General features: G+C 35.4%; 2 protein-coding genes across 4 annotated transcripts; one reads left to right on the top strand and one right to left on the bottom strand.

Moving 5' to 3' along the window:
- The first annotated feature begins 2,594 nt into the window (after nt 1-2,594).
- LOC138699979 (uncharacterized) lies at nt 2,595-72,702 on the top strand. 2 transcript variants are annotated; one of them, XM_069826228.1, is made up of 6 exons: nt 2,595-2,830; nt 9,902-9,998; nt 10,387-10,434; nt 37,342-37,427; nt 42,559-42,718; nt 72,339-72,702. In XM_069826228.1, exons 1-6 carry the CDS (start codon nt 2,717-2,719, stop codon nt 72,566-72,568), a joined length of 735 nt encoding a protein of 244 aa, XP_069682329.1. In that variant the 5' UTR covers nt 2,595-2,716; the 3' UTR covers nt 72,569-72,702. The 2 variants fall into 2 exon arrangements, with proteins under 2 accessions (XP_069682329.1, XP_069682330.1); XM_069826229.1 differs by lacking the exon at nt 72,339-72,702 and adding an exon at nt 53,283-54,387 and having other exon boundaries at nt 2,597-2,830.
- An 8,052-nt stretch (nt 72,703-80,754) lies between these two features.
- LOC138699977 (uncharacterized) lies at nt 80,755-97,517 on the bottom strand. Of its 2 annotated transcripts, none has more exons than XM_069826225.1 (4): nt 97,454-97,517; nt 97,022-97,049; nt 93,721-93,870; nt 80,755-81,115 (listed from the first exon to the last, which is right to left on the bottom strand). In XM_069826225.1, exons 1-4 carry the CDS (start codon nt 97,496-97,498, stop codon nt 80,940-80,942), a joined length of 399 nt encoding a protein of 132 aa, XP_069682326.1. In that variant the 5' UTR covers nt 97,499-97,517; the 3' UTR covers nt 80,755-80,939. The 2 variants fall into 2 exon arrangements, with proteins under 2 accessions (XP_069682326.1, XP_069682327.1); XM_069826226.1 differs by lacking the exon at nt 97,454-97,517 and adding an exon at nt 97,202-97,293.
- Between the last annotated feature and the right edge of the window lie 6,720 nt (nt 97,518-104,237).

Genomic DNA, 104,237 nt, shown 5'->3' with positions numbered 1-104,237 from the left:
TTACGACTTTAAAAGTTGGTATACTACTTTGTCTTGATTTCGAAAACAACCAGAAATATTATGGGTAAGAAATAAAGTTTTTTTTTTTTTTCATTTTTTCTTGATCTCAAAAATAACCAGAAATATTATGTCCAAAAAATAATAATAATTAAGCAAGAAATAAAAAAAAAGTTTTTGCATTTTTCTTAAAGATTGTGTAAATGGACTTGAATAGTTATTGATCTCACTTTTCAATTATAAATTATACGATTTTCATTTTTTTTAAATACCTCAATAAATTACTTCATTATTATTATTATTATTATTATTATTATTATTATTATTATTATTATTATTATTATTATTATTATTATTATTATTTGTTTAGACCAGTCATACATAATAAGACTATAAAGAGTACATGAACATTGTGATGGAAAGCAAAAGTAATCCTGAAACATTGGAAGTGTTAAATATTAACACATTACAAATTCTTTTCTTAGAAATAGACCGTCGCTATTCTTTTAATGATACGGAAGTCTTAAATGAAATTAGTTAGAATAAGATACATAACTAGGAAAGGGAAGGGTAAATAGAAAAAGAATGGAGGGAAACAGAGGTGAGTGACGTAATAGAAAAGTGATGGCACTGTATACAGAAATGTGAAGGGCCATCAAGACCGATGTAAGCTGGTGGGTTATTTATTTATAAAATTTTTCAGTAGGAAGAAAAAACACATTTATTCATCCAATGGTAGCCGTACATAGGATACTGTGAATTTTTACATTTTGGAAACAAAGAAATATAATTACATGTAGGAGATTTTATTATTTGCTGTATCACTATTTAAGTTATTTAATAGAGCAAAAATCTGAAAATCGGTAAATAAGTCACATAGGAGTTATTGCAGGAACAACGACGATATATTATATCATACGAAAGTCTCTTCGCCCCCTCTAAAAGAAAACCTGTTTCTTGAATTGCGTTTCAATCTTGTATATTCCCAACTGTGACATATATTTACTGCGACTTCTCGATGATTCTCAATTCCCTTCCTTCATAATAAGTTTCTGAACGGTGTATTTCATGCCTCGAAGAAGATAAAGACGTTTTCCAGGATGTGATATCCGTCAGCAATATATACGTGTGGGAGCTCCCTCTTTATTAGAACCTCGTTATCTGAGATATTTGACTGCAGCAATGGATTTTCATCATTCTTTATAGCAGCCACAGTTCGAACGCTTCCAATCGATTTGTGATATTTAATTTCACCGTCAAGATCTCCACTGTGTAACGGAGCATTGACCAGGTACAGCATTTACTATGCAGAAGCGAAGCTGTAGGTTCGGGTAGTTGTTGCAGAGTGAAAAAAATTAATCATCATCATCATCATCATAATCTTCTACATGGTAGACCCGAAGCAGGTCGCTCATTCGTAGCGTTCTGCCCAAGAGTAGATTTTTCACTGCAAACCCAGCATTCTCCAATCTTTCCTATTTTCCGCCTCCTTTTACGATCCATAAATCTTAATCTTCTCTATCAGCTGATATCTTCTGTTCCCAAATGTACTCCCATTCACCATTATTTCTAGTGCATCCTTTAGCAAGCAGTTTCTTCTTAGCCAGTGGTGCAGCTATTTTTTTTTTTTTCTCTTCCTGATCAGTTTCAGCGCGATAACCTCCGGGATTTAAATGTGATTGCATAATTTTCGTTTTTTTTGTCATTACTATAATAATAATAATAATAATAATAATAATAATAATAATAATATTATTATAGATATTAGATATTATTTTTATTATTATTATTAGATATTATTATTATTATTATTATTATTACTCTCGTAGATTGGCAGGTTTGATGTTACATGCGCTCTGCGTTTGTTAAGAATGATGCAAATCGTTTAGTTCAGTTATTTTGTCGATAAGGCTGAGCACTAGGTCGCAATATACATGCATGTGTAGAGCTCATGAATTTTGTCAAGACACTCGCGATGTGCAGTACGGGAACAATGCTTCTCTAGAGGGGGTAGGAGTGGAATGGAAGGTCGGGCGTATGTCTGCCGAGTTCAAGGCAAAGTGTAACCCATTCCCCTATAATTCGTAAGTAGACTCATCCGGTCTTTTGCGCAGCTCTGTAGGAAGAGTTGGGGGAATGTACAGCATGCGCTGTACTTGTTTCCCTACCTACAAATTTGTATACCCGCTGTAATACATACACGACTTCTACCTATGTTCCAATCCATCCATTCATCCATCCATCCATCCGACCACTACTCGTCCATTTATGACATAGAACATATAGACTACCCTTTTTCAAATGCTGAACTAAGTTGGACCTCCATCAGTAAAATCTGAATTTTGCTCATTTTTCTATTTCCTATTAAACCCTTAATTTTTTTAATTAATGTCAATTTCATCTAAATTACTTTTTACTCCTATTGTTAAACAAATTATCAGTAAGTAAAATCCAATTAATAAGGATTTTATCGTCAATAATTTCATACATCGTACCGTAAATTAATTTGGCAGTACTGACAATCGATTTTCCGTATCTTATCTGGGGTTGATAACATGCAAAACAGATTGCGTTCGAGAGGCCTTATCACATTCCTTGGCTTAGTATCATTCGACACATACTGATAATCATAATAACACCATCATAACAGTTTGAAGTCGCTAACAATTAAGTTTTCTTTCCATTTTGTCTTTTCGTTGATTAAAACTGTGTGGAGAAGATGCCTAATTGGATTCAGAAACCTGCTTTGGGTGATTCATACAGAATAAAGAACTTCTGTTGCTGCCTTGGAAGCGTGAAAACGGGAACAATTCTCATAGCAGTGATTTATACGGTAAAGTACCACCTTCATTTTTAAGACATAAATAACATCCACACGAAACATTTCAATACCTACTGTTGCTATTACAATGTCGAAGATCCAATCTTACATAGGCCTATATTCTTTATATGTGTTATTATGTGTTGCATTATTATTGTTTTTAAGTAACATTAAAAGCCACCGGCGTAGCTCGGTCGGTTAAAGCGCTTGCTTGGCGATCCGGAGTTGCGCTCAGGTGCGGGTTCGATTCGATTCCCGCTTAGGCTGATTACCTGGTTGGGGTTTTTCCGAGGTTTTCTCCAACTGTAAGGCAAATGTCAGGTCATCTATGGCGAATCCTCGGCCTCATCTCTCCAAATATCATGTCGCTAACACCAATCCCATCGACGCTAGATAACCTCGTAGTTGATACAGCGTCGTTAAATAACCAAGTAAAGAAAAGTTACATTAAATATTTTAAATTCCATTACGTGTACTGTATTTCATTACGTGCAATACCGTACTTACTCGAATATGACACGAAGTTTTCCTTTGCAATTTTTTCTTTTGAGGAATAGAAGTCTTCTTAAATATTAAGAAACATACACAAATTCCGCCAATTTTTTATAACACCACAGACATGATCGTTTCTCTTGTTCATCATGGTATTGACATCCGTGGCATAATTCTTACTTACTTATGGCTTTTAGAGAACCCGGAGGTTCATTGCCGCCTTCATATAAGCCCCCATCGGGCCCTATCATGGGCAAAATTAATCCAGTCCCTACTATCATCAACCACCTTTCTCAAATTCATTTTAATATTATCCTCCCATCTACGTCTAAGACTCATCAAAGGTCTCTTTCCCTCCGGTCTCCCAGCTAACACTCTATACGCATGTCTAGATCATCCGTCCATGCTACATGTCCTGCCCGTCTCAAACGTCTGAATTTAATGTTCTTAATTATGTTAAGTGAATTAGATATTTCATGTGATTCATTGTTATGTTGTGCGAATTGAACAACGCACTGAGTATTTTAAGCAAGGTCATTTTTCTGTTGAGGCAAACTTTCACACATCCGGAAGAGTAAATAGACACAATGTTCGGGTTTTGAGGTCGGTAAAGCCATGTGGGATGTTAGAGTTTATGATTAATTCAGTCATAGTGTTCTGCCCAAGAGCAGGTCTTTCACTGCAAACCCAGCTTTCTCCAGTCTTTCCTATTTTCTGCCTTCCTGTTTGTCTCCTCATATGATCCATATATCTTAATGTGTCTGTCATCTGATATCTTCTTCTGCCCCGAACTCTTCTCCCGTTCACCATTTCTTCCAGTGCATCCTTCAAAAGGCACTTTCTTCTCAACCAGTCACCCAGCCAATTCCTTTTCCTCTTTCTGATCAGTTTCAGCATCATTCTTTCTTCATCCACCCTTTCTAATACAGTTTCGTTTCTTATTCTGTCTGTCCATTTCACACGCTCCATTCTTCTCCATATCCACATTTCAAATGCTTCTATTCGCTTTTCTTCATTTCGTCGTAATGTCCATGTTTCTGCTCCACACAAAGAAAGCACTTCATTAGTCTCTTCCTTAGTTCTTCATCCAGAGGTCTGCAGAAGATGCTCCTTTTTTCTATTAAAAGCTTCCTTTGCCATTGCTATCCTCCTTTTGACTTCTTGACAACAGGTCATGTTACTGGTTATAGTACATCCCAAGTATTTGAAGCTGTCCACTTGCTCTACTGCCTCTTTTAGTTTACCTTGTTTACTTTTCTTCCTATGACCATGGTCTTCGTCTTGTTGGCATTTATCTTCATTCCCCAAAAGTCAATATTTGATGCGGCTTAATGCACAATAATGTTAGTGGACTGTTCTTTCTTTTGGTGAGTCCACCGTTAGAGCACAAAGTAACAAGTATGTGTTGGAGTTTTACGTTGCTCCACAATTACATTAATTTCAGTCATAGATATTGTTTCAACGAGATGATGCACCACCACACTAGGGTCTATATGTTCCTTACTTCTTGGATGAAAACTTCCCAAGCAGAAGGATCGGATGGAACGGCCTAACTCTAACATTCATGGTCAGTACGTTCATTGGATATAAACCTTCTCGACCTTTTATGGGGTACACAAAGGAAGAAGTGTTCTGCTGACCAGTTTCTGATGTTGAAACGTTGAAGGCCTGAACAAGGGATGGTGAAGTTGGCGAAAACATGGCATGTAATCGAGTATTGATTTTTTTATTTTTATTGGGTTATTTTACAACGCTGTATCAACATCTAGATTATTTAGCGTCTGAATGATATGAAGGTGATAATGCCGGTTAAATGAGTCCGGGGTCCAACATCGAAAGTTACCCAGCATTTGCTCGTATTGGGTTGAGGGAAAACCCCGGAAAAAACCTCAACCAGATAACTTGCCCCGACCGGGATTCGAACCCGGACCACCCGGTTTCGCGGCCAGACGCGCTGACCGTTACTCCACAGGTGTGGACCGAGTATTGATTGGATGTTCTCCAAGCAATAAATGGAGCACATGATTGTGAGCTTAAATACTGTGTAAGTTGAGGTATCATTTTGCTTAAAATCGTATCCCTATACCTAATGTTTTCATTAAATAAATGTTTATATTATATTCACCCTATTACATTGTGTGCGCTGTTGCACTGCATGCGTTATACAGTATTACCACAGTCTAGTATATACAGTCACGAAGCTTGAGTTGTGAGGGTGCTAGGAACAATAGACTGTGCCGGTACTATTTCGCATTGTCTGTAATGAGGCGATATTAGCGATCCTAGTGATTAGCAACTATCTATGGATGCATATTTACTACGTATTGAACTTCGTGATTATATACTAAGACTGTGGTATTACGTTATGTCAGTCTTCGCACTCCGCCCTTCCGTAATTCGTTAATGCTATATTCATGTTATTAGTGCCTTATTGATGATGCATGTATATTAACGTATGGTACCAAAATAAGAGTTTTCGGAATAACGTTTGTACGTTAGGTAAAGTTGTTCGTGGTGCTCATTTCTTTCTCTCGCTCATTTGTGTACTGTACTCCAACCACGAGAAAGTCTCCAGGGAATGCTGGATGCTGTGAATGAATGTTGATGTCATAAGACGTCAGAAGGTCAAACACGTGGGTACTCGTATCTCTATTGGCTAGCTCTCACAGCACAAACAATGACACTGATATACACATTTTTATACTACCCTAGTTAGAAAATTAGATCACGTTTAATCTCCTGATCCTTTAATCCCTCCATACAGGAAATAACATATCCAGGAGAGCGCATGATTTTTAAACTGACGTTATAACTCTAATATTATCTATCTACTTCGCTCCAATGATGACGCAATAGTAAGCACATTCCTTTCACGGTTTATCTCCTGGTTGGAGAACAGTAATGCTATTAAATTATCGACATTTTTTATATCTACAATAATAATAAAACTGTAATCTAATTTTTTCTGGGAATTTGCGCTTTTACAAAACTAACTGGTGTTAATATCTATAATGAACTGTCCTAAGACCGAAAATCACATTTTTTTAAGCCACGCTCATAGAACTGGGGTGTATAACGAAGCTAAGAGCCCTGCCACTGCTAAAAGAATCTCTTTTCTAAGATCATCATCCTTTTCCTTCTCCAGTATAAGCAAACTTCCAATATTCACAACACAAAGCACTGCTGAGAATAGTTGAAGCAGGGTGAAGCTGTACTCATCAAGGATCATTTATGATATAGAAAAAGATTTCTACAGAGACACTGTTTCATTTGCTTACAATATAATTAAGTACACATGTTGCGTATTGCATTCCATCTTCTGATTTTCGTGTTATAATTTCATTCTCGGCGAGAAATAAGGAGCTCATTTTCAAAACGTCTCTTGTACACCTGATAACGAAAATGGGTTTCCTGTATCCATGCATTCTTGAAATATACAGTAACTCTACATACAACTGTCATTATTTGGCTTCAGAACGCTCTCTAAACCACTAAAATCATGCGTTAAAAATGACTGTTAGAATCTTTTTTTAATTGGGTTATTTTATGACACTGTTTCAACATCTAGGTTATTTGGCGTCTGAATGAAGTAAAGGTGATAATGCCGGTGAAATGAGTCCGGTGTCCAGCACCGAAAGTTACTCAGCATTTGCTCGTATTGGGTTGAGGGAAAACCCTGGAAAAACCCCCAACCAGGTAACTTGCCCCGACCGGAATTCGAACCCGGGCCACCTGATTTCGCGGCCAGACACGCTAACCGTTACTCCACAGGTGTCGACACTATTAGAAACAAACTGATTCCTGTCCATAGCAAAATGGCGACAAAATATCAGTTCCAACTTTGAAATGAAAGAGTCTCATGCTCCCATTTGATTCTTAAAGCACCCAGCCTCTTTGGTTTCATAATGTCTCTTGCTTAGCTGGTAAAAAATTTTAGCTTGGAAAGCATGTTGAAAATATTCAGATTGTCAATGTTAATACAGTGTAATACAATATAATATTTGTTTTTATTCAGTCTTATGACAAATCAATTATTAAAAACAATGACATATATTTCATACCATGTAGTCATTGAGTTTTATGTAAAGTAGGTTACGAACGTTTTCGCCCATTCAGGCATCTTCAGGTTCATGTATACAATATCTCATTATAGTCTATGATAAATACAATAGTAGTCGATGAGATGGACTGTTTAAAATTAACCATGATATATATATAAAATGTACAAGTGTATGGATAATTAAAATGTAATCTTGTTACAAGGTTATAAAAATTGTGGAAATTGTGAACACGTTTGTAGTGTTCTTCATTTTAAACTTCATAATACTCAGTATGTAGATCTTGTTTTGTAGAATCCATTAAAATGATAAATTGCATCTGAAATATGTATTATGAAATAGAAAAAGAAAAGAAAACCTTCAAACTTGAGAATGTGATTGAATTGAATTATCAAATGTACTCACGTCATTAAAACGTGGCAACTGCACAGGCTGTTGTGATGTATCATTATCATATGAAGTAGTGTTATTCTGTAATGAAAACTTTAATGTCAAAATTTTGAAGATATTTTTAAAGTATTGAAATACACTAATTATGTGAACATACTTACAGAATAACACTACTTCTTATTATAATGATACATCACAACAGCCTGTGCAGTTGCCACGTTTTAATGACGTGAGTACATTTGATAATTCAATTCAATCACATTCTCAAGTTTGAAGGTTTTCTTTTCTTTTTCTATTTCATAATACATATTTCAGGTGCAATTCATCATTTTAATGGATTCTACAAAACAAGATCTACATGCTGAGTATTATGAAGTTTAAAATGAAGAACACTACAAACGTGTTCACAATTTCCACAATTTTTATAACCTTGTAACATGATTACATTTTAATTATCCATACACTTGTACATTTTATATATATCATGGTTAATTTTAAACATTCCATCTCATCGACTACTATTGTATTTATCATAGACTATAATGAGATATTGTATACATGAACCTGAAGATGCCTGAATGGGCGAAAACGTTCGTAACCTACTTTATATAAAACTCAATGACTACATGTTATGAAATATATATCATTGTTTTTAATAATTGATTTGTCATAAGACTGAATAAAAACAAATATTATATTGTATTACACTGTAAGAAATTTTAGACTTAAAAACATTTTTCGTGATTTCCCACAAAGTATGGGAATAGACAAAAGTCGTTTTGAAAATAAACTCCTCAAATAACGTTTTTTAGAACATTCTTAAAATATTTTTGTAATTCCTTCAGTATCTAGAGTAATTGAAGGGTTCAGAACCATATTGGGCCAAGCGCCATTTACTAAAACTGTAGAAAATAAGGGTTAAAATGAAGTTATTACCATAATTCAATGGAAACATATAGCAAGTAATACAAGGTATACACATTAAAACTAAATAATGTCAATCTTCATTAAACTATGACATTCACTTAACTTTAACCCTTGCTTTCTCCGTTTTTAATAAATGGCGCTTGGCCCAGTATGGCTCTGAACCCTTCAATTAGAATAGCAGATACTTAAACTCGTGCTTAAAATCATCTTATAATTAGTTTCAAAAATACAAAATTGGATAATTCGAATTATTCAGTATTTATAACAAGGAATGTTAGAATTCGAGAGAAAACCCAAGAGATTATTATGACAATCCCAGATATTAGTTATTTCACGACTTCAGATTCTATTCTTAACCTTCATAATGATTGTTTACAGGTGTATGTGTCCTTTTCCTTCGTAGCAACCGTTAAATAACATGGATGAGAACGAATTTGTGGAAAAATGTATTATTGAATGTACAGAAGTTAATGTGTTAGTGGCTCTTCTGTATTTACAATGTCGAAACGTGGAGCATACTTAAATAAAAATAAAGTTAACAAAGATCGTTGAAGTATTTTTTTTCCCCATTGGTAGCCTAAGTTTTGTGTGAATACGGATGAAATATGTCAGCGGTTGTCAAAATGCACTGCACATACTGTATCCATTACTGCATGACGTACATATATTTCTTTTTTTTTTTTTTTTTGACATGAATTTTGTAAAACAAAAAAGAAAGACAAAAAATGTAATTTGCTAGTTAATTCGAGATTTGGAAATTTCGATACTTGTTTCACATTCTCTTAGAGTTCGAATAAAAAAAAAAGAGTCCACTGTAGGCCCTGTATCTTCCTTTTCGTGGTAGCCTTGCGTCATTCAGACCACATTACCAGAAATTCTCTCCTTGTAATACCTTTTATTGTAAATCATATTTACAAGAATGAGGATGGACCAGAGATTCCTGTCCTGTTGAAAGAATGTAACCTAATTATTTGTATGTGTTCTTCTTACATCCGTTGTCAGAATTTTTCAAATTTGAATTTACATTGCAATTACACTGATATTCGTTTGTAAATTCTTGTATTATTTTCCGTATTAATAATAGTCTATTATTATTATTAGCATTTATAATAATAATAATGATAATAATAATAATCTATTATTATTATTATTATTATTATTATTATCATCGTTAAGAATAGATTAATAACTGTTCCTTTCAATTTATCTGTTACAGATATTGGCCCTTTTAGCTGTTGCAGTGAGCTTTTCCTATTTTCCCAGCGATTTCGCCCCCAAGTATGACGCATCCAACTTGCAACTTGGAATCAATGGTAAGTTTAATATTATCGTCGGACATTTTTTCTTTATGTTATATTCAAAATTGTCAGCTATTTTCACTCCGGAGGTATGACAATTTTTTTTCTTTCATAGTCTTTTATAAATTTGCAGTATGTACTCACTATATTTTGTTCTATAGGAGTAAAGATATGTTTTTATTTGTGTGTTTGATAATAAGAAAAGTAGGTACAGTACTGCATCATGTTACAGTTATTTTTCGCTATCTTTTCTTGTCACTCTATATTGTTATTCCGGTATAGCCTACTGTCGATAACCTGTAAGGCGGCGGTAAAGTATGTCTTTGGATAGCCTCCTTATATTGGACATATCTTCAACTGCCTCACGAAACATAATTTTCAAAGACATTTTTTTCTCTTTTAGGTATCCCCGGCAAATATGGCATACTCGGTTATGAAATGGGACCCAGGGGTAAGTAAATGTAGTCAATAGACATTTATATACGTATGGGTTATTCAATAATTAGTGGCAACAATGTTTGTATGTGGCGCTATCAGCGGTAAATTATGTTAAGCTGATAACATCTGATGTGATTGTCTGTGAGTTTGAAGACAATAATCTCATTTTTAAGATATTTGTAGTGAGTTTAATTTGTAGACTGTTATCTCAAAATGTTTAGCAAATACGAACAAAGATTCTTCATTAAAATTCAGATTGCAAGAGGCAAGAATGTTCGACAATGCCATACAGCGTTACTGGAAGTTTGTGGTAGAGAGACTTCACCATATCGTACCGTGGCTAGTGGGCACTTGCATTTCGCAATGAGAGGGAATATGTTCATCAAAAACGTGTAGCTGGCAGACAGCAATCGTCAAGCGATGATGTGAATGTGAACGCTGTAAGAGCACTGCTGGAAAATGTTAAATGTTATGTTTTATTTAACGACGCTCGCAACTGCAGAGGTTATATCAGCGTCGCCGGATGTGCCGGAATTTTGTCCCGCAGGAGTTCTTTTACATGCCAGTAAATCTACTGACATGAGCCTGTCGCATTTAAGCACACTTAAATGCCATCGACCTGGCCCGGGATCAAACCCGCAACCTTGGGCATAGAAGGCATGCGCTATACCAACTCGCCAACCAGGTCGACGCACTGCTGGAAGAGCACCCTTGTTGGACTTGTATTGAACTAGCAAAATAAGTTAAAGATGAGGAAAATCTGTGCTCGGTGGGTTCCACAAAATCTTAAAGAGGAAACCATGTGGCAGAGAATGGAAACAGCGAGATTGCACTTAGAACTCTATGAACGTGAAGCGTTTCCTTCGACTTATCATAACCTTAGATCAGGCCTGCACAAACAGCGCTCAACGAGCGCGCGCGCTCTTTCGGAGCGGGAAAGCGGTGTTTACCGCTCGCCGAAACGGAGAGGAAGATACGTCAGAATGACATAGACTTGCTATATACAGTATAGTTAGAGGAGAGGGAAACGACCACTCAGCTATCTAGTGGAGTACAGTGTGTATTACCAGTAACTGTTTCACTTTGCTTACCTACTGCTACAATACAGTATGAAGGAATCTAAAAGACGGAAAAGTGGTGATCAGACAATTTCTTTCAATGTTGCATGGGAAAATGCTTATTTTTTTCATAGCTGCTGGAGTAAATACTCAGTGCTTCATCTGCCACAACATTTTGAATGGTAGAAAGAAACGTCACATAATGCGTCATTACGAGTCCAGACATAAAAATATTAAAGATATTAATCTTCAACAATTTTAATATCTCTATTCAGGGAAAAGGCCAGCTCATTGTTGATATGTTGAATAAATTACGGGATTTCAGTCGTAAACTTACACTTTTCGTAAGTCAGTTTCGGGAAGGTAATATGGCTTACTTTCGAACGATAGAAACTGCTCGTGATGAAGCCATGTGAAACGATTATGTGCAAATATTAATTGAAATTCAAAATGAATTTAATTCTAGGTTCCAAGATCTTGTCTTAAGGTTTACACCTGTGGAATAACGGTTAGCGCGTCTAGCCGCGAAACCAGGTGGCCAGGGTTCGATTCCCGGTCGGGACAAGTTACCTCGTTGAGGTTTTTCCGGGGTTTTCCCTCAACCCAGTATGAGCAAACGCTGAGTAACTTTCGGTGTTGGACCGCGGACTCATTTCACCGGCATTATCACCTTCTTCTCATTCAGACGCTAAATAACATAAGCTGTTGTTAAAGCGTCGTAAAATAACCCACTAAAAGTCTTATCTTAATTGAAAAGAAGTTTAAAGTTATCATAATAAATTCCTTCAACACCAGTTGAAACAATGTCATTTAAGTTACAGGTGGGCCTGGTTGGCGCAGTTGGTATAGCGCTGGCCTTCTATGCCCGAGATTGCGGGTTCGAGTCCGGGCCAGGTCGATTGCATTTAAGTGTGCTAATATAACCTCGGAAGTTGCGAGTGTCGTTAAATAAAACATAACATTTAACGATTTACAGCTCGGACGTATTGATCTTCAATGTGGCCTAAGGGCTAAAGATCGTTTGAATAATACTACTAGCCTGGTTGAGTTTTACAAGACTAAACATTAGCAATAATATCCACGACTACACAGGCTGGCTGTGAAAATGATTGCTATGTTTGGCTCAACATTTATATTTGTGAGCAACTGTTTTCTACAATCAACATTAATAAAGGCAGGCATCGAACATCTGTAACTGATGTTTCATTACGATCAGTAGGCTACTGTTCCTTTCAGCTGCCAACAGCATAAAACCTCGTTTTCATGTACTGACAAATAAAAATATAAGAAAATGATATTGTACATTTAAGTAGGTATAAAATTGTATGACTTTCTGTATAAAATTTCTATTATTTCTGTAAAATAAATAGTTCTGTTTCAATTAATAAGTCCAAGATAGTTTTGCAAACACTGAACGGGAATTCATTTCATGAACCTCGTAATAGTACTCCCTTTTGTATACATTTTGTACGAGATCACCCCTTCTTCCAGTCCACCGTATACTGAGCGCAGCTAATACCTGCATTCCGCTCATGAGCTGTGAGCCGGCTCGGAGAGCGCAAACCTTGTGCAGGCCTGCCTTAGATGAAACCTGAATTCGATGCTATCAAGCAAAATTGAAGAGACAATCAAATGAGTGGCGGCACAATGATTCCCCACGGCCAAGAAAGTCACGTTTATTGTTGCTTATGATTTTGACGGTGTCCTTGTCACTCATTCAGTTCCTGTCGGAAATTTGTGAATGGTATATATTACAGTTACTTTCTGCAACACCATTTACGACTATCTGTGCGCCGTAAACGTCCAAATCTCCTGAATTATCATCCTATTGTGCTACAAGATTGTGCTCACTCTCACATAGCTGCTGTGGTTAATTTACTTCGCAGGTGGAACTGGGAAATTCTGGAGCATCTTCCATACTCTTCAGATATGAGTCCAAATGGTCGTGTGAATGCAAGAACTAGGTAACTCGAAATTTGCGTTTTTTAGTTACCTCTTTTATAGCATAGCAAAGATCGCACGAAATGTAATGCAAGAACTTGGTAACTGATCGAACGATACCAGCGACATCTATTTTCCAATATAACAAATAGGTAAAAGAAAACGAGACATATTCCTTAGTACAATAAATAAGTAAATAGGTAATGTCACAAAACATGAAAAATCAAGTTACCTAGTTCTTGCATTCACACGACGAAATGATTTTGATATTTTCGCGAAAATGAAATTACCACTTAGAGGAGTTCGCTTTAGAACCAGACAGGCAATTATAGCAGCAGTAGAGCAGTCTGTTGAAGATTAGTACAACAAGACGCTGTGGATGGCATCCGTCGTCTCCCTGAGGTGTGGAGGCGGGTTCTTCATGTTGGAGGAGATTACTTCTGAGTACTGCAACAATGTGACTGTTCCAAAAACGTTTTCTTTGTTGTTAATTCAAATGTTGCCACTGATTATTGAATGGCCCATGCATCTGCTTGCTTTGAAACTAGTTAATAATTTAATTTTAGTTTGGGACCTCACATTTATTAAGTTTTATGATGTATACATTTATTTTAAACATTATTATCTTGCAAATCAAGATTTCAGGTATAACTCCCTGTAAAGTTGATTTGAATAATTTCGAGGGAAAAATTGTTCCGGAGCCGGGTATCGAAACCGGGACCTTTGGTTTAACGTACCAACGCTCTACCACTGAGCTACCCGGGAACTCTAACCGACACCGATCCAATTTTTCCCTCTATATCCACAGACCTCAAAGTGGGCTGACAACCGTCAAGCAACCAACTTCGAGTGCACACTGACTCCGTGTGACTTAAATTGTGGTTTTCTGTTAACGAAATTATTCAAATCAACTTTACAGGGAGTTATACCTGAAATCTTGATTTGCGTAATACACGTCACTGTTCGTTAACAGAAAACCACAATTTAAGTCACACGGAGTCAGTGTGCACTCGAAGTTGGTTGCTTGACGGTTGTCAGCCCACTTTGAGGTCTGTGGATATAGAGGGAAAAATTGGATCGGTGTCGGTTAGAGTTCCCGGGTAGCTCAGTGGTAGAGCGTTGGTACGTTAAACCAAAGGTCCCGGGTTCGATACCCGGCTCCGGAACAATTTTACCCTCGAAATTATTCATTATTATCTTGTTATTTTAAAGTAGACATGATAAAATTTAGTTGGAAAACGACTTTGAAACATATTACTTTTAAAACTTAGAACATGTTGATTGTGCCAGTGTGTCCTGGTAACCGACAGTAAAGTCACGTAGTTGGTCAGCTAAGAATGAAGTGCAATTTATTCTCTTAACCTACATTCTTTGTATTTTGCAAAGTTTACATGTTCATTGCGTGAATGTGTAATATTTTGAAAATGTACGTGCTCCATAAATTTCTTCGTGCTCTAGATGAAATTGATAATTTCTATTAACAGTTATAGGCATTAAATGTATAACATTAAAATAAAATCTCATAATTTTAACATGGAAACGATAATTCAAAATTAACCTTAACACTTCTTAATTCGTCCAAGGTAAAAGCCGTAACGCAAGGTGTCTCTGCTGTCGGTTTGTTATGCAAAGTTTGTGATTAAAATAAAGTACAAACCTGTTAACTTTACTACATAATAAACTAATCAAGAAATCACTAGAGTCCGGAATTTTTATGTAGGCCTAATTACATATTTTTTCCTTAGTGTGTATCTCTCTGAAAACTTAAAATGTTGGCGAATTAGACTGATAAGACCATAATATTTCATTTTACTACTACATACCTTTACCCTATTTCGCACAATACTACATAGGCCTATTTTAAATATAATTACATATTTTTACATAAAATTAACGTCCATGACAAATGTCTTTTAATCAAACTCCTTGTAAAGAAGATTATCAATATTTAAGCCCAAATTAAAACGAATTATAAAAATACGTATATAAGTTTAAACTCAAAGTAGTTTTCACTGTATAAGAATATACTGTCCGATCGCAGGCGGAACTTAACTTCTGAAAGTATGGAGAAATATCTTGTGATATATGTGCTTCATGCCTTGATTAACTTTGGAATCGTACCAAAAACTATATCGTAACATAATATCATATAAATGTGCAATTTGTATGGAATTAACCTTCTAATTTATACCTATTTAAAATGAAATAATTCTTTTAATTAAGTGACAATTATTTTTAACTCCCTGTGCAATATTACATATTTAATACACATTTTGAGTTTTTTGTTACATATTTATATATTTTACCATAAATATTACATAAAAATCCGAACTGTAGTAATCTCACAAAATTACCCAACACATTCCGCTCTCCTGCATTGACACAATAAACTCTCGGATTTAAATTCGAATACATAACTTTCGTTTTTAATGTTGTATTTTCGTTCAATTTTTATTGTTGTCATTCAAAAGAATATTTCCTACCAAATTCCCATCTCCCATATTTCATCTCTCGTGGATTCATAGGTCTGATGTTGCATGCACTCTGTCATTATAAAAAAAATAGCGTAAGGCCTTTACTTTAATATTTCGCTATACCTTGGTTGACATAGCTTTGGTTGATGTTGACCGAGTTACAATCTCGGGGATGAGGAAGTTGTCTTATTTGTTGTCCCCAAAACTAAGGTAGTAAGCGTTTTCGAGGTAGAAATTCGTCTTTTTATTCGGCTTGGTAGGTTGCCAACTGGTCGGTGGTGACATTATTCAAATGAATGTTACAAATGAATCGCATAGAACATTTCAAAAATAAACATATTTAAACGAAAAGTACACCGCTCTGTAGACAAAGGATTTCATTTACCTGTAATATCCGCACGAAACTGATCGGACTCTCAAGGCCGGCGAAACGGGTAAGGCAAAACATGCCTCGAAAACTGCGTTCCGACGGCCATTTTATCTGCATACCTCCATGACATCTAAATCATTCCAGATATATAAGGTACCGATTGATCAAGAGCGTCGAGAGAAACTAAATAAACGCGGGAGAAAATGATCTGTGATTAATGAAAAAAGTAGTCGTGAAAATTTGTGAACTCTCAAAATGTATCGAAACCCAAACTTTCAGGGAATGAAAAAGTGAATACGAGCACAATATGAGGAAAGGGCTTCCCAAGACAAACCAAACAAACCCAAGACCACTACTGTGGAGCACAAGAAACAACAGAGAGAAAGAGAGGGAGCAAGAGAGCGGCGGCGGCGACGCAGTGAACTCCTGAACTCTGTGGCTGTAGAACGGTGAGACATGTCATTACAGCCGTTTACATCGTCTCAACAGCACAGCACCTGGCAAGGCAAGATGAGCACCAGGTCCCAGTGGTGTTCATAAAGATTGAACAACCTTTGCTGACAGACGTATTTCTATGTCCATAAACTCTTCGACTAACTTCACTTGTGAGCCACTGATGTTTTTCTCGGAATTCTGTCATTTTTTTCCTCATACCACTAAGAATCTCCACAATCTCCAGTTCATTATCATCTTCGCCTCGAAAAATAGGGCACTTCTTATGTTTTCTTGGTAAATGACGCACTCTGCTTGTCAAAATACTGGTAGGAGATAGTGGTAGTAAATTATAGACCACTCATAGATCCGTACAAGAGGTACCGGAGATCCTCATCCTAGTATCTTACCTCTGACGGTAACATTACGACTCATCTAGAATTCTGAGGCACGACAGACACTAGAGAAGGGATGCAGAACTGGAGAAGAGAGGGGTGGAAGCATTGGGAAAGAATTTGTTCCCCGTCCACAATCCCTTGGCCTTGAATTACGTATCTGTGATGTCCGCAAGTACACTGAATATATATTTCCTCTCCCCCTACCATATCCAATAATGAACGGGGTGAAAGGAAGGGATGAGTCACGTGTACCGGTTTCTGACGTGTGCCACAATTGGAGCACAGTTTTGCATCCCTGCACTAGAGGTATGGTGTACGTGGTGTGTTGGTTGGTGAGGCAGGCTTAACCAGGTGGCAAGTTGGCACGGGTGCATAAAAAGTCTGTTGGTATGAATTTCTTGAGGAACCTTCACGTCCTGCCCGAGAACCTGTACACCTCTATTCTCTCACAGTAAGTATTTCGCCGATGCGGGTTGACGATTGGTCGCATATAATCGTATAATGTTTAACAAAATTTTGAATAAAAATATAACAAAATGTAAGCAAAGAAAATGTGTTTTTTGTGACAGTCGAAGAAGGCTGCCAGGTAAAAAAACTGACAAGCAAACATGCTCATGGGGGCAGATAAGAAAGTTATTTTTTTTTCTTCACCATGTTAATAATGTTAAAACAAGTCCCTATACAAATTTTGGCCAATGGAGCACAATTACGAGGACCGTAGAGAAAGTAAGTTTCCCTGAGGCTGTATACAGAAAGAAAACACAATTTCATGTGAATATTTATTGTAACAGATACAGCAATTGCTGAGCTATTTTTCAACATATTCCACACCGGAATTGAAACATTTGTGATACTGTGGGATCAACCCTTGTATACCTATATTGTAGAAGTCTGCTGTCTAGGATCGGAACCAGTACGTGACAGCCGTCTCCACCTCTCTGTCAATCCCATGGTATGACAAATGTCTCAATTCCAGTTGAAATATGTTGAAAAATAGCTCAACAGTTGCTGTATATTTCAATAATTTTTTCAATGAAGATGTATTTTCTATTTGTAAAAGACCCTCGTAATTGCGCTCGAGTTGCCAAAATTTGTACAAGGACTTGTTTTGACATATTAACATGATGGAAAAAAAAAATTAACTTTTTTATGTCCCCCCTCATGAGAATATTTGCTTGTGAGAACAGCTTCTTCCGGACTCACACGGTAGGCCTATTAATTATGCGAACAGCATAACCTTGAAGGCACTTAAATGTTGTATTCGTTCGAAAAACATACTACAGTAAGACAATTTTTATACGTTTCCTATTTACGCTATTTCCAAACTTTTTTTTTCTTAGGTACCGGCAACATGCCTATGTTAATTTAGTTAAGATATACGCTTTTCGTTTATTCTTTTTTCACACTTATACAATCGAATTTTTAAAACCTGCAAGATACGAAACTTCAATTATACGTTCTAAATCAATATTTCTCGAAATTATGTTTACATGAGAATGTAAGAATGCGATAAAATACAGTACATGATCATTATTAAGATGCGGCATACTTTGAAATTCGTGAAAGTTGAAAGCTGTTTCCTTGCCTTCAACAATACGAGTATTATGTTCTTTAATGACGCTGTTACTGCTTCAGAAACAGTGAAACGCTTTATGACGCATCATGATATAACCGAACAAATCATGTAGGCTAGTAGTTACCACAATTTTAGGGCATGATTTTTTCCCTTAGGAGCAAGCAGTTCAAAATAACTTTTTTTTTAATAATCCCATGTTACTAAAAGTAGACCACACATTAAGAACAAGGTGATTGAATTTCGTACAATTTTCTGAACTGGAATTTGAAAATAATGTAATAGACGACATTAAGATATATGGATCATATGCGGAGACAAGCAAGAAGGCAGGAAATAGAAAAGATTGGAAAATGCTGGGTTTTCAGTGAAAGAACTGCTCTTGGGCAAAAAAATAACTATGAATGCATGATTTTAACGACCTATGGCTCTAAACAGCAAAGATCTCCTACAAATAATCTCACATTCTTCAACTAAATTGACTTGCCGTTACTCGTTCTTTCCATATAGTTTTGAAATTTCATTTCAGATGTTATTAAATGTCATTTTATTTATATATTTTTCTTACTTACATTTTTTTTCAGACGCCATAAAAACGTATAAATGAAGTTTTACTTTATTTTGATACACTGCAAAAAAATAACCTACAGGAAAAATCGTTAGAGGGAAAAGTTTCAAAGGAATTATCAGTTCCTATTGATTTCATCTATCGCCTGTCAAAATATTTGCACTTATTTCCATAAAAATATAATAAGCACATAACATTTCAGAAGGCATCAAAGCAGTGGACTTATTGTTCTCGCTAAGCTTAGACGACCTCACTCACACCACTCTGCTGACTCGTGCCTTACCCAAAACATAATAAATCATACATGCCTGTCAGTTATGCAGCGTGGTCACATTATGACTCTGAATTAGCCCAGTCGCTGGGCTGAGGCAAGTACTCTGATTCTTTAAACAAAGAAGTTAGTACTTGTCTCTTGCGGCAAGATAAGCTGATCTCTCTTCTCTGGCTGAGGCCGTCTACAGTAAGTTTGACAACGCTGTTATAAGGCAATTCAGTTATCGGACGCGACCAACTGCATAACATAAACATCGAGAGCATGTTAATGTGACTTCTTTGACGTCTTTTTTCTGAGCTGGAGTCGTCTAAGTTTGGCGAGTACAATAGTAATGCTTCGATACTGCGCTTGGCTGTGGATACGAACTCCGATTAACTTATTGGGTTTTTCCGATGTTTACCCCAACTCTCTGTAATTTCCTTGCGAATTCTTGGATTTATCGCGTTATCAATAAATCTACCGACTCCAGATAATATCGAAGTTGATACAGCTTCTTTAATTAACTGATAAGATGACAGCTGATCGTCAAGAACCAGTCCACGAAGCAAGGCCTCTCCAATCGCAGGCCAGGATCATTACAGTTATGTTATGTGACTGAACACCGCAATCAATCAGCGATCGTAAAGTCAGGTCTCTGTACGATAATTATGATCCATAAACTCTTGCTTATCCCCTCGAAATATAGGCAACTTAAAGGAGAAGGGATGGATAGAAGACTTCTGGAGAAACTGGCAAAGGAAATGTAGTTAGGAAATGAATTGACATAGCTGTAAAATAGTAAAGAAGAATGACCGATCTTCTGTCAATTCACTAATTCCAGATGAAGATTTCGGTGAAATTTGTCCATTGCGATTGTAAGAGAGGCTCTTGTCACCTCACAGTTCGTGGCACCAAGATCAAACACACAAAACAATAGAAATGAACCCATGATTTGGTGGGGGAGGACGGTCAATGTCACGAAGATCATACATACTTTCTTATTATAATATGTTTTACGTGTTTCGTAATAATACAATTCCTCTACTAGGGCAGGTATTACTAATATAGTTACGGTTTATAAATATTTTTCCTAAACGAGTATTATAAAAACGAAAGTACGCAATATGCACCAAAATAAGATGTGCTATAGTTTTTTGAAATGAATAAAAATTAACATAATTCAAATTTTAGATGGCTTAAGTAGGTATATTAATATTAATTTTAACAAATTGCATTTCATAACTACCTACATACATTACAATCATTTCTAATATTACTTTTTATATTGGGGGAAATCGGAATTTAAAATCTAGATAATACAAATAACTTCATTGCTAAGGTCGCTTATAATATTGAATATTGATTACAAGAACCGTAATGAACCCCGAAAATATAAAGTTTTCTGTGCTATCCGTACATTATCTACTATGGTCTCACAACAATTCAAGTGTTGGCAACGATTGGAAAGAAAAGTAAAAATATAATTATTATACAGAATGACTGCGAAAGAAATTCACACCTTCAACAAGTTACAGGGTCAGAAACGTTTAAGATATCGAAAATCACATTACAGTGTTTTGTAATAAGTCTTGACATTTCTTTCAACAGCTAAAAAATGTTTAATGTGTACTCCTATGATACACGACATACAATGCGGAAGTCGAATTCTTGCCAAATGCGAAGTATCATATGAGCCGTTCAGAGCAGAAGCGGTATAAGTCAAAATTGGGTAAAGAGGATTAAAGTAAAAATTCTGTAAAATACAGCGCAAAGTAGCAATTAATATGTCCTTCGTGCTATCCACTGGCTACTAATAGTTTAAATAAATTGAATATTAATTGCTACTTCGTGCTGTATTTTACAGAATGTTTACTTTAACCCTCATTAACCATTTTTGACTTACACCACTTTTGCTGTCAACGGCTCATATATTGATCAATACTTTAAAGAAGTCATTCCGTGGTGATTTTTTAAAAATTCCGGTATTTGTCTTGGAGCCTAAACAAAATGTCACGAAATTCACATACCTAGGAGGAAATGTTTTGTTTTCAAATAAGAATAAGTTACATTAGGTCGAATATTTTAGTAAAATTATTATATTCCGTGTGCATCATTACCGTAGGCACTACATATGAACAAAATCCCACCAATTATGAGAAATCGTAGTGCACAGGACAGATAGACGACATGTAAAAAAAGCCACTTTTTGACGTGAATACTAGAGATCGGCAAATCAGACAAGACTCACGCCCGTACCTGCTTGCCGTCAGGCTTGGGTTCCGGTGCCGCTACAAAGCAAGTTAACTTCTAAGACTGAACCCATTGAGCCCGGGTTTTATAGGTTCAGTCCAGGCAGGACCCAAGAAAGCCTGCCTGTTTGCTCGTATTATAAGGTAGAGTGACTTGCATTCACGGAAGCCAGTCTGAGCTGGTTAAGATGAAACAGTACTAGTTTGAAATCTAAGTTCGTTGGCTAATTAGTCACTTCAAAAAATCTTTATCTTATGGTCCAACACGGCAGATAATTCTTGATTAATGAAACACAGTTTTACGATTTATTGCGCTACAGAATTCATAAAATAATAAGACAATATTATACGAGTACATTTCATATTCCTGCAAAGTGTATCTGACTCAACAAAATAGTAACATTTCGTAACTTGTGACTTGTTGAGAAGGGAAGGAGAGGAGAGGAGAGGAGAGGAGAGGAGAGGAGAGGAGAGGAGAGGAGAGGAGAGGAGAGGAGAGGAGAGGAGAGGAGAGGAGAGGAGAGGAGAGGAGAGGAGAGGAGAGGAGAGGAGAGGAGAGGAGAGGAGAGGAGAGATATTGGTTACAATTATTATGAATATCAACAACTATTAGAGGAAAATATTTCATTTTAACTTTTTCCTTATCAACAATTAAAAGCCTCATGAATACCTGTAAAATGTATAAAAGGTTTTCGTTCTTCAGAATATTGATTTGCTATTTAACTTCTGAGGGACAGATTTCTTTTTATTTCTGAAGCTGAAAGTTTGAATGGTTTGGATTAAATTTATATTACTACGATGAAAAGGGAAGTGCAAGTAATTTATAATAATGTTGGAATTTAATGGATATTATGTAGACGAGAAATAGTTTTCTTTGACTTTATTAACGGTACGTTTTAGAAGACAACAAATTAAGTTTTCAGTAGTTTGTCTATATCTGTAGGCTTCTTGTCAGGTTTGAATGATATGGTTGATATTTATCATGCATCTGAAAACAGCACAGTCTGGCGGAGGTCGGCGGAACTCAACAGTCCTTTCGGGTCACTCTTAGGACTGTTTGGGAGCCACGTGCAACCACACTGCCTGCCTGCTTGTGAGGGAAGGTTGCAGGCGGGCGAAGGATACGAAGCATAAGCCCGCTCACGGACGTAAACAGTCATGGGCAAGCCTGAATAGACATTTTGCCGGTCTCTGGTGAATACGTCTTAAAAATCACTCCTATACTGCGTTGCACGTAGTGGAATCTGATGTCACAATTTTACTAATTGTTTCGTTCTCTATTGCTTAACCACTGAACCGAAACGAATTTTGATATTGGAGTTATGTAACCAGAGAACTAAGTTTCTTTTGCATCACTCCTCACTCTTCTTTTCTGCCGTTGTCACTGCGTGCCTGCACAAAAAGATCTTGTAGCGCAACATTCCGCGAGTTCCAAGAGCGCATATCTCGTCAGTGGGTAGTCGTATGTCGATCCAACCGGAATCGTCGAATTCGTCTAGTTGAGATCTACTCGAAACAATGTATTGCATTTATTTTAACTTGCTTTGTAACAATGAACAAATATTGTTTAAAAAAAGACCCACTTTGGTAAATGTCGGACTGTGTGGAGCAAAAATAATATCAGAATTGCAAAAGACGACGACAGGCGAATAGAGCAGAGTCTGAAGAATGAAAAAATGCCCCATTGACCGCATTCGAGCGAAAGAGATCCAGCAGAAAATGACTAAAGCTAACCGATGTGGAGGACGCGGAACTGATGCACCGCCCTTTGCCACGCGTAGTGAGGCCGCGGACATGAGTAGTGGCCGAGAAGACATAGGGAACGAAGGCTGTAACCGTAGGAGTATAAGTTCGGCCACAAGCACCGTGGAGTTCAGGAACCAGAGGAATACATATAACTGAGTTTGTGCGAGTTGATACAAACACTATTTGTCGGACATAAAAGTATTCACGCTGAAACCTTGAGACTGAGTTCCCGACACAACTTTATTTTCGGTTCAAGGACGCTGAAATAACTTTTACAGCTTGAGAATATTTCCTCTTTACTTCGTATAATGGAAAAATTTATAAAATTGAATATTTATTTAAAAAAGAAGTTGGTCCGTTGTCTATTTTTGGAACAACTCTTCAAACTTTCCTTTGAGCCTTAGGAAAACGTCGATGCTACAGAGAATATGTTTGTTACTCCGGTATACATCGCATTTAAGAATAGTTCTTTTACTTTGGTGGAAACTATGTGTATATCCGTTAGTTTGTGTTTTTCACATGTGGTCTCGCTCCATAGTAGAGATGAATAACGATCTCAAAGCCTAAAACCCGCACGGCAATACTGTAGGCCTATACGTTGCGTCATTGACGTAAAGACTGCTTGTGAGTGTTTCGAGATGTCGAGATTGATCACTCCCGAAGTCTCGAACGTCAAGCGTCCTTGAATTGCCACAAATTACCTGACTGAACTTTTATCTACATTGGTAAATAATAATAATAATAATAATAATAATAATAATAATAATAATAATAATAATAATAATAATAATCCCTGGCGCTACAGCCCACGAAGGGCCAAGACCGACCAGTCGGCTGCTGGCCTCACGGTCACATGCCGAAGCAGAGGTGGACGATCATCCAACCAGAATGGAGGTGTTGTGTGGTTAGCACGATGAGCCCTCCAGCCTTTATAGCTGGTTTGCGTAACCAGGTTTCGCTACCTATCGTAGCTCCCCAAGTGCATCACGATGATGGGTGGGCACCGATCCCATACACTGGCCGAAATTTCATGAGAAAATTTCTTCCCCACGAGGACTCGAACCAGCCCACATTCTGTAACGCGAGTCCTAGGCAGGATGCCTTAGAACACGACGCCACGGCGCGGGACATCTACATTGATAACTGTTATATATGTATAAACAATCAAATACCGGTAGCCTATTTGAAACATCATCTCTACCTTTCAGTGTATAATAATCCATTCCCCAGTTTTTATTTAATTACATATTATGCCCTTATTAAAAGGCTAGGAATTTTCTTTTCGTAGGTTTGAGATCAAGTGTGCAATCTCAAGTAAAAAGATATTAACGTTACGTTTTATGTTTCTTAGAAATGCAAATTTATTTTAGAATTTTTTTTTCTATTTATATAACCTAGGTAATAGGCCTAGGCCTATACAACAGAACCAGAACATTTTGACAACTAAGATACTGTTCTGTTTTGTCTTTTTGTCTCATTTAAACATTTATAATGTTATTTATTTCAATGATGTATGTTATTCAAAAGTTACGAAATTTTTCCACGCCGACTAAATGCTATTTCGAGAATGATAAGCGAGACTCGAAGCGCACGAGAATGGCGAGACGAGACTCGAAAGACAAATGCAACGAACACAGTGAGCGAGAGCGGCAGTTACTTTTGTTCATCTCTACTCCATAGACCAACTCACCACATGACCACCAGAGTGTCCCCTCTTATTTTATATGTCTGATATTGGTTCATTAAACTCGAACACAACTTGCTAAAATACGTATATTTATATCACACTCTCACACTCACATTACATGGCGCTATTTGCTTGTCTGGAGGAAACTGTCATTTTAATCCTTCACTTGTATGGTGGTTGTGGTCGTTGTGGTACTGAACGTTTTATCGCATCAGTTGCATCCCACATTATCAAATTCATATAAATAGGTAGGCCTACTAAATATCAGAAGATAGATTAAGGTACAGTACATATGTATGAGAATAGAAATTGCTTAATTAAAGAAAGAAAATTTCATCGAAATAAGAGGACACAGAGAAGGATGCGAGAATATTTGTTGCATTACCGTGCTGAATGGCAATATCAATGCGCTGACATAGATAATGACTGCTTCTAGGGTCCCGAGAAAGCTGCACTAAATTTTGCCTATGGTGGAGATAAGAGATTTGGCTTCACTACACCATGATCCAAACGTTTCAACCGCAAGAGGGATAAAAATATAATTATCTGCAAGATGTTTATATTTATGATGTTTACTGACAGCAGTACTTTCTGCTGCAGATCCTGGAGTCTTAGAAGTTGAAGACAGATTAGAAGGGGCCAGTGTATCCACACATGTGGAATCCTAAATTAAAGATTTACCTACACTTAACGGGACTAGAGTCAAACCATCTGGTCTTTTGCCGTCTGAACGGCTGATCCCGGAAGGTTCTGAGATTAATGGAATCACTGAGGAATTTAAAATTTTGTTTTATTTAACGATGCTCGCAACTGCAGAGGTTATAACAGCGTCGCCGGATGTGCCGGAATTTTGTCCCGCAGGAGTTCTTTTACATGGCAGTAAATCAACTGACATGAGCATGTCGCATTTAAGCACACTTAAATGCCATCGACCTGGCCCGGGATCGAACCCACAACTTTGGGCATAGAAGGCCAGCGCTATACCAATTCGCCAACCAGGTCGACTTCCTGAGGATGTTAATGATTTTTTAAATGTTACCATTAAGCGATGAGTGACAAGAGAGACAGCCCTTACTTAACAACTTAAGGCATGGTGGCCATAATAATCTACGATATTACCACAGATATATTTATGAATGTGACAGATTTTGCAATCGAGGCGTAAAGCTATGGAAACTTCAAAGGATCTGGAATCCATAAGGGTACCGATGTTAGTGGAAGGAATTGCGTGAAGCCAAGATCCTGAAAAACGAGCCAAAAAATGAGCACGATCTGTACCTGAAGAAAAAGATGATTTATTTATTTATTTATGCATTTATTTATTTATTTATTTATTTATTTATTTATTTATTTATTTATTTATTTATTTATTTATTATTTTGCTAATAATTGTAACATAAAATATAAAATATACAGAGAAACTTTAGCTCGCCCCTGAAAGAGTAGAACTCGTGCTCAGGGGCGGATTCCTGAATTGAAATTAATACTTATACAATACAATTATAATTAATAATTATACAATACAATTTTCAATTATAGTATAGAAATTTAAATTTACAATTTTTCAATTTTTATAAAATCCATACATAACTTTTTAAATTTAATACTAGAACTATTGTAATTGACAATATTAGGATATTTAAATATAAATTTGTTATATATTCTTGGGCCTAAATTATTACTATGATTAAATACTCTAATAGTGTTGCATTTTGGTTCAAACAATCTTAAAGAATTCATACATTTTGTTTCATAACTATGAGAATACAATTCAAAATTATTTCGATTTTTATATATGAATTTTATTAATACGATATAATAAATTTGTCTTACGTTAAGTACATTAAAGTCTAGAAACAAATTTTGAGATGGTAAATCAATAGGTTTATGAAGACATATTTTAATTATTTTCTTCTGTAATAAATAAAGTGGATAAAATTGGATTTAAATGAGCTACCCCATCCCATAATTCCATACATAATTACCGATTGAAATAAAGCTAAATATATTGTACGTAATAAACTTATTGACAAGTAATTCCTCAATAAAACAAAATAATATACTATTTTACGTAATTTATTACAAAGTTAATTAATGTGTTGGTTCCATTTTAAATTATTATCGAAAATTATGCCTAAATACTTAACTTCAGAGGACTCTTTAATAATCGGACATTTACACTGTATAAGACAACAATCAGAATTATGTAATTTAATACTTAATATAGATGTAGGAGGTTTGTTACATTTTTCAGATAATGAGAATGGAATAATTATGGTTTTATTTTCGTTGATAGAAAGATATTTCATGTCAAACCATTGAAGGGACTTCTTAACAAGAGAGAATAGTAATTATTTCATCCCATTGCTTTTGAATCGCTGGAAAAGACGGAGGATTGGAGTTATTGGAAACCTCACCCCACCGAACCAAAACCCCGTGCACAACAGGGATCTGAACCGTATCGTTGTAAAAGGGTTAAATTTACAGTTTATGCCATAGATTATGCTAGGTTGTTGCGTACCTCAGTGTAGGTAATAGGTTTATCTCAGTACATAGCGTCGGACTAGAAGCTAAAATAGAAAAACCTGTAGATAAAATACATATTATTATTTCTAATTGAAGATCTAAGATTCTAAATGTGCTAAGTGCCAATTTTTCAAATTTCATTTTATTCAATCTAAGGGAGGAACATCCATATGAGAACATCATACTAAATTGTCTTTGTAGTAGCTCAACTGTAAGTGACACATTAACAAAAACATGTTTTTAAATTATATTTAAGTGACACAATCTTTGTATATAAGCGATATTTTGAAGTACAGCGGAAAGGTATAATGAGAAAGTATTTGTCAACTTGGTAATGTTTCATTTATGTGTACTCACCTGATAAGAAAACTCATTTCCTTTCCCTGAAGGATTGCTTAGTTTCTTCGTGTTCTATATCCAGCTGGTCAAGACGAATTAGATCACTATCACAAACAAGGACCGGGATAAATACGCTCCAGTTCCTGTAGAGATTTCGACAACTACTGAAGCAGTAACGTCAATTTCACGATCCTAGAGTAACCGTAGTCTTATTATGCTCCGAATTCTGCTTTTCTTTGTCTGCTTCGCTTTCTTTAGTAGTAATTACGGTACAAGGATTTCCATAGCTACGACACAACAGAACTGTTATTGTTATCAGTATTGCAGTTTGTGTAACCAGCGAATAGGGATTATATAGAATGGACACAGCGAATTTTCCTGTGTTATGTTTCTCTGTGCGCCTGCGTTTAGTTCCACTTTCAAGCGCTAGAAGTTAGCGTAATCGAGCACACGCTAAGATAATAATTGAGAATAGAGATGTGACACAGGATTCAAACATCGCCTACCTTACTGCATAATCCAGTAACGCTTTGCTTCAACTAAATTCAAGTTAACAGCTTTTCCTTATTTCTCAGCGGCAAACTAGTTGTAATAATAATGTTTTATATGTTATATATAATAAATTATATTATAAAATAATATAATACATTATAAAATTATGTATCAAATTCGTTTAATATTTGCATACAATATAATATACGGATATGGTTTTACTTCTCATAGGAGTTTTGTTTTTCCATTTTCAGCGCTATCAAATCATTACATATTATTTGTTGTTAGGGTCAACGTCTCTACTCTCATTATAAAGGAACTTCTGAGACTACACATTACAGTTAATGACGGATTTATTATTTCATCGGTCCAATTTATTTTATTTGAGTACATAATGTACCTAGATGTATTAATTGTATGTGTTATATTTCCGCTGTGTCAACTGCTAGCTGGTGTGATGTCAGTGCCAACTCCTGGAAGAAAGCAGAATTTCACGCTCAAACTGGTTTGAAGGTCATTGAAATAAGTCCTGCTACATCAAAGATACCGACGCGAAGTGTCCATACTATATAATTATCTATACGCTGGTGTAAGTGTGAGTGTGACTAGTATTCGTTTCCAAAGAAAATGAATAGTGTCTATTATCTTTTACAAACAAATTTTTCAGTTTCAATCTTGTAAGATAAGTGTAAAATAAAGAACCTTGGAAGGCCGTTACCTCAACTCGATTTAAAGCAAGCACAAACAAGCTGACGTAAGACATTTTTCAGGGCTTTTAATGTAAAAATATATGAAAGAAACAGCTGGATTTGCGGTTGTGAATCTATAAATAAATTATTTTGTTTCCCGTGCCTGCTACTTGCTAAGGGTAAAGATATGATCTGGACATGCATTGCTGTGTCAGATTTAAGCCATTTGACACAGAAAATTAAGAAGCATGAGGAATCTATTGCTCATAAGTAAAGCTAGGATTCGTATGTAGTAAAAGCTAATATTTTTAGTCGGTATAGTTAGTAAACAAGCAAGCCATATCCCCCCACTCCTTATACTTGGCATTTTTGTCATTCAGTACTTCCATTAGTTAGCGCTAAGGGTCTTTAATCCTCTTAAGGTAAGCGTTCACTACATCGTATCGCACGGATCAGACGAATCGCACGGATCGGAAAAAGACTATCTTTGCTGTAATTGTTATGTAACCGCGTTCACTACATCGTATCGGACGCATCGCCTGTCGGCAAATCCGTCCACGTTTCTCGGATGGGCAACTTTTCCGATGCGTGCGATCATGGCCTTCTTTAATAAATCAATTTTAATTGGTCAATTGTTACTATTAATGTTGTGCCATGTTCAGTGTCGCGCCAAAATGGCAGACGGAAAACTTATTTCGCTTGTAGAAAATTGCGAAGAATTATATAATTTGAGGCGTTCCCATTACTGTAATCAAGTCTTTTCTTGAAAATATATTATGTAACCAATATTTCTTTCGTTTCTTCCTCTTCAATTAAGACGCATGTAGCAATTACAAATTCTTATTCGCTAACAGACGTAATTAATATACCTAACCTCAACTCCTCTGTTTTCAGTAATGTCAATATCGTACGATATCATGTTTTAAACAGCTGATAGGGGAATCCGATGAGGCGATGAGGTGAAGCCGTTACAGTGAACGCACTGCACTTAAAATATCCGTTGCGGCGATTCGTACGAGGAGTACGATACGATGTAGTGAATGCTTACCTTTAACCACCACTTATAAAATAGCGGAGGTTTAAAAGCTGCATCATGGATGAATATATACTAGGATGCGAAACTTACTGAGTTTACCGTAACACATACTAGAGCCGCTGTTGTAGAAATTGATCTTGCTGCTCCTGTTGGGAAGAGGGGCATTATTACATCTAGCAGCGCACCAAGTAGCGAAAAGAGTAACTAATTACTCCATGCATTTAGCACTTGGTGACGAAAATGTTGAACTGTGCAGAAAGTATTTCCTCCCACCCTCATCGATATTCAAAACTAACCCAATTTAAAATAAAACATTTACACTTTTGTTCCTCACAGCATCTTCTACTGAAAATTCTTACCGGAGCCAAAAGGAAGATAAAAGAGACGATCTATTTTACACTACCCAATTAAAATATAACCAGACAGAGACAAAAAATAAAGCCAAAGATTAGATAATTGGGATTGTATTCTTTGGGTATTCATTGTACAGCGCAATGGAAAAGTCTGCAAGAACTACTTAGATAGTTCAAATTTATTATATTACTATTACTTTACAATACATTCAACAACACTATTTTTACAACGTACATAAACATCACTGTTTATACACACACGTAGTATCACTTTATGTTCACTTTTCAACAAGTTTCTGTCTGCCATCTTGTCTCCTCGAGCAATATCTCGATTTCTCGAATGGATAAATAGAGAAGTCTGGGTAATATACCCAACACGTAGTTCTAATGTTCACCACGTACGACGTTGGGTGCTGGTCATCTTATTTCAGCCCTCTGCCGCCAGATCGTGCTGACCGCAGTTTCGCATTCTATTATATATTTATCCATGGCTGCATTGTCTAGTCCTTGTTACTTTTCTTGGATTTCCAGTCTTATCAACCAGGCTTAAAACTTCCTATCCGGCATCACATCGACTGAACTATACTCGGCGTCATTCTTAAATCTTACTAAATATAAATCCTAGCTCTACTAATAAGAATGCTTGCCTAGATTTAACAGTCCTTGGAAGAATAGAAATTAGGCAACAGCTTAGCTCAGCTTTCAGGCAGAATGTTGAAAGACAGAATGATAACGTAAGGAAAAATCGCTATGTTCTTTCAAAGATAATTCATCATCATCATCATCATCATCAACAACAGGCTCATTTTAAGGTAATTATCTACTTTAAAGAACTGTAGTATTTTTTTTTTTATTTTTCAGAAATAAGATTGTTTAAATTGTTATAAAAGTATGTAAAATCATAAAAGTAATGAATCTCTTGTCCTTTTAAGCACGAACAGCCACTGCTAGTTACACTAAAAAACGCTAGGTATGGGAGTATACCACAGGTTAAGAGACACTGTGTATCTTTTCATTGTGTAGACGACAAATTGCCGCCAGTATTTCTAACGATTTAATCACGGCTCTCAATTCTGTCGTCAGCACCCTGCAGCGAAGCTTCTCTGTTTCAGTCACCTGACGCACACATTTCGCCCACTTGCAGATGAAATTGGAAGAGACACTTCATATATATTTGACCTATGGATTTTTTATTCGTGATGAAACGAATACAATAGCATGTTTATCGTAGTCATCTAATTGCGATTTCTGCGAATTTTATTCATTTACCTCACTCAAGATTGCTTTTAATTTCGGTTCTGTTTTAAATCAAGAGTTTAGCTTCCCGTTGTTTTATATTGCTTTGGTATGTAAATTATACTTGCTTTTAATATAATGCACAAAGGAGGTAATTTTTTTACTATTTATAGTAGAATTTTCCTTCGTCATTGTTATACATATTGATTTTTTTTTACGAATACGAAATTCTTCCCTTGTTTATCATAATTTAAGACTTTCATCCGTATTGAAAAATTAAACCCACACAAATACTTTGAAAGTCATTTCATAGCAAACACCTTGATCTGTAATGAATCAATAGACTATATATCAATATTTTATTAATTTTATTTTGATAAGTAAAATATACTTTTTTCGACTATTCTGACTTGCATTTTCGTATAGGTATGACAGATTTATTTCTTCATGTTTTAGTGCTGTTTTGATAATATATATATTTTTTAAAAACATAAAATTGTGATCAGTTCGGTAACACCTAATTTGTCTAATTTCGATCACCAGATAAGGCAAATGGATAAGTGATCGGTATCACCCCATATCATGAGGCAACACCGATCAATGAACTTTATAAATAATAATAATAATAATAATAATAATAATAATGATAATAATGATACTTACTTATTTATTGGCTTTTAAGGAACCCAGAGGTTCATTGCCGCCCTCACATAAGCCCGCCATCCTGAGCAAGATTAATCCAGTCTCTACCATCATATCCCACCTCCCTCAAATCCATTTTAATATTATCTTCCCATCTACGTCTCGGCCTCCCCAAAGGTCTTTTTCCCGCCTGCCTCCCAACTAACACTCTATATGCATTTCTGTATTCGCCCATACGTGCTACATGTCCTGCCCATCTCAAGCGTCTGGATTTAATGTTGCTAATTATGTCAGGTGAAGAATACAATGCGTGCAGCTCTGCGTTGTGTAACTTTCTCCATTCTCCTGTAACTTCATCCCTCTTAGCCCCAAATATTTTCCTAAGAACCTTATTCTCAAACACCCTTAATCTCTGTTCCTCTCTCAAAGTGAGAGTCCAAGCTTCACAACCATATAGAACAACCGACAATATAACTGTTTTATAAATTCTAACTTTCAGATTTTTCGACAGCAAACTAGATGACAAAAGCTTCTCAACCGAATAATAACAGGCATTTCCCATATTTATTCTGCGTTTAATTTCCTTCTGAGTGTCATTTATATTTGTTACTGTTGCTCCAAGATATTTGAATTTTTCCACCTCTTCGAAGGATAAATCTCCAATTTGTATATTTCCATTTCGTACAATATTCTGTTCACGAGACATAATCATATACTTAGTCTTTTCGGGATTTACTTCCAACCCTATCGCTTTACTTGCTTCAAGTAGAATTTCCGTGTTTTCCCTATTCAAGTAGAATTTTCGTGTTTTCCCTAATCGTTTGTGGATTTTCTCCTAACATATTCACGTCATCCGCATAGATAAGAAGCTGATATAACCCGTACAATTCCAAACCCTCTGTATTATCCTGAACTTTCCTAATGGCATATTCTAGAGCAAAGTTAAAAAATAGAGGTGACAATGCATCTCCATAATAATAATGATAATGATAATTAATTCATTTAGTGTTCTGCCCAAGGGAAGGTCTTTCACTGCAAGCTCAGCTTTCTCCGATCTTTCCTATTTTCTGCCTTTCTCTTCGTTTCCTCATAATAGCCTATGCTCCATATAATCTTAATGTCGCCTATCATCTGATATCTTCTTCTGCCCCGAACTCTTCTCCCGTCCACCATTCCTTCCAGTGCATCCTTCAGTAGGCAGTTTCTTCTCAGTTAGTGACCCAACCAATTACTTTTCCTCTTCCTGATCAGTTTCAGCATCATTCTTTCTTCGCCCGCTCTTTCCAACACAGCTTCATTTCTTATTCTGTCTCTCCACTTCACACGTTCCATTCTTCTCCATATTCACATTTCAAATGCTTCTATAGAGATTAAAAATTGTATAATAATACGAATGGAATACCTAGTGGTTATAGATTACACTTGACTTCCTTAATTTATGTATAAAATGTAGTTCCGCAAGATTTCCTTAAAAAATCTAAATAAAAGGAATAGAATTTTTCGAATGCTATAGATGTATCTAACATATATAGAATATTTTGACATGGTGGATAACGTTCCTTCTATTGACAATTGTGTACTTAGAAAATTCTGAGACCGAAGTTGGATGTGTACTTGGAAAATTTCGGGACCGAGTATCGACGTGTACACTTACATATCATGGAACAGTTAGGTTCACACTTAAGTTCAGACTGCAGTTGGACCAAGTTTTCATGCAAGCGATTCACTAAATATTTTCAGAAGGCGAGGGGCACTGGGGACAGCCTAATCTCGCAGATGTTTAAATGTTATAGGCCTATTTTTCTCAAAGAACATGCTAGCTGGATAAATATTAGACCAGCTCTTGTAGTAAGGAAAAATTTTCAGAGAAATTTTCAGTACGTATTGATTTTTCCAACAAATGTCATAATATGTATTTAAATTCATAACACCCTGAACAAATATAGAACACAAGTTAACACGTCATCATGCTAGCGCTTAATGATGAAATTCCATCGGGATCTATTAGGGATGACAGAAAACTCTGGGTAAACCAGTTCTGAACTGACCTAAGCTTCATAATCCCGTAACAGTCTGGTTGACTCATGTCATATAGACCTGCCTATTTTATAGTAATATTTACATAGGCCTACATCTATTTCCACACTGAATTTATAAGTTGCAGATCATTTATTTCTTTATTTATTATTTATTTAATTAATTATTTAATTAATTGATTATTAAATTAATTATCTAGTTATTCATCTACTTATTTATTTATTTATTATTCATCCGTCCGTCCGTCTGCCTATCTATCTATCTATCTATCTATCTATCTATCTATCTATCTATCTATCTATCTATCTATCTATCTATCTATCTATCTATCTATCTATCTATCTATCTATCTATCTATCTATCTATCTATCTATCTATCTATCTGTCTAATTCATCTATTTTATTCATATATTCATTTTATTCATATATCCATTCATATATCAATTCATTCATTCATTCATTCATTTTAGGCCTATTTATTTATTTAGCTTTATCAACTGCGACATTTATGTAGCGTATGAGGAGATAAAGGTGATAGTGCCAGCGAAATCATTCCAGAGTCCAGAGCCGAAGAGCATTTACTCTTAATGGCTTGAGGGAAAACCCTGAGAAAATTCTCAACCAAGTAACTTATCACAGCCAGAATTTGAACCCGGACCCGCTCATTTCACAGTCGGACATTAACATCGTTCTCCACAGCGCCAGCGGTGGACGCAAATTCTTATTGAACTCGCATTTGAGAATTTGGTAAAACTTAGTTGTAAATAACTCAACGGGAAAACGTGAAAAATTCTGTCCGTATTACATCCTTATTTAAAAACACTGCAACATAGAGGTATGTAAAAAGCGTTGAGGTCTACGTTTATGTTATACCACTCCAGTGTATCAGACTAAATTATACGCATTCGAGAAACAGTGAAGTGGCGTATCGAATACGATCGCAGTAGCTAATCGATATTCGGTGACTGTTAGGCTGCAATCCAATACTTTGACAACAAACACATTATAGCCTATATAGGCCTACAGTGTGTTTGTGGAAAAGAGTAAATATTTTGGTACTGTATGCATTACAATATCGACAATGCTGAGTATTAAAAAAAGCTAATAAAGATATGTATCCTATTTTCAATTGATACGAAGATATAGCTGTATGAATTTGGAGATGCGCTCGCAGCTATGACCAAGGAACAGTCATAACACTTTGCATCCTATAGTTGTACTTATACAATTTCATTGTTACAGACAAAAATTATATATTATTCATCAATTATGTTCGTATTTTTAAATTTTATGAAACATTAGACTTAATTTAAATAAAATAAACATTTTTATGATGTATTTTTTTTTCTTAAAAAGTGGCATAATCATTACAACTGGCCGACCAGTTAGCAAAGTTGAGTTCTTATATAAAATGTTCTTCATTGTACGTTATAAGAAGACATGTGGGAATGACCATAGGTTTCATAGTGCAAGAAAATTTGAAAAAGAGTTATACTTTTCAACAGTCAGTTATAATAAAATTAGATTCTAAATGATTTAAACCGAAATTTGTGCTAGGAGTAAATTTTTATTTTATTGGTTACTTTAAATGGTTCAAAATCGAAACGAAAAGGGTTCTTTTCAAATTATAAGACATTTGTTATTTGGCTGTTCGCAATAAGAAAGTTAATAATTATTTTGAATTACTATAAGCTAGATATGTATAATATATTCCTCCCATATTGTGATTATTTCGGAAATATTCTTACCAAAATGTTATGCGATATGTAAATTATGCTCAAACGCATAAAATTTTAAGCATAATGAGCTTTCATTTGCATTTCTGAATAAAATTTTACTAAGTAATAAATTATAGCTCTAACATACCTATCTCGAGTAAAATAGTTGTTGCGTATACTAACAGGGGGACACGCGATAGCATCGCGGTTAAGACGTAACGCTACAAAGCCGGAGAGTCGCGGGTTCGATTCCCGATGGGGTCATGGATTTTTCCATGGATCTAATCCTTCTAGTCTCTAACAGAAATGAGTACCAGGGACACTTCCTTGAGGGTAAAGGCAGCAGGCACATAGGATTGACACCCCTACTGCCACTACATGCTTATTGTCTGTAAAGGTGGGAGCCTTAACCTCCCGCCCTGGCCTGTCATGGGGTTGCCGTTACCTTTTTTATACTTACTGGCTCCGCAGTGAAGCAAGCGGCAGTATTCGTCCCGGCAACGATGTAAAATTGGTGCTGTGTAGCGCCTGGTTTAAACACGTAGGAATATTACATCTCCTCTCTCGTTCCCTCCTACTCTCAACTATTCAATGCGGCCAAGGTCATTGACTCTACCTGCACGATACCAACACAACTCCTCGAGTTGTAGTAATACTTACTTACTTACAAAAAGCTTTTAAAGAACTCGGAGGTTCATTGCCGCCCTTACATAAGCCCGTCATCGGCCCCTATCCTGAGCAAGATTAATCCAATCCCTAGCATCATATCCCACCTCCCTCAAATCGATTTAACATTATCCTCCCATCTAAGTCACGGCCTCCACTTCCTCATGTTTTCCCAACTAATACTCTATACGTATTTCTGGATTCACCCAGATGTGTTACATGTCCTACCTATCTCAACGTTTGAATTTAATGTTCTTAATTATGTTAGGTGAAGAATGCAATGCGTACAGTTCGCGTTCTGTGGCTTTTTCCATTATTCTGCAAATTCATCTCTCTTAGCCCCAAATAATAATAATAATAATAATAATAATAATAATAATAATAATAATAATAATAATAGCGTAATAATCTAAGAAACTTGTGCTTGTGTGTTTCAGGTACAGCTGCTCTTATTATTTTGGCCCAATGTACTTCCATATTTTGGCTAATCGTCAATGTCGCCCTACTTTATGGAGCCATAAACGTAAGTTACCTTCATGAGAGAGATTATCGCTATGATTGGAATGTTAACCTTGTGTCAAGACTTAACGTTTGCGATGTTTCGGAACTTCACCAAAACCTGGAAGAGTCGCCTATTCTTATTGGGTGATAACGACTCTGATGATGGAATTTCTATTTCTGAAACATCGGAAATGTTAAATCTCAACATTATACAGGGACATCATTTTATTTTTACTAACATTTCTAATATTAACCTGACTATACCTTTGAGAACCGGAAACACCGTTTGCTACCCACTTCCACGACTGGAGTTCGATGATACTGGCGTAAAATACAAACAAATCCCTTTACTACGTATAGGAGGAAGAAAAGTAGTTAATTTACGTAAACTAGGAAATATAGCGATTTTGAGTTTGATAATTTTCATTAGGCTTTTGTTTAATCAACATTCAGTACGGTATTAACAATAACTGTTTTTACTCACGAATTTAGCTTTCCATTCGGACGTATTCATTATGCAGTGTATATTATACTGTCTACAGCACATTAGCGGACAATATGGAGAATGACGTTAAATTGAAAAATAATCATAATATGGATATTTAAACACATTTTTGAAAATGGTGGCCGTTCATTTCGATACAGACTTCAGTTCTTTTGTGCATATTATCGCAGTATAGATTATTGTACCTAATTCCAATTACCAGTTTCGTCCTTCGTATTAGTAACTCATGTTGAAATAATTCTATATCTACTCTATAAAAGAGTACCTTGCGTACTGTAAATCCAATCTTCACTTTTGCCCGATCCGAAAATATAAAATTACTCAGACATGCTATCTACTGTGAGTCCAAGTGGTTTTGTCGCAGGGTCGTAGAAAGAGGAGAAATCACGTCACAGTTAATTACTCAACGAGGCCCTTTTATTTAAATTATTTTAAACAGTTGTGTAATATCACGTAGACGTCCAATTCCTAACAGAAATTAATATTTTTAGAAAATAGCTAAGACACCACAGCCACTAGCCTTTACAGAGGGACAAGCAGAAGCGGGTGGGGGAAACCGGGATGCGACGTAGGCAAACGGACGACAGTACCCATGCGAAAATATGATTCGATATTGAAAGTTCTTTTGTCACTGGGAAACGCGAACATATTTCTGGAACGTACTATACTCACTAACTCAGTACTCTTTACTATGACCTTAAGGCGACTTTGACTGCTTACGCGGTCTTGGTTCAGTATGGAGAACGGTTGGAAGTTCACTAGTAGAAGGGGTGGGAGTGAAGTACATTCAAAAACTCAGGTACAATACAAATTTAAGTAAAAAATAAAATGATGTCCCTGTATAATGATTTAAACCCAAAATCCTCCTTCAAGTAAGTTACTTTCTGTATATAAACTACATGATGTTACTGACCTCTGCTGGTCTTTTAATGTGAATAATTATATTTGTGTCTTGGAAGCACCAGTGAAATTGAATTCATTATCTCAGAGTCATGGTAATACTAGTGGTGATGACTACATTTCTTGGTTATAAATTGAGCTAGAGTCGTGCACAACCGGTTGCGAAAAATAGAAATTATATATTGCTATTAAACACCTGGCCCTGTAGTCTGTATGCAAAGCTCTTCCGTCTCGCGCAGTGTCTCAGTGTTCGGTTTAACGAATGAATATTCGAGTTGTTTCTCACTCTTTGTGGGTGGACGACAAATGCAGACCACATTGAGCCATACAGAAGTTCCAAGAGCCCTTGCAAGGACGCCATTATCATCGTGTAGGCCTACTATTTAATTGATAATTCTTCTTCTCTCACTACAGTGAATCAATCAATCATCCATCCATTCATCCATCGACTTATTGATTCATTCACCTATGAATTCATTGATTAATTCATTGACTAATTCAGTGATTCATTTATTGGTTCATTGATTAATTAATTCATTAATTCGTCATTGCAGTGTCTGCTTTGGCAGTGGAGACCAGTGACGAGCAGATAATCACTGACCTGTGATTTTATCACGGTGATCTAAAAATCACGGTCTAATTCCGCCATCGAGTTGCAGTTATTATTGATTGGCACAAAAATAGGTTCGGATAAATTTCTATCAGGTTTCATCAGATTTCGTAGACATCGCATTATGCGTTTTATTTGAAACGGACTTATTAATTGTTTAATCGATTATGTTTTATGTGCATGACCCTCAGTCGAATTGACTTGTAGATGCACAGTGTGAGATATCGATGGTGTTAAACTGCAACCTTGAATGAATTCATTATTGATAATGATTATTATTACTATTATTATTATTGTTATTATTATTATTCATGAAATGAAGCTCTCATATTTCATTTTCCTGCCCTAGCAGAAGAGCTAATCCACTCCAAACCGAGCAAGATTGTAATGAGGACGGTTTTCATCTACATTTAATTTAAAAACAACTAATTTCAAGCCACTGAACGATGCGAGAAGATTGAAACGTCGTAGCCAGAGAGGGAGGGGTTCACCTAGTGGGACAGACCTGAGTTCGTTGCCCTCATAGGCGCAATTCACACAGAGAAGGCGTGGCTCTGACATCGGGCGGAGGCATGATGGCTTTTTGAGTCTCTTCCATATAAAGAAATGTATCAATGCACACAGAGAAGACGGGGTGGGGGCGCGCCACTCCGAAGTCAGCACTTCGCCTCTTTCCAGTCACGAGTGACCCTTCAAAACGACACATGGCGTCTGACTGTAAAACAAAATTCGCTACGATTTTGAATTTTATATTCAATTTTATGAGGAGATTGTATAATAATATTGTATAGAAATATTGGTGGGACATTATATAAAAATTCTGGAATACATGTTCAATTCTTTCATCACATCGATCGGATATGCCATGCATCCTTATTTTTTTTCAACCACAAAAGGTGCACACGAACTTTTAACTATTTTTTAATTTCAGCGAGTTGTACGATAGCCGGGCATCCTCATCATCTGAAGAAGACATTATGAAAGCTGTGCGACGCGGAAGTGTGGCATGGATTTTTTAAGCTTTGGTTTTTCTGAGCCGACTCATGCGACGTGGGAGATGCGAGGCCCGCGTCGCACAAATCCGGACTACAAGAGAGAAAGTGAGTGGTTTCTATGGCTGCGAGATGCGAGGTCTGCGTACCTCGCAGCCATAGAAACACTCACTATCTCTCGTGTACTCTGGATTTGTGCGAGGCGGGCCTCGCACCTCGCACGTCGCATGAGTCGGCTCAGAAAAACCAAATCTTTACTCTCCGCCCGACGTCCGATCCATTTCGTGTCTACGCTTGTCTGTATGAATTGCGTCTAACATCTGTATTACGAGAAGAAAGAGCAGTGTGTTAGAGGTGATGCTGCCAGACTGTTGAAACTTCTAATTTGATTTTCTAATTAACCGTACATTTAATCACAAAATGTAATATAGGTTTTCTATTCATTTAAGTGTACCCTATAGTCTCTTTTCAATCTGCAGAATTATTTCACTTTCATCCTGTATATACATACCCCACTAGTTATTTCACTTCCTTCTACAGTTAAAAACATAAACGGGTAACGGTTTTAGTATTGACGAATTACCGCCGCCCCCCACCTAGATAGATATACCTAAATAAAAATATGTTTCTATTTGTAGGAAATACTTCCTTACTTACGTACAAATGGCTTTTAAGGAACTCCCAGATTCATTGCCGCCCTCACATAAGCCCGCCATCGGTCCCTATCCTGTGCAAGATTAATCCAGTCTCTATCATCAAATTCTACCTCCCTCAAATCCATTTTAATATTATCCTCCCATCTACGTCACGACCTCCCCAAATGTCTATTTCCCTCCGGCCTCCCAACTAACACGCTATATGCATTTCTGTATTCGCCCATACGTGGTACCTGCCTTGGTCATCTCAAACGTCTGGATTTAATATTCCTAATTATGTCAGGTGAAGAATATAATGCTTGTAGTTCTGCGTTGTGTAACTTTCTCCATTCTCCTGTAACTTCATCCCGCTTAGCCCCAAATATTTTCCTTAGCACCTTATTCTCAAACACCCTGAACCTATGTTCCTCTCTCAGAGTGAGAGTCCAAGTTTCACAACCATACAGAAGAACCGGTAATATAACTGTTTTATAAATTCTAACTTTCAGATTTTTGGACAGCAGACTGGATGATAAGAGCTTCTCAACCGAATAATAACACGCATTTCCCATATTTATTCTGCGTTTAATTTCCTCCCGAGTGTCATTTATATTTGTTACTGTTGCTCCAAGATATTTGAATTTTTCCACCTCTTCGAAGGATAAATCTCCAATTTTTATATTTCCATTTCGTACAATATTCTGGTCACGAGACATAATCATATACTTTGTCTTTTCGGGATTTACTTCCAAACCGATCGCTCTACTTGCTTCAAGTAAAATTTCCGTGTTTTCCCTAATCGTTTGTGGATTTTCTCCTAACATATTCACGTCATCCGCATAGACAAGAAGCTGATGTAACCCGTTAAATTCCAAACCCTCTCTGTTATCCTGAACGTTCCTAATGGCATACTCTAGAGCGAAGTTAAAAAGTAAAGGTGATGGTGCATCTCCTTGCTTTAGTCCGCAGTGAATTGGAAAAGCATCAGACAGAAGCTGGCCTATACGGACTCTGCTGTTAGTTTCACTGAGACATATTTTAATTACATGAACTAGTTTCTTGGGAATACCAAATTCAATAAGAATATTACATAAAACTTCTCTCTTAACCGAGTCATATGCCTTTTTGAAATCTATGAATAACTGATGTACTGTACCCTTATAATTCCCATTTTTTCTCTAATATTTGTCGAATACAAAAAATCTTATCAATAGTCGATCTGTTACGCCTAAAACCGCACTGATGATCCCCAATAATTTCATCTACATATGGAGTTACTCTTCTCATAATAAATATTTTGAGGAAATACTTGCAGGACTTAAATTGTGACACTCCAGATTCAAAACTTAAAAAAATAAATAAATATTTTTTATAATCCATTACATCTCTCCGTCACATGATGCCCCGGATATTAAAGTGTCTGCAGCTGAAACACTTACACGTTTTAATAATAAGTAACTAGCAAATATCAAATTACCGGAAGTTTATTCGAATATGATGTCTTTCCACAGGATAGTGCGTCCTTCGTTACCCCTTGGATCGGTTGGCACCTGGTCCTCATGGTGGTGCAGATCATCATCGCCACCTGGTGCGGCGACATCCTCACAAGCACCCTGGAAGCCTACGCCGTAGAGTTGGCAACCCTCATAATATCGGTTGTGATCAACGAAGGTGAGTTAGTGTTTCATAATGTAGGCCTAGACAAAATTTTATACCGTGAGACAGAACTGCTTAAATACTGTAAGTAGCTTATATGCTATTAAGAGGAACTAAATAATCTACATGTATCCACCATCTTTTAATGTTAATCTCTGTCGATTTTTAGTTTCCTTCTAATGTTTGTTACATATGTTTATTTGACTTGTACCCTACTTTGAAGTGCACTTTATTTATTTATTTATTTATTTATTTATTTATTTATTTATTTATATATTTATTTATTTTCTTTTTTTTCGCGGGAAGCGAAATCTTATGTACCAGCACGAAAATAAAATACCTGGTCTAGTTGACTAACCTTCAACTAGGCGCATTCTCAACCCATCTGAACTCACAGTGCGCTAAGGTTCGCGTTGTGAACAGACAATTTTATTCCACCAGTACCCGAACCAACTCGTACCCACTCGGGGAAAGCTATGAAATGATACCGATATGGACAAATGTGACGAAATTATGTGGATGTTTTATATGGGGAACAAAAGAACCATCTGTTATTACTACTCTCAGTTCACACTCCACTCACTCCACTCCTGCATTCTATTCTTCCTAACATAATTTATTTATAATTACGGTCTTCCTACAACACATCTTACCCTTCCTACTTTAGCCTTTTACATTTGATACGTTTCAAGTCATTGCAACAATCTACTATTTGTCATACAGTATATTCTATTGTTCATTATTAGTCTACTCTTTCAAAATGTCGTTCTTAAATTTTAAGAGTGCTATTCATAGACATTTCGCTAGCTCGCTACGAGCGTGCTAAACTAGCCCCGACTTTGCCAGAGGAGGGACGAATTATTCATATCACTAACATTGGTTTATGAATATGAAAAACGTTAGTTTCGCTGATCATCCACCGGAAGCCTGCGCTAAAAATGTCTATGAATACGGCCCTAACTTCTACCCTATTTAAAATCACTGTACTAAAACTTTACTCACTCCGCTCCCTAATTACACAAAAGAAAACAGTAGTTCGTAGGACACTGAAGATGACGCAGCACCGGCGTCGAAACGGGCCGTCTGTCTAAAGTACATAACCTTTTTTAAAAATTTTAACACTTTTAATGTGTCGTTACATAATTTTAAGTTTTTAAAAGAAAAAATTTGTTATACTCATTTAACACTTAACCTTTACATGGCTTTACTCACTGGGATCTTCTTCTTCTTAATACATATCATTTCAATAATCTTGATAAATCTTTACTTAAATTTCAAGTTCGCTTTAGTTTGTTTATCCACTTCTTAACCTCAAGCAACACTCATAATAATAAACAAATCACAACTTTTACGTTAAATTTCTTGTCAAAGAAAACAACATTATCACAGTTTGCAAATTTAGAACATTATAAACAACATAAGCGTACCTAACAAACAAGCACATTATAGTGAAAATAATTAATAATGTATTCAGACTAATTTGGAAACATGTTAAACGAATTATCCTTCGAACAAAAACGGATTGTCCTTGGACCAAATGATCGTGTTTGATTTCTTTATATAAAATGGTATGATCGTGTTTGAATTCTTTATATAAAATGGTAATTAAGAAACATGTTAAAATATTATTCTTGTATCAAAATGTATGCTTCCTGGACCAAAATGATCGACTTTTAATTATGTAAATATATCTGCGAATTAAAAAATATGTTAAATTATTCTTGCACCAAAAACGGATGCTTGCTTGGACCAAATGACGTTATTTTGATTATTTGCTTCATAGTCTCATCTGATATTTTATGAGGTTGTTATGACTGAGGTACCCATTGTTTATAATTGTTTTTATAATTTTATTATAACAGTAAACCATGACTGACCGAATATATAAGGACACGCGCTCATAGGAATGGAAGGCGGGATTTTGTATGGCCCACAAGTCATGCTAAAGATGTTTTGCTAATTATCCAGTTCGTTAGTGTTGTGCACTATACTGAACTGCTACCTATTAAGTATGTAACTTTCACAGTGATTACTTCATGCCTCTAGAGTGGTGTGTTAAAATTTTGAGATTATTTCTAATGTTTTTAGTAGGTTTTTCTCCCATGTGTAGTGTGAGACTAAAATATCTCAAGTATAAACATATTCATAATGTTGTAACGTTCAGGTAAGTAAAAGGTTCAAATGGAGAAAGTATCCACTTATATAAAGTTCAATTTTAAAATGTTCAGTCTGGGTAGGGGCCAGACTTCAAAGCGTCCAGTTTGGAATTAAATATGCTTTCATATCGAAAATCCCCACTCTCAAGAAAGTCAAGTTGAAAATGTTACAGGTAAGATTATCTTGGTCACGATTTTAGTGTTATGTTGAACACTTTCAGCATACTCACCTCTATGATATCTTTTTAGTATATGTGATTTTCTGTCTCATCCTTCTTAATTATTAAGCTTGCGATGCTCGCTAAATCAGCATTGATCATGTAACGAGTATTACAAATCCTGTGATAACAGAGGCCATGAATATAAGTGGTAGAGGTTGTCCCTGTATAGAAGCTTGGATATGTTTTTGTCTCTGTACATAACTTCAGCTAGCATGTCTTCTTTGAAAAGTTCACTATGTCAACTTACTGAATTGAAAACAGATTTGATATTACCATATCAACATAAACAACGCATTGTCATTATTAAACATAAACAATATATCGTATTCTTGAGTTTAGTGACTTGACTGTCACCTTGGAGACATTCTTGCCCGTGTCTTTTCTCATTAAGGAGGTAGGCCTATGTCATGAATTTGGTGTCAAAAATCGATTTTTTGGAAATATGTTTTTCGTAATCTACATAGGGTAATTTACATTTTGTATAAATTTATTTGTATTTATAGAAGGTCTAGAACAGGCCTGCACAAGGTTTGCGCTCTCCGAGCCGGTTCACAGCCCATAAGCGGAATGCAGATATTAGCTGCGCTCTGTATAGGGTGGACTGGAAAAAGGCGTGATCTCGTACAAAATGTACACAAAAGGAAGTACTATTAGGAGGTCCGTGAAATGAATTCCTGTTCAGTGTTTGCAAAACTATCTTGGACTTATTAATTAATACAGAAATATTTATTTTACAGAAATAATAGAAATGTTATAGCTACTTAAATGTACAATATCATTTTCTTATATTTTTATTTATCAGTACATGGAAACGAGGTTTTATGCTGTTGGCAGCTGAAAGGAACAGTAGCCTACTGATCGTAATGAAACATCAGTTACAATGTTCGATGTATGCCTTTATTAAAGTTGATTATAGAAAACAGTTGCTCACAAATATAAATGTTGAACCAAACACAGTAATCATTTCACAGCCAGCCTGTATAGTCGTGGATATTATTGCTAATGTTTAATCTTGTAAAACTCAACCAGGCTAGTAGTATTATTCGAACGATCTTTAGCCCTTAGGCCATATTGAAGGTTAATAAATCCGAGCTGTAAATCGTTAAATGTTATGTTTTATTTAACGACGCTCGAAACTGCCAAGGTTAAATGAGCACTTAAATGCAATCGACCTGGCCCGGAATCGAACCCGCAACCTCGGTCATAGAAGGCCAGCGCTATACCAACTGCGCCAACCAGGTCCGCCTGTAACTTACAGTATATGACATTGTTTCAACTGGTGTTGAAGGAATTTATTATGATAACTTTAAACTTTTTTCCAATTAAGACAAGATTTTTACGACGCTTTATCAACAGTTGAATGAGAAGAAGGTGATAATGCCGGTGAAATGAGTCCGGGGTCCAACACCGAAAGTTACTCAGCGTTTGTTTATACTGGGTTGAGGGAAAACTCCGGAAAAACCTCAACCAGGTAACTTGCCCCGACCGGGAATCGAACCCTGGCCACCTGGTTTCGTGGCTAGACGCGCTAACCGTTAGACCACAGGTGTGGACCTTAAGACAAGATCTTGGAACCTAGAATTAAAATCATTTTGAATTTCAATTAATATTTGCACATAATCGCTTATCATGGCTTCATCACGAGCAGTTTCTATCGTTCGAAAGTAAGCCATATTACCTTCCCAAAACTGACTTACGAAAAGTGTAAGTTTACGACTGAAATCCCGTAATTTATTCAACATATCACATAGTTGGCCTATTTCCTGAAGAGAGATATTAAAATTGTTGAAGATTGATATCTTTAGTATATTTATGTCTGGACTCGTAATGACGCATTATGTGACGTTTCTTTCTACCATTCAAAATGTTGTGGCAGATAAAGCACTGAGTATTTACTCCAGCAGCTATGAAAAAAATAAGCATTTTCCCATGCAACATTGAAAGAATTTGCCTGATCACCACTTTTCCGTCTTTTAGATTCCTCCATACTGTACTGTAGCAGTAGGTAAGCAACGTGAAACAGTTACTGAGAATACGCACCGCATTCCACTAGATAGCTGAGTGGTCGTTTCCCTCTCCTCTACCTATAGCACAGTCTAATACATACAGTCGCGCAACTTCAACACTTTTTTTTGCCAACATTAGTGACACTAGCGCCCAAGCGGCAGGCAAGGCACTGATCATAGGGTTGATACAGTTTCGTTCAGCCAGCACGTGCTTTAAAGGGATGCGAGATGTTATAATAACGTTTTAATCATGCGTCGAAATAAAGACAATGTGTGCAATGACGAAAATTGCAGTAACAATAAGTTTAATTCTCCGAATTTGTCGTTCTTCAGAATCCCCAAAGACAAAGAGAAAAATCATAACTCAGTCATAACCAATAATCCACGTTGTAGGTAGCCTACGTATTATGTTCTATAAAACAATTATTAGTTATCAATTACCTATTTGTATGTCAGGAAGGATAATTTAAATAAAAACAAAGTAAATACCTGTTACAGTATATTATTTTTTTGCAGAGATCATATGTGTAAATGTGTAACCATTCCGATTTTGGAAGATGTATCTACAGTTTTTAATGCAAGTAATTCCATAATTTTTGTATTCGTGTTTTTTTCTTTATATTTTTCAAAAGTTGAATGTTATATTGCATTCAAGTAGGGATCATGGTGTTAATTTTTCAAGAATTCATGGTGTATTGTAATCCTTTTGCAGAATATTTACTTCTTGAATAAATCCAGACTGTGTCGATAAATTTCTGATATGTTGGTGTAGATTCATGTGGCAGACGTATTAAATTCCCATGAAATAAAAGAGCCTTTTTAAATTTAATATAAAAAGCAATCTTTTCTGTAATAATTTGCATGACTGTTATTTGTGATGATTTTACATTCCCAGTGATTATTTGAGTCGTTCAGAGCAGAAGTGGTGTAAGTCAAAATTAGGTAATGAGGTTTAAAGTAAAAATTCTATAAATACAGCGCAAAGTAGCAATTAATATATCCTTCGTGCTATTCACTGACTACTAATAGTTTAAATAAATTCAATATTTACGGCTACTTTGCGCTGTACTTCACAGAATGTTTACTTTAACCCTCATTACCCATTTTTGACTTACATCACTTCTGCACTGAAAATAAAATTAGACCTACATTTTCTGAGTTAATTGAAGTTACAATTTTTTCAACAAAATTGTGTGTTCATTTATTTGTTCTCACCTATGTCATATTGACAGTAAGTGCATGTAAATTACGTATTATATAGGTAGGATAAGTTAAAATTAAGTTTATGTGTGAAAACTGGAAATGTAATGTAAAATGCGGTAAACTTGCCATAAAAATTTAAACCATAATATCAGCACTATTTGTGACTTAAAATAATAAAGGAAATACCGGTTCTTAAGAACTGAACAAATAATGAACTTCATAAATCAATGTCTGTCATATTAAGGTTTAAATCCTCCCCATTTTTATTTTCAAGTTTATCTCAGCGGTCGAGTTTACCCCAATTTGCGGTATGGAATGTAGTTAATTTCTCAAGAAATAGGGAGAGGAGTTAACCACGCGATGTACCCTACGAGATATGCCCTACAATTTTGAAGCCATTGATTTTGACTCTTCTCACAGGAAATATAGAGTTCCAGTGATTCATAAATATATTTAGGAATGAATTGAATTAACCGTCCACGTACGAACAATTATATTATTTCAAACCATGATACGTGATCAGGGCCATGATTCAGTTGTAAGGAGCAGAAAGAATTATATTTATTCCCAGCTTCTGAAACTTTTAGATTAACTGCGTGTGAAATTCTTCTAGGATTCTAAAGTAAAATTAATAAGAACCATATACACTTACTGTATAGCATAAAAATATAAAATAAATTACGCAAAACTCGTTTTCTGATGTGTTATCATATATCGTGTGCACACTTTTAACTTGCCTGCCGCTAGAGGGCTACTTCGCGCCAGCTGTCAAATGTTGGCATATTTTATACGTATGAGTTGCGCGACTGCATGTATTAGACTGTGCCTATAGCAAGTCAATGTCATTCTGACATATCTTCCTCTCCGATTCGGCGAGCGGTAAACACAGCTCGTTGAGCGCTGTTTGTGCAGGTATGGTCTAAAAGTACTGTATTAAAAACGTTTAAATATTAAATTCTGCACCTGCCATCACGCCCCTTTTCTTGTTTCAGTGCATTCCTTTCGAATATACATTTTTTGCAGGATCTAAAGTCTTTTCTCAAAAACTATACATTCCAGTGCTATGATTTTTTAGAAATTGTTCATTACATGTTATTGAATATGTTTGGAACTACAGTGACGATAATCCATTACTTACATTTTTATTTATAGGATATTATATGAAGAAAAAAAAAATATTATTTTTGCAACACTAAGGTTAAAAATTTTACAAATAAAACTAATATGCATATGGTATTTATTATAGTTCAGTAATCTTATAGCAGTGTTAGCTTCATACAGTAAAAATTCCAAATGAATTGCATAATTAGGATTCATGTTATGGGTTTCATACAAAAAGGGCATAACTATTAAATGTTTATAATATATTTATGCACATGTCTTACTCTTAGGTATTCCATTATATTTTTTATATTGAATACAGTTCTTTGTCTTTATGCCTTTAACTTAAAAACTACGATGAAGGATGGGTGGAGCGGAGAAAAATTCTCTCCGGCACCGGGATTCGAACCCTGGTTTTCAGCTCTACGTGCTGATGCTTTATCCACTAAGCCACAACGGATTCCAGTTCCGATGCCGGATTGAATCCCTCTCAGTTTAAGTTCCACCTCTCAGTTTCCCTTTTGTGCCCAACCATCATGCACTCTCAGAGATGTGTGACAGTGGCACAATGTCCAACACACTATGTGCAGAGGTGCACTCATTACGAGTGACAAAGTGGCCGGGATTCGACGGAATGAGCGCCGACTTAAATCACTAAGTGATTATTTATAAGAATGTAGCTAAAGTTGAAAAAAGAATAAGTGAAGAAAGAAGTATAATAACATGCTGAACTCGGTTCTTTGAAGTAGGAATATTTTAAATGGATAAATCGCTATACAGCGAACGCCAGTAGGGGAAGTTATCCCCACCGTGGCCGCTCAGCACCTCGCTCGCCTGCTCTCTCTCTCTCTCTCTCTCTCTCTCTCTCTGTATACTGTCTGCCCCCGCTTCGGTGGATCACTGCCTACCGCCTCGCACGTATTTCATATTTAATGCGCATTCCACACAACACAACACAATACAACTAAATTTAATTTGCATTAGACACAAACACATACTTCGAATAAAACATTACGACCTCATTTTGCGTAGAATCGTAAGTTTGAGAGATGAAGTTTAGGAGTACATCATGCCCCAACACCAAAGTGCGTACAAAGAAATATGCAACGTCACACATTGCAGTTCTGCAATACGTTATGGCAATCCCCTTGAACATAAATAGATCCATTTTCCCTTCTACCTCCAACTCGTCTCGATAGCCGAGAGGTCTAAAGCTTGACCAAAAAGCGTGTGTGCGTTTCGTTTGGAAGATCGACGGATCGAATACTACCCTCTGCAAAGTCGTATGAAAAGAAAAAACGGAGAACTATGGAGCAAGGAATAGAGAGATTTCACAAGTCGTCTATCTTGTTGATTGGTTAGAGTTTCAGTTGATATCAACCCTTCCTCTTCAATTATGTAGCATATTATAATCTTTGGCATCCGCATGGTATCTATGGAGAGAGAGACTGGACGATGTTCCTCTTTTGCTTCATAGATGCCGCATTCACTCTTTTTGTTCCACTTTCCTCCACTAGATGTCACCCCACCCTAAAACCCTATTTCCACTCTTTCCCGCTAGAGTATCTGGTGAGCTTGTAGGGGAAAAGTGGAAGGGGACGTGGGCGTAGCTTTGGGTTCGCTATATTGCGATTTGCCCTTTAAATAAAACAAATCCATAATTTATAAGTCATTGATACAAAATGTTGTGTTACATGCACATTAGAGAATTAGAGAAATTATGGAGGGAGAAAAGAACGTTATTGAAGTAATTGAAAAAAGAAGATTAAAATGGTTTGTAGACGTGAAGAGGATGAAAAATGGAAGAATAATGAAGATAATGCTGGAGTAGACTGCGGAGGGAAGGGGAAGAAAAGGAAAGCCAAGAGAACAATGGGTGGATGGCGTCAGACTATGAGTATGACTGGAAGGAATCTTACTGAAGAAGACGCTGATGAGATTTGTGGAGGAGAAAATTTTCTTTGGGTGAAGGATAACTACTGTAGGCTATTGTAGAAAAATCCTAATAAAAAGAAGAAAATTAGAGTGACTGGTCCACATAATCAGGATGAACAGTAACCGAATATTCAGAATGCTATTAGATGCAGATACTAGTAGATGATAGGCTAAAGGAGATTTGGAAGACCTGAGCTGTAATGGGTAGGTGTCCAGAATAATCTTGCTAAAGCAGGGATATAGAGATGGAGACAGAAGCACTGGAAAAGAATGATTGGTCAGCTGTTTTAAAGGTAGTCAAGGTTAAATTCAAAGGGTCGTAGTGTCAAAATGATTGATGACTCCAGTTTAGTTGAAAGTTAATGTTACTGATACGTTTTTATAAAACTTCAGTTCTCAATTTTCTTTCAGAGAGATATGAACTCAGAAACTAAGTAGTTCCATTGTATCGTTGCGGTATTATACTTTCTATCCTTGACGTAACATGAAATTCTTTTCAGACCATCCTTCTCCTAATCACCTTTATTGAAGAATAATGCCACCTTACCGTTTTCGATCGTATTGCAGTGGGTATTTACACTTACCCCACTAGACATTCAAGAACAGCAGACATGCTTGAACCTGTTTGATCAATGTGGTGCGTTGGCACTCTTTTAGAAAATACATGAGAACCTAGGATGAGGGCCACACCCAGTCCTACTTACTTAATTTGCTTTTAAGGTTCGTTTACGAGAAAGGCTTTTTGATTCCTTGCTTTCACAATCATAGTGAAGTCTTAAAATACATACAGAAGAAAATGAGGAGACTATCTTAACAGAACCAGATGAACATATTGTTTTTAATGTCTTGATTTTATAATTATTATTCCATAAATTGTATAATATGGGATAATTCCATACCAAATCTATTAATTTTTCACCCATATCGTTGCTGAACTCAGATGCCATTTTTTAACAATCCCGACGTCAGATGCCGGAACAGTTGCCGACTATTCGAGCGATCCATGACGCAGTCTTATCACAGTCTGGTATATATTATAGTCACGAAGCTCAATACGTAGAGAATATGCATCCATAGACAACCAGTAGGATCGTTAATATCGCCTCTTTACAGACAATGCGAAATAGTACCGGCACAGTCTATTGTTCCTAGCACCCTCAACAACTCAAGCTTCGTGACTGTATATACCAGACTGTGGTCTTATGCAGACTGAGTGTGCGCAGTAGCGTGGCATATTGGAAACCTTCATAGCGTATTGTCCATAAGAGATGTCTTTGCTTGGCAACGAAATTCCATTCCCGCATTACCTGGCGGGACATGCGTGGCTCTTGGAAACCAACGCTTTATTCTTTGTTCTAAAATATGACTGTGTTTAATTACAAAAATTCTCAATGCAAATTGAAAGTGTTCAGAACCATAGTGGCCAAGCACCATATATTAAAAAGGTAGAAAACAATGGTTAAAATTAAGTAATTACCACAATTCAATGGAGACATATAGCAAGTAATATAAAGTATGCACATTAAAATTAAATGATATGTCAATTTTCATTAAACTATGGTATTCACTTAACTTTAACCCTTGCTTTCTCCGTTTTTCATAAATGGCGCTTGGACCACTATGGCTCTGAACTCTTCAATTGTAAACATGACTTCATCTCTGTGGCCTACAATAGTTAAATCCGAGATGGACGGATTTTAAAGGGCCATAAAATCCTTAAATGACTTCTTACGTGAGACAAGTAACCCTGTGTGTCTGTGGGTCCCATGTTGTAGATTTACACCACGTAGAATAATCCTATCACAGAGGGCTCCAAGTAAAATTTGTCGACCATTTCTCTCCCACATTGAATTTCGACGCTGAATAATCACTGCAGATGAAATCGTCGTTAAATAAATTTTACTGCTAATTACAGAAGATTATTCTAGTTTCTTTTTTGATTGTATTTTCATTGTAGGTTTGATGATATACTTCTTCATCGTGGTGAACAGCTACCATCTGGATCTGAAGGAAGAAATTGAGCAGAGACCACCACAGCAGTACGGACGCCTTGGCCGTTACAAATAACATAGCTTCAATTGAACCATCTTACAACACAAGCTTGCTTACTCTTATCTGTTACCCTTTGTTATACCAAATTCATGTAAGAAATTCCTAAAATATGTTGAGATTGTCTTATAACGGATGTCCGCCAGTCAGGTTGATCCAGCAGTGTTTTGCTGTCGACAAAGCTCTGAGCCCCTCTGATATTTGTTGTTTTAATAACTTACTTTACTGGCATACTTATTTCAAGTACCTATTAGAAATAATAAAATTGTACTCGCCATTACATCAGACGACCAAAGTGTTCACTCTCTTTTCTTAAACATGCACCAGTTCAGTTTAAAATATTGCGACAAACTGACTGAAATTCATTCTTCTTTTAATCACAAAATCACTTGACGAATATTTCTCTTTAAATACTCCAGATTACGTGGGTTGTTTGCAAAAACTTATTGTTTAATGGTAACAAAGAAATTAAATTCACAGGATTGTAAGTTCGTAGATCTAGAAGGCCACAAACCCTTGTTAATTATTCTGTCGTTTTGTTAGCGTATTGCACCGCTTGATAGCTAGCATTATTCGCGGCTGTTTGCCTTGACTACGCCTAGACCATATTTCGACCAGTTTCAGCTGTTTCCGATCAACCTAACCAGTGGACACCTGATATGTCTAAATCACTTTACGACAAAAGAATTGTACAGCACTTCCTTCACAATTATTATGTAAAGCCAGAAACTATTTAATATTTCAAGTACAAAACTCATTTAAATTTTAATTCCAAGAATTACCTGTAGGATCGTGTTATGGATATCGCTTCGTATATTGAAATATTTGCGGAAAGCAACAATCCGACTTCTTTGTTTCCACTGGAATTACATTATAAGCATGTTGATGAACTATGATGCCATCTTTGCTCAATTTTTAATGCAGAAATACATTACGGTAATGTTAAAAGGATCCTGGGAAATTTACTAATTTTCCTAGTATTACCCATAATAAAATTATAACATTTCTTGTTCTCTTGTTGTAATCTTGTTTTGAATTTATATTAAGTAACGCAAATAATGGTTAAGAATAGGAAAATGGAAGTTGCAAATTTAGACGAATTAGTTTCAGATCTGTATATAAGATCTTAGTTGAATAATTTGTGAGTGGATCAAGAAGAGCATTCAGGATAAATTTGAAAGCGAGACTAGAAGAGAGAAAACAAAACTGTCAGGAAGAGAGGATTCTGAAAACAAAACTAGAAACAATGTAGGAGAAATGGACACTCCTGAAATTTTTCAGTGTGTGTTAATTCTTGATGCACCTACTCGCTAGAGCCCCGATCTCAAACTCGTTGCACTTGCGCGAAAGACGAATTGGCATCCACTTACATGGACTCGCCCAAGAGTCTTGCAGGGGGGTGTTTGAAGAGTAAGCAGCCGCTCGCAGAACCCCCCAATCCGAAGCCTGAGAAAGAAGCTCGCGCATGTTGGTGCCACGAGTTTGCGATCGGGCTATACCTTGTAAGAGATTATGAGCAGTAATATATGTACGCCTATTTACGAGGTAGTAATGCGGGCTCTTCCTCAATGATCGAGTGGTTGGATTCGTGTTTCGCGGATCTAAATCCAACATTAATAGTGATGGGCTCTTAAAAACGATCAAATTCTTAATCATAAAAAAAATCTCAGGTTACTACAATAGTATTTGTAGTTCGTACAGTTTACTTAACAAGTGAGACTGGGAGGAAACAGCATATATTTATGTGATCACCTAAGGTATTTGAACACGAAATAAACTTAATATAGTCCCATTTAATCTGAACAGATATCATTGGTTCAGTCCGTGTAACATACCTATATAATGAAAAATTCTAAATATGGAAGGGAAGATAATTTGGAGATCCAACATCATAGACTTACAACACCCAAAATAACACTGTCCCTTAATGAAAGAACTTCAGAAAAATTTGTTGGACTTTTTCCCTCCCCCATATAAAAATTCAGTTCCATTACTTATCATTCTCGCTTACAGTCTTATCATAGGAATAATGAATTTCCCCTATATGTATAACACATTAAACATAGAATTCACATCAGAAAAATAAAATAAATCAGAAAGTTTGAATTACCACAACAAAAGCCGCTAAGAAAAGAAGTGATGGAATGAGAATCAAGTTCTCAAAATTATATTTAGAGAACTTTAGGAGAATGCTGTTGAGGTCAGAGTCGACTGGTTGACTAACCTAAATATGGCACTGGTATGCGCAGTATGAGATTCTATGAAAGGTGAAGGGAGAGGAAGCGCTACAAAAAGCTTGCATCATCTACAATGGGGAACGTTTTTCTGCCAACCACTTGGGAAAAACTTTAACAAGGTTGTAGCATTGTACCTTTTCAGAGTTACGTCGATGCCGCTCGCAACGCATTCTTAGTTAAGGGACTTAATTTGTTCATTCTTTATCCAGGCTGTGCTTTTACTTCAACATTGATCAAATGGAATGTGCAATCTATGCACATTATGTTAGCGGATCCAACATCACTGTATTAATGAATACATGAATTATATATTTTTATTTATACATGGGGTGACGTGCTAAAACTGTTGCTCTAGATCTGTAACGTCGTTGTCAGATTGACTTGGAAAAGATTCACATGAAAAGTTTCTTAACGTGTAAAAGCTAAACGAAATATTAAACTTAATTGTTATTTGTCAAAAAAATATTATTATTACTATTATTATTATTATTATTAATATTATTATTATTCGTATACAAATGGGGTGAATAATAAATGCGGGTAGTATAAAGACAGAAACAGTGAATTTAATATACTCTAATTCTAAAGCATTCAACTGTGAAATTAATTTCGAAATGAATCCAGTTCTCTGTGATGACGTTTTATTTATTACAATTAAAAAAAAACTCATTGGCGCCATATTGACGTGTGAATCATTTCGACTATCAACTGCATTGTTGTCTTGAAACTAGGTCTCGTCAAATGAGGAAGCAATTTTGAAGTAGTTAATGAAAAGACTCCACCTTGTTAAATTTAAATGCTGGGAGTAAGAAGACAGATATTAAAATAAATTTAATAATTTTATTTCAAATTTCAAGCTCCTTACAATCCCAACTATGCTTACAGTAACAATCACGAACAGCTTAAACGTTTCACGCAGTCATAGTGATTGGATGAATTCCTTTTCACTTCTTTTAATACAAAATGGACAGCATTTATGTATTAATGTAATGAATCTTGAGTTATTGTTTGTTGGTTGCTAGCAACACGTCCAGATTTCATCAGCAAAGGCTCTTATGGAATCTGTCATACCTACTACATTGCGAATAAATTCACTTCTAACGTGAGACTTGGGGCGAGAATAATATCTAATGGTAATAAATGGTGATGTGGGAGAGAAAAGGTCGACAACTTTTGCATGGAGCTCTCAGATTTAAGGATATTTAGAAATGTGATAATTTTGTTGGACCTCTCAGCTTTTCTTTGTCTTTTAGCATATTTCGGATCTAAAAATAATCTACTGTCATGGTGACTGCTCGACCACAGAGGACAGTTCTGCATTTCTTCAGAAGACCGCAAATGACGAGTGTACAAGAATATCAAATTTTTTGGCCGTTTCATGAGCTTAATATACTCTCAGATAAGATCTTGTCTCCATCACGACATTGTATTTTTCTGTAAGAACATATACAATTATTAATATTAATCTTATTGAAGTTATTATAATTACTACCTGAGAAGATTTATTCTGAAGATTTTGTGATTGAGACATTCGATTCGGTGCTTGTTCACATAAAGAATATTTACCCAAATGAAATTTGACCCATGAAAGACTGACGCACCGGAGAATGTACCCAAATAAATTGATCCAAGAGAACATTAGAACAAAAAAATTAACATAATATATTAATATTTTTAGTTGATAATGCAATAATTTAGGTGGAACGACATTTTGAATGGTTTACATATCTCCTAAAAAATTTTAGGCCTATTTTATTGCAGAAACAGAGTCTTGGATGGATTTCTTCAAATTTGAATGTTGTAATCACAGGCACGCAAATATTCAACGACACGTCCTCCGTCTTTGAATTCATCATACCTTTGTGAAATATTTTACAGCCTTATATTTAAGATTTTATATTTTTGTCTTTGTGGTTCTTTTACTCTTCGTCTTAGATCCAACTCCTGGATCTTTGTGTCAACATCGGATTACTCTTTCTTTAAATAATGTATGAGTTTGTATATAGTGGGATGTTTCTTACAAACAATCGGTTGTGCCATGCTTCTGTGTTGTTATTCGTGCGTGGTTCATTCGATCTAGCTGCTTCGAACTGATTCCATAAGTGAAAATTTATACCTTCAAAATATTCATCTAAACTTACGAATTTTGTAATAAAAGTATCACTACGGAAACGAATTTTGAATTGTTAAGAAAGAGCTCCAACAACATTTCGGAATACAAATGTTACCATGGAAACGAATTGCTAAAAATGTATTTCTTATGATATGAACTAAACTTTATCGCAATGGGTGAATTTTCCGTGAGTGAGGGTGAGAATAAAAATATTTGGGTGTAATCAGTTTGGACGAATATTCCTGGATCAGTATTCTTGGGCGAATTTTTATGGGTGAATTTTCTTTTTGGCCAACTTTGATTGTGCAGACTAGCCTGGTTCGGAGACATTCATATGAAGAATGCTATTGTGGTAAATTCAACTTTGCAAACAAATTTCTGTTTACTCGGAATTCTCCTCCTTCAGAACAGATTAGGTAAAAAATATTACTTCTGAGAAAAAATGTACATAATGTCATGTGTATAAACTTAGAATTTGGGAAATTAAATACATACAAAGAGAAACAACTTACTAAAGTAATATTTTGAGAATTGAGTTTTATTAAGAGCTTTCAAAATGCCTTTTTCTGAGAGGTAATACCGGTATGTTTGACTTAATGTGTTTTGCTTGTCAGCCGACGATATTATGTTTCTGCTTTTAATAAATGTATAAATAACTCTAAATGAAAAATAAATATTTTAAACTGACAACAGGAGATGACGAATCGGAGATTCGATGGTGTAAACATAACCCATATCACGTTGTAGAACTTTCTGAGCTAATTCCATCACATGTTGGTTATAGGCACAAGTATTAGCCCTTTAGGGTTCTTGAGTACCATCGGATGCAGCTTGTACTCTGTTAACAATTTTAGTTGAATGTATAATATGTATCGCATATCACAAACATTAAGCCTCTATCACATATCATAGACTAGTATGCATGATATCTTATCTTCTACATTTTCTGCTTGTTTTTTTTTTTTTTTTTGTTTTAATTGTTCAACATTTTATCATCATTTTAGTGAAATAAAAGTGATAATGCGATCGATATGAGGCCAGGATCCAGCGTCGAAACTCGTAATGGATTGAGGGAAAAAATCTCTGCCAGGTACAGTACGATTATTTAGTCCTGACAGTCGCAGGCAATGTGCGTCTGGGTCAGGTGAGTCCATTTAGTTACTCCAAGGGAATTTGGGTTAGTCGCTTGTCTTCAGAGCGATCGTATGCCATGCGTGCGGTAGAACGGTATGTTTCTAGTACAGTTAAGTTGTACTGCCAGTGTTGCCAACTCAAATTTGCGAAAAGCCACTGCATGCTTATAAAAACTCAGAAAATGTGTCATAAAACCCACCAGATTTTCGTTCCTGTAGACTTTTCAGTTAATTGTTAAATAATGCGCAAACAAGATATAATAGTGTGAATGATCATTAAAAATATAACAACACTCCGTCTTAGCACCTTAGTGCAGCTCTAATTTCAAAATTTACTGAAATTCCCATCCTGTTTCTAATTTTGGTTTAATGATAATACTTTGAATCCACTTCTGAATTTCACCAAGCAAGACATAGACCCAAACATTGATGGCACGAACTCGGTAATTCTTTTAACGGGTTTTTATTTGATACCTCTTTGTACTGGAAAACTTTACTAGTAGTAGTAGTATGCTGAAATTTTTTCGTTTCATGAAGTTCATCACGCACCACTATACTTCAACGTTTTCAGTAACTTTTTGGACTGTATTGAATTAAGAAAACCTTGATTTGTTGTAGAATATAATGGAAACATAGTCTAGCAACATTTTCCAGTATTTCTATACATTCATAAAGTCTTTTCATCAGTTGCTTGATTGTAGGAACAACGAAAGAAACGCGCCGTCATCGAATTAATTTCTCGCTTTGTGTGTTAAGACTGTGTTCTGTTTTAAATTCCAGCCATTGAGTTGTTATGCGGTTAACTGCAGAGTACATTGATAGCCATCTAATATTGTAAGATAAGTATTTTGAAAAGATAATAGCCATCGTCGAAAGAGTCATAAGTGATTTATATGCAATCTGCCTTACAGATGTGTTTGAGAATTATTGCAAAATCACTAAAAATGTCCACTGACATTAAAATAAACTAGATTTCCCACTGCCCACCGTTTAATGAATTTTAGCCAGTAACAGAATACTAAAAAAACTAGATTTAGTGGGTAAACCACCGTGTGCCGGCCCGGATGGCTCAAGCGGTAGGGCACGGCATGTCTCTATCGCTTGGTCCGAAGGGTTGTGGGTTCGAGTCCCGCCTCAGGCATGGGTGTTGTGTTTGTATTAGTGTAAGTAAAACAAAGGAAACAAATGAAAACGAAAACAGAGATAACTCTGGTAAACGGCCTCTGGCCGGTTAGTAAATAAAAAAAAAGAAAAAAACCGTGTTGGTAACACTGTGTACTGCATTCCTTTACTGACCACTCGCCCTTATCTTTACTTCTGAGCTCTCCCCACTACTCCTATTACCTCCCCTCTTTCGCGTCGTCGAGCTGTCAGGACTAAATACTATAATCGGTCTGTAGCTTATCTCAATCAGAATTTGAACCCTAGCCCTCTTGTTTCACTGTCAGACATTGTTACTCCACAACGGTGGGCCTGTAACTTATTAATCCACAGGTGTTAAACATATTTCTCGCTCACAACTGTATATGAGTGATCAGTTTGATATATGTTCAATGTGTTTTAATATAGGCTGATGAATGAAGGAATATAGCCTAAATATAATGCTAATATACAGTATGTTGAATTAAAGTAAAAAATACAATGAAAAAGTAGAAAGAGATAGATTTGATCTTAGGACATCATGTATATTAATCTGCAACGCAAATCACACTGTTCGGCACGTTGACAGAGTATACGCTATAACTGATGAAGAGTCAAGAAACCTAATGATGACACTACAGTACTTCCAAACATCACTTTTTATGGCTGATCGTCTACTTCTGTAATAAAACTGAATTGTTGAAATCTATTCTTCAAATCCTACGTCTTGTTATGGGTTTCATTAATATATCACGAGATCGCTTGTAAGAGAACACTAATCGTTAAATTTTTGTTTAATTCCTCCTTCCCTTTTCTAATTTTCCAGTAGATTATCACGTACTACATATATTATGACTATATCACATTGTGTCGTAAAAGCATCTCAAAATAGCACGTTCGCATTGAGCCCATCCTGTGGACCGCATGGTTAGCTTTAATTCATTTAATAGTAAAAAAGTAAATCTAGGGTATTTCGTAACGGAAATTTCGTCATCGTTATAGTTTGTCACCTATTTTTCGTCTTTAGTTTTTTGGTCATAAAATACATTTTGTTGTTTTTTGTCACTGAGGAGATTTTGTCACCAAACATATTTCGTCATAATTTACATTTTGTTATCATTTTCTTTTAGTATACTGAGGGGATTTCGTCACCAAAATAATACAGAAAATTACATGTAGGCTGTTTTTATTATGAGTCCAAAACTATCCCTGTATAATTATTTTAATGCTCTGTATGAACATGGCTTTTGAATTGCATAAATTCATCCTGTTTTTATGGAGTTTCAACCAAAATTCCTACTGAAATGCTCTGTAGGTTCTTTTATAATGATTTTCTTATCTCAGGAAATAGTCATCAGTGAATTACAAAATGTCGCGCTGATCACACCTCCATACAATCCCGGTCTTTGTAATTTTGTGCTTTGTGTACATATGTCCATTATGTGTCGATTAACTTATCTCTTGCTCTATTACTTTTTACGAACTGAAATAATTCCGCCATACCTTAACTTGAAGATTTTGAAACCAATGGATCCTGTTACTTGAAGATTTTGAATCCAAAAAATCAATGTATTCAAACGAAATGAATAATATGAACACAATGAATGCTGTAACTTGAAGATTTCGAAACCAAAAAATGAATGTATCCATGGAAACGAAATGAACAATGAAGTAGGAGATTTTATGTTACGTATCATTTTATATAGGTATCAATAGAAGCGATACGAAGAGGATGGGGGAAATGTGGTGGCGAATAGTGATGAGAAAATTAAATTGATGACAAAATATGGTGGTGACAAAAGTGATTTGGTTACAAAATATGGTGATGACAAAAGTGATATGGTGACAAAATATAGTGGTGACAAAAGTTAATTGGTAACAAAATGTTGTAATGACAAAATGTAATATGTGACGAAATCACCGGGTGACAAAATATCAGTGACGAAAATTCCGGATCCCTGGAATTATTTGACAATACACACCGTGGCATTGTATTAAATATCAATTATGTTTCTTCAACATTAGAACTATTAGAAGTATTAAATTTGTACTGATTTAGTGGACAAAATGTAAGGGTATGATAAACCGAAGCAAGTTCGAAGACCTCTGTGATTCGTTTCTTGGAGATGAAGTTACGTTTGTTCTCTCGAAATTTTAAATTCATTGACAATATTTTCAACTTTCACGCTTTGTGTTCTTAACCTGCATTGATGCATAAACTCGATGGAAATTCACGTAGAGAAATGTGAGACTATTTGATAAAGACCATCTCAAATACATTAGAAATGAAATCTGCTTACAAGACATACATCTTGATAACAAATTTATAAGCAAAAACTTAGGTAACTATAATATGTAAGTAATCTAAAGAGAAATTATGTGTATTTAAGTGGAAAAAATGTATTGTTTAACCTAATGCACATAATGTCAATATAAAATAAAGGTATGAAAGTGTACAGTTATTTCAAGAATGCAATTGTTAGTGTTTGTCCTATGACAGAACAATGACATAGCATAAAAATCTATGGCATTTGAAAGCGTAACAATTTCCGCAAAGATATAAATCAGTAATGATGAAAACCTTGGCCAGTTCTCTACAGAATAGAGGAAACAGGCTGTTCCCCAGTGTAATACCATAGTCTAGTATATACAGTCACGAAGGTTGAGTTGTGAGGGTTCTAAGAACAATTGACTGTGCCGGTACTATTTCGCATTGTCTATAATGAGGCGATATTAGCGATCGTAGTGGTTAGCAACTATCTATGAATACATATTTACTACGTATTGAGCTTCGTGACTGTATATAGTAGACTGTGGTAATACCAGTTTATTATAGTCAAATTTTTGTATGCTTTATTATTCACTGCATTTCAATTTTCCGTCTTTTATTCTGTCATTCAGTCTTTCTTTTCCTCTGACCATCACAGCTGTATGGGCTAGTGACAGCAAACAAAAGAGTTTCTTATGAGAAAAGGCAATATATGAAACGTTAAGGAATAACGACTTGTTGATTTCTTTGGATTTCAACTTGTAGAAATAATCTACCATTTTGCTCTGTTGAGAACAGATCTGTCACTAGTGTTCTTGTTCGTAATTATGAAATATGTCCTATATTTGTTTGTTTGTTTTTTTTTAAGTTTAGTGAGAGAATTGTGACATATCAATGTTACTAATGGTAAAATTTAAAATTTATATAGCATAATAAATTAATCTAGTATTAGTGTTAGTAAAATACAGAGCGTTCGGCTCGGATTTCGGCCGATAAAACGCAAGCATGCATTGACGAGCGGCGCGCGAAACGTAAATTTCTGTGTAACCTCCCGAATAGTTCAGCACATAACTTTTATTAATAATAGCATGAACACAATTAAATTTTAATTTCATAATGAATATTACCATGTATTACGTAAATTGCTCAAAGTGGTGTTGTCTGCATTAACACATTCCCAAGGTATTGTGATGAAATTAGAATTGACTCGAAAATTTCTCTTTCCATAATTACTCCAATTTCTGTTCTTATGTTTTCTTTGAGTTCGTCTATAGTGTGAGGTTTATTTATGTAAACTTTGTTATTTTATGATTTTTATACATAAAAGAAAATATTCTTGAACCAGGACACTAGGTTGACATGTCAGTAATCTGACAATCTCATTTAATGTACGCACACTAAACTTACATTTTAAAGAACTAACACCAAAAGATACGATCGTCTTAATCTTTAAGACACTTACCATACTGCACGATGAAAGCATCCACGGAATTAAACTGTACGACATACGCTTAAATCCGTGGCCTTGATGTGGAGTGACAATAGCCGATTGTAATTAGACCCGCTCTCTCGGCCCATATCCGATGCGAACGTTCTGAAGACCAGATATAGCACTATATGGTTGCACTATTAACAGAAACATGAAACTAATCGTAAGTGAAGTTCAAGCGGTTCGTTGTGTGAAAGATACAAGTGTTGTGTAATAATAATACACCTGGTTAGCTCTGTGTAGCGCGTCTGCCTCCAGAGTAGTCGACCCGGGTTAGAGTCCCGGCTGAATCAGAGATTTTCTTGTAAAAATTCTATCTAGGGACTAGGAGAGGTGGCGGTGCACAACTTCAAAACACTAGATTGTTCACGAATATGCCTGGGTTAAATTCCAAATCTCTCCGCAGTGCATGTGAAGAGAGAACATATGAGCCGTTCAGAGCAGAAGTTGTGTAAGTAAAAATTGGGTAATGAGGTTTAAAGTAAAAATTCTGTAAAATACAGTGCAAAGTAGCAATTAATATGTCTTTCGTGCTATCCACTGACTACTAATAGTTTAAATAAATTGAATATTAATTGCTAATTTGCGCTGTATTTTACAGAATGTTTACTTTAACCCTCATTACCCATTTTTGACTTACACCACTTCTGCTGTCAACGACTCATGTCACTGTTGATAGTGATTCGTCCGTCGGATAGGGACGTTAAGCCTAGAGGTCCACTTGGTGTTATTGGATAGAAGTGGGCTATGTGCCGGCACCGGGTTTCCCCTTCTCCATTCTCTATCTTCGTCATCATTTTCACCAATCACTAAATTTACATTTACATATATACTTACCCAAGTGCACGATATAACTCTTCATAGATGCACATAATCCATAGCGTGGTCCGTCGAAGTGGTGTGCAACTAGAAAAATAGGTTACAGTCCTGCCATCTATCCGCAATATGCGGAAACCGAATCACATAAGTGAAGTGGATGAGCATTGGATACACACACGCACTCACACTAAACGTTCTTTCATTTATGTCTTTAATATTCAAAGACAAAAAAACATGGTTAAAAATGGCAAGCCAACTTCTGACTGTCACACTTCAAAACAAAGACAAAATCTGCTCAAAACAATTTTATTGCTGTGCAAATGGAATGCGGAATGAAAGTGGTTTGGTAACTAATTATTTTCATAAGGAAAGTGAACGTCATTAAAAAATTCAATCTAAATTCCCATGCCTAACCTATTTAAAGACTTTTTGACTGAATAGAATATCGAACTACAACTGAAACATCTACAAAATGACATTACTATTCACAACGAAACTGAAAAAGAACAAAGACAATGGAAAGACTGATAAAATGTAATTTGATTTTATTGAACAAAAATAGAGTGGATTATGAATATAGCACATGAAACAACAAACGGAATGACATGAAGCTGATTAATCATTGTACAATATGACAAAACACTGACAACCATTTGTATTTTTACAGATATCCCGAATAGGATAAAAAACGACCTAATTCATATCAATCAGTAGCAAAGGTATTGATTGAAGAAGTGAGTGAAAACTGAAATAATTAATTCACTGTTCGTTGCAGTTTTATTACATTGGAGTGGCGATATTGCCAGCAAGTCAAAATTGTCAACATTGTTTTGATATGTGACGTATCATGAGAAAGTTCAATAGCGATTACAGGGATTTAACTATATCAGTGGACATCATACTGTTAGACGCAGTGTTTTCCAAACGTTTTAGATAGCTGATTCCTTTCGACCCGAAAAAATATTCACGGATTCTCAAATTAAATTAAATTAATTTAATCGCTAGATTAATATACTGTAGATATAAATTCAATATGCCTCCATGTTTATATTCTGTACGTATTTAACATCGACAACATATCTACAACTACATTAATTACTATGCATAGCCATGAGTTCATAAACATGCAGTAAAATTTACAAACTGTGTGTTTTTTTCAGTAATTACATGCATGATTTAAACAAATATTTTCAAATTGCTAATGTGAAAAACGGTGTTGTTCCCTCGTCTCGCAACTCACCCGTATGACGCTTCTGTAGCATTTTCATTGTCGATTTTCACACTTTTCACCAACGTATTCTGACACTGTTTTAACCCTTCAAGTTTATGTTGAAAAAATATATGTTCTTGTTCTTACATTCGGGGTGGTTTGTTTCCAAATGTCTATGCAGTTTTGCTGGCAATAAAGAACTGTTACTTATCACTTTGTTATTTAGCACTGCAATTTTATTACCTGCATACGTAAATCCAAGAGCCAAACATGATTCATAATATTTTCGGTTTTTGGTTGATTCACCCGTTTTTAAATTAGCAGCACTGGTGTATGATACAAGACAAAGTTTATTGTTCTTTATTGTTGTTAGTAAAATAACATGTACAAAAATACAGTCTTAATATTCTTCCCTGAAAGAGTAAAAACTCGTGCTCAGGGAGTTATCTAAACACATACTTAACACAAACAAAGATAATTATTTGACACAAAGTAGGTGAAGAAAAAAAATTATAGGAATAAATTAACTTTAAAAATATAATTTCAATTTTAACAATTTAAATTATACAAATACATATACATATTAAATCAATCTTTAAAAATTAAATTCCTAACACTATTTCAATCATTTTATTATATAACCTTAGACCAAGTTAAGTACAATGGCTAGGAGCTGTGCTTGTGAAACACTTTGGTTCCTCTAGTCGTATAAAATCGGATCTTTTAGTTCCATATTTATGATGATACAATTTGAATTTATTACGATTTTTATGTATGAAGTTTAATAAGGCAATATAATAAATTTGTTCAATTTTCAAAACATTAAAATTAGTGAACAAAAGCTCGGATGAGTAATCAATTGGTTCATTAAGGCATATTTTAATTATTCTTTTCTGAATAAGTATTAGTGAAGTGAGATTAGAATTACAGGCATTTCCCCATCCTAAAATTCCATACTGGAGAATCGATTGAAATAAAGCTAATTTAATGAGACGTAAAATATTAACTGGTAAATATGACCGAAGTATAACAAAGATACACATTGCTTTACGTAATCTATTGCATAAATATGTAATATGTTTATTCCATCGTAAGTGTTGGTCGATTGTAATGCCTAAATACTTAACTTCTGGGATTCGGTTAATATAGAACATTCACAATTTTGAGAAAAACAATCAGAATGATGAATTTTGAGCCTGAAAGAAAGTTGAGATTTAAGACCACTGGACCTTAGTGAAAACGGAACAAATGATTTCTCAATTTACAGCACTGTTATTTTTATTGTCTTTTATTAGCCACTGATCCATTGAGATGACACTTATAATATGAAAATTAAAATTATTCCTAATATTAAATTAATATTATTATGTTTGGGAAGAAACTGCCTGCTGAAAGATGCACTGGAAGGAATTGTAAACGGGAGAAGAGTTCGGGGCAGAAGAAGATATCAGATGATAGACGACATTAAGATATGTGGATCATATACGGAGACTAAGAGGAAGGCAGAAAATAGGAAAGATTGGAGAAAGCTGGGTTTGCAGTGAAAGATATGCCCATGAGCGGAACACTTATGTATGTATTATGTTTGGAGTCAAAGACACGTGGTTATTAACACCCAGTTTAACACGAACACCTCACATAAGCCTGCTCTTACTGAATGAATAAAAACTGACTTCACAATAAAAGAGAAGAAGTAGAACGCGTGGACGAAATTAGTTTCTTTTTAAAAATACGTATCAGAATTTATTGCTGACAAAATAACATTGTCAAATCCAATTTAATTTTACAAATAAGACATTGTCTCCGATCACATTTACAAAAACTTATTCTTACATAGTTGGCCTCGAGAAAAAAACTGCGAATATTCACACATTCTAAGCAGATAAGAACTAACTAATAACTCGCCACCCTCGCCAAGCAGACAAAAATCTACCCCTGCCGATATACTAACTTTCACAAGTATAGTCGCGTACAGTAAGGCCTACTGTACAATCTTGTCGAGAAAAACGATAGTATTAGGCCTATACTATGTTATTTATTTCAAAATATATATTACCAACCGCGGATCCCCTGATAAATGTTGGTGGTTTGGGAACCACTGTGTTAGAGGATTACCAGAGAATGTAGTTTAAGCTTTTCAAAAGATGTGGTATTGGTAAAAAGAAACTTCTTCCACAGACAATGTCAAGCAGAAATGTGATGATGCTATATTTGTTTACGGGTTAGCTGAATAGCTCAGTTGGTAGAGAAGCTGGCTACGGATTGGAAAGTCTATTGTTTAATTTCAAGTGGCGCTGGCGGTGAGACTTTCCAAACTTTTAGAACTGCCCCGCTGTCCGCGCATTCTCTTGCAAAATTGAGTGCCAGTTTTTCTGAGGTAGAATGTTGCCCGAGCGTCATGCCGACCACAACAACTCATTCTAGTGCCGAGGCCACTAAAATATGGAACCCAACTTTCATGCCTCTTATGCACCTTCATTGTTTCTTAAGGAATTCTTTACCATTACTCACACACTCAGTTTATTCTTTTCAAGTTATTTCTGACAATGAATAAATTGAAAATATTACATGAACTCAGCACTAGTGTTAAAATTGTGTAAAAAAAACTCTAATTAGTAAGTTTGAAAAGTGGAATAGGATACCGGAAATATTTATAATTTGATTAAATTATTTTATTTCCTGAATAATGCATATAGTATTTGAATATAGAGAATATTTTGCAAATTTTCTGCAGAACGTTATTTGCAATTCTCACGACTGAAACATAGAAACGTACATTTCTTCTTGTGAATTTCTGTACTCTCTTCAGAACTTTTACTTTGTTTACTTCACTCAATTTTTAATTAATTACTTGCTATTACATATTCACTCTTTGATGTTTTGAATAAAGAAAGTTTAGGAAGTTTCAATAATAAAATTATAAGATATTTCTCATATAATAAGAAATAGGAAATGTTGAACTAAAACATGTCATTTGAAGCCTCTAAAATATCAGATACTCTTATTTAACAATATTCCGTACAAAATAACTGAAATATATCGAGATTTTGGGAAATAAAAATGTAAAAAATGATATATAAACAGAACTGAACCAGTTACGGAAATAATTTTCTGTACGTACATCGCATTGTAGCTCCTAAAGTTAAGGTGCATTCTTTAATTTTCCCGATTTGCAGCACAGACAATTTCTGAGGATGGAAATTTTCCAGTAACCGCGGGATATTTGTGTCATACTGATTGTGAGCTCTACTGTGAAGGATTTCTACAAATATATAGATTCTGATGCTTAATTATAACTGATATGGAATACTTCAATTGAACGATCTTTGTAAATTTTATAAGAATAATAACTTATACAAGAAGTACACGTTAGGAAGGATTCTCAAATCATTCAATGAATTTCTAAAGAAAGGGACATTATAAATCATGCTATGATATCCCGAAAAGGAAAAAAGAATTGAATTCAACTACAAACATAAGGTAGGTTAAAACTAAACTTTTAATTTGTACTTATCGGTCGATTTATAATGAAATGTGTGTGTAATATTGTGTGCTTTATTCGAATGTTGTAAATTTCCAAATCAGGCTGTTTTTAAACCAGAATTAGTAAACTTACTTCAGAAGTGTCTTTATTAATTTGTTGTACTATAAAAGTTATTAAACTCGCAAGTCTATGAAAATTATAAAATATTCAAAATTTACGTAATAATTTGAAGGATATGTTTAGTATGTTAGGTAAATAGAAAATTTCATGCATATACTATGTCAACGTTTAAGTATAATAGCTATGTCTATGTGCTACCTAAGTGGGCCTACTTCCTTTTGTACAATAATTTTCAGCTGATGTTTACAATGAAGCAAATAAATTTCATTTGTTCGTACATACCGCTAGTTTTCCTATCAATCATTGCGATATAGTATCGGTACAATGGCAATTAAAATTTAATTGGACATAAAAGTTTTTTCCTTCTATTGAAATGAAATCCAATCATAATTTTATATTCATCAATTGCCTCAGGAAGTGATGGCTCTCACATTTTCTATTCAATAGGTATAATGTTCATTTTAGTAAGGCCATTGATAAAAAAAAAATATTCTAATATTTATGTATCGGTATGTACAAATAAATATTGCGTGAAGTAAAAACTAGATTCCCTTTAAGGATTTAAGGATATTGCATTATTTTACTAACTTCTTTGTAACTCCAAAGCATCAAAAGCTTGAGGGGATAGCTCCTTCATACACCTGACTATATTATCTCCATTCTTGTATCTTACGATTACCACAGTACTTCTCAGCTCTGTCAATGTTCACTGTGACTAGATAATAATTGGTTAGGAGTTGAACAAATGTATTAACGAAATTAAAACTTAAATTGCACACAAGATATGATTTGTAATATAACAAAATTCATATATTGATTTTATGACGTATTTATTTAAGCATTTATTTATACAATGTGATGTAATGCACTTTAATGTATTCATGTATGTGTGCGCTTATGTATTTATGAATTTTCAGATTATCTTAACGGTGTAGTTTGGCCATGAAGGTTACGTGTTATATGTGAAACGAGCAAAGGTTGGTGTAATTTGTTCCGGGTTTCTTCAGTGGATCGGCAACATACACAGTGAGACAAGCGACCAACTGAATTCGAGATCACATAGTTACTTAACCGCATATCCTTGCAAGGACGTGCGCTTATATATCTTTCAGTCTCTTTACCTCGTATGCCTAATCCCTCGTACTTGCATCTTATGCATATTCATAGAAATACTTGTACTACTCGTATAACTTCAAAGAATGGTAAGCAACAGCTCTTATCAACTTCACAATAATAATATTAAGGTAAAATCTAATTTCAAACATAATGTGCATCATTTATACAAGTTCATTTGTAACTACAGAGTTGTTATCGGTTTGGGTTACCGATGTACCGGCACTCGGATCCTCGGCGAGGACTACTGTTGTGGCCGCCAGAATTAATACCGTAACAGCGCAATTAAACTACAACACATTTACCTTATAATAGATGCTGAAAATGTCCACCCGCTTATCCCACACAAGTGGAATATCGCATAAATATATCCTCCTTCACTCTTACCAGTTCTTCCAGTAGAAATTCTTATAATTTTAAATCAATGTTAACTTTCATTTCCTGTATGTGGATTAGACTGATATATTATTGGACTTATTGTAAAGTATAGGTCCTGTTATTCTTCTAGCAGTAATGGAACACCAGACGCCATTTTTCTCATCATAGTGTGGGATTTAATGCAGTGTTACAGTTTTTCCTGCACATCAATATCTCTTATTGGGATGCTTCAGAGGGCCGTTTAGATGTAACCACGACTCGATTGAGAAAAACATAAGGTGTGGATAAAGAAACAAGGTGTGAAATTTGATGCAGAATAACATTTGTTTTTTTGCACAACAATATCTATTATTGTGATAGTTCACTCGGCCTTTTAGATGAAACCACGACTCGACTGAGAAAATCACAAGGTGTGATTCAACTAGTCTAAAATTCATTTGCAATAATTCACTCGCAATCGTGGAACACCTTCTGTTAGAGTACGCATTGGGTACTGTGATAAAGTTTAAAAAGGTAATACACGTGTTGCGTTTCTTGCAGATGATACAGAAAAACCAGTCTGCTAAGTTAGCGATTTATGTAACGAACGTTCTAGCAGAGTGATTGGCAGGTGGTAGACTAGCGCCAGCCGGTCCACATGTCGTAGGTCGGTAAACCATACCAGTAACAACTCTGTATACATCTTTAAATAAATTTTTTAACTAAAAATCTACATAAATAAGTCCTGTGAAGAGCACGTATGTTGTAACATAATGAAAATAACATTTCCCATTGCATTGGTCAATTATAATAAAATTAATTTAATCAATTTTGAAATTGTCTTTCATTATTTATACTGATAATTTTAAGTACCGGTATGTTATATTAAAACTTATTTTGAATCATTTTATACAATTACATGGACTTTAAAGATCGATAAATTCTTTCAGCATGTTTTTTGTTCGGGAGAGAAGTAAAGTTGAGAGTAAAGAAAGAATCCTGTCTCTTAGAGAGGTCTCCAGGAAAAATTCAAATTTGTAATATTTGTGAAGAAATTGTGTAATAAATGCATTGTCCGATTTGAAAGGTATAGATTTGTGGATAATGTTTCGAAGAAAAACGTGAGACATGAAGCTACCGGCATTACACTATTGTTAGTTTAAAAGTGACCAGATGAGTACACATGAGGGACATAAAATGTGCTCTCGTTGATGCATACTGTATATTCTGCACCAAAATGCTCCATAATGTTTTGTTTTTCATTCAGATGTATTTAGAAGCGAACATTATCTGAAACTACTTAAACCTCTCATAGCATATGTACCAAACACATTTAAAATATGACGACGACATTCGAAGCTTGATTTTCAAATTTAAAAAAGTGAGAAAAAGTGATGCAATATTTGAGATATTAGTATGACTTTCCATATGTATTGTATATTCTTAAATAATTCAGACTTATAGTGTCACTTTCCTTTAGGTCTGATGATTTATTCCATCATCGTGGTGAACAGTTACCAAGAAAAAATGAGGAAAAACAACAGGCACAAATATGTCACTTTGGCTCCACGCTTCAAAGATCTTCCTCTTCGGAAAGGAGATGACTCTGCAGTTAAATCTACAGAATGGATTACTCACGAAAATCCTGTAGCAGAAGGATATTTCCTTCCAGCCTCCGATGATAAACAATCGAATGTTACAAATTGTTGATATTTTGTTTATTAGAATGAAGACAAATTGTTGATATTTGTATTAGCATGAAGACAAATTGTTGATATTTTTTTTATTAGTATGAAGAAGGTAACCAGTTTAATGCTTTATTAAATTTGTTAATTATATTTTCATTTTAAGAATTTTATTATACCTTTTATTATGTTCACACTACTTTATTGTTATGATGTTACATGGTGACATGTGTGTTGTTGTAGTAATTGTTTACATTAAATGAAAGTATTCAGATACTAATATCAGGGAAAATGAAATTATATTATACAACTATTACATCTTAATTCACTGCAAGTTATTAATATTTATTTTGAAGAAGAGTGATAAGAACAGCAATTTCATCTGTTTACAAGCAAAACACATTAATTAAAAAATAATTACGAAATGTAAGTATGTCTTCTCCAACTTGTGAGGTTGTCATATGACAAAGAATAATGGAAATAAGACTACCATCGAATAAAACATGATAAGAAATCAGGAATTTTACAATATAGTGATCAATATAAAATTTAATATGGTAAAGGTAGCTGAGGATGTGGAATAAAGATGATGTCGTGGGATGTAAATTGATAGCTTCAGTGACTCAGTAGCTACATCTTTAATGGTGGTGAGAAAAAGGCGCATAATATAATGTAAATAATTTAAGTGTATAAACTTAGAATTGGAAAATAAAATTTACAACTTGCTAAAAGAGAACAACTTGCTAAAAATAATATTTTGAAGATTCAGTTTGTCAAGAACAACCAAATGCCTTTTTATAAGAAGTAATATTTTTTACTTAAAGTATGTTGCTTGTAAACCGATGACTTATAATATAACAACGTAAAATTGTAATTTGAAGGATTCCGAGCCATAATGGGCCAAGCGCCATTAATTAAAAATGGAGAAAGCAAGGGTTAAAGTTAACTGAATACCATAATTTAATGAGGATTGACATGTCATTCAGTTTTAATATGCACAATTTATATTACTATATGTTTCATTAAATTATAGTAATCACTTAATTTTAACCCTTGTTTTCTTCGTTTTTAATATATGGCGCTTTGCCCACTATGGCTCTGAACCCTTCATTTATCCGCGAGTGGAATGTGGATAATTTCCTCGAAAACATTGGAAGTTGAAACGACACAAGGCAAGAAATCCATTTTTATTCTCGAACTTAGGCCTTTAAGTTAATAAATATATGAATACATGACCGTAGAACGGTCTAAACCTCATTTCTTACAAGAGGAAACAAGATTTAAAAGTAGTCTACTGTAAGACGAGCAATAAACACAAGAACGTTGATAGGATAGATTTAACCTCCACGATGCTTCTTCATGTTCGGCTACTCATAAATGCTGTAGTTAGTATACCTTGCAGCCAAGAGATAGAAGCACAAATCCGGAAATTTTTCTTTTTGAGAGATAGATCGTTTTTACGCACATGCGTTCATATGAGTCGTATCGCTCTATGTAAAAAGTACTGTAATTTTATTGGACATCTTAGGCAGGTCCTTTCCCATAATTCCCGTGGATTGACTGAAATCAGACATGGCGGACAAGAAAAGAACAAACTGTGGCAGCGCTTGTGATCAAACAGTTAAATAAAAGAGAAAAATCGAGTGTCTGTATATGTTATTAATCTGTGTAAATTGTAGTTAAGTGAAGTATTAATATTTCAATGAAGTTAGTGACCGAGGTGAGAAGTTTTCTGTGTTTCTCTCTTGTTATTCATCTATCGGTAAGTACTTTTTAACAGCTTGAAGAATCGATCTCCATTGCTCGTTTAATACTAAATCTAAATCTCTATTCATGATTTCCGAGTATATAAATGCAAGTAACTTCCCCAATTAAATTATCTATATTACACAGACTTTCTAGCTGAAAAAGTTGTCTGATGGAATAAATTTTGTAGTGCTATTTTATTTAAAGATCTGTTCTGTGGAGACCAGCTGATTTATTTCATTTAGGAAGTGAATGTTCTTTCACTGAAATTTAAACATAAGTTTGTTTATAAAAATAATGGGGCAATATTTAAAATCCGGTAACTACTCATGCAATTCCTGAAATTCACTTTCAGTAGTGAGTGACATTGGCGCGCATAGGATTCTAAATGTGTGACTAATATAGATAGATTTAGATAGACTTATTTATATTAGTTCACAAAAGTACAAAACTTAATAATTTAACAAAAAGATCTCTATACAAAAGTAATTATACATAATAAATATACAATTTCCAAAACTAATTAATTTATCGCAAATTTCAATAACCTAATTTATTGGTTCAAACTTGCACTTACGTCTGGTTTTAGTGTGTGACTAATATAAGTAGATTAGATTAGCTTTGTTTAGTCTATTATTTATGTTACTTTGAACTTGACTGGGTTATTTTTAGAGACGGGCACTGCGAATTCACCTCCGCCGTTCTTTCCCTAAGACATTTCCACAGTTCATAAGCAATGGCAGGTTTGTTACTACGAATCTCATTGTTACATGACCGTTGAGCGCTAATGTCGCCACTGTCGTTGTGTACAAGACATCGCTGGCGATTACGGAGTGTATGGCATTGAGTGGTTCAAAGCATTTTTGTACGGAGATGACGCATTCTATAGTTCGTGGAATACCTAATCACATACAACAGACTGATGAACCCAATTGTCTTTCAAGGCAACTTTTATCATTGTCACTGTGCTGTCATCTAGCGACTGCAAAAGAAGTTACGTTACAATCTTGATGGAATTGCATGGAGTAATAGCTTGCAGCCGTGTTTCCATCCAGCGGTCGTTACCAAAAAATTTATTTTCGACAGATGAGATCCTAGTGGTTGTTTTCTTTTATATGTTCCCATTTCATAATATAAGAAGATTAATTAATATCACTTAAATACGCCCTTTGTTGGTTTTTAACAGTTTCATAACAAAATGCCTGAACGATTGGCAACCGGAAGCAATTATTATTATTATTATTATTATTATTATTATTATTATTATTATCATCATCATTATTATTGTTATTATTATTATTATTATTATTATTATTATTATTATTATTATTATTATTATTATTATTATTATTATTATTACCGTTTAATAATAATTAGCCCTTAATACAACTTCAGATGAACATTCGTTCATCGCCTAAAAATAAATAAATTATTTTGTCATAACTAATAAAATATTCTTAGTTGGTTATTTAACGACGCTGTATCAACTACTAAGTTATTTAGAGTCGATGGGATTGGTGATAGCGAAATGGCATGTGGCGAGATGAGGCCGAGGATTCGCCATAGATTACTTGACATTCGCCTCATTTTCATCGCAACCATAATAGTTAATAGTCGTTAAAATATCAAAATTGTAAAAATGGAATATTTGAATTTTTTACAAGATGCATAATATAATTAAGTATTATTTACTGAGAAAGCTCTGCTCTAAAGCGCATTAACAAATCAATACTTTCATCGTCTATCACATGTTTATTTATATTTTAGATCACAATCACGCCCAGGATTTATATGTCAATAGGCATACATATTTGTTCGATCCGTTGTCATTAAAATTCTATAATATATTTACAAATAATGATATATGGAATTATATAAAACATATTTTATTCTGTCGACCTGGTTGGCGAGTTGGTATAGCGCTGGCCTTCTATGCCCAAGGTTGCGGGCTCGATCCCGGGCCAGGTCGTTGGCATTTAAGTGTGCTTAAATGCGACATGCTCATGTCAGTAGATTTACTGGCATGTAAAAGAACTCCTGCGGGACAAAATTACGGCACATCCGGCGACGCTGATATAACCTCTGCAGTTGCGAGCATCGTTAAATAAAACATAACATTAACGTTATTTTATTCTCCATATTAGGCCATATTTGAGGAAAACTCACTTATCTCTACAAATTCCAACATTTTATTTCCATATTTTATCGTTTCGAAATCTTTATCATATAATATATTTTAAAATTTGTTTTACGAGAATATGAATTTCAAAGATTTTGATTTTTCCTTGTCATGTCGATAGCAGACTTTGCTTTATTTTAATTACTGTACAGAAAATACCCCAATAATGTTAATGTCAAACTTTGTCATTTTAAATAATTTATATGGTATAGCTTGTCATGTTTACGCAGTAACCTCTTCGATTTTAATAATAATAATAATAATAATAATAATAATAATAATAATAATAATAGTAGTAGTAGTAGTAGTAGTAGTAGTAATATAATAATATAATGTATAATTTGATAACATTCATGATGATGACTGTTAAAATACAGACTTTATTTGGTTCATTTTCATAAAATTCTTTTTCCATATTTTGATAAAGTTAAGTCCACATATACATATTTAGTCATTTTAGTGCCTACAAATCTTAATCCAGATCATAATTAATTCGTTATATTATATTTATTTACTTGTAGTATTTGATTGCTCGGCAAACATTTCATTGATGTATTAAAATTCTCACATAGACCAGCTTTTTCCAGTCATGATCAAAATATTTATTTACGCCTCAATTCATTCCTAGTTACTTGGTTTGACTCGATTAAGTTTGGTTTTATCAGGCTAGTTTTAGTTGTTTGGAATACTTTTCGTTTCGGGGTGAAGTATACAATAAGTATAATGATGTATGTCATTGCTTTCACTTACCTGCAATTGCATACAGCACATACACATCGGTCCTCTGTTCTCCGTTGTTATTGATCCATTAGGCTCGCTGTTGTCGATCGATTGGACATATTTGGTATGAGGGACAGGACAGGAGATCAACAACTATGACAAGGTTAAAGCTTGGTTTAGATAAGTGGATAGCTACTTGATAGACCGAGGACTGTGACAAGGTTAAAATGGGTTAGATGAGGGCATAATTAGCTGACAGTAGTCCGAGGAATGTGAAAATGTTGGAGAGGGTTAGATGACAAGGTTAGAGTCAGATGAGAAGATAGCTGTGACGTAAGTCCGAGGACTGTGACAGAGTTAAGAGTGAGCTAAGTGAAAGAATAGGTACAAAAATAGGTACACATGTAGCTATTTGAAATAACGTTAGCATTACTTTTCCTTGCTAGGAGTACCATGATATTCTTTTCAAAACACAGAAGGATCGACTTTCATAATAGGATACATGTGCTACTTTTTTATTCTTAAACATATTAATATTGTATTTCTCCGCCCTCACTGTGAGAGAAAGGAGATTTAAACAAAATATCTCGGTATTGCGATCAATAATAATCGGTAAAGTTAACCCTTATAACGCGAGTTTCGGACAACGCAACTTGAGCCGTTCTTGCGCGAACATATGACAAAAATGTCAGTAACTTTAAAATTGCTCTCTCCCTCCGAGTCATTCCTCCTATCTTCCCTCACCCCACTGCTGTCTTTCTTTCTTTTCTCCTTCCACAACTTTCTTTCTTTTCTTCTCTCTGACTTTACTCTTTTCCGTCTTGTCTTATGTATCTTAATAATTGTTATTTAGTCAACTACCCGAAGACAGGTCTGAACCTCACAAGTGATACCAACAAGCCACCACTTATGAGGCAACTAGGCCAGGATATAATGGTGTAGGGTGGCCAGCTCCTTTCCTCCTCCATTGCATACATTGCCGATTAGCTACATACTACACTAATAAGACTTAAGACGCATACAAACAATTATTGTTCTTCCTCTGGCACATATCGTCGAGATGTACTGCCTGATAATAGATGTACATAATATCAGCCAGAACCTCAATCAGAGACCTCTTATTAATATTACATCCCACACAATCTTACTATTACATTCTAATGTAGTACTTGCAATTGGAAATAGGTTTCGAACCAGTCTTTGACAACAGAGCTACAGAATTAGTTGAAAGAGTCATATTCGAAAACTGTATTCACGTATCTTACTTTAGGTCATAGCTGATGTAACACATTATAATGACATGTGAAGTTATTGGTTAAAAATGAAAAAGAAATATAGGAGCCTAATACCACAGTCTAGTACATACAGTCAAGAAGCTCAATACGTAGGGAATATGCATGGGTGGGCAACTCGTGCTCTCAAAGTGTCAACATAATATCAGTGCAGGTAGAACGGACTCTGTACTAGCTGTACTGTCTGTGTGCGATTCTTTCAAGACACAAGTTCGATCGCGTCTGCAGTAAGTGGCGGCTCGTTTTAAGTAAAAAACAATGTAATTCCCAGATCATTTCTCTTTAGTTACGAGTAAAAAGAGAATTTTTTTAATTAAGAAGAGAATTAAAACTTGTATTCTATTACACTTTCTTATGCATGACATTTTATGTAACAAATAAACAGTCAAGGTTTTAGTAAAGAAATACTGTCTGCATCTGCATTAGAACAGCTAAAGTCCACACCTGTGGAGTAACGGTCAGCGCGTCTGGCTGCGAAACCAGGTGGCCCGGGTTCGATTCCCGGTCGGGGCAAGTTACCTGGTTGAGGTTTTTTCCGGGGTTTTCCCTCAACCCAATATGAGCAAATGCTGGGTAACTTTCGGTGTTGGACCCCGGACTCATTTCACCTTCATCTCATTCAGACGCTAAATAACCGTAGATGTTGATAAAGCGTCGTAAAATAACCTAATATAATAAAAAACAGCTAAAGGTAAAAATGAGATATCAACAAGGTGAGACTGATATCAAATATCATTAGCATGTTGTGCGTGCGAATTACAGAATTGCACGACATATAATCAACTAGTTAAGAACATTTTTATGGATAAATTTGAAATGTGGCAGTATCATGTAGAACATAGACAACTTCACTTTCTTTGACTATAAACTATCTTGAAGAGTGATAAGAAAATCTTCTTATCAAATATAAGACCCTACTTCAAGACCTAGAGCAAAATTCACTGCTAAGTTTGGAGAAACAGTGACAATTGACGAGGAATCGAAATTTTTCTGAAATCTTCTTGGCTTACGCCGATAGAAAATCCTGAAAATTTATAGCTTGAAATAATAAATGTACATAACAGCACGCCACTCAGATTCCAGCAAAATCAGGAATCGAACTGTTCGTAATGTTGCCTAAGTCAGAATTTCCAAATATACTCTTTGCTTCCATATATACTGTATGAGCTTGAGGCAGAGTTTAATACAAGAAAGAAGTGTAAAAGCTCTCGAAGTAAAGAAAGAGCTCAGAAGTAAGCTTATTTCATCTGCCGTAACATGTAAAAATACTTCCTTGAATTTGTTATTGTTTGCGAATACAGACTATTATCTTTCTGACAACAGAGGAATACTCTCTAATGTATAAAGACTTGTAAATTCTCGCGTTCTACGTTTCAAATAAGACATATAATAAGAAATATTAACAAATAGTGTAATAACAAATAAATGTAGCGGCTATATTTGTTGTATCTCGAAAAGGTTGTATTCAGTTTGTGTTTCCAGTACTAAACTAATTTACAAAGCTAGGAAATAATATAATTTTGTTAAGTGTGCATGGGTACAGTTTGTCTAAAATTACTATAATTATTGTACCATGCGTCATTCTGAAATTCAAATTATGGAATAGATATCACGATCACCTGCATGAGCCGCCAGAGCGCACCGTGGCTTTTGCAGCGAAACTACTGTACAAACAACTTGTAACTGTTGTGGTTGGCTCCGTCTGCCTTTCTCTCTTTCAAGGTTTTTTTAGCACTTTGGGTGCACGAGTTGGCCATCCATGGGAATATGCATCCAATGACAGTTGAACTTCAGTTGCTAACTGCTTGGAGCATTGTATCGCGAGAAATGCAAAAAAATCACCTCAAGCTTCGTGGTTGTATGTACTAGAATAGACTGTTCTAATAAAATTTACAAGCGTCCGAAACAGCCAGCCAACATCGAACACAAGCATAGGCGGAGAGAGAATCGTTTTCTTGGGGGGTGGGAGGGCAAAACCATAGAATCCCCATATAACGGGTTTATTGCGGACATCATTTACCTCCTCCCCCTGTTATAGCTTGACCATGGTATAGTACATCGAAAATATTGGAGAATTCTGGATTCGCAGTGAAAGACCTGCTTTTGAACAGGAAACTGTGAATGAATTAATCATCTTTGAACATAATCTCTGCCATTGCTTCTAAGAACAGACAACACGACTTCCAATAATCTTTGTTCGCATGAAAGTGATCCTCTCTGTCTTTAATGTGACGTACTAGAATAACAAAATTAGAATACTTACTGTAGCTGAACAGATTTATCTTACACCGAAATATATAACAACAGGATTACATTACACTATATTTACTTACGTTCAAGCTATATATATAATTGTACATTTATACGCAACGAAGTACATAAAGTATATTCCTGTCTGTCTCTGTCTCATAAAACAATCATTATTTCCCAAAATCCAATTTCTTCTAAAATGGTGGAGCTTATTCAGTGAGCAGTTGTTGTGCCATTTTTTCAGTCAATTCTGAATACTGACCGGTTTTTTTCAACACTGAAGATATAAGGGCGGCCAACTTGCTCATTACATCATTCACATGAGTAATAACGCCATTGATTCCGTTTATTCCATCTTGGATCTCTTGTTTGGTTGCAGTGCCATCTGAAATAAATAAACACATTTCTTTTCCATGTAGTCACGCTTTCAGAATTAATTTGTACTCAATGAATCGCTTCACTTTGTTTTGTGAAATTTCTGTAAAGTAATTCTTAATCTTAATCATTTGCTAATATTGTATGTGTGCATAATTTCAACATCACATTTCACTGTGCTAAACGTGAAGTCTCAAGTGACACCCTCAACTTCAGAAATTGTTATGATTAGGGTCAGGTAGGGCTATTATGGTACAGAAAGATCTATAGTTTTCTATAATTTTTCTATCAAAGCATATACAGATTTGAAGAAGAAGAAAAAAAAAAGGGTAATGTGCTATCTTAGATATACAAAGTGTAAGGGGTATAAGTTCCATTATTTTAACTGATGATTGTTCATTTCATAAGGAAAAAAAATGTCCCCACAATTTTATTTCTAATTGCGGTATTTAACTAATCATTAAAGTTTACAATATTAGGCTTTTGGCAGTGTTGTTGGATGGGGAGGAGGGAGTTTACAAGTACATAGTACAGCTCACAAGGGATGCTTTCGGACCTTCCGACGAAAATCGCCACGAAACTTTCTAGGCTGAACAAGCATGAGGTCAAAGTAATTGGTGTCTAGTGTGGCATTTCGCAACCACTTGCTACCCCTAAAACAAGGCGTATAAAAGTACTGTTCGCAACTGTAATGTTTGTAGTCATAGAGTGCCTAACATCATATACCTGTGAAATGTGATACATGTAAATGACGAGATTACGTACAACAGATAGATTTGTAAACTGTCATATACATATCTCATTCTACCTCATGGTAATGTGGTGTAAGAAGGCAGTGGTGCAAACAGAGTTGCATCTCATACCACGAGCAAATAATGGCGGAACTGCAATCGCAGTCAGGAATGCTACATATGTCAAGACAAGCAAAATTTATGTCGAACACATTACGGAACGGAAGTGGCATGTCCTGTGACACATATCCAGAGCCTTCCAGGCATAGCGAAGCATAGGCTGGTACTGTGGTGCACTCAACTGATTGTATATCAAGGAATGCAACTTGAAAATGAAGATCCTATCATGCAGCTTGACGGCATTCCGCTCATCATGACGTATGTTCTCTTCAATGCGTAGCGCAAATAGTTTGTACTGACGAAAGAAGTAGACGTCTAGAGGCTGACAGTACTTTGTGGTTTTAGGTGGTATGATTTTTGTGTGTAAATTTAAATCCTTGTGTCCGAAGGCTCCGGTCCATAAATCTGTGTCTGTTTGACCAGACCATGAATCCAGCAGCAGAAGCGATGCTCCCTTTAGTTCCGGTTGAAGTACTTTACTCATCTAGGACAGTACGAGATCTGTTGGCATCTTATCAAATTTACCACCCGCTTCCTGAAAACAGATGTACAATTTCTTTGCGAGGCGTCCTAATATGGATATAAGGACCTGAATGGTGTAGGAGTGAGTAGTGGATGCAATGCTTTCAACAGTTGCTTCAGTTGTCTTTTCCCCGATCATTGATAGTGTCCTATTTGAGGTAATTTCATACTCAAATCAACTTTGATCCGTATTCAACACCATGTCGGCATCGATTGCATTAGCAGAAACGTAGTCCGTTAACTTCTCGCACAAACTCCAATGCTCTGGTCCTCACGTCAGTATCAAGAGTAACATCCCGCATAGTAATGAAACTTGTAATCTTGCGTGATGTTATTTTGTAGCGGCATTTGAATTGGTGGAGCAAATAACTGCTGGCTTTAAATCTGGGAATGCCCATGAAAATAGCTGCTTCTTTCGCCCAAGTCTTTAAATGCCAGTAGTGAATTTCGTTTCCAACATTACGCGCATTCCTGAATTTGGTGTACATATGCTCTCGAATGCGAGGATGTTTGTTTTCTATCGTACCACCTCTCTGAAGAGCCTTTACTATTTGCCTCAATTTTGCCGGTGATGTCTTGAATTTTCGGGCAGTTGCTGCAACGCTTTTCTTTTCAATCTTGACACTGTCATAAATCCTTTTCATTGTTATTTTAGAGAACTGCTCGTGGATACTTCTCCGTTTGAATTTAGGAGGTGATCGTTCATAGGAACTGGTACTGGTTGCCGTGTTATGAACTGGACTACCGAGCACATCGTTATCTTCAGATAAAGTGTCCGATGTTCGATCACTATCACACCACAATGTCTGTCCTTCCGGCATGTCCATGCCGCCACTGACATATTTCTCCAGGATGATAAACAACTCCCGTGCAATTCGCCTGTCGATGTATGTTGGATGCGTGTTGTCCGCTGGGTAATTCTGTGTCACCTCATTCAACAGTATCTGTACCACAGCATGAGGGTTACAACTCATTTTGATAAACACGCAATAGTATACACGTATTTCAACTACAGTATTCTTTAACACACAAACAGGCCCATGCCCTGAATCATACTACCTAGCCACTTATGGTTATACAAAACACACTTATTTATACATTTATACAAGGCAGGAGACCTACCAGGCATGCGCATTATCACAAAATGACATCATGTCTCTCGGGTACAGCGTGTTTCATAACTTATGACTACAAACATTACAGTTGCGAACCCTACTTTTATACCCCTTGTTTTAGGAGTAGCAAATGATTGCGAAATGCCACACTTCGCACCAATTACTTTGGCCTCATGCTTGTTCAGCCCAGAAAGTTTCGTGGCGATTCTCGTCGGAAGATCCGAATGCATCCCTTGTCAGTACAAAACAGATGCTCTGTTGTAATGCAGAGGTGGACCGTTGTTTACATAAAACGAACAGCAAATACAAACTTTCAATCTCATTAATAGAACTTTATTGTAAATTTCCATTTTACGCAACAATATTGGCAATATTGGCCCATTTTTTAATTGTACGTCAAAAAAATAAATAATAAGGGTGTTATGCATAGACATTTCGCTAGCCCGCGCTACGAGCGTGCTAAACTAGCCCCGGCTATCGACTGATTATTTGTACAGGATTCTTATCATATCATGTCGCTAACACTGGTTTATGAATACGAAAAACGTTAGTTCGCTGATCATCCACCGGAAGCCTGCGCTAAGAATATCTATGAATATGGGGCCTAATGGTTTACTACACAAAATCATATGAAGTCCTTTTCTAAATGCAACATTTTAATCTCTTCCGCTTCCATAAAGCAGTACTATTTTTAAAGAAATTTCTGTTTGTGTGATTTTCGAAACAAGGTAAGAGACTTCTAGTTTCTAATAATCGTTGAGAAACCGCTACAAAAGTTTAGGCAATCTCCATTGCGGAAAACAATGACGGTACATCTTCTTGCCTCACTTGAATTACGACGACTTTCTCCATACATTAATAACATATGATATTCCTAAACTGTGAATGACATTGTAAGTTGTTTATCGAATACCTGGTACCGAACTGTTATCCGCTCGGCAGGACAGGGAGCTTGAACTCAGCTGACATGTACAGTACGTACGTCTGTGCAGAGTACTGCCTGCTAGACACGTTGCCACGTCTCTCACGCCAGAATATTAACAAATTTAAGCATGCAATTTTATTTAATTTCACGAAAACGTAATAGAACACACAAATATGTATTTAAACTAATATTAACTCTTTGATAGATATACTTATTGATGTAATTATTTTCATAATTTTACTAACGATATAAGCAGTATAACCCGAATAAAATAAGAGAAGAAATATTTTTTTCCGGGAAAATATCAAATTTTGACCTTATGTTATATGGATATTTTTTTATCCTGCAGACCAGGCATGTCAAAACCCTGCACATTGTGCAGTCGCGCACATTGTGCAACTGTCTCAGTGCGATGTGCACTCTCTATTCCCTTACCTGGAGGGAGTGAATTGCCTTAGAGGGGAACGCGACAGGGCTATACAATACCTGCAGCAGCTTTTGTTTCAGTAACACAGTTTCAGTACGAGTGCCGAATTGGCTGTGTCTGTGAATGAGTTATGATAAATTAAGTGAGGAGTTCACAGATAACGGAGAAGAGAAATTACGAATCATATAAATTGTCATAATGTTTTCCTTAGCCAACAATAATAATTATTTTAAAATGAAAGGCTTTCATCAGCCTATGTCGAGGTAACAGTGTTGTGAGGTGACAATTTAGATCAGATTAGTAAAGTTCTCAAAATATGATATTGCAGCGCTTAGTTATTAATCAGTACTCTCACAGCAAAACGTACTTGACAATGGCGTTGTTTTGGAGTCTGTACTAACACAGCCATCAAAGGTTAGACGACTTACAACTTTCATTTCATAAACTGGTAAGTGATAAGAATATAGTGAGGAATACATGTGAGGCTCTTGAGGTTGTAAGGAGAGAAGAAAACAACTATTTGCAAGGCGGAAAATTTTTCTGGAAAAATATAGCCTATAATGGCAAATTTTCCATCCCACGTCACAATATTAATTGAATATACTTATATTAATAAATCTTTAAATATGACATAAAGAGAATATCGTCGCTTCACAGCTTGTGAACTAAACTTTTAATTTCTTTGAGTAACGCTTCCAACTTTTCGATACTTGCTCTCAACGTTTTCAAATAAACTATATGTGAATTTAAATTCTAAGCTTAATTTATATTTATTAATATTAATATTAATTTATATTGACATACAGCAAAGAAATTATTTCAGTGTAAAAGCTTCACAATGTCCTACTGCATGTAATTAATTGGGGGTATAATATTTTCTTCAACATTTGTGCACCAATGGTCACAGTAAATAATAATGCTTGATGAACAATGAAAGAGTAGGGTCCATTACTTTAAAATAATTAGTACCTACTACGTAAAATGAAATACTTGTTCGTTTCTTGTTGTTTCGAAATTACTGCAATTTTTTTTTCTTCAAATACTGTATAAAATCATATTAATAAATTATGCTTTACAAACCACTACTTTGTGAAATATAACTGAGTAAGCCTAAAGTTTCTTGTATTGAAATTGTCAAATATAGACACTGATAATAATTGTGTTTTTTTCGTTCTGCTAACTATGTTTATAATGTCCAAATGTCTATTTAATCCAACCCTAGAAGCGCAGAATAGATTATTGTACACCCCTCCAGCTAAGAACGGGTAAGAGCAACGCTTGATTGATGCAACCTGCACAGACCGGGGATCCGCGCACATAACTGCACATTTATAGAGTCTGATTTCTGACATGCCTGCTGTAGGCTCCGTGCGTTGCAGGGAGAAATGCACCGCCGCGCTCTGAGTGGCGAAAATTGTAAGTTCTTGCGTACTACCGCGCGAGCATCAGCTGTCATCTCACAGTGTACTGCCATGGCAGATTTAATAATAACAGTGGGATTTCAAAGTATTTTCTATGACAATAATCGGCCAAATTCTTCTAAGAAAGGTCGTTTACTTGCAGAAAGTGGTCATGTATTAAATTTACAAGAAAAATATTTCGCTGGAATTTGCAAGAGTGTAATAACTGCAAATGTAATAAGACAGACATCAGTTAGCCTGAAACCTTATCATGTCACCATAGAGGTAACGTAGTTATTTATGTATTATTACTATTTGTGATTGATGTTAATTTATACATTAAACGATGCTGACTTAAAAAGACAACCTCATGTTATCGTAGGTTAATGCTGCTAGAGAAGCGACTAATAGTTCCTGCGAATGTCCTGCTGGATCGTCAGGAAAGTGTAAACACATTTCCGCTGTTGTTTATGCAGTTAACTCCGAACGCATCACTTCGTGAACTGATCAGCCCTGCGAATGGTCTCGACCCCATATCTCAAATGCGGGGAAAGAGAAATATAGCAAGGGGAAGAGATTAGAAGAACTTTTTCCCCAAAAAAAAGCAGAGGCTTGAAGTTGAAGCAATTGAAATTCCTGCACTGAAAACCCCATGTATACTGACAAAAATTTTAAACGAAGAGAAAAAATCAGAATCACTTAAAGTTGTCAATGAACTGCTGGGACATTTAATAACAGATATCACAGCTATTGTTGAGAATAATGCATGTAAAGGGCTAATCACAACATTATTAATGAAACAAGAAACTAGGCCTATAATAATTAATGAATGTAGTAGCAACATTTCTGCATTAGAAAATGATTTTTATGATAATCATGTCCTAATTGATAAGACCAGAGCAACTGAAATTTGTGTAAAAACCTTGCATCAATCAAAATCAGACTTATGGTTTACAGAAAGAAAAATAAGGATTTCTGCGAGTAGGGCACATTCAATTAAAACTAGAAAAAAAGATCATGAGAAGCTGGTAAATACCCTCATGAACCCAAAATTGCTTCATGGTAGGGGTCTTAGGAATGTAACTTTTGGAAGTAAATTAGAAAAAACTGCACTTGACAAATACACAAATTCATATGACAGAACAGTTGCTGGTTGTGGTCTTATCATTCACTTAACCCAACCTTGGTTGTGTGCTAGTCCTGATGGGATAGTAATGATGAATGGTAAGCCAGAAAGAGTATTAGAAATTAAATGTCCTATTTCATGTAAGGAAAAACCCATTGTCGGTGAGATTGGGGACATTAATGTATCCTATATTATAAAAAATTCACGAGGAAATTTGGAACTAAAACAAAGTCATACATATTTCACTCAGTGTCAACTGCTGATGTACTGTTGTGGCGTTGATTTCTGTGATTTTTTCATTTATACAGAGAATCATATTTCCATTCTTATAGAAATTCAAAGAAATGATATGTTCCTGAAGGGCTGTATTGAAAAGTTGCAACAGTTTTACTTCACACACTATTTAAAAGAACTGGCATACCGTTCTAACAATGATCTTCAGAAATCAATGGAGGCTGTTTATTAGTCATAACACAACACATGTGCACAATGTCATCAATACAATATAATAGTTCACTTGGACATTTTTGAAGTATATTATACACTTTCACTCTTTGAATGCAGCGTTCAACGTGGATCCGCACACTAGCAATATTATAAGTATCATCAACTTGATCAGGTGTTAAGTGACCTTCATTCATAAAGGGTGGCATTACCAAAATTGCATTGCTCTCCTCCAATACAGTTTTTATTCCGGGAAAACCTTTATCTGCCATAATTTGATCTCCTGGTTCTATCAGTTTCAAAATTCCACAGTCATTTGTGATAAAACTGTCACTGGCTCTACCTCCATAACATTTGGAAATAAATGTTACCATACCACAAGGCGCAATTCCAATAAGAACTTTTGCAGTATATGCAGACTTATAGTTAGAGTACATATATACACGCTGACTGATTTCAGGAGGTTGTTCTGTTTTAATTTCAGTGCAGTCAATAATAGCTCTACAATTCGGATAATTATCTTTAAACACAGTAGGCAATGTTGCATTAACAGTATCTTTGCTAGGCCAGAAAACAAAGTTTTTAGTTGCTTGTGCAAGTGTAGGTAAAACAGATTGGAATATTCTAGAAATAGTACTACGGTGAACATTGAAAATTACAGCAAGGGCAGCAAATGGCAAGGCTAACTTCATTTTCATTAAGAATATTAAAAGTTTATTTTCTTTACTAATTTTACGCTGGGTACTGTCTGACAGTAAGTTCAAAAATAAATTTAAAATTTCTGTGTTAACACCAGCCAGGACATTTAATTGTGATTCATCAGATATTGAACTATAACCAAAAAATCCTCTTTTTTCATATGGGGAGTCAGACCCAGACAGTTTACTGGAACACTTAGGTTTGGCATACAATGCGTGGAAGGCTGATATGCATGCTTGTGTGCTGACATTGTTTCCATCCACCATACAACTGAATTCAAACTTGCTTTCTTTGTCATAATTTCTATCTGTCTGAGTTTGGGCATCAGTTTTGGTGGTCACTAGGATAGACGCACTATCTTCCAAAGGGTCTGATGTATCCGGCTGTGAAATTATTTCAGTTCTTTTCTTCAGTCTTTTAAATCTGTTGAGAGAGTCTGTTCCTGTTGACTCCCTTTTGTAACATTCAGGAAAGATGCTTGGAACATATGCTGGACTAGCAGGATTTTGAGATTTACACCCTCCTATGAAATGTTCGCTACAGATTCTAGATGATTTGGAAGGTGTCCATAAAGTGCCGTCTGCCCTATAAAAATAATTCGTGTAAATGTGACATATTAATGTAAACATATTGTTTAATGTTTGACAAAACTATAAAGGCAGATGATATTTAGAAAATCACTTCAAATAGATTTCATAAAATGTAGCTATTAAATGTTTTGTAATTTCTGTTGTAATGAGTATAAATTATTTTTTGTTATATGTCTTCGTAATGATATAACTTTAGGACTATTACAATATTGTAATGTACTTTTATTTATATTATTTTTCTGTATTTGTAATTCCTTCTATATTCATAATATGATTCTGTAATTGTAAAGTATATATGTAATGATACTATTTTTCCGTATTTCTCATATAGGCCTATTTCTGTAATTATATAATACAGGCTATCATAAAGACTTTGCCATAATTACTGAATACAATGCGCCCTACTATTATGATGTGTTTACAAATATGGCCTACAGCTGCTTATTTTGTAAGTATAACATTAACGTGATTATTTGCATGCAATAGTTACTGTAGGTTTATTGTAAAATCCTCGATTACGATAAGTTCTGTAAAAACTTAATTAGGTATTAATTAAAATACTTAAATCCCAAATACTTAATTTAAACTCACTCTTTCCGATTTACTGCTATTATCCACCGTCTTTTCAAATCCATTTCGTGGGGTCGTGATGGAAAACTATAAAACTTCACATTTTGCTCTGTATTACAATATCTATTATTACAGCTAAAAACACAGCACATAATTTTGCTGGACCGCTTTGACATTTTTAAAATAGCAATCTAAAGGCAACACTTTATGAAAGATTAAATAAATGCGTATAAAATCACTCCTACTCGAATCTTCCAGCAGTCGGCTGTCAACACAGATCACACACAGCTGTTGAAGACAAGCCTACAAGTAGTTCTCGTAGTGTCCGCCTGTAGCAGCAAAGTGCTATACGCACGGAGCCTGTAGACTGTCCCAAATAACTGTAAAAAGGACGGCACTTATACCCCTTACACCCGGTATATGAAGGATTTGGAGTTGCTTCTATTTTGTATTTGTAATAGAGGATAAAATTAAAACAAACTAGTTTATCATAATAGTCTGCTGTGTGGGCTATTGTGACACACCTATAGGGCTATTCTGAAACAGTGATATAAATCTGGCCATATTAAACAGAGCAATGAAGTAAGGCTACTGTGATACACACAGATGCTTAATATATCACCTGTAAAAGTTTGGTTCAAATCACATTAAAATTGACTAAGATTTGGCAACTTTTGTAATCACCTCTTTTTCCCATAACATTTAAACAATTTACTGAAACTTCAACATCTTATTGCCAGTACTAGAAAATTGGTGTGTGTTCCCATAATTTGTTTGTGCAAAGAAATAGATTGAGAAAATTATAGTAGAGTTTGTATTACTAAAATAAATTTAAAACACATTTTAAAATTATGAAGAATATATTTTTCAAAGTTGTGTTAATTTATAGCAGTAAAAAGTTTACTATTAAGCCAAAATTGTTAAGTAAATAAGTAAAAATAAGTCTACATGTTTATTATTTTAACTTGTACTTTATTGTAGGTGTCAAAATCTCAATTCAAACATATCTCAACAGATGAGAAATTCTGAATTTTCCCTCAAGAGGCAATAAATTATTTTAAATTGGAAAATATAATAACTAGGTCAGTGTTTTTCATAGTAAATATAATATCATACGATAATAGCCCTTCTAGCGTATCATACTATCCCTAAGAAGTGTATCATAATAGCCCCAAAAATGTATCCTAATAGCCCTTCTCATTTATATACTAATTGGATGGATGGATGGATGGATGGATGGATGGATGGATGGATGGGTAAGTGGACAGACAGACAGACAGATAAACAAATAGACAGGGAGGCAGATGGATGGATGGATGGATGGATGGATAATTTAATATCATTCAGCAAATATACAGCCCATAGACAACGTCAAAATACAAATATGTAATACATGACCTACAATAATATGGATAGATATTGAAATAAAATTAAAACAAATATACAATTACCAGACAATTACAAAGAGAGATTAAAAGTGTTATAAGAAATGGTATAAGATCAGGTTACTGTTAGGCTGCTCAATATCCACAGCTTTTCTTTAGAGAAAAATGAAGCTGAATGAAAATTAAAAAAATTATCCAACCTTTATTCATTCAAGAGCAATGACAAAAGTAACCGAGTATCACAACAAAGTTTTTTCAACAAAGAAAAACTGCCTTTCTTTAAAATGCATTTATAAGACCGATAGTGATTTTTTTTAACTTTGTTCAATATTGCTCCTTAAAGAGCATAAAATGAATGTCCATAATCACACAAACTGAGCCTATAGTAAATTTTAAAGTCTGTATCAAATTAGCCCGACTTGCTGTTACTGTATCATATTAGCCCTATCTGATCCTACTTGATCCGTGGAATATCAGTCTTAGAAGTACCACGACTTTGACTTCTTTGGAAGCTAATACAAGCAAAGAATGTAGTAGGTGATAATCGTGACTTACTAATAAATTGCGATATAAGGTCTCTTTCACTCTAGATTAGACGATCGGTCGCAGCAATTAGTTGTCTATACGACGACTGAAAGAGTGACTAATCTCATCGACCGCACATTTCCCTTCGTATCATTCGTGATGACGCCGAAGAATGAAGAGCTAATGTTGCTTTCTTTGTTATTGAAAAATAGGAAACGTAGGAGGATAAGAATGAGTGCAGGACTTCAAAATGGATTGTCCTATATGCTTTATGACGATCTACGTGCGGATAAAAGGAATTTCTTAATTATTTTCGAATGTACAAAATGTTGTTTGATGATCTATAATCACACTCGATGAATTAGTACAAGAGGACAAATAATGAAACGTCTTACTGTACGCTGTTTTGAAGCAAGACTGATTGCATAACATTGGAAGTTGTGCCAATCGGTCGCCTAGTATGAATGACGCAATTGAAAGTAAAACTCCACCTTGAGTCGGACGACTTGCAGTAAGAGCGACGGCAAGCGACTGTTGTGATACTGTATCGTCAACTGCAGTTGCGAAGTGTGAAAGCGAAGTTGTCGATTACATGGTAAAACGAGATTTACAAGAAGATTCGTGGATCGAACGGTGCAATCAATCGCCTAGTTTGGAAGAAGCCTAGTGACTAATAAATAGACTTCGTTGAATTGCCACACGCAGCATGCAATCAGGTTGCCGATGTACGGTAGTATAGAGGAGGTGAGCGACCGCCCGGTCACGTAGTATAAGCAGTTCATGTTAAGAGATGTGACTGGTCCAAATAGATAGAACAGCTACAGCTAATGTATACCTATGTAAGCACTTGTTTTTGCATTATTGTGGTTGGAATAGTCAAAGCTTAACATTTGTACAGTGCAGAAAAGAATTCAATCAAATATACTACAATGAGAGTGTTACTGTTCCAAACAATTGCCCCTGGAATACCCTTACCCCAGCAGCCAGTCTTGACCCGTTGGGGAACGTGGTTGGATGCTGTTAATTATTATGCAGAACTTTACGGCGAAATAATGGAGGTAATTGATGCATTGGATAGCACAGACAGTTCCGCTGTTGCAGCTGTAAAATCATTGCCTTCTGAACAGCTATTAGAAGATATTCTGTTCATTGATTCTAATTTTAAAATCCTGTCCAAAAGCATTATCCTGTTAGAATCGTCTAAACTACAACTCTCAGAAGCTCTTAATATAGTGGATAAAGTATCACAAACCGTTATTCAAAATAACAATTCACTAATTTCAGAAAAAGTGAAATGTAAGTTGAGAAACATTATTGCTAAAAATTCTGCCTATTCACAACTTCGTATTATAAATGATGTACTATCAGGTCACAAGACGTCTGAAGTTGGAGTACTAAAAAGTAGTGACTTTCCGTCCTTCAAATACGTAAGTATTTCATCGTGTGATGTTGAACGTACATTTAACCAATATAAAAACTGTCTGAGTGACCATCGGAGGAGGTTACTTTGCAGTCGCTCAAAATGTACGTAACTCTTCATTGCAATGCACATATTCAAGGATGATGCGAGTATCTTACATTTAAGAGTTAATATATCTCACTACAAAATAATTGTGCATTTACATGTTTAGACATTTCCTACTTCAATGATCATTCATTATATTTCTTTAATGCAGGATACAGGTTTTAATGTAACCGCAGTATACTGCTCAGTGTTTACATCAGAGGCATACTCCATCCTTTGCACGCTCCCTTCTCATACAGTCTATACCGCGTGCGCTGTAAACTTTGCGATTCTCGTGGCAATTCCACGAAGTCTACTAATAAACACTCCACTTTGACTTGCTTATATTTGAGATTAATTTAAATTAAATTATTTCATTAACAAAATATTTATCCTACATTTGATTTGCTCAGAACATACATTCATTAACTCAATAATTATTTTTATAGGTGTACATCAATAAAAAAACTGTTTGTTGTATTAATGTAGTGAAGATTATAGGCCTAAAGTATAACTGCATAAAAATAATTACCTTGAATCTTCTTTGCGAGATCGTTCCAATCACCGAAAATAGCAGTTCCTGTGTCAGATATCTCATTCAGATTGTTCGCCAATTCCTTTTGAGTGTCAATCAGTGGCTTGGTAGATTCTATGATATCTGTCAGCTTTTGTCCGTCAGCGGCTGTAAAAATGGCAAGCAAGTTAACAATGTACCCAGCCTGTATTCAATGTACCCATGTACTACTACAAAATAATAATACAAACGAACCAATTTTCCTCCTGATTATTACAGCTATTAAATGTTCCACAAAAGTTGGTGTGTTTAATAATTATAATTGTTTAATGAGAAAGAGAAGACTTGAAACAAGTTCTAGTAACAAGAATAGGTAAATATCTTGAGAAAGAAACAGTAATTTGTGAAAATACACGTGTAATTTGAGTGGCCATTCCTTATTACATAGTAATTTTATTGAGCAATTGAAAGGATAACGATTTACATTAATCGTTGTAGAGGCTGTGGTCTCTTAGATAAATATGCAATTTAGTAATTCACTTTAATCTAACGACATATTCATTGCTATATAGGCAGTTTACATAATAATGTCAAACAAGCTCTTAGAATTGTGGAACTAGTCTCATTATTGGAGACCTTCACTTTTTATAAATACCGAAAATAAAAACTCAAACATTTTCCGTGTCTACTGACAGCTAAAATCATCCTTGTGGTTAAGAAAGTGCAGGGTACCTACTACTACTATTACTACTACTACTACTACTACTGCTACTACTACTACTACTACTACCACTACTACCACCACTGCTATTAGCCTACTAATACTACTGCTACTGTTACTACTACTAATGCTACTACTTGAAGCAAGTAAAGAGATAGGTTTGGAAGTAAATCCCGAAAAGACAAAGTATATGATTGTCTCGTGACGAGAATATTGTACGAAATGGAAATATAAAAGTAGGAAATTTATCCTTTGAAGAGATGGAAAAATTCAAACACATGGGAGCAACAGTAATGAATATAAATGATAGTCGGGAAGAAATTACACACAGAATAAATATGGGAAATGCCTGTTACTATTCGGTTGAGAGTCTTTTATCATCCAGTCTGCTGTCAAAAAATCTGAAAGTTAGAATTTATAAAACATTTATATTGCCGGTTGTTCTGTATGGTTGTGAAACTTGGACTCTCACTTTGAGAGAGGAACAGAGATTATGGGTTTTGAAAATAAGGTGCTTAGGAAAATATTTGGGGCTAAGAGGGATGAAGTTACAGGAGAATGGAGAAAGTTACACAACACAGAACTGCACGCATTGTATTCTTCACGTGACATAATTAGGAACATTAAATCCAGACGTTTGAGATGGGCAGGGCATGTAGCACGTATGGGCGAATCCAGAAATGCATATAGAATGTTAATTGGGAGACCGGAAGGAAAAAGACCTCTGGGGAGGCCGAGACATAGCCTAGATGGGAAGATAATATTAAAATGGATTTGAGGGATGTAGGATATGATGGTAGAGACTGGATTAATCTTGCTCAGGATAGGGACCTATGACGGGGTTATGTGAGGGCGGCAATGAACCTCCGGGTTCCTTAAAAGCCAGTAAGTGAGTAAGTAATGCCATTATTACTTCTTGTCATACTGCTATCACCACCAATACTACTATTAATAATTCTACATCCACCACTGCTACCACTAGTGCTGCCATTACTACTAATACTTCTGCTACTACTACTACTACTACTACTACTACTACTACTACCACCACCACCACCACCACCACCACCACCACCACCACCACCACCACCACAACCACTGCTGTCACTAATGATAGTACCATCACCATTGCTATTACTACTACTACTACTACTACTACTACTACTACTACTACTGGTAACCACTACAACCACTACTACTACTACTACTACTACGACGCATACTTCCACTCGGTAATGAGTTTTGGAAAAATATTTTGGGGAAATTCTACATATAGTAACAGTACTAGTTTCCTGCAATGTTCGAGCATGAGAGAGGCAACCAAGACATTACAAACTTCCTCATATTTCATATGAAAAACTAATAGCAAGATCGGTGCTAAAATCCTTAAGCGGATAAAACATAAAGAGGTGGGAGTGAAGAACAGCTAATATGTTTATAACAAGGCAGAACAAACACGACAGGGCTCTTTCTGCAGAGCGAACATCGGAAATATCGAACTTCGCCATACTCGACAAACTTGAAACGAACACAATGCGTGCAATGCACAACGCTAACTCCTACTATAAAGAGTAACTACAATAATAGTAGGTGCCAAATCTAGGGAATCGTGTAGGACCATTTTCAAAAAACTACAAATAATGCCCATGGCTTGTCAGTATATTTTTTCATGAATAATCTTCCTCGTACCTAGATGTTGATACAGGGTCGTAAAATAACCCAATAAAAAAAATCTTCCTCGTATGTAATCGTGAAAACTTTGTAATTAATTCAACAATTCATAGCATGGCACTCGTCAAAAAAATTACTTTCATACTCCATCGGCAAGTCTATCGTGCTATCAAAAAGGAGTGTGTTATATGGCAATAAAAATTTTTAGTAGCTTCAGTATAGATATAAAAGATCAAACTCAAAACATAAGGTTATTTAGGACCAAGTTAAAGAAGTACCTAATTTCTCACGTCTTCTGTTCTGTAGGTGAATTTATGACATTCAACAACACTGTTACAGTATTTCTGTCTCGTATTAAGCATCGATAGTAACCCCTTGGGTTGTACTAGTATACTGTAAAATTCTTCTGTATATAATTAGACTGTGACGACAATTATTAAGACTTTGTATAGTACTATTAAGATTCTTTTGACATGTTCCACATTCTAACTGTGAACCGATGCACGAATACCATGCAATGTAAATAAATACTTGTACAGTACAATACAATACTACTCCAACTCTTATTAGTATTATGCTGAAGATTAGTGAACTTAGTTCTTACTCCAAAGTTCAAGCAATACCTAAAATAGATGGATGATGCTATCGGTATGTTTATCTGTAATCAATATTATGAAATATGTTGTGACGTCTTTCAGAGATATCTGTTTGTCATTTATGGTCTTTCGTAATTTTTTTATGAATACCAATAATGCATGCATATAATAATGACATTTTATGGCTATTTGATGCTTGTTAATTAATTAATGTATTACAACTCTGTAAATGTTTTGCTCTCAAAAACAGTTTATTCCTTTCAAATAAATTTGTATTTCACAATATTATTTCTTCTATTAAAAATATTTAACTAATTACGTCTGTACTTACCATCTAGTTTGGAGTTATCTCCCATAACCTGAAAAAGTACGGGAATGAATTTGTACATAGGAATAGGAACATCTTTTAGAACATAAAATAAATTCTCAAATATTACATTTGAATTTAAAAGCAAATCACAGATTTCATCACTTTTAAAAGATAGAGAGTTAATTTGTAGTAGCTACTTACGATAGATTTAAAATAAATCTATTGGACATCACAACTATATGAAGGAAGAAACAAGGTAATGACTTTTGTGTCTCATCCTCAACGAAAGATTAAACTGTAATTATCTTAGTACTTGAGTAGCTTGAAACTGAGAAAATTCATTACTTTGATCACTCAGGTAGTTTTAAGCCTTAACAGATTTGATGAGTTAACATAGTTGCTATTTAAAAATGAGTGCAATATTGAATTCAAAATGGACCTGAAACACATTACCTGCACTAACACCGCAAAGAATAGTAGAGCTGCAAGAATCTTCATTTTTTTTCTTTTTGGATTGAACTTCTGAAAACAATAAATTATGAATAATTATACAAGTCAGTCTCACCTCAAAGCCAGATTTGCATAATATACGTTACTATTTGTTAACAGAGAACCACAATTCTATTCAAGTGACACAGACTTTGTTTGGACTCAATGTTGGATCTTTGACATCTTGTCAGCCCACTTGAGGTATGTGAATATAAAGAGAAAAATCGAACCAGTGTCTGGTACAGTTCCTGGGTAGCTCAGTCGGTAGAGCGTTGGCGCGCTCAGCCAAAGGTCCCGGGTTCGATACTCGGCCGCGGAACAATTTTTCCCTTGAAATTATTCAATTCAGCTTCACGGGGAACTATACCTTAAAGCCAGATTTGTAAAATAAATTACAGTAATAATTGAGACTAAAATACAGTCACTTTATGGTGAATTTTCTTCACGTAAATTATTGTATTTTTCCTAGTTCTTACTGTTACATGCCATGACAATTTACATACAGTTTATCCAAAATTAAATTACACGCTGAACAATTGCTAAGATTTCAGATCTGGTAAACCTTCATCCGATATAGAGACATTAATGGGCCTACAGACTGACTCAGCAAGTTGTATTAAATCGGACTCATGGAGCTTAAGCTTAGAGTAATTTTGAGTAAAACGTTTTAATGAACATCGATTCTATTTTCAGTCTTTACGATTCTATAACATTTTATTGAAAATCGTGCAAGTAATAACCTCATTGTGCTCTATAACTGATATCAGATTGTATTAATTTCGTACTGGAATGTATAATCACTACACTTTGCACAAAGCACAAAGTCTAAAGTTAACGACTATTTTAATTTAGCTGAAACAAGTGCTCGAGTGAGAACATTTCATTTGCTATTTCAGATGAAACATTATATCGGTATCCATTTTCTCTCAAGGCAGTGAGAACATACAGTTTTACCAGAAAGTTTCGGGATAGCTTATAATTCTTATAAAATGTTGCCCTGGGATTATCCCTATGGCATATTTCAATAGTGTGGATGGTTTTCGTATAAATTTAATTTTAAAACCGCTAATTTCAAGCCACTGAACGATGCGAGCAGATTGGAACGTTGAAGCCAGAGAGGGAGGGGTTCACCTAGTCTAGTGAGACAGACCTGAGTTCGTTGACCTTCTACATCTGTATTACAAGAAGAGAGAAAAGTGTGTTAGCGGCGATTTTGTCACGCTGCTGAAACTTCCAACTTACAGACGTGGACAAATTATTGGACTAAATTAATTATATGTGCAACGAAGCTATATTTATCGGTAGAAATAATGAACAAAAATGTATTTTGCACAGATATAATGAACAGAAAGTTGAGTATTGAGGTTACTAATATTTTGTGAACATTCCCTTATTCTTTATTAACACGTTGATTTTGTCAGGGATGCTGGAAAACAAAGTTTGACACTTTCTTTAAATATCAGCATCATTTAGCCAGATATCAGACAGTGCTTAAATGAGTCCATGTTTTGTTTTATGCTTCTTTTTGTTCACTTTCTTCTTCAGTATAGATCACAGATTTTCAATTTCATCCATGTCCGGTCTTCTTGCAGGCCATGGGAGAATATCTTCTGCAGTATATAATTAAAACATCAGTAGTACCAACATAGCCAGAAAAAATATACTTAAGCATTGAAAAAAAATATACCAGAAAATGTAAGCGATCATATTTACAACAATAGAGACTCTGTGAATTATACTGATAGTTGATATGAAGAATTATATTGTTTGCAAGAAAACGTTTTAGTCTAATAATTTGTTCATGTATGTAATTTTCTAATTAATCGTGCATTTAATCACAAAAGTAATATAGGTCTTTTCAATTCATTTAAGTGTATCCTATCGTCCCTTTCAATCTGCATGGTTATTTCACTTCCACTCTGTACACAGGATTATTAAGTTACATCATACACAGAAGATAAAAATGGCTAAACCGAAACAACTTGGAACAAATCTTACTATACTAACTAAAATATTTCATAATGCTCACCGTTAGGAAGTTATAAAGTCGTGTCGGTGGTCTGTTATGCTGTTTAGAATTTGCGTTTCTTATCTACATGAGGTTGTATTTCGTGTCTTTCGAGTTCCTTCATTTATATAGAGTTGGAACAACGCAAGTCTGCTTTGATTGTATAATGATTCAGAAATTGGCATATACTAAGTATTTCTTTCTTTGTTAAGACGCCAATTTCTATATCATTATAGATTATACAATCAATGTCGCTTGCGTTGTCTCAACTCTGTACAAATAAAGGAACTCTACGCGTCTTGCATTTCGTGTGACATGTATGGGAATTTTTTTTATTGTTATTACAATTGCTATTCGTTAGTCTCCACTTGCACATAAAATAAATAAAAATGTCAAGAGCATGTCTCCATGGCAACAGCGAAAAGCGCGCGAATATTAGTCAGTTAATAATCTTCGAATTCTGCGTTGGATTATTTGAATTACAGGTATTCTACAAACAAAACTCAGCTCGGACTCCTCGCGGCGCGCATGCTATACCCCTCTTACTCCACTGCAGTAGGCTTGAGAGCATGCTGGAAACGGGAACATACGTCATCTGCGCGAGACAGTCACGCCCGCTGGTTTCTGCTCACTGAGTTTTCCTTGTTGGATGCCTAAAGCTTCCTGGATCATACTACTTCCTCATATTACTAAGATCTGAGAATTAATTTTCAAGGCTGCTCAGAAAATAAATTCTTGTTACAGTAGTATCACATCCTTCCTATCTGTTTTACGTGTTAATTCATCCTTGCTTATGTTTTTCTCTGAATACACTAGATAGGGTAATTCAGAATTTCTGTGACAAACTCTGGGGATCGATAGGCCTCGCAATAAGGATCATTTTTCATGAATAATCCATGTCCTCTAATGCCTCGTTTAGGAACTACGCGACATCGAAAAGAAGACAGGTTTTAGTGACATTTACAACTAATTATGAAATTAATTATTCATGTATTTCTTCAAGTACTCTTGTGGACAGATTACAAGTGTCCTGTCATTTTGCTGTTCTGCTTGAATGGAACTCCTTCGGAACACGCTTCCGCCACTCACGAAGGATGTAGAGCCCGATCGCAAACTTGTGGCACCTGCGCGAAAGACGAATTGGTATCCACTTACATGGACTCGCCCAAAAGTATTGCTAGGGGGTGTTTGAATAGTATGCTCTAAGACCGTTGCTTACGAGATTATACAACCTGGCGCATAGCACGATCGAGAGTAGGTCTCTGAGAGTCATGACAATTTCTGCCGCTAGGTTCGCCTCTCTGTGCTAAGAAATGATGAATAGTTCCATTACTAAGCATTGTGTATCGTGAAAATAGTTTGATTAATTGTGCATTATTGATCGAGTACGAAAATTATAAATATGCCAAGCATATTACAGTCTTATTTGAGATTTATTGATGGCTTGTTAAATATCGGTATGCAGATTTTCAGCATCATTTAATGGAATTTACAATTTTGTTTCCCGAAAGTCTGAATTTGTTGAATTAAAAATTTTTCTTCCAAACTACATTGTTCATATGGTTCATTTACTTTGGCAAGTTGATTGTTTTCAGTTCCGTGTTTTTCCTTCAGATTTAGTTCCCTCTAATTTGTTATAATTGCTGAAAGTGAACTACCGGATTCTGCTACTTTCAGACATTATTGTTATTATTATCATTATTATTATTATCATCATCATCATCATCAAAATCAAATTAATATAGTTCTTAGCTTGTCTTGCCTTAAGGCAATCAGTAGCGTTATTCGAGGAAAAGAGTATGATTTACCATCATCATTTATAGTGGCGAAATATTCCACGACAATGGTTAATTATTACTGCTGAATATTGACACATATACGATTTGATTATTTAGGATACAACATACGCAGCAATGCAATTTTAATGTTGAGCATTCCGAGTTTAGTGTAACGTACTCCCCTCATCCTCCAAGCCAAATCAAATATTATTATGACATTACGAGAATAATCCACAACGTGGGAGCAACGGACCAATCTGGAAAGCTGCAAACACGGAAGACCAAAACGGCAGATATGGCGTGGAGATGGGAACATCGAAACGGCGAAAATGGCGGATGTGGCAACCCAATCTCTGGGGATGAAATAAGAGACCCAGCTCAGGGAAACAAGAGTGAAGACCTCAAAGGCAGAAGGCGCAAGAGGCAACCCTCCCTGCGGGGTTAATACACAAGGAAGCAGGTCCATAGGCTTTGAGGAGGCAGCCCCTCCAAAGGACTAACCCTGCAGAACGTTAGTACCGTACTCAGGGGACATTTAAAAATACTTACAAGCTCCAAAGAGATAGCCGGACTGGCCTACGGATGACGACAAAAGCAAAACATAAGGACAAACGTTTTGGAATTCAAGATCAAATTAAAGTAGCAACCTGAAACGTTAGAGGAATACACCACAAAGAAACCGAACTGGAAAGAGAACTAAAAGAAAGAGAAATAGACATAGCAGTGATAACAGAAACGAAAAAGAAACAAAAAGGAAGCCAAGACCTAAATAACTATACAATGTTTTATAGTGGCGTTGAAATAACTGAAAGAGCTCAAGCAGGAGTAGCAATATTAATAAGCACAAAATTAAGAAACACAATAACAACATATGAATGGGTAAACCAGAGAATAATGAAAATAAGATGCAAAATACCAAAAGGAAACCTTACACTAATAGGAATCTATGCACCAGAAGAGGGCAGAAAGCAAGATACAATAGAATTCTATCAGCAACTACAAAAAGTAATAGATCAAACAAATAAAAATGATTATCTAATCATAGCAGGTGATGTAAATGTTCGTATTGGGAAAACACCAATCACAAATGTAACAGGAAATAATGGAGAAGAAACATTAAATAATAATGGAAAAACGCTACTAAATTTCGCATGCTTTAATCAACTGAGAATAACTAAACTACTTCAAATATAAAGAAATTAATAAATATACGAGAAGTGAGAGAGGATCATGCTCAATAATAGATTACATTATGGTAAACCAAAAAATGAAAAACCTGGTTAGGGACACAAGAGCCTTTAGAGGAAGCGACATTCACAGCGATCATTTTCTACTGATTAGCAAAATAAATATACAAAACAAATGGTGTAGAAACTGGAAAAAAGAAACAAAAAAGAAAGAAAAGGAAAAACAAGACATCTATAAAATAAAGTTACTAGAAGAAGAATCGATACAAGACCTATATAAAAGAAGGTTAAGAAACTATACAAATGCAGAAGAGTCAAAAGAAGAAATTGAAGAAGAATGGCAATGTATTAGAGGACTCTTACATAAAACAGCAAAAGAAGTTTTAGGGTCAAAGAAAGTAGGAGGGAGGAAAAAAGGCTTAAAAAAATGGGATCCCGAAATTCAGAAATTAGTGAGTGATAAAAAAGAGGCTTATTTGAAATATCTTAATAACAATAATGATCAGAATAAAATAGAATATTGTAACTTTATTTCAACTCAACAATAATAATTCCTTTCTACAATTCACATTAAACGCTCTCGGCAACAATGGTGTTTGCTCTCCACACAGTAACACAGTATTCGTTAGTGCACTCCACTGACGACAATGACAATTTACTTGGACTATTACGAACAACAATGAACTGTTAATCTTAACTAATATTTACAAAGCACTATTTACAAATCAGAACTGTCAGTTCACAGTTCACAGGTCTTCTAGCTCAGTCACTCGAGTTCACAGTATCTCGAACCACAGACCTTCAGAGATAGTCCACTGCACTCGAACTCAGGTTCCTCCAACTGCGGTCCACTGCACTTGAACTCAGGCCTTCGGATGCTGACACAGTTGCGGACGCACACTCGAGTCGAACTCCGGTACACAAGACTGGCTTGCTTGCTCTGGCTTACTCACTGACTGAATAACTGAAAAACTGCTCGAGTTCGCTGGCGTTTCTTCTTTTATAGCAAAATCACAGTTGCGAGAAATTTCTACGGGTGTCATCTCGAATTATCTGGCTATCTCCACTTCGACGGACTTCTGGAAGAGTCGGGAGGGTCCGTCCCCCCTTCACACCGCACGCAGCAGTTCCGCGCGCACCCTCCCTCGCCGCGTAGGCCCTTTCCCCTCTCTTCTCTCCGCCGCGCGACATCCCTCAGTGCTCCGTGGAGCCCGCGCGATCTTCTCTCTTGCGGGACGCTGGTCGTGAGTTCGAGTCTCTCGTCGCTGTCACAATATATTAGTGCAAGAGCATTAGTAAAAAGATATACTAGGAAACTAAATAGAGAACATTGGGAAAACTACATAGCAGAAATGGAACACAATTTACATGGAAGACAGGACAAAGTATATAAATTTATAAGAAGCCTTAATTCCCAAGAAAAAGATAAAACAAATCTGATAATTATACAAAATATAGAATTAGAAAATTATTATTAATAGAAATTATGGACTGATAAAGAAAATGAAAAAGAAACTATATGAAAAAACAAACAGTACAGTAGATGACTTAGAAATGCAGGAGATGTTAGAAGCACCAAACAAAAGTAGGAATAATAAAGCATGTGGAATAGACAATATAAATATAGAATTATTAAAATACTAGCCGTACCCGTGCGCTCCGCTGCACCAGTTAAAAGTAAATATAAAGTAATTACATAATTAAAATAGGACATTTGATCCAGAGAGCATTCGTATTTGATATAAGGATAAATCGTTTATTATGTTAATTTAAAT

The sequence above is a fragment of the Periplaneta americana genome, chromosome 5 (assembly GCF_040183065.1).
Source record: "Periplaneta americana isolate PAMFEO1 chromosome 5, P.americana_PAMFEO1_priV1, whole genome shotgun sequence".
Lineage (NCBI taxonomy): Eukaryota > Metazoa > Arthropoda > Insecta > Blattodea > Blattidae > Periplaneta > Periplaneta americana.
The sequence above is the reverse complement of the archived record's forward strand: the minus strand, read 5'-3'. Positions and strand labels throughout refer to the sequence as shown.

Bases quoted from the DNA above. Each gene is read 5' to 3' on its own strand.
- LOC138699977 (XM_069826225.1), bottom strand. From the start codon at position 97,498: ATGAAGATTCTTGCAGCTCTACTATTCTTTGCGGTGTTAGTGCAG. The intron at 97,050-97,453 runs GTAATGTGTTTC...GTACTTTTTCAG, and splicing joins TCTTTGCGGTGTTAGTGCAG to GTTATGGGAGATAACTCCAA. The intron at 81,116-93,720 runs GTAATTATTTTT...TATTTATTTCAG, and splicing joins TCTCGCAAAGAAGATTCAAG to ATGGCACTGCAACCAAACAA.
- LOC138699979 (XM_069826228.1), top strand. From the start codon at position 2,717: ATGCCTAATTGGATTCAGAAACCTGCTTTGGGTGATTCATACAGAATA. The intron at 37,428-42,558 runs GTAAGTTACCTT...GTCTTTCCACAG, and splicing joins TACTTTATGGAGCCATAAAC to GATAGTGCGTCCTTCGTTAC. The intron at 42,719-72,338 runs GTGAGTTAGTGT...ACTTTCCTTTAG, and splicing joins ATCGGTTGTGATCAACGAAG to GTCTGATGATTTATTCCATC.